Genomic DNA, 129596 nt, shown 5'->3' with positions numbered 1-129596 from the left:
ACATTTGTGGGCCATATTGATCAAGTATCTCCTGAACTCACCCCGAATGTGACTGCTGGGAGAAAGATAGGCCCTGTAAAGAGTTAGTCTCAAAAAACTCCCAGAGGCAGTTCTACCCTGTCCCTCAGGGCCCTGTGAGTTGGCATGAACTGCATGGCCGTGAGTTGGGTGGTTGGTTGGTTTTTGAATGTGACCACTGGAACTGCTGCTCTGGTGAGGCGTGTAATGTCAGCTGGTATTGATGGTTTCGTGGGCCTTATATGGCCCTGGAGCCAGACATTACCCACCCCTGGTTTAAAGGGAGACATGGGGAGGTCGGGAGAGAGGAGCTTTAACTCAGAAGACAGAAGAGTCAGGTAGCTACAGTGAGTCCTTTGTCCGAGAAAGCATCTGGCAAGGCTGAGCAGGAGAGGGTGAACAGGAACTGTCCTCATGAAGGAACTGCGTCTGACTTACATACTTGTTAAAGTTGACAGGAAAGAGGAGGCCGTGTGCCCCTGTAAATGTGTACAGTCTCAGAAACCCAGTGGAGCAGTTCTGTTCTGTTCCACCATGTCGTGACTGGGAGTTGGAATTGACTTCATACGGGGCAGTCCTACCCTGTCCTTTAGGTCTGCTGTGAGTCGGCCTCAGTTGATGACAGTGAGGGATTTTAAATTATTATTTTTATTCAACCCCACAACCCTGGGGGTGGGGAGGCAATGAGTTAAAAAAAGTGGAAGAAAATAAGAGGCAGAAATTAATAAACAGAAGGTTCAACAAAGCCAGAAATTGACTTAATAGAAATAACCTAATAAAAATCATTAAAATACATTACAAAAGCAAAACCTGCACACAAGAAAGTATTTGGGGATGCAACGGAGACGACATGCATTAGAGACATTTTAAAGGATTATTATAATTGTGCAGTAAATATCACTTAAAGTGCAAGAATGTGCAGATCAGTTTGAAAATTGACTCATGAAATATAAAATTGGAATTTTACTAAATCCACACGAGTAATCCATTTTTATATTTAAAAGGGAAAGCTAAGCATCTCCTTTTTACAGAGTTGGTATAACCTTGATATCCAAATCAGACAAAGTCAGTTAAAGTTCTTATCGGTCTCCCTTGTGAAGGACTATCTATTCCTGTGTAACAAACCACCCCATCTTCGTGGTATAAAACAAGTCCCTTTGTGGGCATACATCCTCTGCACCAGGAGTTTGGACAGCCCATCCAGAATGACTTCTCTCGGCTTTAGAACACCAGGCTTCAGTTGGAAAGACTACAATGCCTGGGGGTGAGGTGAATGGCTTCAGTTGGGAAGACTACAATGCCTGGGGGTGAGGTGAATGGCTTCAGTTGGGAAGACTACAATGCCTGGGGGTGAGGTGAATGGCTTCAGTTGGGAAGACTACAATGCCTAGGGGGGAGGTGAATGGCGTCAGTTGGGAAGACTACAATGCCTGGGGGTGAGGTGAATGGCTTCAGTTGGGAAGACTACAATGCCTGGGGGTGAGGTGAATGGCTTCAGTTGGGAAGACTACAATGCCTGGGGGTGAGGTGAATGGCTGTCAGTTGGGAAGACTACAATGCCTGGGGGTGAGGTGAATGGCTTCAGTTGGGAAGACTACAATGCCTGGGGGTGAGGTGAATGGCTTCAGTTGGGAAGACTACAATGCCTGGGGGTGAGGTGAATGGCTTCAGTTGGGAAGACTACAATGCCTGGGGGTGAGGTGAATGGCTTCAGTTGGGAAGACTACAATGCCTGGGGGTGAGGTGAATGGCTTCAGTTGGGAAGACTACAATGCCTGGGGGTGAGGTGAATGGCTTCAGTTGGAAAGACTACAATGCCTGGGGGTGAGGTGAATGGCTTCAGTTGGGAAGACTACAATGCCTGGGGGTGAGGTGAATGGCTTCAGTTGGGAAGACTACAATGCCTGGGGGTGAGGTGAATGGCTTCAGTTGGGAAGACTACAATGCCTGGGGGTGAGGTGAATGGCGTCAGTTGGGAAGACTACAATGCCTGGGGGTGAGGTGAATGGCTTCCGTTGGGAAGACTACAATGCCTGGGGGTGAGGTGAATGGCTGTCAGTTGAGAAGACTACAATGCCTGGGGGTGAGGTGAATGGCTTCAGTTGGGAAGACTACAATGCCTGGGGGGGGGGGAGGTGAATGGCTGTCAGTTGGGAAGACTACAATGCCTGGGGGTGAGGTGAATGGCTGTCAGTTGGGAAGACTACAATGCCTGGGGGTGAGGTGAATGGCTTCAGTTGGGAAGACTACAATGCCTGAGGGTGAGGTGAATGGCTGTCAGTTGGGAAGACTACAATGCCTGGGGGTGAGGTGAATGGCTGTCAGTTGGGAAGACTACAATGCCTGGGGGTGAGGTGAATGGCTTCAGTTGGGAAGACTACAATGCCTGGGGGGGAGGTGAATGGCTGTCAGTTGGGAAGACTACAATGCCTGGGGGTGAGGTGAATGGCTTCCGTTGGGAAGACTACAATGCCTGGGGGTGAGGTGAATGGCTGTCAGTTGAGAAGACTACAATGCCTGGGGGTGAGGTGAATGGCTTCAGTTGGGAAGACTACAATGCCTGGGGGGGGGGAGGTGAATGGCTGTCAGTTGGGAAGACTACAATGCCTGGGGGTGAGGTGAATGGCTGTCAGTTGGGAAGACTACAATGCCTGGGGGTGAGGTGAATGGCTTCAGTTGGGAAGACTACAATGCCTGAGGGTGAGGTGAATGGCTGTCAGTTGGGAAGACTACAATGCCTGGGGGTGAGGTGAATGGCTGTCAGTTGGGAAGACTACAATGCCTGGGGGTGAGGTGAATGGCTTCAGTTGGGAAGACTACAATGCCTGGGGGGGAGGTGAATGGCTGTCAGTTGGGAAGACTACAATGCCTGGGGGTGAGGTGAATGGCTTCAGTTGGGAAGACTACAATGCCTGAGGGTGAGGTGAATGGCTGTCAGTTGGGAAGACTACAATGCCTGGAGGTGAGGTGAATGGCGTCAGTTGGGAAGACTACAATGCCTGGGGGGGAGGTGAATGGCGTCAGTTGGGAAGACTACAATGCCTGAGGGTGAGGTGAATGGCGTCAGAATAGAATCATCTAGGTTATTTTATTCTCATATCTGAGGCTCAGACTCAACCACAGAGCTAAGCTTGGACTCTCCCTGAAAGTACACACCTAGCACATCTCGTAGCCTGCGTTTCTCCACCATGGTGACGGCTCCGAAAGGAACAGGTAAGTAGGCATTCTGAGAGAGAAAACAGAAACTACAGGTGCCTTCTTACCCACACTCAGAAGTTGTACCATCATGGAAGCCACACTCAATTCAAAGGTGGAGCTAAGGTCACATTGCAAAAGAGCAGTTTTACCAAGAGTCCTGGTGGTGCCATGTCAGGTGTTTAGCTGCTACTGAAAGAAACAGCTGAAAATTGTTCCCATGAAGATTATAGCCTTGGAAATATATGGGGAAATGTGGGGTTCCAATCCCAAGACTGAATGAGTCAAAGGGGGCGGTTGTGTAATTGATGAGTAAATTAAAGAGACGTCAGACAAGACAAAGCACGCAAGGGCTCACATGTATTTCCAACACCAGCCGTTTTACTCTCAGGCATGCAGCCCCCGCCCTCCACTAATTACAGGTAACCACCTATGTAACAGTGGGCTGTATCCTAGCCTAAAGGCCCCAGTGCTGAGGACAGTGACTGTCTTCCAAGCCTAGAGGGCAGTAGCACGTCTACTCCCTATAGTTAAAGCTGCCGATTGGAGTCACATCACTTTGTTCCTCAATAAAGAAACCTGGGATGCAAAAAAGAAAAGAAAAGAAAAGAAGCTGTCGGCTAGATAGCAATCAGCTGGTGCTTATAAGAGGTACAACGTTAAGGCAGCACCATCCTGGGAGGTATAGTAGGGAACAATAATGATTATGAGAATGTTATTGGGATCTCCAACTCACAAGAGTGAAGGCCTCCCTCCACCCCAGAAACCCAGCCTGCCACTCTTACTTTTTGAGAAGAGAGGATTCATCTGCATACACTCTTACTATTCTGGTTCCCACAGGGCAGTTCTGTGCTCTCTGGGTCACTATGAATTGGAGTCAACTCAAATGTCTACAACACAGCGACCTAAAGGGCAAAATAGCCTATGATCATTTCAGTAAATCCAGAAAAAGAAAAAAGTGAGATAAATGTTAGCACTCATTAAGGTAAAAACTCAGCAAGCAAGGACTAGAAAGAAACGTATCTAACCTGGTATAGCAATCAATCAAAAGTGGCCACACTTTAGAAGCAGGTAGCATATAATGGAGACTGGTGGTACTGAAGAAAGCAGTCCAAGATGCACTGAAGGCATGAGCGAAAAACAAGGCTCTAGGAATTGACGGAATACCAAATTAAATGTGTCAACAAGCTGATAAATCACTGGAAGCATTCATTGGTCTATGCCAAGAAGTGTGGAAACCAGCTACCTGGCCAACCGACTGAAAGAGATCCGTATCTGTGGCATTCCAAAGAAAAGTGAGCCAACAGAATGTGGGAATTATTGAACAATATCATTAATGTCACATGATAGTAAAATTTTACTGAAGACAATTCAACAACACTTGCAGTAGTACATTGGCAGGGAGTACCTGGCACTACAGTTACCATTGCTCACCTCAGCTGGATCCTAGCTGAAAGCAAAGAATACCAGAAAGATGTTTCTTGGGTTTTATTCATTGATAAAAATCATTAGATTAGGTGGATCACAACAAACCATGGACAACATTGAGAAGGATGGGAATTCCAGAACACTTCATCGTGATAAATGAAGAAAAGAAAAAATGTCAAGGATCTCATTTTGCTTGGACCCTTAATCAATGATCATGATAGCAGCAGTCAAGAAATGATGTATTGCATTGGGCAAATCCACTGCAGAAGCCCTCTGAAGTGTTGCAGAGCCAGGATGTCCCTTTGAGGACTACGGGGCACCTGACTCAAGCCATAGCATTTACAATAGTTTCATATATATGTTAATGTTGGACAATGGCTAAGGAAGACCAGAAAAGAATTGATGCATTTGAATTATGTTGACAAAGAGTACTGAAATACTATAGACTGTGAGAGGCCAATATGAAGAACAAACAGATGTCTTGGAAGAAGTACAGCCAGAAGGTTCCTTAGAACGGAGGACGGCAAGACTGTCTCGTGCTTTGGACATGTTACTAAGAGAAACAAGCTTCTGGAAAAGGATTCATGGTTGGTAAAGTGGGTCATCAGAAAATAGGAAGACCCTCAACAAGATGGACGGACTCACTGACACAGCAACAATGGGCTCCAGTATAAGGACAGTGTGAGGTGGGCCAAGAGCAGACAGTCTGTCACTCTGCTGCATATAGGGTCCCGATGAGTCAGAACCCAACTCAACCGCACCTAACACAGCACTGTGAAGTCAAGAGTACAATGATGATGCCGCAGTAAAACGTCAATGGAGGTGGATGTATCTGACCTCCTCTGGCTTCACTATTGCCCAAGGCAGTGGTGAGACACGCCTCCAAGCTCCAATTCTGTGACCTATTCTGACACCAACCGCTCTTCCCATGCCACGCTCCATCTGTGCTGGGCTCAATAACTGCAATGGACACAAGACAATACTCACAATTAAGGGGCAAGTCAATAGGTTACCACAAGTCAGGTTCAGCAAGCAGTAAGGATACAGGCACTGGTCTTCTTGGCCTGTAGTCTTTCTACAGTTCTTCTCTCTCAGTCATGTGCTCCCTTGAAGCCAGCCATCGGTCACTCTGTCCCACAGTTGCAAGGTCTCAGCCTGGAAAAGGAGAAAGTGCTCCACAGCCTTGCGCTGTTCCTCTGAGCCTCCATGCCAGTCTGTGACCTCAGCCACTGTAACTGGTCTCTGGGACAGAGATCCTGAATGTGCCCTTGCATGGTCCTCTAGGTTTCTCTTTCTCTACTGCTGCTTCCAAGATGGCTCATCCTTATACCCAGGCGGGTGGTAATGGAAACAATCCCCTCTTTTACTGTCACCATGCCTTATTTGCCTTGTCCTACCCAACCATGAAGTGGGAGTTACAGAGACTTGGGTAGAAGAGTCATATAAAGAAACATCACTCCTCCACAGATGCTTACTTATCATCTATTGTGATTTCTATTCAGCATTGTACCTGAGACTAGAGTTAGCATAATCAGGGAGAGGGAAACGAAATAAGAATTGGATACAAAGGGAAAAACTTTGATATCTACAGACAATATGATTCTAAACACATTGAACTAGAACTCATTTAAACAGGTTTTAGAATTTGGAGGGTTTCTTTGTTTTATGGGTTTTTTCTTTCTGGTTTTCATTTTTAATACAAATGCCTGACTGTGCTCCATTATCAAGCATATAATGGGCATCTTCCATTCACCAACAATGCCAATGAGCTGAGACAGCAACCCAGTTCCAGTACCTGTCTAGGGCATAAGTGCCTATCACAGCCGTTGGGCGCCATAAGCCACCCTCTCTGCTTGTCCTGAGTGCTGTTAGCCGCTGTTGGGTCGATTCTGATCATGGCAGCTCTTTGGGTGCGTAGCTAGCAGAGCTGTTCCATAGGGTTTGCAAGGCAGATCATCAGGCCTGTCTTCTGAAGGACCTCTGGATGGGTTTGAACTGCCAACCTTTGGGCTAGCAGTCAAGAAAGCCACCCAGGGACCTGCTGGTATACAGAATAGTTCCTTTCTATCCAAACTAGCTTACTTTGGTTGCTATTATTTCCTGAGTGCTAACACACCTGGATGCAGGACACATACTTACCTTGTAACCTTACTTTTCCTATTATCACCACAACTACCTTAGTGCACACTCCAATAGTTCTTACATTGTATAGTGGCATATTGCAGTAGGCGCCTAGTTCCACTAGGAAAAATCTAAAATGGGAAAATTCTGGTTATTGGTTGTATTATTTGAGTCACATAGTAAATTACCCTCAGGATTACTATAGAGCTATAGCAAGAAAGTTTGGAATAGATAGCTCCTGGGGGAAGCTTCTTTATGCTGGTCAGCATAATCTGCAAATAGGAGCATCCTGGGAAGCTCAGCGGGGCTAAGTGGCCAACCGTGGGGCTTGGCAACTTTTTGCTACCCCCACTTGTTCTCCCGATGCTGGTGACACTTGACATATTTGAATACATTCAATTTACAGATGAGAATCTTTTAAACTACCTCCACTTAACCGACTGTGAATTAACTGAAACTTAATAGGCTGCTTTCTAGTATTTTGTTCATTTCTGCTCTCATGAATAAAAATAGATTTTAGTTACAGTTTATCCTGTTTATACCAGTTGTGCTTGTTAATAGGGGGGCTTTCGGTGTGTGAAAAAATTCCACCATGTACTAATTCCATGTTTCTTCCAATTTCTCTATTGTATATTCCTCTTCAACTTTGGGATTTGATATACTTTTCCTTAGTGTTGTAAATTCTAACCTGTATAATGTTAACAGAATGAGCTTGGTAGCTCTAAGGGAAAGGATTGTCTGCTAATCACATGGTTAGCTGTTCAAACCCACAACACCACCAATCCTCACATATATTTCCTTTTATATGGATCCACAATCAATGCTCATGGAGGCAGCAGTCAAGAAATCAACTGGGCAGTGGTTCTGGAAGTCTCGCTGACACGGTGCTGTTACTATCAGTGGCCAGCGGTGCAGGAGACAAGGGAACAACACACACTGCACCGAGCGCTCTAATGGCAGCAGCAGAGATACCCCGTCATCACAGCCGCTGTGCTAGTGCAACCCCCCTCGCTCCCTCTGTGCTTCCTCTCTCTACTGGCACCACGGCTGAGCAGCTGACCGAAGGACAGATTGCTGACTGGCTTTCTCCCTATCAGATAAAGATGGCACAAGGGCACTAGCACAACAAAGGAACTTGGAACTGGCATGAAGTCACTGGGTCAGAAGCTGAATTACAGGATATGATGAACAAAGCCGAAGCTGATTGTGTAGTCTGGGTAGACTAGAGAAACAGATAGACACTCATAAAGCTGATTGTGTAGTCTGGGTAGACTAGAGAAACAGATAGACACTCATATGTGTGTAAGAAAGAGTTTTATATAGAAGATCAATTGAATAATTAGAAAACATCCCAGCCCAGTCCAGATCAAGTCCGATATTAGCCCATATGTCTAATACCAATCTATAAAGTCCTCTTCAGACTCACAAAACACATGCAATGATGCCGAATGCAGGAAGATCACAGGCCAATGGGTGGGAAGTCTTGTGGATCTAGTGGTGTAAGCATCTCAGCACTGGCAAAGGTCTCTTCTCTACATGGTTTGTCCAGCTCAGGGCACTAGTGTAGCTCCATGTGTCTTGTCAGCTGCAATGTCTCCCATGGAGTGAGTCGAGAGAGGAATATAGGTGTTGCGAGAATATTCAGGAGAAGGCCATGCCCATCCAGAGGCCTCATTGGCTATGACCTGATTGTCAGGCTAGACTCCACCCCTTCACTCTTAATCCTCTCAAATTGACAAGCGACTAGATAAGCACCACACTGATGGTAATGGCACCATTGACTTCCCAGAGGTTTGACTATGATGGCCACCAGACATTCCAAGTCTTTGACAAGGACAGCAATGGTGACATGAGTGCAGCCGAGCTGCGTCATGTCATGACAAATTCGGGAGAAAAACTAACAGATGAAGAAGTAGATGAAGTGATTAGAGACACAGACATTAACAGTGATGGATAAGTCAACTATGAAGAATTCATCCAGATGATGACTGCAAAATGAAGACCTACTTTCAGCGCCTTTATGAATAGAGCATACACAATGGAGGAACCATGAACACTAAAAGTCTGACAAGAGGCCACAAAGAATAAAGAAGTAAACAACTGGCCCGAGTCCAAGGCTGTCGGACTAAACACTTGTTGCCCCCCTTATTGGACTCAACACCCACGGCCACACCTATGGCTTCATTCCCCGCAAAACTGTATAAATGTCCAGCCAAGAGGCCAGAGGGGAGAGCTTCTGGCCACCACAATGAAGCAGAATACAATGAAGCAGAATACCTCCCTCCTTGCTCTTGCTGGTAAGTCTTGCATGGTTTTTCTTAACTTGCTATTGATATGTGCGAATGCCCATTGGAATAAATTGGTTAAAAGACTTCTTGGCTCATAGAATGTGTTATGCTCGTGAAAGAGCCTGGCCTAGTCACTGTGGGGAGCTTAGAGACTGAAAGGATGCTGCCCTGGTGCATATGCTGACTGATTTCTAAGCGACATACGAGGGAAGACCACCGAGAGACTGCAAGGCCACTGCCCCAGGGCATCAGCCACTGATTCCTGAGCTCTGACTTTGGAACTGTCCGAAGGTGCTCAAGACAGATTGGTGTAGTTGTGCAGTTGAGTATACACACATGAGCTGCTGTCTACAGGTAAACAGGAGCTGCTGAGCCTACTAGGAGAACCTGGTGCAGCATGTACCCACATGAGATGGGATGCTGTTGCTGAAGTATTGGGAACTGCCGAGCCTACCAAGGGAATCTAGGGCAGCATTTGGACTCACATGGGACTGGGTGTTGCGGCATCCCCTCTAGTTCGATTCCTCTGGGAGCTTTCTACCCAGATACCATAACTCATAAAGGGGGCTGCAAACCATCTCACATAGGTGGAGATCACACCTCTTGGGTACAATTCCTTATGGGGGTGGGGGTGGCGGAGGGTTGCTTATACCCAGGCACTATGACTCACATAGGGAGCTGTTATCTAAAACCTGGAAACAAATGATAAGAATTTGGCCTTAATAACCTGAGATTCCACATACCAGCAGTCCTCTTATTTACTCTATGGGTGTCTGAGAAATTATTATATCTAAAATTGAGTGGAAGATAAGATATTATACCTATAATCTTTCTAAACTAAGACCAGAAGATAAGGAAGCACACAAATATATAACGAAACTAGCATTTGGGGTTTATTGGTACACCAAGATGGCACCTCATCAGACTTGATTGGAAAACATACATAAGGGACAACAGGCAGCCCTGGAACTATCTATTGGGTTTTTTTCTTGTTTTGTTTTGCATTTTTATTTTTGTTTTTCCCTATCTATATAAGATAAGCATGACAACAATCCCAAGGAGAAAACAACAGAACCGGCATTTCTCAGGGGACATGGGAGAAGAGGTGGCAGGGAAGGGGAGGAGGGAGCCAGTATACTCAGGAATAGAGAACAACAAGAGATCTAAAACTGATGGCAAGAAAGGTGTGTATACTATACAGCCACAGTTCTCAAAACTGCATGGTATTGGTACAATGACAGATACTCAGACCAATGGAAAAGAACTGAAAACCCAGAAATAAAAGCATCAGCATACACACAGCTGATCTTTGACAAGGGCCCCAAAAAGATCAAATGGGAAGCAGATGCCCTCTTTAACAAGTGGTGCTGGAAAAAATGGATATCAACATGCAGAAAAATGAAGCAAGACCCTTATCTCACTCCATGCACAAGAATAAACTCAAGGTGGATCACAGACCTTGAAGTTAAACCCCAAACTATTAGGGCCATCAATGAGGGAATTGGGACCAACTTGAGAACTTTGGCGCAGGGAATACACAGGCTATCAGAAATAGGGAAGGACACAAACACAGAGGAGGCACAAATCGACAAATGGGATATACTGAAGATAAAACACTTGTGTACATCTAAAGAATTCACCAAGAGAGTAATAAGAGAGTCCACAGACTGGGAAAACATCTTTAGCAATGACACATCAGACAAAGGCCTTATTACTAAAATCTACAGTACTCTGCTAGCTTCCAAAAAGAAAAAAACCAATAGCCCACTTGAAAGGTGGGCAAAGGACTTAAACAGAAGTTTCACAGGGGCAGAAATCCGAATGGCCAACAAACATATGAGAAAATGTTCCCGATCTTTAGCCATAAGAGAAATGCAAATTAAAACAACAATGAGGTACCACCTGACACCCTCAAAGGTAGCCCAATTCAAAAAATCAGAAAGCAACAAGTGTTGGAGGGGCTGTGGGGAGACAGGAACTCTCATCCACTGCTGGTGGGACTGTAAGTACGTACAGCCACTATGGAAATCAATCTGGCGATACCTAAAACAGATGGAAATAGAGTTACCATATGACCCAGCAATCCCCCTACTGGGCATATACCCAGAAGAGGCAAGAAACAAACCAAGACCAGACATCTGTGCTCCAATGTTCATTGCGGCACAGTTCACAATTGCAAGGAGTTGGAAGCAACCCAAATTTCCATCAACTGACGATTGGATTAAAAAACTGTGGTATATACATACAATGGAATACTACGCATCACTAAAGAGCAGTGATGAACGTATGAGGCACATAGCGGCATGGGAAGAACTGGAGGAAATCATGCTAAGCGAGGTAAGTCAGGCACAAAAGGACAAGTACAACATGAGTCCGCTGAGGTAAGAATTAAAAAAAAAATTTTTTTTAAAAAGCAAAAGTGGCACAGGGAAAAAAGCTACTATATACAAACATTTTAGGGGTGAAGACGGGGTAGTATGAAAGAGACCAGACCAAAACCAGGGATGTACATGGTAGACAATGGTGGAGGAGGTGGGGAAAGGAAAACAAAAGGATAAATACAAGGAAGAAAAGGGTAGTGGGGTCATAGGGCATTAATCCACCCAAGGGGAGGGTATTGTTTATATCTCCACAGGGAAAGTGGGACCAGACTTCAACCCAGTGTCGCAAGGTGTGAACGCAATATCCCGGTGTGGAGGAGGGAACCGGCGGAGAGGTCTGGGAGGCTGGCCCCAGCACCATAAATTAAGTGGATTCCTGCCCCTCCCCCGAAAAGAATTTTTTCCAAAGGACGACATTGACTCTGCAGCTCTGGGAGATGGACGTATTTGATCAGAGCACACGGGAGCAGATGAAGGGGCAGGAGGAGAGAGTGGAGCACAGCCTGGCCCACCAGGCCGTGATGATGATGTTCCTGAGTAGAGCAGCCAGTCCACAGAGAGAACAACATGGCTGGCCCCACTATGAGTCATGATGCCCCTCAGTGACTAAGGGCGATACAGGGGACAGCACCGGAGACACAGTGTGGGAACTGCACCTGACCTGATCCCACCACACCGAGGCAAATCACTGGGGGAGTGCAGCGGAACAGCAAGGGAATGGAGTGGCAAGGTCCCCAGGGAATGCTGAAAGTGGACTTCGGGGCCAGGGCGTGGTGCCCCAACAGACTGGGCTGGAAAACGCTCCTAAGGGCCAGCAAACGATCCCTGAACTAACTACAAGCTTTTCTCTTGTGAACTGTTTTATTCTGTTCTTTGTCAGTGGTTTGTTTTTGTTGTTTTGTTGTCTGGTTGTATACTGTTGCTTTGTTTTCCTCTGTCTAGTTTTCGTGCATGTTAGTGACTCCACAGGTCTGTCTGAATAGGACAGGCTGGATGAACTATCTGGAGGAAAAACAACGGGACCGACAGTTTTGGGGGGACTAGGGGTGGGGGGGTAGGGGGGGTAAGGAAGTGGTGTTAACAAACACAGGGACAAGGGAAAAACATGGGACCCCAAATGGTAGAGAAGTGGGAGTGGCAGGCCTGCTGGGAAATGATCAAGGGTAAGGTTGCTTAGAGAAGAGGTATACTCTAGCCCAGGTGGCGATGAAGCATGGTAGTAGGGCAGGAGGAAAGTCAAGGGAGATGGAGGAAAGAGCTAGGAGTCAAAGGGCATTCATGGAGGTCTAGACAAAGACATGTACATGCAAATATATATAGGAGGATGGGGAAATAGATCTATGTGTCTATATTTATAGGTCAAGTATTAAGGTGGCGGAAGGACCTTGGGCCTCTACTCAAACACTCCCTCAATGCATGAATACCTTCTTTTATTAAATTGGAACTCTATGATGCTCACTCTCCCGACACAACGGCTGGAGCCAAAGTGTGTGAACAAGTAAATGTGGTGAAGAAAGCTGATGGTGCCCGGCTATCAAAAGAGATAGTGACTGGGGTCTTAAAGGCTTGAAGATAAACAAGCGGCCATCTAGCTCAGAAGCAACAAAGTCCACATGGAAGAACACACCAGCCTGTGTGATCGAGTGGTCCCAAAGGGATCAGTTACCAGGCATCAAAGAACAAAAAATCATATCATTGACTGCACACCTCCATGATAGGATCGCTGAAGACAAATGGGTGCATAAGCAAATGTGGTGAAGAAAGCTGATGGTGCCCGGCTATCAAAAGAGATAGTGTCTGGGGTCTTAAAGGCTTGAAGGTGAACAAGCGGCCATCTAGCTCAGAAGCAAATAAGCCCACATGGAAGAAGCACACCGGCCAGTGCGATCACGAGGTGCCCAAGGGACCAGGTATAAGGCATCATGCAAAAAAAAAAAAAAGATATAAGTGTGTGTATGTATGTGTATATATGTGTATATGTATATATGCATGTATATATATGTATATATATCATATTAAATGAAGGGGGAAGTGCAGAGTGGAGACCCAGGGCCCAAGTGTCGACCAATGGAGATCCCCTCATAGAGGGGTTTAGGAGAGGAGATGGGTTAATTAGGGTGTGAGGTAGTATCGATGAAGAACATAGCTTTCCCCCGGATCCTGGATGCTTCCTCCCCCCAACTACCATGATCCGAATTCTACCTTGCAGGGCTGGATAGGACAGAGGCTGTACACTGGTGCATATGAGGGTTGGAGGTACAGGGAATCCAGGGTGGATGATACCTTCAGGACCAAGGGTGTGAGGGACGATGCTGGGAGAGTGGAGGGTGAGTGGGTTGGAAAGGGGGAACTGATTACAAGGATCCACATGTGACCTCTTCCCTGGGAGAGGGACAGCAGAGAAGGGGGGAAGGGAGACTCCGGATAGGGCAAGATATGACAAAACAACGATGTATAAATTACCAAGGGCATATGAGGGAGGGGGGAAGGGGGAGGGAGGAGGGGAAAAAAAAGAGGACCTGATGCAAGGGGCTTAAGTGGAGAGCAAATGCCTTGAGAATGATTGGGGCAGGGAATGTATGGATATGCTTTATACAATTGATGTATGTATATGTATGGATTGTGGTAAGAGTTGTATGAGTCCCTAATAAAATGTAAAAGAAGAAAAGAGAAAAAAATGATTAGGGCAAAGACTGTACAGATGTGCTTTATACAATTGATGTATGTATATATATGAACTGTGAAAAGAATTGTATGAGCCCCAATAAATTGTTAAAATTAAAAAAAAAAAAAAAAGGTGTGTAACACCTGATGGGGTCTAATCAAGTGCAATGTATCCGAGAGGAATTACTGAGAGCAGAATGGAGGGAGAGCATGAGAGTGGGATAGGAAGAAGGTGAAAGGAAATAGAGGAAAGGAATAGGAGGCAAAGCTATTTATAGAAGTTTATCTACAGGCATGTAAGTATGTAAATATACTAATTTATAATGAAAGGGATAGAGGCCAATGTACATATATTTACGTTAAGTATTACGATAGCAGACGGACTTTGGACTTCTACTTAAGGCCTCCCTTAACACAAGAACACTTTGTTCTAATAACCTGAAACTCTTTGATACTCACCTTCCTGACACCATCGCAGAAGACACAACGTGTCCATAAGCAAATGTGATGAAGAGAGTGGATGCTGCCCGGCTATCATAAGATATAGCGTCTGGAGTCTTAAAGGCTTGAAGTTAAACAAGCAGCCATCCATCAGGGAAGCAAATAAGCCCCCATGGCCAAAACCAAAACCTGTCCAAGTACAGAGAAAAGGTTAAAGCAACACCCCAACATAGAGATGAAATAACTTCAGAAATATCACTATTTTCTAGACAAGAATTCACTAATCTTAGACAAGACCAGGACAAGGTAATTTATGAGATGTAGACTGGCTGGTTGAAAATATGGGATAAAGGAGCCAATACTGTTAATTTAGCTACTAAAGATATGACACAATTAATTTCAATTACAGAAAATCCAGAGGTACAGGAAACCATTAGATTGTTGAGTGAAGAAAATAAGACACTGGTCACTAGTCTGTGGGATTGGATTAGACAAGCCTGGATAATGGTAGAACCATTAAGAAAGGTGAACAAGCGGCCATGTAGCTCAGAAGCAACAAAGCCCACATGGAAGAAGCACACCAGCCTGTGTGACCACGAGGTGTCGAAGGGATCAGGTATCAGGCATCATCAGAACAAAAAAATCTTACCATAGTGAATGAAGGGGGAAGTGCAGAGTGGAGACCCAAAGCCCATTTGTTGGCCACTGGAGATCCCCTCGCAGAGGGGTCTAGGGGAGGAGATGAGTCAGTCAGGGTGCGATGTAGCACCAATGAAGAATACAGCTTTCCTCTAGTTCCTAAATGCTTCCTTCACCCCCCCATCCCCCACCACCACCACTGTCATGATCCGAATTCTACCTTCCAAGTCTGGATAGAGCAGAGGATGTACACTGGTGCAGATAGGAGCTGGAGGCACAGGGAATCCAGGGCGGATGATACCTTCAAGACCAGGTGTGTGAGTGGCGATACTGGGAAGGTAGAGGGAGAGGGGGTTGGAAAGAGGGAACCGATTACAAAGATCTACATGTGACCTCCTCCCTGGGGGATGGACAACAGAAAAGGGGGAGAAGGGAGACGTCAGACAGGGCAAGATATGACAAAATAATAATTTATAAATTATCAAGGGTTCATGAGGGAGGGGGGAGCAGGGAGGGAGGGAACAGACTATATCAGTGACTAGCATATGTGATAGGTACCTCTACAACCACACATACGATAGATACATTTTTAGTAAACACTGGCTCACAAATAATGTTACTTCAAAGGAACATTAAAATATCCACACAATTTTCCATGATAGGAGTAAATGACTCACAGCAAATGGCATATAAAATTATGCTTAATATCCTGTGTTTTGATATCACAATAAAAATTAATGTGGCCACTAATCCAAGTCTACCTAATGTTAGAGGAATGGACCTACTACCCAAGTTGTGGACACATGTATAGCCTACCAAAAGGATAAAACAATATATAATCCACTTGAAGACTGTACAAATCCCACAAATTGATTTACCCAAACCACTTAAACAACACTGGGTCCAACAATAACCGTTACAGGAAGGCACAAATAAATCACAGAAAAATATATTAGCATTAGAAAAGAAAGGAATAATTAAAAGCATATAACCTTTTTTATACAACTTACCCGAATGGTCTGTGTTAAAAGCCCAATAGATCATACCAACTCACAGTAGATAATAGACAATTAAATGAAATTCACCAGCGATTATGGGTAACTTACCAGATGCTAACGAAAATATAAATTTAATCTCAACTAGTGGGGATAAGTATTTTGCCACCATTGACATGTGAGATATGTTTTTCGCAATACCAATAGATGAGGAGTCTCAAGAATATACCTCATTTACATGGTACAACACCCAATATAAATGTTTTTAAGATTACCACAAGTATATTACAATATCCCAGTAATTGCACATACAACCCTGGCAGACCAATTACCACCATTACCTAAAAAATCTAAGCCTTTTCATTATATAGATGACATATCACACACTGAAAAGGAAGCACTGAAGCAGGACTTAAAAGACCTCATAGAACATCTAGTATGCAAAGGGTGAACTATGAACAAAGACAAGGTCACACAGCCACTATCACTGGGAAATTCTTAGGCATTCATGGAACCCAGTGGGCCGACAGGCCCCAGAGACTATTTTAAACAAAATCAACACGATACCAATTCCAAAATCCCAAAAGGAGTAATGTGTTAGTCTGGGTTGACTAGAGAAACAAATCCAGAGACACTCATATGTGTGTAAGAGAGTTTTATATCCAAGAGTAATTGTATATTAAGAAAACATCCTTCGATCCCCGTACGGGCCACCAAAAAAAAAAAAAAAAAAAAAAAAAAAAAAGAAATGTGGACGCCATTACAAGATGGCGCTGGACCGCGCCCTTATCTTCAGGGTTAGTGATAACAAGTTATGCCACGCATGCGCTCAGTCTGGACTTTGATGCAGGAGAGCTTTGCGCCTATCTGAGAGAGCCCTGTCACCCCGAAGCATATATAAGCCAGGGTTTTTAGCCTGCCCGGGGTCTTCCATAGCTGACCTCGGATCTAGAGGCAGCTCTCAATAAACTCCGCTTATCACGCTATCAGAAGGATCCTGGTCAATTTGTTTCGTCGTGTGTCGCGTTCATCCTCTTATCTTCCGCCGTGGGAGGGTCGCGCGTGACAGCTGGTGCCGAAAACCCGGGATTTCGAGTCCTTAACAAGGCGACGAGACGGTTGAGTGGAGACCCCCGAAAGGGAGGATTCAGAACTGATCAGCGCTGCGGAGAGGGTGAGTTCTGCAAGGCCACTGCTGTGTGAATGTTTATCCGCTACGGCTGCGGCGGCCTTGGCTGAGTGTGGGAGAGAGTGCTGCTTCTGCTTTCGGTTTAGACCGAGAAGAAAATCCTGTGCTTAAGTCCCGTGTAGATAAACGGGCGACATGGGAAATGTTCCAATAAAACAGATGGTTAAAACTTTGCAGCAAATCTTGCTAGCTCGTAAACTGAAGATATCAGAAGGCACGCTTAGCAAATTTGTGAGGGAAATAGACCAGATTGCACCATGGTTTCTAACAACGGGCTCTCTGACTGTCCCATGTTGGGACAAGTTGGGAAGAGACATTGATCGAGCAAAAGAAGAGGGACAGATAAAACCGGGCACGAGACCGGTCTGGAAACTAGTTAGAAGTTGCTTAGTGGACGAAGCTTGTGCAGAAGTGATACGTCAGGGGCAGCGTGAGTGGATTGACTTTCAAGACAGCATGTCAGAAGCAGGACAGGAACACACCCGAGGAAACAGGACGTCCGAAAAGGATGATCCGGGAATAGATCGATCTAAAAGGAAAAAACACAGGAGCTCAAAATTGGAGACAAATACGGAGTCAGAGGAAACCTCCGTGACCGGCTCGGAATCAGAGACCCTAGAGGAAACAGAGACAAAACAGCCAAAAACAGGAGGGACCACAAGAGAGAGGGGGGCTGCCGCGCGGGCACGGCAGGAAGCCCCTACTGAGATTAAGCTTAAAGACAAATCCAAAGTGCCAGGAAGTATTTATCCCTGGAAGGAATTAGGGGCTTTAGGCCTTACTGAAAGTGATGAGGAGGAATTGGAGGAGGCGGCGGCTGCATATGACAGAGGGAGGTACGATGAGTTTGCTGCTATTAAGTCTATACCTCCGGCACCTCAGATACCTCCCCCCTATAGCTCAGGGGGACAAAATTATTCTCTTTTGATGCCGAAGAGCCAACGGATGCTTAGTCAGATGTTCCCGGTTTTTGAAAATGCCAACCAACAGCGATATCATGAACCTTTAGATTATAAAATTGTCAAGGAATTGGCCGAGGCAGTAAGATCTTACGGAGTCAATGCTAATTACACTCAATCTTTAATAGATCGTGTCTGTGCGCATTGTATGACTCCTACTGACTGGTGTTCAGTCACCAAGGCGGTCCTAACCACAGGACAGTACCTAGAGTGGAAGTCTATGTGGATGGAAAACAGCATGACCCAAGCAAGACAAAATGCAGCCAGGGGCATGCCTCAGCAGGCTTGGACATATGAGATGCTAACAGGAAATGGTCAATGGCTAAACAATCAGACAGGTTACCCTATAGATGTATACCAACAAATTAATTTAGCCAACGGAAAGGCCTGGAAAGCGCTGCCCAATAGGGGAGAAGTAAGAGGGAACCTTACAAAAATAATACAAGGCCCTACGGAGCCATTTTCAGATTTTGTGGCTAGAATGCTAGAAGCAGCAGGAAAAATTGTGGGGAGTGGTGAGAACCTGGCCTATACCCCATCCAGTAAATAGACAAGCCCCAGTTCTCCCAGTATTTTTTGCTCAAAAATGTGATAGATTGGGAGTCCCTTGTAGTCCTCCTGTGAGTAAAGTATCAAAATTTTATAATGTCACAAATTTTACTTTAGTTAATAGCTTATGTTTCCATATCGTAAAAAATTCTTCCAGTAATCAGTGCATAAATTTGAGAAAGATAAATGTTACAACATGGCTTGATCCTGAAGTTACCCCAGGGTCGACTGTTAAGGTAGAGGTTGATCAAGAAGGCGAGATGATTTTTAGTGGCTCGCCCCCAGCCCCGCAACTAGGCGAATGGTCGACACCAGCAACTCCGCCGGTGACACATGTCGAGACATATGTCTGGCAAGAAGAATTGCTGGCACCAGTAGAGACGGGTGAAGAACATGAGGAAAGAACTCGATGCAATGGTACTCTGGAAAGAGTGAGGGTATTCCCTCCCTGTCGTCCTAGAGAAAGATTTCCACCAGAGTTGAAAACTGTGACCCAGGGGTACAGGATAAATTGTATTTATCTAAACTAAACCTCAATTTTTCCCCAAAATTATATAACAGCACCCAGAATGTGAGCAAGAATACATGGCCGTGGCATCAGTGGATTCTAAATAACAGACTGAATGCTGCCACTATTATGTCCCCTTTTGCTGGCTTGTTGGGAAGCGTCATACGTCTCAAAAGAGCTAATGTAGTTATTGTGGGAAATATGGCAAACATTAGTGAAGGCTTGAGTTATAGCCATAATTATATTTATGATTATAATCCAGTTTGCGTAAAAAGTCCTTTTTTATTTTTAGTTTTTAATGATACATGTATTATAAATGATGTTGTTAGTTGCAATAGTAGTAAATGTAGATGTAAAATTAGAGAGTGTTGGTCTGGAAACCGAACGCATAATGCTATGGTCATTCGCATTCCCACCTTAGTTCCTATACCTGTGGAAGCGGATCCGAATCAATTCCCCATTACTACTCTATTGAGACATAAAAGAGATTTTGGCGTAACAGCTGCAATTGTTACAGCAATAGCGATATCAGCAACAGCGGCCGTAACTGCGGGTATCGCTATGGCCAATCAAGTGCAGACAGCTAAAGTTATAAATGAAGTTGTGGAAAAAACCGCGGATACACTAATGGAAGCCCGCAATGCCCAAGCTCATTCAGCGGCGGGAATAATTCTGTTGAATCAAAAAACGGATTTATTGCAACAAGAAATTGAGCAACTTACCAGCTTGGTACAACTGAGCTGTGTATTATCAACACCTGCGGTTTGTGTCACCCCTATTGTATATAATGAATCAAGCAGCATCATTAAAAACATTTCAGATTTTTTGACAGGCCAATGGAGTGAAGAGCTGGAAGCGATACAGGACCAGATGTTGTTGAAGATTTTGAAATTGAATGGCACACGTACTAAGCCTATCACGCTTGGAGATTACACCTCTTGGTTGTCCTCTGCTTTTTCCTATTTCAAGGAGTGGGTGGGAACATTTTTATTTTTGGGCTTAATCTGCTTCGGTGGCATAATTCTTCTCTGGATGATTTGCAAGCTCAAGCGCAATCAGGCTAGCGAAAAGCGTGTGATATTACAAGCCCTCATGGCTCTTGAAAAGGGCGAGCAGCCAGAGATTTGGCTTTCCCTCCTCAAGCGCTAGACCATGCGCAAGCTGAGTCCGCAGCCAAAGACGGGAAAGACCAGTGGGACATGGTACCAACCTAAGACAGGAGCCTGCCGCTAGAGGGCAGGAGTTCCGATGACGGGTAAGGACCATGTGGCATGCTAGGTCACCTAAGACAGGCGGGATTCCAAAATCTTATTATATAAAAAGGGAGGAGATGTGGACGCCATTACAAGATGGCGCTGGACCGCGCCCTTATCTTCAGGGTTAGTGATAACAAGTTATGCCACGCATGCGCTCAGTCTGGACTTTGATGCAGGAGAGCTTTGCGCCTATCTGAGAGAGCCCTGTCACCCCGAAGCATATATAAGCCAGGGTTTTTAGCCTGCCCGGGGTCTTCCATAGCTGACCTCGGATCTAGAGGCAGCTCTCAATAAACTCCGCTTATCACGCTATCAGAAGGATCCTGGTCAATTTGTCTCGTCGTGTGTCGCGTTCATCCTCTTATCTTCCGCCGTGGGAGGGTCGCGCGTGACAAAGAAAAGAAAAGAAAACATCCCAGCCCAGTTCAGATCAAGTCCGTAAGTCCGATATTAGCCCATATATCTGATACCAGTCTATAAATTCCTCTTCAGACTCACGCAACACATGTGATGATGCCAAATGCAGGATGATCACAGGCCAGTGGATAGAAAGTCTTGTGGGTCCAGTGGCAGTTAAAGCATCTCAGCGCTGGTGTGGGTCTTCACATGGCTCCTCCAGCTCCAGAGCTCTGGCTCTATCAGCATGGTTCCATGTGAATTCAACAGGAATTCCCACAGAGAGTGTGTGTCCCACCTTCAGGGAGGAAGACAGGGGTTCCCAGAATCCTCAGGCGATGGCCATGCCTATACAGAAGCATCATTAGTGACAGACTAGACTAGACTCCACTCTTTCACTCAGGTTGACAGGAGATTATGTAACTTCCATAGAGGCTCAAAGGCTTATAGGACATTTTGGATATCGGAAGGCACATAATCCATTTTTACAATGGCTATTAAAACCATTATATGAAGTCACCTGAACATCTCAAGACTTCAAACGGGGGAAACACAAGAAAATGCACTCACACTCAAACAATATATATATGAATATCACGCATTTTTTTACACCAAAACCCAATGATACATTTAGATCGGATATAGTGTTCCATGATAATTACAGTTATTGGGCACTATATGCCAAAACACCAACTGACACCTTCCTTAGGCTGTGTGGATCTTATCCTATGACCACGTATACATTTCCTGACCAGATGCTGTGGACACTGTTCACAGCCCTTCAACATACTGAGCCATTGACCAGTGATAGACCAATAATCATGAGATCAAATGTACTGGTGCTGCAGTTGGCTGCCTGGGTCAACAGAAAGGGGTCAAACTAGACCTGAAGCAAGTCTCATGGAGGTGGTACATTGAACAATGACAGGTTGCCACCAAAGGTGTTCCGTGTCCCTTGATCAAAGAACTGGTGGAGATCAAAGTAGAGCCCCTGAAAATAGTAGGGAGGCTCAAACCAACCCAGGCCAATATAGGGAAATAGGGTCAGCGCTTTGCTCCCATCTATCAAATTGCTGGTTCACTGATGGATCTGCAACCACTTCCAAAAGTACCACCCAATGGAAAGTGGTGGCAATTTGAGTTCCAGAAATCCTAACACTGACCTAAACTGGTAAGTCCAAATCAGCACAGCACATGGATCCAATAGTTGTACAATTGGCCATGGAATATTCCCTAAAACAAAAACCTAATATATATATTAGTGTATATATACTAATTCATGGGCTGTAGCAAAAAGCATAGCATATGGTCTGGGAAATGGATATCCAATATTACAGAATAAATGGCTCAGAACTATAGTCTTTGGAAACATGGGAATATTTAGCAGGAATGTCTAAATCAATTAAGTTTCATATTGCCCATGTATTGGCATATCAAAGACTAAATGCACAAAAGACTCACTACAACGACTTAGCAGATAAGGCAGCCCGAGTAAATGTAACCACTAGAGGAAAGAAATACAGATATTCGAATAAACTCATTACCACCAAACCATGATGATACTACCAATAGAGGAGAGTAACAACACACGATCCAAACCGGAGGGCGAGATAAACACCTACACTAAACACCAAATTACTGATGTGCATGCCAACTTCGCATATCCAGGAATACATGCAGCGTCTTCAGGATTCAACAACTGACACATAAAGGTCGCCTGGCACCAGGTGAGACAGGCAATTTCTAGTTGCAAACTACGCAGCATACAGCCACAAAATTTTAAGCATAAGGACTTAGGAAAATTTCAAGATGCCATGCTGTTTAATGAAACTTTACAGATAGATGATATAGGACCATATCATGGGTACTATGCATGTCCTATAAATAGGTAAATAAACCATGCTCATGATGACCTTTGCCACTAAAAACCCCACAGGTACACACATCACATCCGAATTAGAGGACTGGTCCTGAGTTGTGGTGCACCAGTGATGACACAATCAGATCAAGGCTCACATTTTAAAAACTCAGAGGTTAGACTATGGACAATGACACACGATGTCCAATGGACATTCCATCTCACGTATAATCCCACAGAAGGCAGATTGATAGGGTTAATGTCCTAGTAAAGCTAGGACTGCAAAAGAGCCATGAAAGCATCTTTGGTGAAGGAATTCCAACAAATGTTATTGGGAGTATGTATAACATTAAATAATAGACTCAAATCTGTCTTGGGCATCTTCTGACAGTTCCAGAGTTTAGGAATCGGTCGGCATATGCCCTGGGACAGCGACCTTGCGGTCTCTAAGCTTCACATGGTGACTAGGCCAGGTTCTTTCACGAGCATAACACACTCTATGAGCCAACTAGTCTTTTTTTTTTTTTTTAGCCAACTAGTCTTTTAACCACTTTATTCCAACGGGCATTCACACATATCAATAATAATAATAATAATAATAATAATAATAATAATAAAACAGGCAAGACTTACCAGCAAGAGCGAGGGAAGAAATGAGAATTCTGCTCCATTCCAGCAGCCAGAAGCTCTCCCCTCTGGGCTCTTGGCTGGACATTTATACAATTTTACGGGGAATGTAGCCACAGGTGTGGTCATGGGTGTTGAGTCCAATAAGGGGGGCAACAAGTGTTTAGTCCGACAGCCTTGGACTCTGGCCAGTTGTTTACTTCTTTATTCTTATCAGCCTTTTTATTGTTCGTGGTTGCTCCATTCACTTTACCACTCCTACCCACCCACCTGCCACACACACACAGAATAATTGAATTGAATCTTTTACTTACCTTTAAAAAAAAAGTTCATTTATTCATTGTTTCATGTATAGCAAAATTAAATGTCAAAAAGTGCCTTCTGGGAAAAAAAAGTACCTTCTATACACATACACGCAAATCTGCATGTATGGGTTGGTGGTCCTGTCCCCTAAAGATCAAGGTGCACATCAGTTTTACAGTATCAATTATTGTACAAACTTTACTGAAAAGGAAGCACTTAGTGAACTCCTTCAAGACCCATTTGCTAATGACGCTGTCTGGGCTGGCCAGTTTTCCATGCTTAAGGCCAGCTTTCTCGCTCGTTCGCCAGTGAGATTCACCTTTTCTCAAATTTCCGTGGAGGAAGACTGTGATTGCCCAGCTTGGGTGAGGCACCCATTGTTGTATCTATGAATGATTCACTGTGAGGAGTTCCTGTAAAAAGTGGGGTGGGTTGTCCACTCCCCCAGGGCTTTACCAAAACGATAGGTTTGATTCCAGTTTAGATGACATGAGGCAGAGCTCGCTTCTCGCAGATAACCCTGTCTCAGGAGTGATACTTGAAAGAGGGCAATTGTAATTTATATAGTCAATTCTTGCAGGGATTTAGAAGTGGTGGTGGTCCCTCCCTGTTGAGTATGGATGGCCAAAAAGAACAAACACCCACAAAAATCAAAACACAAGTAAACCTGTTTTGTAGACCCCAGTGGCTCCACCTATTAGTTGGAAATCATTTCTGATTTGAGAGGTGCGCTGTGCCAGACACTGTTTCAAAGCTTTTAAGCCTACCACTTTAGTTCAGTCCCTGTGTTAACTCGCGAGGCTTCTCTGACCGGGTAGCCTAGTGTTTTTCCGTGAGCTTTCTAGTGGTTACATGAAAATGTACCCAGTGCTGGGTACAGCTCTCTATTCAACCCCGTCTACAAAGTCCTTTAGGGTAGGTAGCATATGGAGCCATTTCCTAATTAAAAAGTGTGTCAAAAGAGCCAAAGAGGTGCTACTGTAGGCTTTGCCTGTTTGTTTTAAAACAATTACTATGGAATCTTGAAAGTTAGGTTGGTTTCATTTTATTTCCTCTCTTCTTTTTTTTTTTTTTACTCTCTTCTAAAGTCAAATACTTACCCAGCTGTAAATTCCTCACTATTTGGATAGAATTGTGTGCAGCAAAACCAGGACCTCTGTCTCTCGTTTTATTGTACTTTTTCCCCTCTTCTTTCTTCATCTACAGTCCTTTATTCCTCACAATTCAGCAGAGTGGCAGAAATAGCTTGACATTTCCACGAGAAAGGTAAAAGTGGGACAAGCTTGAATGGCAGTGTTGTGTAAGTATTTGCTTTACACTCAAGATGCTTTACAGGTGGAGGTGATGAAGATGTACCATACACATTTGGAAGGTTTTGTGTTTCGGTAAAATCTCAAGCTTTTTGGGATGTCTCCCCATTTTCAGTTTCCCCTTTACTGGAGAATATAGCGGGGAGGGGGCATCAAACATAAAATAACACCAAACTATTTTAATAACCAGCCTTTTGGCCACAGGCATTCTGGATTCCAGATTAACTGACACTGAATTTTGAAAATCAGCCAAGGCCCCTGATTATCAGGGCCATTGCTTTCAAGTGACATGGTATTTTTTATTCCGATCTTGGGAAGCAGACTGTCATTCTCCCAATGTTGACAATGAAGATTTACACTCAAAGAGGTTGGGTAATTTGCTTAATCAAACACCTGATTATTCTGATGAGAGCAAAATCAGGGAAGCCACCTGTTCTAGCTTATTCTTGTCTTTGTTTGCTGACTGAATGGCAATGGCTGAATGCTAGCAAGCTTTCAAGCATGTTTGGCACAGAATGTTCACAACAATTTTAAACCACATTATTTAAATTTGGCCCAAAGGGTCAAAAATAGTAAGGGCTCTCACCATGGAACCAACTTGAATAGTACTGATTTAACTAGTCAAATAGGAGCATTGGTGCCCAGTGGTGACGGTTGGGCTGTCATCACAAGGCCAGCAGTCGGAAACCACCGGGGAGACCCACAGGGGCAGTTCTACTCTGTCCTACAGAAGGGGAGGGGGGCAGGGCGGGGGGGGGGGGGCTCTGAGTCCTCACTGACTTGATAGCAGTGGGCTTTTAACTAGTAAAATGCCACAAAGGTTTTGGAACTTTTGGTCACGTGTACACTACAGGTTGAAGGGTCCCTCGGTGGCCCTGTGGATTATGAATTGGTTTAACAAGGTCATCCATACAAATTCCCAGCCACTCTTCCTGAAAAAGATTGTCTTGGAAATGGGAGTTCCATTCTGTCTAGTCAGAAGCCACTGGAAGGCAGCACAGGTTTGGTTTTAGAATACAATGTTACCATTTAGTAACATTTCACAATGAATAAAAAATCCAGAATAAAGTACTCCTTCTGCAGATTAAGTGGCTAGAAATACGCTAAAAAATAATTCTAAAATTTTGTATTGTATGAAAATGACTGCCCTAACGTTTTGCTCAGTTGACTAGTTGGGAAATGTGTGCTTCCGCATCTCTGAGAAACACCTCACCTTACTGGCATTTTACCTTTTTTTAAAAGAAAAGTTTTATCGGCACTTAATACCCACATAATTCTTTTGGGAGGCAGTCTTAAGTGTAAACGTTTTACTGTACATGAATGATAACGCTATCTTTTTTCTATAGCGCCCAACGTATGGGTGAACTAAGAGGAGCTTTGGTGGTGCCGTGATTACAATGCTGTTGCAAACCGAAAGGTCCCCTGCAAGGGAGAAACATCCTCGGTCCTATTATAGCATTGCCGTGAGCACGGTAGTGGGTTCAATTTTTTGTTTTTAGTGAAACGGAAGTAAAGCTTCCACCCTTCGAAGTTACTTTTCTCATTACAAGAAACAGCGCGCACGAGTTCGAGGGTGACCGCTCTCTTCCTGGTCACCAAACCCACCAGTGGATGAGGTCCTCCAGCAGCGGACGTGCAAGAGGAAGAGGAGGAAAAGGTTTAAATCCTGAGGCCAAAACGGAAAGCCAGGCTGGGAGCGGCGGAATCCGCACTTCCGGGAAAGCCCGCACAAGATGGCGGCGCGTCACGTGAGCAGCGTGCTGACGTAGGACGGCGGCCCGCACGGAGGGACCGCCTACCCTTCCCGTCCCCGCCCCCCCACGCTCACTGACACTGTTTTGCCCCCCTCCCCTCCCCCGCCCTCGGCCCGGAGTCGATCATGCCGCTCGCGGCGGCCCTGACCGCCGAGGAAACGGGACCCTAGGACCGTAGGCGGCTACGGGAGGCCGCTGCTCCCCGCCCCGCCAGCCCCCAGAGAGCGAGAGAGGCACGCCCCGCCGCGTGAGGGGCTGGGGGAGGGGCGGGGAACTCGGACCCACCCCGAGAAGGGGGAGTGGAAGTTCCCGCCCCAGACAGCGGCGAGGCGGCAGCCGCAGGTAAGTAAGTAGGGGGGGGTGCGGGGGGGGACGTGCCGCAGTGGCCGTGACGGGAGAGGGCGCGGGGACGCGGCGCCGGCGGGCACGCAGGGTCGGGGTGCGCGCCGGGACGGGGGTCGCGCGCCGGGCCGCCGCGGGGGAGGGGCGCGGAGGAAAGGGGAGGGGCCGCCGCGGGGCTGCCCACGGTTCCCTGGTCGGGCGCGTTTCCGGCGTGCGCGCGGCCGCGGCTCGCGCCTTCCTCTTCCTCGTCGTCGTTCTCCGCCGGGCGTGATTCAGTCATCGCGCCGCCCCCTCCCCCAGTGAAAATAAACCCGAGAGCCCCGCCGCGGCCCTGCGTTAGTGTCACGACTGGTCCTCCACGGTCCCCTGGAGGTCTCGGGGCTGGGCCGGGAGGCGGCGTGGCCTTGGCCCGCCAAGCGGACCCCGACTCCTGAAGCAAACGCGCCGCGCGCGCCGGAAGTCCCCGCGGGGTCAGCCGAGGGGGCGGGAAGAGCCAGTACGCCCGAGGAGCTTGCATTTCCGCGAGGACCCAGCAGTAATGCGAAGGTTCGAGGGGTGGGCGAGAAAGAGCGTTTGGAGAGCTTTGGGCCCAGCAAGGAGGGGCCGAGCTCTGGACAAGTGGTCACAATCGATGACACCCTCTCCTTCCTTCCTCCGCATATAATAAACTAAACGTAGTTATCACCGGCGCGCGGCCATGCAGCCTCATCGCTCTAAAGTTCTCCTCGATGCCCAGCGACGTGGACATCGTTCTGATTGCGTTTGCAGAGCGTTGGGCCCCAAACAGTCACCCGATACAATTCTGTGGCAAATGGAGCATAGATTGACAGGCATCTTTGTAAAAGCAGACCCCGTGTGTAACCAGCCTTTCTACAGGACGAATATGTTCACAAGATGCAGTTTGCCGCGAAAGTTTTGTTACCAACAAAACGTGCAGTTCTATTAAAATGCTATTAAGACCCCAGATCACACAACCACTTTATTGTAACATCTCCTTTAAAGTCAGTGCAGTTGTCGGGAAGCCGAATAAAGAGGCTTGGCTCTTTATTTTCTCTAGTTCCCTTCTGGTCAGGTTTGAGCTGAGCTGTGGGCAGTAGTGCTGTGTTACCAGTAGGTGGTAGTGTCTTCTGAAAATACCTTTTTCACAAGTCATCCCACTTGTTTACAGTGAATTTCCAGCTGTATTTTTTTTTAATGATGTCAGAGTGTAGAGCTTTACTTGCTCACTTTACACCCCTCCCCCAAGGTGGTGTTTCTAAATGGAAATGAAGATGAACGATCTGGTAAAAACTTGCTTGATACACATGAAAATGGCGCGCAAAAACGCTTTCAGTAAAAATGCCTAGGCAACAGCTGTAAATACAAGGTCTGCAGTTCGAAACCACCAGCCACTCGGAGGGAGGAAGAAAAGGCTTTCTACTGCCAGAAAGATTTAGTCTCAGAAACCCACAAGGGCAGTTCTACTCTCCTACAGGGTTGCTCTGAGTCGGCATTGGCTCGATGGAAGTGAATTTGGTTTTGGAGTGGAGTCTTCCTCTTTGGAGTAAGTGTTGGTTTCAGGTCTTGCAATCACAGTAAATGATTGCGTAAACTCCACAGTAAATGATGATTCCTTTGAGCTTCAATTCACCATAACAGTTAATTATTTATTAAAAGCTATTAGTGTAGCGCTAATGAATGTACCTTTGGCGGAGGCGGGCAGCTTTTCTCCACAGAGCCATCCGTTTCCGAACACTCCTGCTGCCAGTGAGACCTCATCATGCCATTATTTCACAGAACATCCCCATGGACCCTGCAGGGGACGCCACGCTGCCCACAGCTTCAGCTTGGGGTTTTCTCTGTTTACTCTGGAGCCCATTGCACCTACAGGGCTCCTGAAAGAATAAGAAATATATTAAAAGCGGAAGACCACTGTAGGAGCTGATTTTATAAATTTTTCTTAACGATTAAAAAAAAAACAAACCCAAAACCCGGCTTCAGTACTGATGTTAAACATGAATTTTTGTTTTTCTCAAAAAGAAGCATGTATTTACAGGCAGGCTTCAAATGCTCATGGAAATATGGAATAAGAAGATAAATGGATTTTTCCATGAACTTTTGAAGCCCCCCTCATGGCTTAAACTTGATGAGAAATTAAGTCAAGTGTGGTCAGATCATCTCCTTGCCCTCTCTCATTCCCTTGCATATAACCACAGAGACTTGAAGTCTACCCAGTTTTTTTAAAAACCAATCTCTCTTAGGACTGCTTCTTTCATTTGATAGATTTGATCCCTTGTAGCTCCTTTATTCTCACTCTGACCCAGCCAGCCTACTGCAGTTGATTCTCTACAGCAGTGGCTCTCAACTTTCTTAATGCTGAGACCCTTTCATACAGTTCCTCATGTGGTGGTGACCACCAACTATAACATTATTTTTGTTGTTACTTTATAACTGTAATTTTGCTACTGTTATGAATTGGGCAACCCCTGTGAAAGAGTCATTCTGCCCCCAAAGGGGTTGTGGTGACCACAGGTTGAGAACTACTGATCTAGATCTTTAGACTCTCCTCTCATAGAGTTTGATGTTGCTTAGTTCAACTTTTACTCAATAGATGATATAAAACTACATGTACACTTAGGAAGTTTTCTGTAGACTGGAGAAAGAAATGCTTGTGTCCATGGACAAGGAGACTAGTGTCGTACTTAGTGTGATGTTCACGTAGTTCAAAATTCGAAAAGATAATGCAAGGAAAAGCCAACCTCTTTCTACTAGTTCTCTTCTATCGAGGCTTCCAATTACCAATATGTGCACAATTGTATTTGCAAACTGTACATATTCTATAATGCTTTCATTTACCTTCCCCCCCTGATGTTTTTAGCCTGAGAAGTTTATTCTGTACAGTCTTTTCAAACATTTTATAGTGGTTTGGGTGACAGTTTACAGAGGTTACTTAATAATGTATATAGGAGACAGATGTGGCTATCTGATTCTAAAAGATTGACAGTCTCAGAAACGTCTATACAGGGTCACTAAGAATTGGAATCAACTTGGTGGCAGTGCATGGGTCAACACTTTTTATTTTAATAAATTATTTTTTGGTGGCTTTTACAGCTCTTAAAACAACCAGGGTCAACACTTTTTCCACATTTTATTTCCTGACATGAATTGCTGACTCTTTATTTTCCATTTATTTAAAATCTTTTAATTGGCTTCTACACACCCAGAGCAGAGTTGTGGGGACCTAACTCAACTGATTAAATTAAATTGGGCCCAGAGCACAGCATGAAAAGCTTGTCTTATTCCTCTGAAAAAGTATGTGTGTTAAGAAATGGTTTATGGTTTTCTTGAAAATGCAGTTAGAAAGCAACTTTTAACTGTCTTCCCTCACTGTCTTTTATAGCATGGAAGATTCCCACAAGAATAACACTTCAGAGACAGCAGGTCAATCCAGTTCAGCTGTTCAGGGAGCCCGCATCGCTCACATTGCTCAACAGGTAAAGCAGGGAACAGCCAAAATAGGGAGCCAATTAAGAGTATCTGGATGCAGACTAATCTGTTCTTTAATTACTAAATGTTTAAAAAGAGAACCAAGAAAAAAAGGTGGTAGCTGTTTATTAAAAACAACAACCCCCAAATGGCAGGAAGGTGGATTTGATTTCTCTGTTGTCAGGGTCACCTGGTTTTCCTTTACAGAAAGTACATTTTGTGTTGTCTTAATACATACATATACTTCAAAGCTTGGAACAGTAGAATTTATTTTGTATGGGACATGATTTCTTTTGATTATTTTATTATTTTATTATTTTTTAGACTAGTTTATTACTAATTCAGAAAAACATGAAAAATCAGTTGACTCTGAGTTCATTTGGAACAGATTAATAGGTTCAGGGAGGTAGACTCTTTATCATGGCCATAATAGAATATAACTTGCCAACCTAAAAATAGATACTTACTAGAAATTAAAAATTGACAGGCATGCATACCGTAGAGCTGCTGGTGTGTTTTTATACAGCAAATGTGTTTAAATATTTTGACAACATACACGTATGTAATATTGTAAAGTGTGTTACTCTGTTGGTTGAGTTCCTCTCTAATCAGAGTAATTCATTTTAGCACTTTTGGGGGGTTAATTATTTCTTAGGACTTGGAAGCACTAGTTTGCAACCATTAAAACAGATTTGCCATGGTATTGGTTGCTGGCTTTTAGCTTCCTGGATCCAAGGCTACCAAGGTTTTAATTCTCCTTATGAATGTGAACTAAGGTTAGATTTTTAAGACAGAATATTTCAGTTAGGACAGTTTTCAGAATGTAACAATCAGGATTGTTTGACTCTCTGTTCTTCTGTCTTTTCATTGAGTCACTTAGACCATAGAGAATGTCTTCATGGGGGCACACAGACAATTTTAAGAAACTCATTGGTTAAAAAAGAAAGAAACTCATTGGTGCCTGCTCTCTGGAGAGCAGGGTTGGACGGTGAAGAACTACACACTTTTATAGGGAAATGTGTATGTTTTAACCATGTGTTCATAGGAATAACACAATCCATGGTGACAGGAGAACCTTGCAAGGACATTGAGTTACTTACTGTGGCTCCTCTAGCCAAAGTCACAAACTCCCACCAAATGATCTTTCCCTCCAAGGGTCTGGGAAGAAGGTAGTGAAATACTGATAGGATTCACCTGTGAGTAATTGTAAACAAGATTCCCTAGAGTGGGTCCTGCTATGTTTAAAACGAACCCTCTGAGAAGCAGGAGGAGGGATCTCATTACCAGCAAGAACCAGAGTGGAGCACAGCCTCTGTGCCGTGAACCTCCTGGATCCAGATGCCAGCTGTACCATTAGAGGAGCAGCCGCAGATCCAGGAGCCCGAGCATCGAACAAAGTGCTGGACTTAAGCTGAGTGCTTCTGTACAGGAGGCTGGTTTGTGGAGTAGGGTGCCTCTGGACATTCAGTTGGGGAAATTGGACTTTCTGTCTCACTGAAGAGGAGCTAAATACCTTTACGCTAAGCTTTCTTGGAGTCGGGTGCCTCTGGGCACTTACTTAATTTAGGGAAGCTGGGTTTGCCGACCCATGAAGCTTTAAGCTGAATACCTTCGAGTGGTATTCCCTGTGGGCATGTATTAGTTGACAGAACGCTCTACCACATCTCGATAAACACCTCAACCCTGAGCATCTCTCGCTGGCATTACAGTTTGTTAGCTTCCTTAATAAACCCCTTAATCGTGAATTTTGTCTGTGAGTTCTGTGTAGCTATTGCTGTGGATTTTAGTGATTATAGAAGTGAAACAGCATTAAGACAGTGCAAAGCTAGTCTGGCTAGACCAGAGGATGTTCACTGGTACAGATAGGAGCTGGAAACACAGGGAATCCAGGGCGGATGATTCCTTCAGGACCAAGAGTGGGAGGAGCGATACTGGGAGGGTAGAGGGAGAGTGGATTGGAAAGAGGGAACTGATTACAGGGATCTACATGTGACCTCCTCCCTGGGGGATGGACAGCAGAAAAGTGGGTGAAGGGAGACGTCGGACAGGACAAGATAGGACAAAATAATTTATAAATTATCAAGGGCCTATGAGGGAGGGGGGAGCAAGAGGGAGGGGAAAAAATGAGGACCTGATGCTGGGGGCTTAAGTGGAGAGCAAATGTTTTGAGAATGATGAGGGCAGTGAATGTACAGATGTGCTTTAAACAATTGATGTATGTATGGAATGTGATAAGAGTTGTATGACCCCCTAATAAAACAATGGGAAAAAAAAGACAGTGCTGGACACAGTGGGTGAAATGTCTACCGAAGCCTCTTCTGGGATTTGGATAGAAATTGCATTACACTTAAGTATTGATTAACTTGTTTTATAGATCAATATGGGAGATGTGCCATTTTTGCTGTGCTTAATCTTTCCATCTGTGAATATAATTAAGTCTCTCCAACTATAACTCTTTTTTTCATAGTATTTCACATTTTTCAGCATTTCAGAACTTAATGCATGTTTTATTTATACATATACAGATTTTTTGAATAATTCTAAATGGTATTATAAATGATACTGCGTTGATTTTACACTTACTAGAAATGCAGTAAAAAAAAGAAATGCAGTTGATTTCTATGTATTGATCTTGTGTGTCTGGTGACCTTGCTGAGCTCACAATTTTTAGGAGGGTTCTTTTTGGGGTGGAGTGGAGTAGAGTCATTTAAATTGTGTACACAGTTATGTCTTCTACATTAAGAGACTTTATTTCTTAATTTTCAACTGTTTGCCTTTCATTTCTTTTCCTTGCCTTATTGCTCTGGCTGAGTCAGACTTGACTTGCTGGCAATGAGATTTTATTTTTAAATAGGATTTCAAGATAGATCAATGAACAGGGATTATAATAATTGAAAGTTAGAAAAAAAATCGAAAGAGGGTGAGCTTTCTCATAGTAGGGGTGTCAGTGATGGGATTAAATGATGTAAGTGCTGACGCTTAGTCTGCAGGCCTGTGACAGGACAATGCCATAATCAGGCTTTTTTCCAAAATCAGATAGCAAGTAGATGCAGGCCTGTGACAGGACAATGCCATAATCAGGCTTTTTTCCAAAATCAGATAGCAAGTAGATTTGCTAGATAGTGATTAACTTATTTTAAGACAAACATTTCCTGAGAATGTATAGTACTGACATTTCTTAGGACTATTACATACAAATCAAGCGGAATTGTTTTAACATGGTGAATTAGATAAATTGAAAAGTTTGCTCTCTGCAGCAGTGTGTTTTCTGACCATATCCTCTACCTTCCTCAGGCCGCGACTCTTTCATACTGTGTCTCATGTTGTGGTGACCCCCCAACCATAAAATTATTTTTATGTTGCTACTTCATAACTGTAATTTTGCTACTGTTAGGAATGGGGCGACCCCTGTGAAGGGGTCATTCGACCCCCAAAGGGGTCTCAGTTGAGAACTGCTGTTATATACTATGCTTCAGATAACTGTGCCCTGACCCCTCTGGGAGTGAGATAGGACTGCCTGCATCTGCGCGCCCACAGAGGAAAGAGCTCCTTAGTTAGCAGGAGCAAGAATTGGGTCTAGTCTCAAATGATCTCTCTTTGCTAGTTTTGAGTTTTTATAAAAGGGTATTAGGTTTTTCTAAAACATGTTTATCAGTTGATATGATCATGTGATTTTTTTCTTCTGTAACTTCTTTATCTGTTATAGGTTATATTTAAATTTTGGATCTTGAACCAGCTTTGTATGAAGAATTGTTTTTTTCTTTTACAGTGATGGTTTTGATTTGCTAACATGCTAACATTTTGTTGAAGATTTTTGTAGCTAAACTCCTGAGATACATAGATTTTCTTTTTTTGTAATGTCTTAGACTTTATAGAATGAGTTGGGGAATATATCCTCCATTTCCTGTGAACGAGCTTGTATGGAATTGACGTTAATTCTTAAAATGTTTGGTAAAATTCTCCAGTGGAAGCCTTCTGGACTTGGAAATTTCTTTTATGAGAACTTGCTCAATTACAGATTGTGTTTCTTTAGTGATTGTAGAACTAAGGCTAACGGTTTCATCTGATTGAGGTTTTGTAACTTGTGATTATTTAGGCATTGGCCCACATTTCTTTTGAGGTGTTAACATTTATAAATGTAGAGTTACTTGTAGTATTCTCTGATTACTCATATAATTCAGTTGTTCTTAACCTTCCTCATGCCGCGACCCTTTCATACAGTGACTCACATGGTGACCCCAATCATAAAATTATTTCATTGCTACTTCATAACTATAATTTTGCTACTGTTATGAGTCGTCATGTAAGTGTCTGATAAGCAGGATGTATTTTCATTGTTACAAATTGAACATCATTAAAGCATAGTGATTAATCACAAAAACAGTGTCATTATACATTGTGAAATATTTATTTCTAGCTACAAATAAATGAAATTTTGTCTTGAAGCATAGGTAACAGTCTTAATATAACAAAAGTAAACTACCTTGCTACATTTTGTAACAGTATATGTAAAAAGCCAACATCAGTTGGAAGGCTGAGATAGCTTCTTTCTCACTAGAACAGAAATTCTCAGGACAGTCTTTGCAAGAGCACAACATCATCTTTCAGAACAAGTCTCCTTCTGTATTTAGACTTGATAACCAACAAGCTGGAAAACCTTGTTTCACAAAGATACATTGTTGGAAATGGAAGAAGGTGCAACACAGTCTCAGACAGAATAAGATATGACTGCAAACACTTGATCCAGAATTTTGTAAGTGGTAGAGAAATCAGTTCTGTGTTGCTGTTAAGAAGTTCAATGAACTCCTCTCATGCTAGCTCAGGAACATCTTCAACTTTAACTGGGAAGGGGCTTCTGGCAAGTGCAAATGGGTGTCAGGTAGATTTGGAAAGTATGATGAAATTTTTTTTTCGATGAAATTTTGTCTGCAAGTATGTGCAAGTGTTCTTTCACAGAAATTATCATTGTAATTCTTTTGTCTGGTTCAATGTCATGCTCCTCAAAGAAAGCAGATAAGGTAGGCAACATGTAAATTTTATTTTCATCCATTTTTAAATTTTTTTTGCCAAAGCTGAAGTTTCATTTGGAATGATGGGATCTTTTCAGACAAAATCAAGGCATGTTGCATTTGGTTCTTGCAGTGATAAATTTGAACTCATTCAAGATGGCAAAGATTTCAACCAAGTAAGCTATTTTTTGCAGTTCACTTTTATTGCTGAAAAGTGCTCGCTTTCTGATTAAAGACATTTTGAGTTCATCATGAAGCTTAAAAGCAAGTTTTAAAACGTCCTCTCGACAACCATTTCACTTCAGCATGAAATAGCAGAGCATTGTTTGGCACATCCAACTACTTGCACAGTTGCAAAAACAGTCGACTATTTAAAGTGCTTTTACCAAATTGATAGAACTTACGACGCTTTTCAATACTTCTTGTGACTCTTTTTTTTTTTTTTACTTCTTGTAACTCTTGTGGCAGCGTCTTCATTGCTGTTATTTGCTGATGAATCATACAGTGAGTTCCAGTGACTTTTGGTGACTCATTCAGCACCAAACATAATCCAGATCGATGTCCTAGCATAGCTGGAGCACCATCTGTGCAAACACCATAAACCTTTTCCCAAAAGATCTTATGCTTTTTCAGAAATGAACCGTGTCCAATACATCATGTGCAGTAGTTGTTTCAAGAGGTTTGCAAAAAAGAAACTCATCTTTAAAGTCACCATCATTAAAATACCTCACGTAAACCAGTAACTGAACAGTTTGTACTATCTATAGATTCATCCAGCTGGATGCTAAATATTGGAAGTAGAGCAGATTTAATTTCCTGGATTACCTGATCAAGAATCTCAGCAGACATGTCATCTAATCTTTTGCAGACAGTGTCATTAGATAAGGAAATTACACTCAATTTCATAACAAATTACTCTCTGATCATAATTTGAACAATGTCTTTGGCTGCTGGCAACAGTAAATGCTCAGCAATGGTGTGAGGTTTCAATAGTTCTGGTGATTCTGAATGCCACCAAATATGAAGCTTCAACAGCTGCTGTTTCATTTGTGGTCCTTATCACCAATGTTAAGTCTGGCTTTCTGGAGTCCAGCTTTGCTTCTAAAGTAGTTGGTATCATCGCTGGCAAAGCTCGTATGCTTGCTATCAAAATGGCATTTTAGTTTGTTCGGCTTCATAGATTTGGCTGATAGAACTTCACAACAAATAACACATTGCAGTTTCTCAATTCCTGCTGTAATTATTGAGGTAAAACCATATTGTAAAAAATCCTCACTATATTTTAATATTCTTCTCTACACGATCCATTGTCATGGGATAGTTTGCTAATGAAAATAATATATGATAACAGCTTTAATAATGCTAAGAGATGCTACATGACACAGTTCAGTCAATACCGTTCATTAAAGGTTCCTATGATTTACTATTCTCTGTTGTTTTTACATACCTGTTAACTATCACAAGGGGGCAGTATTCACATCAACCACAGCTGAATATAAAAAGACCAATCAGCATCCAGATTAAATTCCCATGGTATAGATATTATATGTATTTTTTTGCAGTAGTTGATAATTTTACAGTACTTTTTTACATTTACGCAGTAATTACAATTCATGAAGTGTCCTTTTACCTCCAATACTGTTACTTTCAACACAGTAGCTGCTTTCAACAGCAGCTGCTCTCTACATAGTAGCTGTTCTCTACACAGTAGTTGCTCTCTACACATGTGTGACTGGTCTGCACAAGTACATTATGGCACCAACCCTGTCATATGTACCTGGATTTATACCGGGTGTATGTGATGGAGTTGGTGCAATGATGTCATCAGGCTGGGTACTTGTATGGGGGCGTATCTGCATGTGGGCGGACCTGCCTAGAGATGGATATAGGCACAGTGGCTCAATTCCTAAGACCATCGGATAATGTTTCCAATGGTCTTAGGCGACCCATGCGAAAGGGTTGGTTGAGAACCACTGTACTAGAGACTCCTTAAGGAGCTCTAGTGGCAAGAGTGAGTTACTGTTAGGCTACTAGCCACAAGGTTGAAGTTTCAAACCCACCAACTGCTCCAACGGAGAAAAATGAGGCTCTCCATTCTTGTAGAGTACAGCCTCAGGAACCCACAGGGACAGTTGTACTCCATCTCATGAATCTGGATTAATTCAATGGCAACGAGTTTGAGCAAGGAGAGGCTTCATGGGAGAAAAGGCCTGGTAAATGTACTCTTGTAAAGAGTGCAGTCTAGAAAACTATGGACAAGCCTATCCTGTCATAAGGTCACTGTGAGTTGATTGATTTGAAGGTACAGAACAATTTTGTTAGTTTTAATTTTATCTTATAAATACCATAAAACAATACCACAAAACAATTTAATACCACAAAACAATTATTTCATATGGCTAGTGTTGTTTTTTTTCCTCCCACCTATTTACTACTACTTCCTTTGCTCTTCATGAGGAGCCCTGGTGGTATAGTGGTTCAGCACTGTGATCCACATGGTTGTCTGGTCGAAACCACCAGCAGCTCCACAGAAAAAAAGTTTGGGTTTTCTACTCCTAAAAACATTTGCAGTCTTAAACCTACAGGGGTCACTATGCATCAGCATTGACTTGATGGCAATGAGTTTGTTTTTTTGATTGTTCTTCATTTCTCCTTGTATGTGTAAGCTTCTGGTTAGAATCACCTTTCTTTCAGCTAAACGCTGTGAACTCTGAGATCTAGAACCTCTGTAAAGCTGAAGCCTGTCAGAGAAGGAAAACGCAAATATTTTCCATTAAAACCAGCAGTAGAGAAGTGGTCAGACTGTTGTTAGGTGCCATCAAGGTGGTTGTGACCCATATCGACCTTACACACAACAGAACAAACTGCTACCCCAACCCTGCCCAGCCCTGCGCCATCCTCTCAGTTGTGCCTGTGCCTGAGACCGTTTATGCAACCACTGTGTCAGGACATCTCCTGAGAGTCTTCCTGTTTTGTGCTGCTTGTCTGCTATACCAAGTGGTGCTTTCTCCAGGGACTGGTCTCCTGGACAGCATGTCCTGACAAGTATGTGAGATGAAGTCTTGTTATCCTTGCCTCTGAGGAGCACTTTGGCTATACTTCCAAGAAAGATCAGGTTGTACTTTTATCAGTCCAAGATACTTTAGATATCTTCACCAACACCAAAGTTCAAATGCATCGATTCGTCTTTGGTCTTTCTTAATTCAGTGTCCAACTTTCACATACATATAAGGCAACTGAAAATACCATGGTTTGGGTCCAGCATATCTTATCCTCAAAGCAACCAACCTTGCTTTTCAATACTTCAAAGAGATCTTGTACAGCAGATTTACCCAATGCAATGTATTGTTTGATCTTTTGGCTGCTACTTCCCTGAGTGTTGATTGTGAATTCAAGCAAAACAAAATCCTTAACAACTTCATTTATCATAATGTTACCTATTGGTTCAGTTGTGTAGATTTTGATCTTTAAGTTGTAATCCATACTGAAGGCTGCAATCTTTGATCTTCATCAGCAAGTGCTTCAAGTTCTCACCTCCAGCAAGCAAGGCTGTATCATCTGCAGTTCACAGGTTGTTAATAAACCTTCCTCCAATCCCGATGCCTCATTTTTCTTCATAGAGTACAGCTTCTCTGATGATTTGCTCAGCATCCGGATTGAATAAGAATGGTGAGAGGTTACCACCTTATCACACACTGTTGCTGATTGTCAACCATGCAGTATACCCTTGTTATGTTCACACAAATGCCTCTCGATCCATGTATAAGTTCCACATGAGCACAATGAAGCTTTCTGGAATTCCCGTTCTTTTCGAAGAAACATGGTTTGTTATGATCCACACAGTCCAATATCGTGGCATAGTCAAACACAAGTAAACCTCTTTCTGGTATTCTCTGCTTTGAGCCAAGATCCATCTGACAGGTAGGTCCTCTTCTGAATCTCTCCTGAACCTCCTTCTTACAGCTGTCAGTGTTCTGCTGCAGCTATTGTTGGATTATCAGCAAAATCTCTTCCAATCAGTTGGCCAACTCGCTGTCGTCCACATTTCCTGGCATAAATGAGAGTTTCCAGTGCTTCATTGGCTTGTTGAAGCATTTCAATGAGTATCTCATGCAGTATTGGGGTCTTGTTTTTGGCTAATGCTTTCAGTGCAGCTTGAACTTCAGCACCATTCGTTCTTGCTAGTTTGTTTTTTGGATGGTAACCCTGCACCCTGTTAAAAGCAGAAAACTTGGGAGATTCATAGAAACAAGGCGCAGTTCTGTTGAGTTGTGGCCCGCATAGGTTTCACTGTATATGACTTGGAACAGCCTTAGGACTATTGATATTTTGGGGCTGGATAAATCTTTGTTTTGTAGGGGGAAGGGTTGTCCACTTATGGGATATTTAAAAGCTTCTGGTCTCTACTCTTTGCTGTGGTGGTGATGTCACTGCTCGTTTGTTTAAAAATATCTATTCTTTCCCAAAGGCTGTTTTCACTGAGCTTAGAATTTAAGGTTACATATATTTTAGTACATAGGAATCTGCATTTTGCCGGCTTCTGTCTTCCATTGTTGCTATTGAGAAGTCAGTTCATTGTTAAATGTTTTTCCCCCCTTGGCTGCTTTTATAGTAATTTCTTTGTCTTTGGCGGTTTTGCAGCTCCTGTTACGTTGTGCTTAGGTACAAAATTATTTTTATTTATCCCACATGGGAGCCATTAGGCCTGAATCTAGGGATCAGTCATTAACATTTTTAGTTATCTCTTCCTAGTTTGCCTCTCTTCTTTCCTTTATGTCCCTTAATATCCTTTAGATATTGTCCATCTGATTACCTGTGTGCTATAGTCCAAGTAATTTTTCAGATATATCTTCAAGTTCACTAAATTTCTTTCTGGCATTGTATAATATGCTGTTATACCAGAACAATGATTGTTAAAATTTTAAGAATTTTTATTTCCAGAAAATCTTACTTCATTCTTTTAGAAACTTACTGCCTTTTTTGGGAATCCTCAACATACTTTCACGTTCATTGTGCAACATCGTTTCGTTACTTGATTTCTTTGAACATAGTAAGCATACTGTATCATCTAATCTGTATCTGATAATTCCAGTCTCCGAAACCATTTGGGTCTGATCCTGAGGTCTGTTGTTTTTACTGCTTGCTTATGGTGCCCTGTGTGGTTGGTTATGTTTCATTGTTAACTGCCCCAGGGTTAAGTTTTAGTTTTGGTGAATTCTTTGTGGCTTAAGATGAGAGGTCCTTCCTCCAGGAAGAATGCTGAATGGCTGCGGGACTTCTTTCAAGGTTTGAAACTCTTTGAACCAGTTTGTGGACACCGCCCCCCCCCCCCCCCCGTACACACACACAAAACACTCCCAAACCCATACTATTTCTGTTTACCTTGAAGGTGATGGTGGAGGTGGGGGGTAGTACCTTTAGCCTGAAGTTAGTACTTTTGGAAGTACCTGCTTGATAAAAGAGGGAGGGAGGGCTTTTGTTCTTACCTGAAGAAAACACTAGTCTTCTTGTGCGCAGTCAAGCTTACCCTGCTAGGCAAACTTGTTTACGCATTTGTTCTCATTTTCCTTAGATTTTATATTGGTGATTTATTATTGTCAGAATCTAAGAGTCTAGAATATAAGTGAAGCAGAGGCCAAAGAAGTATCAACAACTAATGGAGGGTCTGCTAAAAATTAAATGTGCAGAGAAACACCAGCAGTTAGTGTATCAGATTGTATTTATTGTGAGTAGGTAATTACAGGAGGTTTATTAGCGAGAGAAGTACCTTGCTAGGTAGATGGGGCAGAAGGGTGGCTGAGACTTTTAAGGACTTTTAGGTGGGAAGGACATTATGTTTATTCATGAAAGGAGATGGAGAATCCTATAAGTTGAGCCCACATACATGGGATTTTAGTATTTGGTGCACTTGAAACAAGGTGTTTAACACGGGGACTTTGGCAAAGACTTCTGGGTGGAGTAACATCACTTATTTTGAGATGGTACCCATGTGCGGACAGCTGGTTCCCCAGGTTTGGGTATTCTTTGCTCTTGGGTTCAACTCAAGGTCCCAGGTGTCTAGTCTACTCCTGTTGTGTTCAGTCTGAACCAGCTAAGTTCTGAATGCTGCAGGTGGAACTAAAACACATTATTCTTAGAGGGGGAGGAAAACACGACATTTTTGCAGGTGGGAAAGAACTTAACAATGATGTAGGCTATTGTAATATGCCATAAAGTTAAACATTAACTGGGTGAGGGTGTGATTAAGTTCATATGTGTTGACCTGGGGAAATTCCTTAACGTCATTCGAACTTGAAATATGTGGGGTGAAAAAATCCAACCCCTTTCCCAACCTGTCTCACTAGGACTCCAATTGGACAACATCAGACGGAAAGTATGGGGCAGACTCCCTGAAGAGAGGAGAGGGAAAGCAGGTTGTGTAGGTGGGGACTGGGAAGGGTGGTGTCCTCAAGGTCCTCAACAGTTCCTTTCGTGTTGGATTCCCAGAAGACAGAGTCAGAGCCCATGCAGGGCTTCTGGGACAGTCTGGTGTGAAAACAGCTATTAAGGCCAGTCCCTGGAGTTCTGTGTCTGAAAACTGACTGCTCAGAGGCAGCTCTTGCAAAGAGCCCAATGCCTAATGCAAGTGATCACCATGAAGCTGCTTCTAGGCGTTTGTCTGACTTAAAGACTAAAGGTTGCAAAGGACACCTACGGGCAAATGACCTGGGTGAGTCACCCCAGAAATGCCTTCCAGAAACCTGGATTCCAAAAAAATGAAAGTGGTTTCTCAGTTCTGGGATATTTACCATGCTTGCAAGCTAATGAATGACCCAGCCTGCCTGAGTTTCATGAATGGTGGCTGAAGACAGGAGACTGGGCTCAGAGACAAAGGACTTCTTTACTCCTGGCACAGTGGGCGGCATAAGTCCCATGTGTCCATCGTTCCCTGTGAGGGTGTAGCCGAGAAGCTCGGGAATCTGCCACAAGCTTTGGGGTTGCATTTTGGGAGGAAAGGGGAGACTTACATTTTTGCTGAAGAATTCCGACCTTGGGAAACTCCAGGCTTTAAAGGGAGCCGACTATTAACAAACCTGCTCCACTTTGCCCTTGAAGGGAGATCTTTTGATTCTTCTGCACTGCAAAGGAATCTTGTCTTCTCTGAACGGAGATCAATATCTTTATAGTGTTCTGAACAAAGGTTGACAATTCTTATGCTTAGAAAACATGTAGATGTAGAGACTCCTGGATAATTGCCGCTCAACAGGAAAGATGCAACCATTTATCTCCAATTTGTCCTACCTTCTTGGCTGCTTATTGCTGCAACAGAGATGACAGACAGAACACTAGGTGATTTTTTTTCTTTTGCCTCAATATCACCTTTACACACACACACACACGTGAGATTTTACTTTTCAGTTAGACATTTAAGAACAAATCAAGGTGTGGATTGAAATAGTATGTACATGATTTTGTCTTTATGACTGGCTCTGAGGACAATAACTTTTTTTTTCTATCTAGCATAGTAGGTGGCACATAGGTAACTTATTGAGTCTTATGTTCTGCTAAATCTAAAGTTTATGTCCTCGTATATTAAAAAATATAATCTTGCCTAGATTTGCTTATCTGAAATACCCCATGCACTTGACCTTCTCACCTCATTCAATTATCTAGTGTTTCTTAAAAGATGGTGCTGCTCCGCCACCGGTAGTAGATCGATGACTACCAGCCACGCAGTGGGAGAAAGATAAGGTTTTCTGTTCCCATAGAGTGAAGAAGTACAGCCTTAGAAACCTAAAGAAATGCCCTGTGGTTGCTGGGTGCTGTTGTTCAAGTACAGCTTTCCAGTCTATGGAAATGGGCCAGAGCAATACTGTGATTTATGCATGGGGGCTGTTCCTTTTCAGCAGCCTCCATAGCCCGGTCACTGGTACATGGGAAGAAAAGAAACCTAAAGGAGCAGTTCTCTTCTGTTCTCTGAGGTCACAATGACTCGACGGCAGTGAATTCTGTTTTTCAGGTGGTACATGAATAAATATTTTTACTTTAATGTGTTAAATTCACAGATATAAGATTCCTTATTTGAAAGTTAGGGCATTGGCCCAAACTGGATGGGTTTGTCAATAATTGTAATGGCTTTGTTAAAACTGGGAGCAGAAAACATCTACCTGGCCATGTTGGGAAAGTATCATCATCTATGCTTTGCTCTTCATTGGCGTCCAGTGTTCTAGAGTGAAACACAAAGCAAAACACATTCATTGCTCTTGAGTAGATTCTGACTTATAGTGAGTCTGTAGGACACAGGGAGTATAAAGCATCATCTCTCCCCAGTTGGCTGGTGACTTTGAACTGTTAACCTTGAGGTTAGCCGCCTAACTCTTGACCCACCATGCCACCAGAGGGTTATCCTACAGTTGAAGAGATAAATTATATACCCAGGAGAAATTGTATATTCATTGCATTATAACATTAAGAATCTGGAAAATATTTCAGCAATTCACTGGACAATGATTTATTTAGCATTGTTGTGCCATCTGGGTTAAGGCCCTAGGTGGGACTACAGGGGGGAACACACGAAGGACGTCTCTCCCTTTATGTACTTGCCACCTAGTGGACGGTAGTGGAGGCAAGATCTGGGCCCCATATATAGCCAGATGGAAACCATAAAAGAAGTACCGTATATACTCGAGCATAAGCCGAGCTTTCCCACACATTTTTATGCAGTTTTTGTGATTAAAATTGGGTGCTAAGGCTGATACTCAGGCCGGCTTTTACTTGAGTATATATGGTACTACAAAAGCACAGGGGTTAGCCCTTTGAAAGTGGACAGTCGAGGGTTTGACCAGTCAGTGACAGGACAGTCAGTGACAGGACAGCTGAAGGAACCTTGAGTTGAGACCTGAGGGATGAGTAAGTGTTAACTTCCGAGGACCCAAGGGAGTTTTCTAGGCATATGAGGAAATAGCTTATGTAATGCTTTGTGGATGAAGGGGCTATAAAACTTGACTGTGCAGAACTAGGGGAACATGGTTTAAGATTCTATGTAGGACTTTGTAGACATGTAAGGCCATTGTAGTTTGTTTCGTTTTAAAATATAAATGTAAGATTTTAAAACAATAGTATTTTAATTATTTGTATAGTTTCCATATAATTATGGCAAGTGATAACTTGTGTGTAGCACAGTGGTATATTGAGGTTTTTCTCTAAGGATATTTGAGCTTTTTTTTTTTTTATATTTGAGCTTTAAAAGGATATTCTTTAAAGAAAAATAATAAGAGTTTGCCAGAGTTGGTACTGCAGGAATTCACAAATCATTATCCCAAATAATGTCAAAACTACTTCCCTTTTTGCTTTTAAATGGAAGAGCCAAGCAACTATATTTAAGGTGTGAAAGATAACCTGAAAACATGCTGAGAGGTTGTAAAAGCACCTTGGTTGACACTGGTCGGGCTGTCTTAGATTTTACGGTGATACTTTAAAAAAAAATTAAAAACAAGGTGACAACTGAGATCCTCAGGTTAAATAATTTGTGCAGCATCACACAGGCAGTGAGTTCTCTAGCTGAAAATCATCCTAGGCCTATCTGACTCCAAAGCATGGTGGCTTTGGAGAGTTAGAAGACTTTAAGTCAATCTGTGCTTAAATAGACTTCTTTTCCATGTCTTAGTATTTATTTCCCCCCACCCCAACTCAGGCGTTCACAGTGTCGGGTACCCTAATTGGTGAGTAAAGATGATGCTAATATAAGAAGAACTTTAAGGAAATTGGGAAACCAGAGCTTTATTCCTGTAGCCTTCTGTTTATCCAGAGAAGTTCCAGAAAAATCCTTTTATTTCTACTTCTTCCAACCATCTCACAAGAGGGTTTCTGAGATTGGGGTCAGATGCACTAAGAGATTGAACAACTCTAAGGCACCCTCCAGTGTAGCCAGTAGCCACAGCAGTGATTTCAGTTTCAGTTACTTTCATCGTCACACCAGCCACGTTTCAGGTGCTCAGTCTTCATATGTGACTAATGGCTGCCATATTTGATAGTGCAGTTAGAGACTACTTCTGGCATGGCAGAAGCTTCTATTAGCGTTAAAGTAATGGATAGACCCCTACCTAATTCATAATAAAAGTACATTGATTTTAAAAAGAAAAAGTCTAGGAAAAATGAAAAATAGTGGGCAGAAGCAGTCATCTGTGGTGTAAACTAGAGGGTAAGAACTCTTTTTCTCAAACTAATTACCAACTTCATATGGAGAGGGAAGAAGCCCAGAATTAGCAGAGAACTCCTCAAGAAGACAAACACAGTGGGAGGGCTTGTGTTGCCTACTGTAGCACATATACAGCCAAAGTTGTCAAACCCGCATGGTGTTGGTATAATGACAGATACTCAGACAAATGGAAAAGAACTGAAAACCCAGAAATAAAATCATCAGCAACTGATAAGGACCCAAAAAATATTCAAAGGGAAGCAGATGCCCTCTTCAAGTGGTGCTGGAAAAAAATGGATATTTACCTGCAGAAAAATGAAGCAAGACCCTTATCTCACTCCATGCACAAGAATAAACTCAAGGTGGATCACAGACCTTGAAGTTAAACCTCAGACTATTAGGGCCATCAGTGAGGGAATTGGGACCAACTTGAGAACTTTGGCACAGGGAATACATAGGCTATCAGAAATAGGGAAGGACACAAACACAGAGGAGGCACAAATTGACCAGTGGGATATACTGAAGATAAAACACCTGTGCACATTGAAAGAATTCACCAAGAGTGTAATAAGAGAGTCCACGGTCAGGGAAAACATCTTTAACAATGACACATCAGACAAAGGCCTTGTCATTAAACTCTACAGTACTCTGCTAGCTTCTAAAAAAAACTCTAGCTCACTGAGAAGGTGGGCAAAGGACCTGAACAGAAGTTTCACAGGGGCAGAAATCTTAAGGGCCAAGAAACATGTGAGAAAATGTTCCCGATCATAAGAAATGCAAATTAAAACAACAATGAGCTACCACCTAACACACTCAAATATAGTCCAATTCAAAAAATCAGAAAGCAACAAGTGCTGGAGGGGCTGTGGGAAGACAGGAACTCTCATCCACTGCTGGTGGACCTGTCGGTATGTACAGCCACTATGGAAATCAATCTGGCGATACCTAAAAAAGATGAAAATCGAGCTACCATACGACCCAGCAATCCCCCTACTGGGCATATACCCAGAAGAGACAAGAAAGAAACCATGGCCAGACATCTGTGCTCCAATGTTCACCGTGGCAGAGTTCACAATTGCAAGAAGTTGGAAGCAACTCAAATTTCTATCAACTGATGAGTGGATTAAAAAACTGTGGTACATACATGGAGTACTACACATCGCTAAAAAAACAGTGACGAATGCATGAAACACATCGCTGCATGGGAAAAACTGGAGGAAGTCATGCTAAGCAAAGTAAGCCAAGCGAAAAAGGACAAGTACAACATAAGTCTGCTTAGGTAAGCTTAAAAAAATGCAAAAGGGGCATAGGGGAAAAGCTACTGTATACAGACATTCCTGGGGTGAGGACCAGGTAGTATGGCAGGCGTCAGACCAAATCGAGGGATATATATGTTGGCCAACTAAAAAGGAGTGGGGAAAATAGAAGATAAAAAAGAAATGGGTAGCGGGTGCACAGGGCACTAACCTACCCAAGGGGAGGTTATTGTTTATGTCTCCACAGGGAAAGAGGGACCAGATTTCAACCTGGGTGCTCCAAGATGTGAGTACAACATGCCGGCATGGAGTAGGGAACCAGTGGAGAAGTCTGAGAAGCTGGCCCCAATCCCTACTACGTGGACACTTGCGCCTCCCCCCAGAAGAATTTATTTCAGAGGACAGTACTGAAGCTGCAGCTCAGGGAGAGGGACATGTCTGATCAGAGCACATGGGAGCAAATGAAGGGTGAGGAAGAGAGAGTGGAGCATATCCTGGCCCACCAAACCTTGAGGACATAATTCCCGCTCAGAGCAGCCAATTCACAGAGAAGACCACATGACCGGTCCCACTATAAGACGTGACATCCCTCACTGACCCATAGCCCTACAGGGGACAACACTAGAGACACAGTGTGGGAATTTCACCCGATCTGATCCCACTACACCGAGGCAAAACACTTAAGGGTGTGCAACAGAACAGCAAGAGGAACAGAACAATGAAGTCCCCAGGGAATACCAAAATTAGACAGGGGCTAGAGCTTGACACCTCATCAGACTCAAACAGAAAACACTCCTACAGGCCAACAAACCATCCTTGAACGAACTACAAATTTTGCTTTTTAGTTATTGTTGTGTTTTAGTTTTTTTTTGTCTTTTTGTGTTGCTTGGTTTTGCTCTGTCTTGTTTTTATGCATATTATTGTCTCCGCAGGTCTGTCTAAATAAGATAGGCTGGATAACAACCTAGAGGAGAAAACAAGGGGACTGACAGTTCTGGTGGACATGGGAGCGGGGAAGGTGGGGGGAAAGGAAGTGGTGTTAACAAACCCAGGGACAAGGGAACAACAAGTGATCCAAATTGGTGGTGAGGAGGGTGTAGGAGGCCTGAGAGGGCGTGATTAAGGGTAATGTAACCAAGAGGAAATACTGAAACTTAAATGAAGGCTAAGCATGTTAATGGGATAAGAAGAAAGTCAAAGGAAATTGAGGAAAGGGCTAGGAGGCAAAGGGCATTTATAGGGGTCTAAAGAAAGGCATGTACACATATAAATATATTTATATATGAGGATGGGGAAATAGATCTACGTGCACATATTTTTAGGTTTAGTATTAAGGTAACAGATGGACATTGGATCTACACTCAAGTACTCCCTCAATGCAAGAATGCTTTGTGCTATTAAACTGGCATTCCATGATGCTCACCTTCCTGACATGATCACTGAAGACAAAGTAAGTGCAGAAGCAAATGTGAAGAAAACTGATGGAGCCTGACTATCAAAAGATAGAGCGTCTGGGGTCTTAAAAGCTTGAAGGTAAATAGGCGGCCATCTAGTTGAGAAGCAACAGAGCCCATGTGAAAGAAGCATACCTGCCTGTGTGATCATGAGGTGTTAAGGGATCAGGTATTGGGCATCAAAGAACCACAAATCATACCATTGTGAATGAGGGGGTGTGCGGAGTGGGGACCCAAAGCCCATCTGTATAGGTAACTGGACATTCCCTTCCAGAAGGGTCACAGGGAGGAGAAGAGCTAGTCAGGGAGCAGTGTAGCAATGATGAAACACAACTTTCCTAAAGTTCCTAAATGCCCACCTCCCCATTATCCCAATTCTGCCTTTAAAATCTGACTAGACCAGAGCATGTACACTGGTACAGATAGGAACTGGAAACACTGGGAATCCAGGGCAGATGATCCCTTCAGGACCAGTGGTAAGAGTGGCCATACTGGAAGGGTGGAGGGAAGGTGGGGTAGAAAGGGAGAACTGATTACAGGGATCTACATATAACCTCCTCCCTGGGGGACGGACAACAGAAAACTAGGTGAAGGGAGACATCTGACAGTGTAAAGTATGACAAAATAATAATGTATAAGTTATCAAGGGTTTATGAGGGAGGGGGGAGCGGGGAGGGTGAAAATGAACTGATGCCAAGGCTTAATTGGAGAGCAGATGTTTTGAGAATGATGAGGGCAACAAATGTACAAATGTGCTTTACACAATTGATGTATGTATGGTGGTAAGAGTTGTATGAGCCCCCAATAAAATGATTTTAAAAACCAAAAAAACTAGAGCAGGGGCTGATTGTAGAACAGACCTGCATTTTTCATATGTAAGTTGAAGATAAAGTAAATCAAAACTATGTCATGAGAAAAAACAACTCCTTAGTTGAGAGAAATCTCAGAGTTTCGATGCTCCCTCTGGAGTATAGGGGTGGGAACATACCAGGCTTGCAGATCCTGAGTAATGACTGTGAGAAACACAATGATAAGGGAATGAATTACTCAGCTAAAACCTGGTGTTTCTCTTCTACACACCCACCAGCCCCCCCAACCCCCAAATTCCAACCAAACTCGTTGCCATTGTGTCCTGGTGGCTCATAGTGACCCTGTAGGACGGAGTAGAGCTAACTGCCCCTGTGCCTTCGTTTCCTAGACTAATTGTTTAAGGGAGTGAAAAGCCCTGTCTTTCTGAGCCTGTGTGCATCTTCATTGTTCTTTCCGTTTGCAGACATTAGGATAGGGAAGAAGAGGCTTCTCTTGTATTGATTGTTCATTGTATACAGGCATTTTGGGAAGTGATGAGGCTCGTTTCTTCCTGGCTGGGAAAGGGAAGAGAGCCTCTAGTGGACAGGAAGGAAGTCAGTGCTTTGTAGGGCTTAATGCAAAGAAAGAAATGGGGCTGAGGTTGGGGTCAGAAAGGTGATATTCAGAGCCCCAAGAAGCAACCAAGATGAATGGTGGGAACCAGAGTAGTCTTAAGGAAGTTGAGCTCTGCATGGACTGAAAATAGCAAAGAAAACTTGGAAGAAGTAGCCCCTGAGCTGAGCAGTCCAGTGTGATGGGTGAGCTTTCCTTGGTTTAGCAGCATTATATTTGTGATGGTTCCATGAAACCTCATCTAATTTCCACAGAAACTTTTTAATTCCATGATTCAGTTATTTGCTTGAAATACTTGATTTTTCTCATTAAACACATTGCCTGAAGTTGGTATTTCTCTTACCTCTTGACTCTTGATTCATTTTCAACCAAGTCTTTTCAGAATAACATGTCCTAAAGAGCTTCCATGTTTTGGCAAAATCATTTCCTTTATCTGAAATACCTTGCAGCCCTACTCCTGCAGGGAATTATTTACTCTTGAGACCAACCGAAATAATACCCCTTCTTTGCCCCCATAGTACAGTACTTTCTTTTCCTCAATTACTGTTCTTAGTCTGTTCATTGTAATTATGTATCTTCTCAACTTGTACCTTCATTGACTCTCTAGGCCTTAGAGAATACTTGGTGTTTGCTGAATAGATGTAATTAAATATTATCAGTTCTGAAATATGTGTTTTAGTGTTAAGAACTAGCTATCTTATATGCATAGGTATAATATATATTTTTAATTGAATTTTTATTTGTTCTTAGATGTCACTAAGAGGATCTGCGCCAGTGACAATTGTACCTCTTCCTGGAGAGCAAGTACAGGTTCAGGGGGTCATCCAGACAGCTCAGTCTTCTGTAATTCACCCACCACACGTGCAAACGGTACAGAAATTTGAGACTTACTGGTCAAGAGTGGGGACTTATACCCTGACTCTTCAGACACATCGAAATTGCTGTAGTTGGGTATTATAAACCAAGATAACAAAATTGTCTTAGAATTTAGGTATAGAACGGAGTAAATAGAAACATTAAAAAAAAAACTCTTAGTGTTGTATATATACTAAGTGAAAGTGGCAACAATGGAGGGGGGCCAGTTACTGCTTAGAGTTCAGAGAATGAAAGTCTTTCATAAGGGAGGCCATCTGTTTTTGCCCCAGTGCTAACTATATTTCCTCAAGAGGAGAGCTTTAAAGTGCAAGGGTGCTAATGCAGAAGCTTGAGAAGTAAAATTTTACGATGTTCAAACCAAACAAACAAAAGAGAATTCTCATAGAGAAAGGCTTCATTTGTGTTTCTGTGCCTTCATGTTAACACTGACACGGTGAGGAGGAAGGGGCCATGCTGGATTTCTGTCTTTAGTCTTCATCTCCATTTTATTGACTGGCTATAATGAACCCCAGAATGTCTTTGGGCCATCTGGATTTTGGAAGGAGAATGCTAGGCCTCAGAGGTTTCTCTTGAGTATATCTTGTCTGGCAAGATGTCAATGTTTGAGCTGCATCTAGCTGGTTTTACTCTAGATAAGACTTTATTCTTATTTGCTGGTGCTACCATTGAAGAGAAATATTTTATCTTAATTCCAAGTGATTCCTTAGCTGTAGAAATTACTTGAGTTTAATGGGAGACCTTGGATTAGATTTAGGAGCAATAGTTAAAAGAGTTATAGGTATAGATTAGAAATAGAATATTTAGGACACTTGAGAAAAAGATAGAAATAACAGATTTTCCTTCTGTATCAAATTTTGTATTAGTGTTAATATTTATTGATTACTAAGTAATCAATACCTGTTTTTATTGATTCCATATGGTTAGGTATAATTATGTAGTTTCATGCCAGTTTTGAAGGAGATTACAGAATTTAAAAAATGTTTATTGGAAATTGAAGGTCTTAAGACTACGGGAAGGCTTTTTGTAAATAGTGACTAACTTAGAGAATTGATTTTTTTATATCTCTTTTAGAAGTCTTGTTGGAATTTTTTTTAAAAAGAGATAAAGCAAAGTATCATAATTTAACTTTGACAAATGTTGGGAAATATAGTGCATTTTAAAAATTGAAAAATGACTTTTTTCAATTATAAAATGTAGCTTAAAAGACATTGACACTAAAAGGTTTATTGATAGTAGTTTTTATTGTATGTTTACCATGTGCCAAGCACCAAGTGAGTTACGTTTTAACTCATTTAATTGTGAAATGTGATAAAAGTGAATTGTTACTACAAGTTTTAAAATGGCATGTTTTCGCCTGCTCTTCCCAGTAACTTCATCTTTCTTCCTATCTGTTCTCAGTTGTTTGACTGGAACTGCTTGTAGCACTTGACACAGCCGATCACATCTCTCTCTCAACACACCCTCTCCCCTAGTTTTCCAGGACACCTGCCCCATTTATAACTGCTCTTCTGTCTCATTTGATGGCTGCCCTACATTTCCCTCCACCTCTGAATGCTAGGCTGTTCCTGGGTCTGTTCTTGGTTGTTTTTTCTACTGATACTTACCTTCCTTAGTGAGTTCATCTTGTCCCGTTGCTTTAAGGACTCTCCCAAGAGCTACAACTGCAAATTTATTGCTTCTAATCCAGTTACTTCCCTGAATTTACATATCCAACTGTCTTGTCAATGTCACTAGTTGGACATTTGAAACTTCTCAAAAAACCTCATGAAACCTCATTGTCATTGAGTTGATTCCAATTCAGCAAGCCTAGAGGACAGAGTAGAATGGCCCCTTGTGGGTTTTGGAGACTATAAAACTTCATCTTTCTTCTGCAGAGCAGCAGGTGGTTTCAAATTGTTGACCTGTGGTTAGCAGCCCCACGTATAACCCACTGTGTCACTAGGGCTCCTGAGTTCTAAACTTGGCATGTCTAAGAATCAGATACAATGACCTTTGAGTAATGTGTATCAGTGTAGATATAGGATGAAGATCAGATACTAATATTTATAACTCTAATGGAATAATACTGCTTTATTTTGGGCATACACATTCTTAACTGGTTCTAGACATGCTATGTTGTGCTCCTGGAATAAACCATCTCCATTTCTGGGTCCTAAAATTAATGACCTTACATTTAATGTGCAAATGAGTTTGAGTGGCAGGAGCCAGATAATATTTTTCAGAAATTAAAATTTTGATTTTAACTGTTTTCCACTTGCATTGTTCATCGTAGTAACAGCAGTTTATTTTTCAGGTATCATCTTTATCAGAAAGTGAGGAGTCTCAGGACTCATCGGACAGCATAGGCTCCTCCCAGAAAGCCCACGGGATCCTAGCACGACGCCCATCTTACAGGTGAGTATTCTCACATCAAACCCTGTGTGTGCTGTGTTGAATGGTGCTCTGGAAAGCACAGCTTCTGTGGTCAACAGTGAGACAAAATCCAATAACTGTAAGGGGAAATTAGCAAATCCTTGAAGGAGGGGGATTCTGACACTTCTTTTAGTAATTGATAAACCAAGCTATCAAGAAATGGGAAAGAAAAAGTTTTAGCAACATATTTATCCAACTTAACCTAGTATACAAAATATGTAACACTCTATCTAGCAGTTAGTAATATAATATCCAGCTTTATCAAGTATGTACGGCCATTTATAAAATTTATCATATAGTAGGCCAGAAAGTGAGCCCTGCTATAGTGGTTATGCATCGGGCTGTTAATTTCAACATCAGCAGTTTGAAATCACCAGCCCCTCATTGGGAGAAAGACTGGGCTTTTCTACTCCTGTAAGCATTTGTCATCTTGGAAACTCACAGGAGCAACTGTGCCCTGTACTATGGGGTCGCTATGAATTGGTATTGACTCTGTGGCAGTGAGTTTAGATTTTGGGGGGGATTCATAAAGCAAGTCTATCATTTTTAGAGTTGATGTTAAACAGAATACATATACTGACCACATACAGTTGTTAGAAATCATTGTCAGAACCTTGAGGAATAAAAAAAGACTAATTGAAAAGTAATTATTAAAAAAATGACATTTATGATTTAAAGAAATAATAATTAAAATAGAACAAATTTGAAACCATATGAAGTGAAGTGTTACATTCAAATCTTGTAGGATTCAGTCAGTGTGCTGTTTATATTTTATATTAAGAAAGAACCAAAGTTAGAAATGAATCAGATAATTATTTAAGCCAGGCCAGGAAAAGAAACAAAAGAAAGTAGGCAGAAGGAACCGATAAAGGACAAAAATTATTGAAATAGAGGAAGCATCAACAAACTCAAGAGTTTAATTCTTTGAAAATACTAATTCAATGTTTTATTTATGTAACAGATGCATGGCACTTCTCGAAGTGCTGTGCAGGACTAACTTAAGTAGTCTTCGCAACACTGTGAGATAAATTTTATCATCCCAGCTTTACAGAAGAGGAGCTGAAGCACAGAGATTAAGTAATGTGCCAAAAGTTAATGCTGTTGATTTGCTGAGCTAGGGTGAAGACCCAGGCAGTCTAATTGAAGAGTTCTGCTCTTAACAACAGTTAACGCTGTTACGCTGCTCTTAACAACTGTTACGCTGTGTCAAAGAATTAAAAAGAGAAGTCACAGTAGACTGCCTTAGGAATGAAAAGTCCCTACAGGTGCTCAAATACTTTAAAACAGTAAATATATTGTCAGCATTTCTGAAATTGTAAACAAAATGAAGTTCCCAAGGAAAAATAAAAAATTACTTAAATTTACTCAAGAAGAAAATCTAAAAACCAAGAAAATAAAACAGTAATTATCTATATTTTCTTTCTCCCCTAAAATAACCAATGTCAGATGTGTTACAGTGTACTCTTTCAAAGATAATCTCCATCTTCTAAAAAATTTTTTTTAAGTAGTTTGGGGTGGAGGACATTCTTTTCATTTTGAAGCTAGGACAACTTTGAAATTAAAACCAAGTGAAAACAGGATAATCTTTTTATAATTTTCTCCTAAATTAGCAAAATAACACAGAAGTCTAATAAAATAATACCAAGTCCAAAGCAGTAGTATATAAGTATAGTAGAGCTTTATGTAAAATATTTATAAATAAATTGAATATGCTTTATTCTGTGTATGCCATGGTGATTAAATATTGGGAAGTTTATTATAAGCAGCTTATAGCAATATACTGAGTGAAGGAGAAAAAGTATGTTTGACAATCAGATCACTAACTGTAGAAAAAGTACTTGATAAAATCCACCTATTCATGATAAATTCTAAGCAAATAAGGAATAAGGGGATTCTTTAGCATATACAGACCTGAGGATTGAACTATTAGACAGACCATCCGCCCAATTCTAGGCTGACCACTAGGTGGTGCACATGTGGAAGAGATTAAAATAGGACCACAAAATGTTTGAAAACTGCATTGACCTTATTAGCACAATCCACAGTTGCAGCCTGGGTCCAACTTGGTTTATTTGCACCAGAAAACAAACTCACTCAGTCACTCCCATTGGATCAGTTCTGACTCCTACTGACTACTGGACAGAGCAGGCTGTGTGTCTTAATGGGAGCTCGCATGCATAGAAGAAAATGAAAACACGCTCACAAGAGCAAAAATATGTCCATGAGTCTGTCCCACCAGGGCATCTAAAAGACAGACCAGAACAAAAGATCCAGTGGATGTCTTCTTAGTGACCTGATGTGTATTCGTACAGTGCAACAACGAAGAACACAATAGTGGTATGTGCTACCACACGGAGGAGCCTTGAGTATGATAAGCTCAGTGAAAGTAACTGGGCTAAGAAGACCAGATGGTGAATCATTCCATTTGTATGGAACTTGCCAGTAGATAAATTTATAGAAAAGGTAGGTAAATGGTTACGTAGGATAGGGGAAAAGATGGAGGAAAGAAGATCGATTACTAATGAATACTGGATCTCTTCAGGAAGGGGGGACAGACGTATTCTAAAACTGGAGAGGGGAGATGGTTACAACCCTACAAATATACTAAACACATTGAATTGTACTCTTCAAATGGGTTAATTGTATAGTATGTGAATTATGTCTCATTAAAGCTGTGCGTGTGTGTTTTAAGCCCAAGAATTAATCAGAGTGGTTTAAAAACATGAATTACATAACCTGTGATAAATTTAAAGTTAAAATAAAGAGATGAATTTAGGTATTTCATGAAAACACTAATCACAAAGGAAAGCTGAATGCCATGTTACAATCAGTATATTTTTGTTGTGATAAAATACAATAGACAGCAGAGAGCAAAGAATATTTACTAGCAACCAGGAGGGATATTACATAAAGACAAGTCAGTTCACGAAGAAGATATACAAATCCTAAATGTGTACAAACCTAAGAGCAGGACTTCAAAATACATGAAACAAAAACTAACAGACTGTAAAGAAATTTAATTATTAAATCTACAGTTAGAATGGGAGCTTTCAATACACCTTTCACAATAGAACGTTAGCATGGTTATAAAAGAATTTTCAAGAATTATAGAGGATACCAAGCCATGGTATTCATTGTATTACACGAGGGAGTACCCAAAACAAAACTGGGATTTTCTTTCAAAGCTATGTATTTAATTTTTCTTATAAAACAACCTTATCAGCTTCAAAGTACTCTCCCTCACACAATGCATGTGTGAAATCTGTGATTCCATTCTTGGAAACATTTTTCAAACTTACCCGTTTGGATGGCTGACACCACCTCCCTCGTTTTTGTTTTTTTTTTCTTCACCTCTTCTATGACTTCAAATCACTATCCTTTCATGTCCCTCTTCATTCGAGGAAACAAAAAGAAGTCGCATGGAGCAAGGTTAGGTGAGTAAAGTGAATGAGGCAAGAGAGACATGCTGTGTTTTGCCAAAAAACAGGCACACTGAAATGGCTGTGTGAGCAGGTGCATTGTGGTGGTGGCAAAACCCGTCCCCTGTCTGCCACAAATCAGGCCTTTTTTGTTATGCATTCTTTTCAGAACCTCTAAATAGAAAGCTTAACAGTATGCCCTGGTGGAACAAACTCCAAATGCACTACCAGTCTGCATTTTCATCTTTTTGGGAAGTTGATGGATGTCCAGAACAAGGTTTGTCATCAATCAACAATTCACCTTTTTTGAAATGAGAAAACCGCTTGTACACTTCATAGCGCTGTCTTTGTAAACTGTGTTCAACATCATAACAGTTTGTGTGGCATTTTTACCAAGCAGTAAACAAAATTTCACAGCCTCTGTTCTCTTAAATTGCCCATCACAAAAATCGAGGTTCAAGCAAAACTGCTTTTATGAAAAAATTCACTGTGACCAGAGAGAACCTTCCCAGGTGACGCCACTGGGTGCACTAACTCAGAGCCAATTGCTCGATGCTTGCCTTGTGGGGAAAATGCATACTATAAAAACTCTGCCCAGCGAAGCTTTTTTTGTGGGGGAGGGGGGAGGGTACCCCCTCATATACGTGTGAAAGTTGGACATTGACTAAGGAAACCGTATAAGAATTGATTCATTTGAAGTGTGATGCTGGAAAAGAATATTCAGAGTACCAGGGACTCCTAAACAGAAAAACCGATATTGGAAGAAGTAGGCCAAGAAAGAGTGCTCCTTAGATGGCGAGACTCTGTCCTACGTGCTTTGGATGTGCTGTCAGGAGAGACCAGTCCCAGGAGAAGGACATCATGCTTGGTAAAGTGGAGGGGCGGTGAAAAAGAGGAAGTCCCTCAACGAGATTGACACAGTGGCTGCATCAATGAACTCGAACTCAGGCACAGGAATAATTGTGAGGATGGCACAGGACTGTGCAGTGTTTTGTTCTATTATGTTGGAGCTGGCGCTGTCTCTATCACACCTAACAACAACCACAACATAGAAGAATTGAACTTGACATTTTTAGAACACCTCTACCCACAAACAGTAATGGATTCTATTTGGAACCAATCCCAGTGATTAGCATTTAAGATCCCCACCCCCAACCCTCAGGGGACCTACAATAGAAACGTGAGTGAAGGGAGACAGCGGACGGTGTAGGATATGAAAATAATAATAATTTATAATTTATCAAGGGTTCATGAGGGAGGGAAAATAGATGAGCTGATACCAAGGGCTCAAGTAGAAAGAAAATGTTTTGAAAATGATGATGGCAACATATAGACAAATGCACTTGACACAATTGATGTATGGATTGTTATAAGAGCTGTAAGAGCCCCCAATAAAATTACTTTTAAAAAGTATTCCTTTCAAGTTCACTTCAAATATTCCACCAAGAAATGTTATGTATTGGTTCATGAAGCACCCCTTAACACATTTTAAAAAGCTGAAACCATGCCAATTTTGACCTCTGATCAAACTAAAATTAGGTTAGAAATCAGTAATAGAAAACGTTTGGGAAAATCTACAAACATTTGAGAGTTGAACAATGAACACCTTTCTAATAATCAGTACGTCAGATAAATTCTTAAGAAAATTAAAAATACTTTTAATGAAATCAAAATGAAAATAGAAAATTTGTTATAATGTATTCATTGTAATTAATTTGATGGAAATTCAAGCATTAAGTGCTTATTTTGGAAAAGGTCTCAATCATCTAAGCTTCTCCCTCTCTGAAAGTATCGGTTATCCCAAAGCAAGCTGAAGGAAGAAATAAAGAGTAGAAATCAGTTAAATTGAAAACACAGGTTAATAGAGATGGTCAATGTAATTAAAAGCTGCTGCTTTGATAAAAGTCATGAAATTTGATAATCCTGACGGAGCTAAAGGAGAGCGTCCTGGAGAAGAGGTTGAAGAGGTCACAGAGGAACAGACAGGCTGTGGCTTTGCAGGCCCTGGAATTTATTCTGAACGAGGTGGGCACCATTGTTGCAGGTTTCATTGTGGTGGTGGTAAATAAAACCAGCTGCATTTTAATCGTGGCAAGCGGACAATTTGGTGACATTGATTGCATTTACTTTGTTGGGCAGCCATTACCACTTTCTGCATCCATCACCCTACTTGCTGAGTAACACTCCACATTCATCCCGCCTCCAGCGTGGGGTAACTTCTAGTTGCCTTTCAGTCCCTATTGATTTGCATGGTCTAGATAGTTTATGAAGGGGAACCCTACATTGGTTCTTTTTGCATCTGATTCATTTCATTTAGCATAGTGTTTTGAAGGTTTATGCATATTGTGTTAGCATACATAAGAAAATTTTCTTTGTGCCTAAATAATAATCCATTGTATAGATAGACCGCATTTGCTTAATCTGTTCATCTGTGAGTGCTATAAATATTGGCTGTTGGGAACATTGTTGTGTAAGTACCTAAGGGTGGGATTGCTGACTCAAGTGGTGATTCTCTGTCTAACCTTTTGAGGAGCCTTCAGACAATTTCTTGTAGCAGCCGCACTGTTTCCGTCCGCACTAGTGGACCCAGGCTTCCAGACGGCTTTCTCCGCTGTGTGTGGGGATGGACTGCAAAGCGGGAACTAAGGCGATCAGAGGATGCTTTTGTGACCGTTCAGGAAGTAGTGATGTGGACGAGGGTAACAGCCTTGTAGATAATGAGGATATATCAGATTCTGGATATATTTTCGAGATAGTGACAAAAGGATTTGTTTTTGAATTAGATTTTATTATGAGAGGTGACATCAAATTTTTGGCCTAGGTAACTGGCTGACCAAAAATGGAGTGTTACACTTACTGAAATGAATAAGCTTATAAGTAGTGGAAGAATATGTAACATTAGATTTTGAATGTGTTATATCTGAGGTGTTTATCGAATGGAAATAATTCAATATGAAGTTGGACTAAGGAATCTGGAGTTTAAGAGACAGGTTGGAGACATAGCTTTTGAAGGTTCATCGGATTATGTCACCAGAAAAAGGAATGTAGCCGCACAGGAGAAGTGAAAAAGGCGGCAGCACCGTGAGACTCCCAAGGTTGAGTCAGGAGGGTGAGGGAAAACAAAACAAGAACCTTCACACGCAGCCTCATAAAAATAATCTTTGGGGAGTGATGCACAGGAACTTAGGAGTTAGATAAGGAGAAAGGAATGGGGGTAGCATTTTGGTGCATCTCTACATGATTTCTATTAAAACTAAGATCTGAACAAAACAAAGACAAAATATTAGTTTCTATTGACTTTTGGTATGAAGTATGTTACCAAAAACCAAACCCACTGCCACCGATTGGTCACAACTTGTAGTGACCCCATAGGACAGAGCAGAACCATTCCTTTGGGTTTCCGAGGCTATATACATTTTCATGGAAGCAGAAAGTACCATCTTTTTCCACTGAGTGGCTGGTGATTTTGAACTGCTAACCTTGTAATTAGTAACCCAATGTGTAACCCACTTTACTTTTTTACTTTCCTTTATGCTCATAATGTTTCCTACCCCTATAACGCCTGAATTTTTAATTTCAGGGAAATTTTTTTTGTTTTTATTCTTTACTTTTATAGTTATCAATACATATAACAACCAAAATATGTTTTAAAAATTTGCAATGTTTTAAAAATGTAACCAAATCGTCGCATTTGTCCATTGATTTATAATACAAGAATAAAAATGCACCTTCATTTCTATATTATTTTTCTTCTTATTATTAAACAAAAAAGCAAACTGAAAACTTATTTTATTTATAAAATATAATACAAAATTTATCTGTTTATAATTTTAGTTACTGTGAAATTGAACAAAACAATTTTTGTCTTTTGTGATACAAAGATGAACTTTGCATTTGCTGCAGAAAAATACTGGTGCACTCTTGCAATTTACATTTTTGCATCTTCCTCTGTTTGTGACCTCAGGGTAATGGTGAAGACCATGTAAACGGGCATCTCTTCCAGGGATACTTCTGGTGGCAGGACCTCTTCTCTTTTTGTTCGCTAACTCAACACCAGTAAAGCTAGTAGAAGGTCTGCCTCTTGTTGGTCTGTTACTTTTTCCTTCAAGAAGAAGAGCTTCAGCGATGCTCATTTTGAACTCTTACACATTTTGGGAATTTGTGAATGATCACTGAAGTGGATCTTGGACTTTATAGCTTCCCATTTATCTCTATTTATCACACCTGACACAATAGGACAGTTTAGTTTGCTCTTCCAATATAAACGTGAATTTGAGAGCATCACCATCGACATAGCAAGTGGTGTACCCCCAAATTGCTGAAGTTCCTGGCTACTCAGTGCAAGAGGTTTATTGGGATTTTGCTGGATTACATAACAATCTGATTGGTCGACAATATGAGTGATGATATCCTTTGAGAAAAAAAAATCTAAAATACTCAATAGGCCATTTTACTACCCCAGAAGAATCTATTTGTCCTCACCATTCAGGCATAGGTCTAGCTGTACCGTCTCCAGAAATGTGCCGCCAAAGAGGAATTCTTGGATTTCTTGATGTCGATGGCTTTGAACTTGTAGTCACTGGAAATGATTCTTCAACTTCAACAGCTGAAGTTTCTAGCTCACCTTCACCAGCATCACCATTACTCACTACGAGGCCTTTTAATTCATCCAAACCAGAATAATCAGGTGCATGGTCGCTTCCTAGGATGGGGAAAAATGAAAATTGTTATCAAAATAGTTCGATCAGCAATATAATTAAAATTTTATATTGTAAAATAAAAAATTTTAAATATAATACACATTTTATTTACCAGTTTCATCCGTATTGGCATCTAGTTCCTTGGCATCTAGTTCCGCTTCCATCTAGGTCACAAACTCACCGTTTTCCATAAAACGTATCACAATCCATGCTGTGGTATTTTTTGTCACCGTCGATTCAAAAGACGTAATGAATTCGTTACGTTTTGAAAATGTGGAAATATATAATAAAATTTTTAATGAATATTACACCTTTGACATAAAAACTACAGTTTTATGAACATATACAAAAAATATCAGCACTAAAACTTCACTAGATTGAAAATTATCGTAAAATGCACTGAATATAAACCACTTAACCTCAAACGCACAATCGGTCAAAACATGCGCCGCTATTCCAGCATGTTGCCGCTAACGTGTGACTTGCGGTGTGCATTTGTACTAGTAAAGTGCGATGCTTTCCTTGACATCTTCATCCGCTCCAAAAGCTTTATAATTTCGGTACCATTTTCATTAAATGTTATGAAAACGTCACGGCCAGTGTTATAGGGCTAATTGAAAAAGAGATGGACATACTATTTATAGTCTCATGCTAGTCTGGCTGCATAAAACCATGAAGGCAGCTTGGTAAATGGATTCTGTGTTGAACTTATGTTAATATAGCTTACAAGTGTATTAGCTCTTTGTGCGAAGTCTATCCAAAGTGAGAAAACCACGCTGAAGGAGCTTTAATATCTTATAAGAGGAACAGTTAAAGGAACTGGAAAGTATCTTAGTTTAAATAAGACCTGTTGTGTTTGCTTCGGCAACACATGTGCTAAAATTGGAACGATACAGAGAAGATTAGCATGGCCCCTGCGCAAGGATGACACGCAAATTCGTGAAGCGGAAAAAAAAAAAAAAGACCTGTTGGCAGTTATCAAAGACTGCAAAATAGGTCAAGGATATAGAATTTGAGATTAGACTTAAATTTTTCCTAGCTTTACTATGGGTGTAAATTAGAACTGGTTCAATTTTCTATTTCCAAAAATGGAATGGTTTGCTCTTTTGGAAGTTGGTGCTTTATTCCTGGAAGCAAAGGCGATTAGGAATGTTGAAGAGGGAATTTTTTTATGGACTGGGAGATTGAGAGATCCCTTTTAAAGCTAAAGTGCTTTCCGTGTGTGTGTGTTTTGTACTTATACAAGTATGTAATTAAATTTTCTCATTTTTGTACAATGAACATAAGGTTTCTTTAATCCTTAGAACAATGCTTCTATCTTATTTCTGTTTCACAGTTGAGAAAACTGGAATTTATGTATTCAGGTATTTCATTCTAAGGTTTTTTTGAACTGACAGTGCAAGAAGACAGGGAAGGTAGCTATGATACATATATTTTTGCGTGCTTACTATGAAGCTAAAAGGAGCCTTGGTAGAATGGTTCAGTGCTTGGCTGCTTTGCCAAAAGGTCAGCATTCTGAACCCTCCTACTCTCACTCAAGGGGAGAGAGACCTCTCACGTCCAGCCCCTGCACAGCCATCTGTACCACCATGGGCAATTCTTTTTTTTTTTAATCATTTTTATTGGGGGCTCGTACAACTCATCACAATCCATACATCCATCCATTGTGTGTCAAGCACATTTGTACGCTTGTTGCTACCATCATTCTCAAACATTGCTTTCTACCTGAGCCCTTGGTATGAGCTCCTCATTTTTCCCCTCCCTCCTTCATGAACCCTTGATAATTTATAAGTTATTACTTTATCATATCTTACACTGTCCAACATCTCCCTTCACCCATTTTTCTGTTGTCCATCCCCCAGGGAGGAGGTGATATCTAGATCCTTGTAATCAGTCCCTCCTTTCTACCCCACCCTTCCAGTATCACCACTCACCACTGGTCCTGAAGGGATCATCTGTCCTGATGTTTCCAGTTCCTATCTGCACTAGTGTACATGCTCTGGTCTAGCTGGATTTGTAAGGTAGAATTGGGATCATGAAGGGGGGCAGGGGAGGAGGAAGTAATTAAGAACTAAAAGAAAGTTTTATGTTTCATCGTTGCTACACTGCACCCTGACTGACTTGTCACCTCCCCGCAACCCTTCTGTAAGGGGGTGTCCAGTTGCCTACAGATGGGCTCATTCACAATGATAGGATTTTTTGTTTTTTGATGCCTGATAACTGATCCGTTCGACACCTTGTGATCACGTAGGCTGGTGTGCTTCTTCCATGTGGACTTTGTTGCCTCAGAGCTAGGTGGGTGCTTGTTTACCTTCAAGCCTTTAAGACCCCAGATGCCATATCTTAACAGCTGGGCTGACAGTTCTTTCATCATTATAATAGTATGTGTAGAACGAAAGGACTCTTACACAAGAATTCAGGTGTCTTGTAGATTTTTGTACTTTTTAATTGTAAAATGTTACAATAAAACATTACCATTTTAATGTGTAAAATTAAACATCCATTATATACACATCTAGTTCTAGAAATTTTTCATCACTCCAAACAGAAACTTAATAGAAACTCAATACTCCTTACGTAATAACTCCCCATTTCCCCCTTCCTCAGCCTGAAGTAACCACTAATATTACATTTTGGTCTCTGCATATTTACTTATTCTAGATATTTCATATATTGGAATCATATATCATATGATATTTATTATTTTGAGGCTCAGCATTATATTTTCAAGGTTCATCTATGTCACAGCATGTATCAGAACTTTATTTCTCGTTTAAGGCTGAAATGCATTTAAGTGTATGCATACTGCTTTTGGTTTATCCATTCATCTGTCTATGGGATTATTATATTTCTAATCTGAGAAGGAAAATACTTGTCAATTTCTTTTTGTAGAGGAGTCTTCATGATGCAATTCAGAGTTTCTTCTACCAGCATTAACAGAGTTCTGTTTTCACAGGAAAATTTTGAAAGACCTATCTTCTGAAGATATACGGAGCAGAAAAGGGGACGGAGAAAGCCCTGGAGTTTCTACTGTCACGTCTATGTCTGTTCCAACTTCCATCTATCAGACCAGCACTGGACAGTACAGTACGTACAAGAGTCCATTTCCACGTGAGAGACCCCCAAGCCATGAATGAGTGTCAGACTTTAATACACGGGGCTGCAAAACGTTCATGGGAAAACTGAATGAAAATAATAGAGCTTTTCCTTGAACTTTTTGAATCCTCATGATAATGATTTTTAAAGGGTAATGTCTTGGGCTTTTATGAAATGTTAGGCATAATGCAAAACACTTCTTCATCATTATGTCATATATTCTTTACAACACCTATATGAGGTAGGCCGGGTTACTGTGTGACAAGGAAACAAGCTTAGAGGGTGAGATGATGTTCATCAAGTCACATAGTTTCTAAGTTTTGGAGCCAGAATTCAAACCAGGTCTCTGAGTCTACAGATGTAATTTTACTCCAAGTGATAATCTTTTTTATACGCTTACTATTTCAGACAGCTATGTCTGTGGCTTTAATTACAGAAGAAATTAACATTTGAATTAGTTAACACATAAAAATTAAACATTAATGATTAATTTTCAATTTCCGTTTAGGAAGACTGAATCAAGGAGGATTCAGATTGTTTTGCAATGTGATTTGTAGATATTGGTTAGCTTTTTAGTAAATCACTAAATCTCTTTCAGAAAATGTTAGAAGAATTAAGAGGGTTTTTTAAAAAAGAAGACACCTAGTACAAGCACAAATAAAAATATCTTCATCTAATTTTCATCAATGGTCTACAAATTAGTAACTTGCAATTGTGCTAATACTTGTTTTGGGTTTTTTTGCCTAACACTTTAGTAAATAGAGGAGTTACATTTGCTAAAACTGTTAACAAGGCAACGAATTAATTTGCTATAGATATTCATGTTAGTTTTGTTTCCAACAGTCTGAAAAATTTCAGATACACAGACAAATTTAAAGAAACCTACAACACCCGCCTAGAAAACTACCAGTTAGAAATCTGTATAACATTTTACTGTATTTGCTTTAGCACATGCCAGTCTTTTTTTTTCTTAAAGCAGTTAGAAACATGCTTTTTCTTATGAAGGAAACCTAAGATAAGCCAAGTGAAGACTCACGAGCATTGTCTGTATGTCTATATGTGATGGCCGAAAGAGCTTATTAGTGAGTATTAACCAGTGGACAGTAGGTGCTACATATATGTTCTCCATTTATAGATCGGAAGAATGAATGCTAATCAGCTTTAATTGTATTGTGCGCGTGGCAATACAGACGTGATAGAAGTAACAGTAATTAAGACCTCAAGTCTCTCTGGAGGATCCCTGTTGGTGTGCAATGGGTTATATGCTGAGCTGCAAACCACAAGGTCCGAGCTGCTCTAAGGAAGAGAGGGTGCTCTCTAATTCCACAAGGATTTATAGACTTGGAACCCCAGTGGGACAGTTCTCCTGGGTCCTATAGCGCCGCAGTGAGTCAGAATCGGCTCTGGCAGTGAGTGAATTTGTGGGTTTTGTTTAGCTGTATCTCTGTAGGAAGAGATTCCGGGACTACTAATAAGAGATAACTTCCTACAGTTCTCACACACAAGCACTTTGTTTGATTATATTTTGCTCTTTGGTGCTTTGAATTGAAGATTTGTGGCAGACCCGAGTGGAGCAACTTTCTCAGCACATCTTTCCAACAGCAAGCGCTCACCCAGTCTGTGTCACATTTTGGTAGTTCTCACAGTATTTGAAACCTTTCCCATTGCTATTATGACCACTTAAGTACACTATAGGGTAGTGCAGATGTAATTTGTATGTGCTGAGAAACCCAAAGGCTCATATCATTGGCTTTACTGTGATATATGTTTAACTAGTATGTTCTGAAACGGAACCCACAGTATATCTTCTGCAAGGTATGCCTCTACAGTTCTTTTAACATTTCTTTTTATTTTAATAATAAAAAACCCAAAGCGGTTGCTGTTAGTTGATTCTGACTCAGAGACCTTATAAGACAGGTAGAACTGCCACCTACGGTTTCCAAAGCTGCTGAGCACTTTCACCATAAAGATTTACAGCGTGGAGATCCCGCGAGGCCGTGCTACTGTGTCGAATACAAAGGCTGTGAGTTGAATCAGCTCAGTCGCAGTATCTTCGTTTACTTTCATCTTTTTAAAAGCAGATAGCCATAGCTTTCTCCCATAGAGTGGCTAGTGGGTTTGAACAACTGACTTTTTGCTTAGCGCCTGGGTGTTGAACCATTGTACCATTAGAACTCTACATTCTGATTTAGAAAGTCTTAAAAGAGTTGAGGTAACTTGCCCTCAGCTGTCTAATAAGGTGATTTAAAATTTTGAAGAGAAAATAAAGAAAAATCATAAAAATTAAGCACACATCCATTAAGACTCTCTAAGTAAATAGACACCCATTAAGTTATAGTACATGCTGCCAAGCTTTCCAGATATTTACTGAGTGTTGTTAGCAAACATACCTAACTTCAAAAGTCAGGCCTCTTCTAACAGTTTAACAGATAAATAGGCAAAGGGCATTAATAGGTAATTCATATATAAGGAAATACAATTTATGTTTAATAATAAATCATTACTCTTCTGTTGGGGATATCCTAATGCTTTATATTTTTGCTTTTATAGATTTCATGAAGTATTTCACATAGCATAAAGTTCCTTATTTCAGGATATAGTTGAGCAGATTATAGTACAATCGTAGAGTTGTGTATTCGTCACCATATCACCTAATACACTCCCCACCCTCACCTCATTCTAGCTCCAGGCAACCACTTTCCTACTTTGTCTCTGTGGATTTACCTATTCTCAATAATTGACATAAATGGAAATATCATGTCTTCTTTCATTTAGCAGTGTATTTCCAAGGGTCATCCATGTGGCATAAATCAGTACTTAATTCATTTTTACTGCTGGGTAGTACTCCATTATATTCCAATGTGCCACATTCTGCTTATCAGTTGATCAGACACTTAGGTTGTTTCCACTTCAGTATACAAGTTTTGTGTGATAATAAGTTTTTGTTCCTCTTGGATATACTAGGATTGGGGGAAAAAAACCAAACACCCTCAAATTCACTGTTATGAGTCAATTCCAACTCAGAGGTGTCCTAGTAGTGTAGTGGGTTATACGTTGGTCAGCACTTAGAAGCCACCAGCCACTCTGTGGGAGAAAGCTGAGACTGTCTATAAACAGTTACTGTTTCAGAAACCCAAAAGGGCACTGCTACTTACTCTGTAGGCCCGTTTGGCTGAAAGTTGAGCCATGCGGGTGTTTTGACTTCTGGGCTTGGAGAGCAACGAAGTGCCGTGGTCTCAGAAATTCCACCAGTTTCTTTCAGACCAGTTAGTCTGGGTTTTTTTGGTAATGATTTTGATTTGTGTTCCCTATCTTTCTCTCACTCTAAAGAAAATGGTATGAGGCCCACGTCTGGCCTCTCCCAGCTTCAGTAGGGAGAAGGAGACTCCAACTCCCCATCAGTCCATGACCTTTTCCATGTTCTGATACCAATCATCTGCCGCACGGGTCAGTAATATGTTGTAATAGCCACGCAGACTCTGGGCAATATACACAATTATGGGGGTTTATTCGGAAAGTTAACAAGTCAGGCTCATAAAAGATTAAGGAAGGTTACAGTCTTTGGTCTCAGCAGCACATCTCCTCAGTCAGCAGCCAAGTCTTTCTCTGGTCCTCAGCCTCTGTCACCAGGTCCCTTGACCTCTGCTTCTTCCATGGACCAGGAAGCCTACCTGCTGCTCTGTCTCATGGTCTCCATGCTACAGCCTCTGCTGCCTCTGCCACTTCAGACAGATTTAGCAAACATCCCGGTGGCTGTTGTTCCTTGATGGTCATACATTTCTTCAATCCATGCTTTTGAAATGACTCATTCTTATATACAAGTCGAAAGGCTCAACTCACCAATCCCCTTTCTGAGTGTTCCGTACATACTAGTGAGGCGCCCTAGTGGCATAGTGGTTATTCATTGGGCTGCTGACCACAACGCCATCAGTTCAAAACCACAAGTCACTCCTTGGGAGAAAGATGCGGCTTTCTACTCCTATAAAGAGTTATAGTTTTGGAAACCCACAGGGGTAGCTCTACCTTGTCTTACAGAATTACTATGAGTTGGCATCGACTCGGTGGTGAGAGTTTTATACATCCTATTAGTCTGGTCTTACCCATTTATTTGCTGGGAGTTCCAAAGATATGGGTAGAAGAGCTATAGTTAAACAGTTTCACATCACCACATACTCTGTCTAGGACCTCCTAATGTGATTCCTTTCAGAGCAGGTGGCAGTAGTAGCCAGGCACCATCTAGTTTTTCTGCTCTCAGAGTGTGCAGGTTGAAGCTTGCCAGTAATCTTTTCCATGTGTCTTGGCTTTTCTTTACTCTTCTCTCCTCTGGACTGGGAGAGACCATTCATTGTGGCTTAGATGGTCACTCTCAAGCTTTTGAGATCCCAGTCACTACTTAGTGAAGTAGGATGTAGACCTTTGTGAGCTGTATTATGCCAATTGACCTTGACGCCCCCCCTTTAAGTAAATTGTTTTACAGAGAAATTAAGTTTTATTTGAAAGACTATTTTCCCCACACACATCTTCTAAGGATTATACAATAACCATTGTTCCAATACCAAAATTTCTGACAGCAAATTATACAGTTGCTCTAGTTAATAATTAAGGTTTGTCCTTCACTGATGAAAGGCATATTTAAACCTCAATACGTTCAGCACACACACACACCACATTTTAAGTTGGTAAACTTTAACAGCTATGGCTGTATTTTAAATACAACATGGTATATAGGAGTCCATAAGTTTTTCATCTTTAACAAAAACTTAATTTTTCAGGGTTTCAAAATTCCATTCTTCAAAAAAAAAATATGACCAAGTAAAAATTTTCTTCTATAGCTTAAAATTGTCTACACTAAACCCTTTGACAGCTCCATGCCACCCCAAACAACCTTGACATGTCTGAGCTCCTTATGTTACAGTCTTACCCAAATAAACAATTAAAAAAGAAACGTTTTCCACAAACACACAATGTCTCACACCAAAGATGTTTTAAAAAGGTCAGTTTATATTCTTAATTTATTAGCTACAAGTTAATTTTCTGTAAAGCAAGAAAAATAATTTAGCAAGTATAACACCAAGGTTGCGTTTTTACTGAGGATGTGTAACTGATCAATAACAATTCCATCTTTAGGAGTATAGTGACGAGTGAAAAGCAGCAATAAAACCAACAAAATGTAGATATTAAGTAAACCAAAGATGTTTGTAAAAGCATTCTTAAAAAAAAATCCTCCATTTATGAATAGCGTTTTGGGCTCTAAGAATGAGATCTTGATGGGGTCAGTATCGACTATAGTGAGCAGAATCTTCTGTACCCCGGTAATCATCGTCTTCATGTCTGTCATACCCACAATCGTATCCTCTGTCATAGTAAGAATCTTGATGTCTGCCGCCACCGCCGCCGCCACCTCCTCCTCCACCACCACCACCACCACCACCACCACCACTGTGAGTTGTCTGCCCAGATAGATGTCTGGTGCAGGTGTGTGCACTCTCTTGGTGATAGAATCATTCACATGAATTCTTCTGCCATCTAGCTCCATCCCACTTGGCAATTCCCATTTCCGTAGCCTCCTTTGAGTCATCTATTCTTTCCAAATAAACAAAAGCAAATCCTCAAGATCGTCCAGTTTGCTACTCAAAAGAACACATCAAAATCACTCAATGGTCCATATCGAGAATACTTCACAAAGATCTCTCCCTGTTGTGTCAAACTGAGGCCAAATACTCTAAAACAAGTGGCGGGATCCGGGTTTGCTCTGCTGCCTGTATGTCTTCTCTGGTTAGACATTGGAGAGTGACTTCTACTTCAGCTCCTTTGGCATCAATCGTGTAGTATGTCTGATCTCCGAGACCATCTCCTATGAGGATGAGAGTGGGATCTGGATGGAGAGTAACGTCAATGAGAATGCCTCCTAGATCTGACCTAGATTTTGACCTTGATCGAGAATGAGACTCGGAGTGTTTGGAAGCAATGACGGACTACAAGAGCCTGATCTGCTCTCCGAGTTTACACAAGCTGTAGTTCCCAGTGGAGATTTTGACTGAGAGCAAGACTCTGCTCTCGAAGTTGCTCTCCTCTACGTCACTCAGGCCGGCCAGGCGTTCTCCAGAATTAAGTATGAGACAAGCCTCGGCTTGAGGATGGATGGCCTAATCAGCCCGCCGACGAGACCATGGGGAGGAGGAAAGAGTTGGCAACAACGGCCACTCCGCTCCCACTCTGTCCCACGCTGCTGCAAATTGGCCTTCTCTAAGCGAATGACTGAATAGTGTGTACTGACTTTCATATTGCTTACCACGAGAGAACAAAGCCAACACAGAGTATGAAAAAGACTTTTCAGTACATAAAGTTTCAGTTGAGTTTTTCCCATAACCACTTGTTTACGTAGCAAAAGTGTTCTTAAGTAGGATGTTAATATTTGCCCTTAAAGGTTAGCCGCTGGGAGCCCTTTGGGGGATTACCATGGCAATGTTAGCCCGAAGTGCTCCATGGAGCCAAAGTGTGCTCATTTTAACCAGATTGCATATCCAGACTATAGAATGTTACCAAGATTTACTTATTTTGCATATTTTAGAGTGCTTCAAAAAGTCATGGAGCAATTCCATCCTTTTTACTCCATTTTTTGAAGCACTTTGTATTTCACTGAAAGTAGACAGTGGTTATCAAGTTGCGCTGCACTCAGCTTATTTAACAAATAGTGTGTGTCTGTAGTTGTGTGTTCTTTGGTCTTACGAGAATCTTTTCTCTCTTTGGTTTAGTTGCTATTGCCCCAAATGGAGCCTTACAGTTAGCCAGCCCAGGCACAGAGGGTGTACAGGGGCTTCAGACATTGACCATGACAAATTCCGGCAGCAGTCAGCAAGGTACAACAATTCTCCAGTACGCACAGACCTCTGATGGACAGCAGATACTTGTGCCCAGCAACCAGGTGGTTGTACAGAGTAAGTATGAGGACATGTCAGCAGACAGTGCCCCGTAGTACTTTGAAAAACGTTTACCAAGTTACCCACTCTCTTTTGACCACATAGCTGCTTCAGGAGACATGCAGACATACCAGATCCGTACCACCCCGTCCGCTGCTTCTCTGCCCCAAACTGTGGTCATGACTTCTCCTGTGACGCTTACATCGCAGACAGCTAAGACAGATGACCCCCAACTGAAAAGAGAAATAAGGCTGATGAAAAACAGGTAGGTAGTACACTGCCATTTCACTTCACCTCTGGAGTATCACAGAATGGATAGTGTTTCTGCAGATCTCAAAACATAACCTGATGTTAATTGGAAATGTATGTTAAAAACGTCTATATCTGCTTTGTTGTCCTGAATGTTAGATTATGTCCTGTTCATTTTTGATCGGTCATTGAGTCCCTGTGTTCAGTTTTATTTATTAGGTCCTGTGAAATTTTGAACAAAGTTTTCAAGCAGAAGATATTTTATCTTTCTTGAGATGGCAGTTTAAAAAAAGTACATAGAAAAGAAGTGGGATGATTTAGTGGTATTCTAGAGCAAGAGATATCATTGCTAATATTAGATAAATCTTGGGCACAAACAAAGAGTACCAGAAGGATATTTAACTTGTGTTTTGTCGACTATATGATGTCATTTGACTATATAGATTAAAATAACGTATAGAGAACATTACGGAGAATGACGGTTCTGGACACTTAAATGTCGTCATAGGCGGTCGTCTAACAGAACAAGGAGATGCTGTGTGGTTTAGGATTGTGTCAACGATGAACTCAAGACTCTAGGTCATAAATAATATCAAACTGAGCACAGGGACTCAATGATCCATCAAAAATGAAAAGGTCGTAATCTAACATTCATTAAATAAAGCAGATATAAGACTCTACTTTGTTTTTAATAGCCTCATTTATGAACTCAAACATACCAGTGATCAAGAAGATGGCACAGACCAGACAACGTTTCGTTGTGTTACACACAAAGATGCCATCACTGGGCACCAACTTGATGTCCACTAACAACACTGTATAATACCGATCATGTTGCCAGCCTTCTAGGGCTCCCAGAGAGCCTGTCGCTGTTGAAGCCAACGAGACCAGGTGGAACAGAAACTCCTAAGTTAATGTGCTGTCTCCAAACTGCTTCAAAATTCAGTTAAAATCAAGCAAGTTATATACCTTAAGCTATGTGATAAGAAACAGGCTTTATAATAGTCCCAGGAATAATTGACAGGTTTTATAAAGAGCAGAGGATTTTCAAGCAAAGGACTAAAGGGAGCAAGGTTCACAGGAAAATAGTTGCTTTTCCCCTATGGGATTATCAGAACATCAGTTGACATCTTCATGTTTCCAAGATCGATACCTCCTAAAGCTTCTGGCTCCATCACTTTGTCTAAATAGCCCTGCTTCCTCTTTCTTGAGTTATAGCATCCTTGAGTAATTAACAGGTTTTGCAACAAGCCCAGGCTTTGAATAATTAACAGCTCTAAAGGGAGGGAATGTTTTAAAATAGGGGAGGGGGTTGGTACATCCTGGGTCCCTTTTAACAAACTAATTCTCAACAGATCAAATCCAAAACGGTGCTACATATCTGGTATTTGATTAAAAGCAGGCTAACTCACTCAGCCCTTCTTGTCAATAACAGGCAGGAACACAGAAGTGCTCTCAAAAATATACTTTGATCATGAAAGTACTGCATGGACTTAAACCACATAAACGTTTATTTTCCTCTTGAATATATTTTAAATATTGCTACTATAAAAATGTTATGTGGGCATATTACTTCCTCTCATTTTTCACTGTCACCACCAACAGCCTGAGGCAGAGGTCAGACTTACCTCCTCTTCAATCTTTTTGTGAATTACGATAGCCAGCCAGCATTCTCTGCTTCCCTATAGACTCTTCCAGTCATTTGAAAGGATGGTTTGAATTTCTCATTTAAGGAGGTCATACTGTCAGAAATATTTTTGGAAAGATAAGTTTATTTTTACCATTTTATTGGGAGGCTCATACAGCTCATCACAATCCATACATGCATCCATTGTGTCAAGCACATTTGTACATTTGTTGCCATCATCATTCTCAAAACATTTGCTTTCTTCTTGAGCCCTTGGTATCAGCTCCTCATATTTCCCCTCACTCCCCGCTCTCCCCTCTCTCATTAACCCTTGATAATTTATAAATTATTATTTTGTCATAATCTTACACTGTCCGATGTCTCCCTTCACCCACTTTTCTGTTGTCCATCCCCCAGGGAGGAGGTTATATGTAGATCCTTGTAATCGAGCCCCCCCCACTCTACCCCACCCTCCCCGTATCGCCACTCTCACCACTGGTCCTAAAGGGATCATCTGTCCTGGATTCCCTGTGTTTCCAGTTCCTATCTGTACCAGTGTACATGCTCTTGTCTAGCTGGATTTGTAAGGTAGATTTGGAATCATGAGAGTGGTGAGGAGGAAGCATTTAAGAACTAGAGGAAAATTGTGTGTTTCATCGTTGCTACACTGCACCCTGACTGGCTCGTCTCCTCCCCACAACCCTTCCATAAGGGGATGTCCAGTTGCCTACAGGTGAGCTTTGGGTCTCTACTCCCCACTCCCCCTCATTCACAATGATACGATTTTTTTGTTCTTTGATGCCTGACACCTTTTCATCACACAGGCTGGTGTGCTTCGTTGCTTCCGAGCTAGATGGCTGCTTGTTTACCTTCAAGCCTTTTTAAGACTCCAGATGCTGTCTCTTTTGATAGCCGGCACCATCAGCTTTCTTCACTACATTTGTTCATGCACCATTTGTCTTCAGTAATCATATTGGGGAGGTGAACATCATGGAATGCCGATTTAATAGAACGAAGTGTTCTTGCATTGAGGGAGTACGTGAGTGGAAACCCAGTGTCCATCTGCAACCTGGAAAGAGAAGTCTTTTTGAGTAATTTTTAGCAGGAGTCTTGGGTTTCCTAGGTACACAATCACATCATTAGCAAAATCAATTCGTTTACTATTTATATAGATTATTTCATTTTACTGCATTATCTGGCATCTCTAAAATAACAGAGACCCCTTGCTTTGTTGCCAAACTCATTTGCAGTGATGATTGCTGTCAGCTTTCAGTAAAGAAACATTTTATCCTGAAGTAATTAAATGTGTATACCTGGTCTTTTTATGGTAGTTTTTATTTTTCTAGAAAATCATCCCATTTACTAACTTGGAGTGGATCGGTAAACAAAATCCTTTTGCCGTTTGGGAATCAGTTGTATCTAAGGCTAGTTGCCCTTTTTTGCTTCTAATATGGCTTACCTGGTGCTTCATTTTTCTTAAAACATACTGTATTGCATGGCACCCATTGTTTTCATTTTCTCAAGCAACAGCATGTCTCTCATGCTAGATCCACAGACTTGGAGATTAGTGTTACAGGGAAGTTAGAGAAGTCTGTTGCTTGTAGAGGGAAGCAAGACCAGGAGGAGAGTACATTGTGAAGCAGTTCCTGCATAGCCCTGGGGTATGGTCAATTCTTAATAATCAGGGACAGTTTTGGTGTACCTAAGGGATAGTGATAGAGTGGGGAGCTTGGCCAGACACGACTGTGCAGGAGGCTGAGAGATACCATTTGTGATGGCCTAGCTCCACAGTGTCCCAGTCTCAACATGGGTATACTGAGTTCCAGTAAACGCAGGTTCAAAAAAGTCACAGAATGCCAAGGAATTAGGCCTCCATGATGGTATGTACCCTTCCCTTACATGATCTCACAAAACCCTTTTGAGGTATAGATGATATTATTTCCATTTTTTGAGATGAAGACAAAGGCATTGAGAAGTTAAGTTGTGTGCCCAACGTTGCACCTCTTAGTAAGTGACAGAAGTAAGATGTAAACTCAGGGATCCAGGCTTCAGAGGCCAAGTTCATCGTTCACATTACTTTTCCTTTCAGGAGCAGGAGTCAGAAATAGCAAACACCAGAACTAGTTTTGTAAAGTGTTCAAAAATATGTGGAGAAAGGGCAAGAAGTATGTTGTCTATGTGTAAAGAAAAAAAGGATATTAAAAATATCAAAGGTCAAGAGACTATTTTTAAAAGGATCAACATTTTTAAAATATAAATTTTTTTTAAAAAGGATCAAAATTGGAAAGGAATAGATATAACTGTTAAAATTACCAAAGGTGGTTTAAATTTGCTAAGAATATCCAAGAAAATCAATTCTAAAGTGTTAGAAAGATTTGAAAGAAAACAGACTATTGTTTTTAACATTATTCTAGAATTTCTTGCCAGAAGAGTAAAAACAGAAAACGAAAGAACAATTAAAAAGGTCAAAATAAAAGGAACAGAACTATTATTATTTTTACAGCATGAAACAAATTTTTATTTTTTTCAGGTTTATATGAAGCTTGATGTCAACTTTAAATTTTTGTGAATCTTTTCATCACGAATTACATGAAGGTTTATATTAATAGATCTATTTTCCCTTAAATTCACACATATTTTGTTACCTGTCATTGATTACAATCCCACAACGTAATATCTCCTATCCTGTTTCCTCATTGTATTTCCCACCTCCTGTTCCTCTTTGCTAACCCTACTGAGCTTTGGGCTAGGGCAAATGTTGCTCTTGTGATCACATGTGGTTAGTGTAAGATGTGTATCACCTCCCTCCCGTATGTCATGGTTCCCCTTATAGACTCCTCTGTTGTTTAGCGGAATTGAGCCGTGGGATTGAATTCATTTCTAGACCTGACGGGTGATGAGGGGCCACAGTTTTGTGGGTTCCACTAGGCTCTATTTGACTAGTAATACTAGTTTTATTTTTTTAATGATTTTGAATTTTTTTTCATATTATCCGGGACCTTCTAATGTGACTCTCTCCAGAGGACTTGGTGGTGGTGGCCAGACACCATCTAGTTCTTCTGACCTCAGGATTGTGGAGTCCAATACTTGAAAGGACCATGAGTTTGTTGGACTAATTATTTCCATGCATGTTCAGTTTTCTTCCTTCTTTCCTCTGGACAGGGAGAGACCAAAGAAACCCCCTAATGGATCAACAGTAAAATTTGGTCAAATGATTTTTAGAAAGATACCTTAATGTTATCAATAATAAAATATCTGAGAATGGAGGTAGCAAAAGATATGTAAGACCTTTTGGGAAAATATTATGGAATGTTTTGAAAGACTTAAGGAAGCTTTAATTAGATAGATGGAGAAATAAATTCTGTTTATGAATACGGAAACTCAGTATGAGAAAGATGGAAGTTTCCCTACCTACTCATAAATTCAGCGCCGTGCCAATAAAAACCCAAAACGTTGTTCCAGGAATGACAAGATGATGCTGAAATTCGAAGAACAAGGGACCAAGAACCGCCAAAATAATCCAGAGTAAGAATAAAGTGAAGGGATAGGTGGTTTCTTTTAGTCATGATAATTGAAATAGTGTGATATTGGCATTGAGATAAACAAATTGACCAATGAGATAGAAATAGCCTAGAAATCCACAACTTGAGACAGATGTGACAGATTATGGGAAAAGAATTCTTCAACAAATGGTTCTAGGATCACTGGTTATTTACATGTGAAAACAAAATTTACCCCCTCACATCATACACAATAATCTCACTTGGATTAAAGACTTAAGTGAGGTGGGGGTGGGGGAGAAGAAGACTTATGTAAGAAAATGGAATTTTAAAACATTTAGAAGAAAATAAATAACCTCATGACCTCAGGTATTGGGAACAATTTTTTAAAATCATTTTATTGGAGGCTCGTACAACTCTTAGCACAATCCATACATGCATCCATTGTGTCAAGCACATTTGTACATTCATTGCCCTCATCATTCTCAAAACATTTGCTTTCTGCTTGAGCCCTTGGTTTTAGCTCCTCATTTCTCCCATCCCTCTCTGCTCTCCCCTCCCTCATGAACCCTTGACAATTTAAAAATTATTATTTTGTCATATCTTACCCATTCCCTTCACCTACTTTTCTGCTGTCCATTCCCCAGGGAGGAGGTTATATGTAGATCCCTGTAATCAGTTCCCCCTCTCTACCCCACCCTCCCAGTATCGCCACTCTCACCACTGGTTCTGAAGGGATCATCTGTCCTGGATTTCCTGTGCTTCCATTTCCTATCTGTACCAGTGTACATCCTCTGATATAGCCAGTGAACAATTTCTTAAACAATATAAAAACATTAACATAAAAGGAAGTATCCATGAATGTAATTTCATTAAAATGAACGATTCCTGTCCATGAAAAGAGACCTTGAGTAGTAAAAATATAGACCAGAAACCTCTAGAACAGCAATTCTCAACCTGTGAGGTCAAACGACCCTTTCACAGGGGTCGCCTGATTCATAACAGTAGCAAAATTTTACATCTGAAGTAGCAACGAAGATAATTATATGGTTGGGGTGGTCCACGAGGAACTGTATGAAAGGGTCACAGCACAAGGAAGGTTGAGAACCACTGCTCTAGAAGATACTATTGGAAATAACCAGTATCAAAAAAGTTGGCAAAAGCTATAAATAGGAACAAAGAAGTGGCTCATAATCATAATTAGCTTATTAGTAATCAAAGGACTCCAAATTAATACCACATTATGATATTACTTATAGTCACTCAATTGAGGCAAAAACAAATGTGACCATCAGTTGGCAAGGCTTTGGTCCCTTGGGGAAATAGCATACTAATGAGAGCATAAACTGGAACAGGTCCTTTGGGAATTAATAAGGTCTCAACACAGCTGGCCTGCTGTATGAGCTGTTCCTCAGCTATGTTACTCGGTGTTCAACTCTGGGAGACTGGGGCAAATAACATTCCTAATGTTCAGAGTAGTAAAAAGCAGGGAAGCTCAATATCCACTGAAAACAGAATTGATAGGAGGGAATAATGTTCATTTATAGTGACTAACTTTCTAGGGCAGTTGCAGGAGAAAGGTGAAGCTACCTGCTCCTGTAAAGGTTTACAGCGTTGGAAACCCATATAGAGTTTCCTAACCACCAGAAACTTATTCTCTCTCAGTTCTCAAGTCTAGCAGTACAAAGCCAGGCTCTCCGGAGGGTGGTGTTTTCTCTGAAGGCTCTAGGGGAGGTGATCACTGCAGAGAGTATACCTCCACTCTCTACCTCTGCCTTCATGTCTCAGCCTTCTCTCTGTTTCTGCGTGTTTCTCTCCCCTCTCTCTCAGACAGACACTGTTCATACTGGAGTAGGCCCCACGCTACTACAGCATGACCTCCTGTTAACTGATGGTATGTACAGAGATCCTATTTAAAAGCAAGGTGGCATTCCCAGGCTCCCCTAATCAGGACTTCAGCCTATCTTCTGGGGGTTATCCATAATAGCAATGATGGAGTGAACGATCACTTAAACATAAATAGATTTTAGAAAACTTAACTGAAGGGAAAAACACCAGAATACATAAAGTATGGTATTTTTATTAGACTGTAAGCATGCTGAGTGTTGTATAAGTTAGGGACTTAATGTACTAAAAGGAGAAAGATTGTCATATAAGAACCTACATAGCAGCTGATATGAAAAATGGCCCGAGAATGGGTAAACAAATATCATACAATAACCAATGCTCATCTGTACAATTGGACATCCCCTGACAGAGGGGTCACAGGGAAGAGATGAGCCAGTCAGGGTGCAGTATAGCACCGATGAAACACACACCTTTCCTCTAGATCTTTGGTGCTTCCTTCCCCTCACTATCATGACCTCAGCTCTACCTTACAAATTGGATTAGATCAGAGCATGCGCACTGCTACAGATAAGAGTCCACAACACAGGGAATCCAGGATAGATGGGACCCCTCAGGGCCAACAATGAGAGTAGAGATACCAGGAGGGTTAGGGAAGGGTTGGGGGCGGGGGAAAGGGGGAGTCAATCACAAGGATTGATCTATAACCCCCTCCCAGGGGGACGAACAACAAAAAATGGGTGAGGGGTGATGGAGGATGATGTAACATATGAAAATAATCTATAACTTATCAAGGGTTAGGGAGGGCGGGCAGGGAATGGAGGAGGAAGAAAATGGGAAGACTGCTTTGAAAATGATGATGGCAGCATATGTGCAAATGTGCTTGACACACTGGATGAATGTATGGATTGTGATACGAGATGTAAGTCCCTGGTAAAAGTATTTAATAAAAAGTTTTTAGAAATCACAATAAGTATGGTCAACAATTATAAAGGAACCAGCTACCTTGTAGCATCCTCAGAAGATGCTGGGTTAGAGGCTGGGTCTTGCTTGGGAGAAGCTGAGCTGTGGTGATGGAAAGCTGAGCTGTGGTGATGTTGCCTGAGGAGGGGACTCTGGCAGTGGGAGGGTTCTATGTGTGTCTGTCACCTACATTCACCAAACTCTGATCCCACACTCATTATCTTTTTAAAAGAATTGTTATTAAAAGATCATTTTATTGGGGACTCTTGCAACTCATCACAATCCATACATTGATTGTATCAGGCATGTTTGTACATATCTTGCCCTTGCTTTTCTCTGGATATGTACTTACTATTGAGCCCCTGGCATCAACTCCTGTTTCCCCACCCGTCTCCCCCGCACTCTCATAACCCCTTGATAGATCACAAATTATTATTTTCATCTCTCACACCAACCACTGTCTCCCTTCCCCCATGTTTTTTGTTGTTCTTCCCCTGGAGAGGGGTGGGTGGTCATGTTCTCCTTTTCTCCCTTCCTCTCCCCTCCCCCTCTTCCCCTACCCTTCTGGTCTCGCTATTCCCACTCCTGTTCCTGGACTCCATGTGTCGTGAGCCCCCATCTTTTATCTGTACCTGTGTACATGCTCTGGTCTAGTCTGAATTGAGAAGCAGCACTGGGGTCATGATAGTTGGGGGTGAGGAAGCCTCAAGGAACCAGAGGAATAGTGTGTATTTCCTTGATGTTTTACTGCACTCTGGTTGACTCATCCCTTCCCTGTGTCCTCTCTTGGGGGGGATTCTTCTATTGTCTACAGATGGGCTTCAGATTTCTGTTCCAACCCCCCTCATTTTCAACAATATGTTTTTGTTTGTTTGTTTGTTATGTGTCTTCTGATGCCTATTACCCAGTCCCAGTGACTTCTTATGATCGCACCAGTGGTGTGCTTCTTTCATGTGGACTTGTTGCTTCTCGGCTGAATGACTGCTTGTTTAACTTCAAGCCTTTAAGACCCCAGGCACTATATCTTTTAATAGCTGGTCACCATCCGCTTTCTTCACCACATTTGCTTATGCACCCATTTTGTCTTCAGCAATTGTCTGGAGGGTGAACATCTCAGACTGCCGATTTGTTAGAACAAAGTGTTCTTGTATTGAGGGAAGGTAAGAGCAGAGGCCCAAAGTCTGTCCTCTACCTCAGCATATTACCATATAAATATATGCACATAGGCCAATACTTCTATTTTTGTGGATTAATGTTATTTACGTATATATACAACTATGCTTATACCGCTATCCATTGCTTTTCTTCCTAGGTTCTGCCTCTGTTTCCTTTTACCTTCCTCTTGCCCCACCATCACTTTCCCCCTATTTCTGCCTCTGGGTACTTCCTCTTAGCTAGTTTGCTGTTGCTCCAACACCCTACCCCCACCCCCACCCCCACCCCCTAATCCCTATCTCCTGTTGACTCTGATTCCCTAGTTATCCCCTGTCCACGGCCCTGCCTGCTGACTGCCCCTCCCCCCTCCGTTCCCCAGGACTGCTTCGAGCTGCTGCCACACTCATTCTCTTGAGTATTTCACTGACTGTCGATTATGTACCTCAGTTGTTTTTAATGAGGATTACTGAGTGGATTTACTGTGTAAAGAACGTGACATTTCTCTCACATTTGTGTTTTGTTTTTTTCCTTTCTCTATGTCTATGTAGGGAAGCAGCTCGAGAGTGTCGTAGGAAGAAGAAAGAATATGTGAAATGCCTGGAAAATCGAGTGGCTGTTCTGGAAAATCAGAATAAAACTCTCATAGAAGAGTTAAAAACTTTGAAGGATCTTTATGCAAATAAGAGTGTTTGACTCTTAAAATATTTTTGTGGACTTGTCTAAAAATTAGGTGGATTTCTTTTCATTTTGATGGAGTTTTGTAAGTCAAAAGGTCAAAAATGAAGCTTTTTATTTAGGCTTTTGCAACTCAGAGATCACTCTCTTCTACAAGAAATCTGGTAACATCGGATAAAGGGGAAAACATGACCTCCAGGAGGCTACTGGCACAACTGGAAGCTTTGTAAAAATTAAACATAACTAAAGATGTGGAAAGTTCTGAGCTTCAACAGTATGAATTGTCTAAATTAACAATAGAAATTTTCAAATGGCAGATAAAATGAAAATTGGGTGAATTGGATTTTTTAAAACATAAATTTACCCTCAATGTTTGCATTTTCTACTGTTTCTTGGTATTTGACTTTTCGGTAGAATGTGTATATGTTCTTATTTCTGCCAGTAAGTTCCAAATGACAAATGTCAATGAAAAATTAATGCATATGTAAATCCATCAATGCTTTCTGATCATGTGTTCTGATCTAGTTCTATTGTCAAGCCTTTTAAATGGGTCGTTAAAGTTTCTTGAACATGAGAGTGTTTTTGAGGGTAATTATTTTTGAGGCCTTGTCCTAAAAGGCACGTAAGGTACATAAATGGAGTTGTGATTTTATGAAATTTTTATTAGAATGGAAAGAGAGATATTTAAAAGTTTGATACTTTTCACTATTTAAAAGCCTGATACTTTCAAATAGTTTGTTTTTGGTTACTCTGGGAATGGTGATTTTCTACAAATCTATAATAAATTGTGTTTTGATTCTATATTCTGTATGCAGTTGAGTATACATTACATATTCTGTTGTGCTTCAATAGAATGGGATGTTTACAGGCCCTTAAAATGTTGTTAGAGGATTTTTAAAAAACCCTCTGAACATGCTTACCAAAGTTTTCCAAGAGCGTTTCATAACAAATTTAATGTGGAATTATCAGAGTCTAAAATTAGTGCAGTTATTAATGCAATTTTGTGTTAGAGACTCTTTTGTACTGTAGTGAATGGTACCTTTATAAAAGTGACTGCCAATATATTTTTATAGCTAATCTTTATAAATTCTAATGCTGACTTTTAATGATTATTTTAAATGTTTATATAGTTGGTTTAGTAAAAAACAAATATTTTGCAACTCAAAATACCATTTTTATATTATGGAAAGTAAGGTTTTCGGATCGGCTACTATTTGAATTGTACGCTTGGTATGCAGGTTCCCTCATGTTCAGCCACGCGGCCAGCGCCCCGCGTGTAGCTCCTGTGTCCCAGTTTGTACACACACTCTGCGCCGTGCGGCACGCAACTGCTCCTTATCCCCTGTGTTTCCCACTGTCTTCTATGAAATTAAAGGACATTTGATAAAATTAAGTTTTCTGAATATAAAATTCAATACTTGATATCTGAATGACAAGCTTGCTGATTTCACAGTGCAGTTTTAGTTCTAAATGAAGGTGAGTCTACAGTTCTGGCTTATGCAATGTATTTTTTACAGTCTATTTTTAAAACATGTTTTGATTTGATTCTTTTTGAAAAATGTATTTTCTTCCCTGCAAGGGTTTAGGACATGTTAAGGAACTAGTATAAAGAGATCGGATCACAGGTGATGAGTCTGTGTTCTCTTGATAAAAGCTTTCATGAAAGGGATCTATTAAAATGGAACTGTTCACTGGGCAGCAGTTTATGAAGAGAAAAGGCTTGGTCGCTGGTAAAATTACTTGTCTCATTGTACGTGAAAAGCCGGAATTTCAGATTAGCGACCCAGTAAGCCTTAAGACTGTGAGTTTATATCTATCCATCTGATCTAATCTGTGAGGTTTTTAGGTGAAGTAAAACAAGTTCTACAAGATAATGTATCAGGCAAATGTTATATGTGGCTGCATTGGACACGCACGGACGTTTGCCGACTCCACTCCAGACATCTGCTAGCTTGGCCAATAGTGATATGGAAAAGGCATATTTATGAAAATTTGATATAGTCTGTGAACATATTTATAGCATATAAAATATCCCTGTAAAAAAAATATATCCCTGTAATTTTATTGAGTAGAACATGAGATGGGCCTTTGTTAGAACTGTGCTATATGTGACTGCTTCCAGTGCTTCAACTCATTGAAATGTTTCATTTAGTATCCCATCAATTCCTGCAGACGATTGTTTTGTGAATACCTTCAGAGCAGGCTTGGACTTTTTTCAACAGATTTTTATGGGTATATAATATGCTTAATTAAGACCATATTCATAAGACTATACCTTGCTTATGAAAAATCAACCATTATTAATTCACCCAAACACTCAGTACATTCTTGATCATATGCTACTCGAAATGGTTGACTGTCAACAAATAGTTTCTGATACAGTGACTATTCCTTTCATCCTTTTAAATTTATTTTTTTTAATGATTCACATTGTTCAACATTGCAATTCAAGCTTGAATTTTTTCTTCAGTTCTGTCAGCTCCAGAAATGCTGAGCATTTTTTTCCACTTTGTTTTCCAGGTCCAGGTTCTGGCACATTTGCTTCCACTTGACATTGTCTTCTCAAGCTGCCCTTTGGCATTTTCTGTGTCAGCTTTTTCCATCATTTCTTCCATTGGCTGTAGCTGTTCCATGTTCGAGAGCAAGTTTCAGAGTTCCTTACTTTGTTTTTTTTTTCTTAGTTTCCTTTCTTTTTAATGACCTTTTTCACCATGTGTGATGTACTTGATACCATCCCACAACTTGTCAGGTCTTTGGTCCTTCGTGTTCAGGCATCAAATCTGTTCTTGAGATGTTCTCTCAATTTGGATAGGTTCGACTCAAGGTTCTATTTTGGCTCTTGTGGACTTCTTTTGATTTTATTCAGCTTCCACCCAAACGTGTAAATGAGCAAGTGGATAAAGTAGTTATAAAAATATGGATCGTGATATGGGATTACTACATAAAACATTGTCACCATGGCAATCCACATTCCTAGGAAAGATGTAAATGGCTTTAAAAAGAGTGGATTTTAAATAAAAGGCCTGATAGCCAATTTAAAGAAATCACAAGTTACAGTCAAAGTAGGGTTGCTTTTACAAAGTATCAAAATTAATAATCATATAGCACTTGCTCTGTTGTGCAAATGGAGTTTTAGTTTTTAATCAGTGCCTCTGTCCCCACAATTCCTTTCTAAGAAGGTTCTGACTTAATTGGAGCACCTCATTTTAAAAAGTTTTCATTATAATAGCCTTTTATTATCAGCATCTTTATAAACCTGATCTTTTGCCTTCGAGTGTTGAAAATATCACAAGTAAGTCTACAGATATGTTTTAACATACAAATTATAAATCTCAAAAATGTACTCTGTCAGTGAGTTAGCATGGGTATTTTGTCAGTGACAGTAATAACTCCACTTGTGGAAGGTTCTGGATCATCTGAATTGTTGCTAATGGGAACAGTGTTTGATGTCACAATGATTGAAGGATGTGTAGATGGTCATTTTCTTTTCTTTTTTTTAACATTTTATTAGGGGCTCATACAACTCTTATCACCATCCATACATATACATACATCAATTGTATAAAGCACATCTATACATTCTTTGCCCCAATCATTTTCTTTTCTTTTTTTTTTTTTTTACATTTTATTAGGGACTCATACAACTCTTATCACAATCCATACATATACATACATCAATTGTATAAAGCACATCCATACATTCCCTGCCCCAATCATTCTCAAAGCATTTGCTCTCCACTTAAGCCCTTTGCATCAGGTCCTCTTTTTTTTTCCCCTCCCTCCCCGCTCCCCCCGGTCATTTTCTTTTGTTCATATATTTTTGGGGTGACAGTTCACTTTCCCAAATCTGCCTGTCAGCTTTTAGCCAAGGGATCAAATTGGGTCCATGTTTTCAAGCAACTAGAGCCTGTGATTTAGTTTAGAAAGCACAATCTATGTGGCATTATCTAGGACAGTAAATCATAGCATTGAACATCTTAGTCAACACGAGGGACCAATGAAGACCTGACAGTGCGAGTGCCGATCCTTGTAACTCCAGGAGCAGAAAGCTGGGGACTGCCGGGCCTGCGTGCTTTTCCCTGAAACAAAATTGTGGCATGCTTACATCAGACAGGACCGTGGAGGATAGTGTTTGGCAGAGATGTGGACTACTTCACTACCTTTGAAGGGCAGATTTTGATGTCCCCCGTTTATCATTATAAATTTCCATAGGCAGCCACAGTCGTTAACAGTCTTGGTGGTTTGATCTTTCTCCTTAAAACAGACAGGAACATGAGAGTAGTTTTCTACTTTCAATAAGAGTCTGTAGTGTTTGGGGTTTTTTAAAAAAATCACTTTATTGGGAGCTCTTACAGCTCTTAAAACATTCTGTACATCAATTGTATCAAGTATATTTGTCCATACGTTGCCATCAACATTTCCAAAACATTTTCTACTTGAGCCATTGGTATAAGCTCCTCTTTTCTCCCCTCTCTCTCACCCTCCCACTGGTGAGTCCTAGATCAATTATATATTATTATTGTTTCATAGTTTACACTGTCCATTGTCTCCCTTCACTCACATTTCGGTTATTTGTCTGTTTTAGATCCAGCCTTGTGATGGGTTCCCTCTTTTCACCCCTTCTCCCTGCCCTCATGATATCATTACTCCCACTACTGTTCCTGAGGGGTTTATCTGTCCTGAATTCCATGTGTCCAGAGCTCTTAGCTGTACCAGTGTGTCTTTGGGCTAGCCAGATTTGTAAGGTAGAACTGGGTCATGGTAGTGGGGGGAAGAAGCATTCATATGTAGTGTTTTTTAACTGGTAAATTAGGTAAACATATGAACTTAAAATTGATAAAAATCAGCTTTTAAGTATATGTATAATATACACAGTCATGCAATGTTTTTAATGTCTATAATAGCTGCTTACTGTGCACCAGGAACTAACTGTGAAGGCCATGCGGAGATGATATTTATTCAGCCAATAACTTTTGAGGATTTTTTATGTGCCAAGCAATCCTGAGAACTGAAGGGTGGGTCAGAGTGTGACAGACCTGGGACTTCTGTCCCAGTACTTTCCTTGAGGCAGCTTTGGGAGAGGGGCGGAATCTGGGATTTAAACCTAATCTCCAACCACCCAATCTAAATAGTAGTCCCTCATCCCCTCCAATACACACCTTTAGTAAACTCTGAAAATTCTTGGTCTCTTGTGTTCTGCTGCAGTCTTTAGGGCAGTGCTGAACCAGTTTTACAGGCATGGTCTGTGTGGGAAACAAAGATATCTCCCAAGTTGTCTCCCCCAAATATATGCCAAACTTGGCTGCTTGCGAAGGACTATACACTTGGAGGTCATCAGGAATAATAGGTCAGGGTCATTCTCCCTAAGGGTTATCAGTCATCCAGAGCAAGCATACACCACTGTTTATCCCACAAGTAGGACCCACTCCCTTCTGATAAGGAACAGTAGTTGACTGTTTCCTTGTAGCAGACCCCAGAGAGGTCAAGCCCACCCAAGGATGACCGAGGTTAGGCTGCCATCATGAATCTAGGGTCCGCCCATCTTGTCACATGTTTACCTCTCGACCTTCCCATTCCTATGGGCACACCCCTAGCTCATCCCCTTCCTGTCACACTTACGCCTATCGTACATCCCCTTCCTACGATGTGTATGCCTGTTGTACTGCCCCTTCCTGTGACCTGTGGTTACCTGTAATCTCGTTCCCCAAAGTAGTTACAACCCTTGGTTAGCAATAAAGTGAGGGCTCTTTGCTCCCGGGCTCTCCCCAAGAGGACCACCAAGCGGGCCTGAGGTGAGCATGCTACCATGAATTGTGTCTGACTCCATTATTTCAATCTCTCTTCTATCTCTCATGCTCTCTCTGAGTTCACTATAATCTTTACTTATCGCTGTACAATTGCGCCTACCGGACCAGTGATGATTTTTGGGGGGGCCCTCCTTTCGCCTGCAGGTCTGTAACATTCAGTCTGAATGATTGCATGTTGCACTCATCAGCCAGTGGCAAGTTCTGATCATTTCCCAAGGTCACAGTGTACGGAGTAAAGCCAGGGTTCAACCTTAGGTCTAGTCAGCTCCCACAGGTACCTTCTTGTGCTGAAAAGACAGCAAAGCTTTGTTCCATTGCCAGGGCTATTTTAAAGATTCTAGCTATATGCATCCACTAGATGGCAACTCTCCCTCTAGTGTGTAGAAAACTACAAGTTAATATAGCAAATCCTTTTACACCCACCATCCATAGTTTGTGAACATTTTGTTATTTGCTGCAGAAGACTTCTTCACTTTGAGAACCAAAGTATGCCTGACCCAAGCCATGGTGTATATATATATATTTGGTGTGTGTAAAAGTATTTTCTTTTAAATTTTTAATCATTTTATTGGGAGCTCTTACAGATACAACAGTCGTTAGTTCAGTCACATGAGGCAGTATTGTACAATTGCTACCACAATCCATCTCAAAACATTTTCTTTATTCCCTTCCTCCCAAAGCCATGGTATTTCGGTGGCCTTGCTGCAGAAGCTGGACAGTGACTACGGAAGAGCAAAGACAGGACCAAAGCATTTGAACCAATGGTATTGAAGAACATGGAACACACCATGAATTTCCAGAAGAAAGAACAAATCTGTCACAGAAGTACCATATAGCTAGAAGCTCCTCAGAATGGAGGATGAGCATGCTTCTAGGAAGGACCAACCAGTTCCTGGAGAAGGACATTGTGCTTGGACAGTAGAGGATCAATGAAAGGGGAAAGCCCTCCATGAGATGGCTTGACACGGTGGCTGCCACGTGGGCTCAGGCTTAGAAATGATTACGCGGCTGGAGCAGGACATAGGATCACAATAGCATCTGACTTTGACAGCACCTAACCACAACAGTTTGTTAACCTTCAGGTCATTTTCTGAAGAAACATGTCCAAACCGAAGCTCACTGCCACAGAGTCAGTGCTGACTCAGCAATTCCCTGGGTTTCCCAGGCTTTCTCCCTTGTTGCTGCTGGTGGCTTTGAACTGCCAACTATGGATTGCAGCCCAACTCCTAACCATTAAACCATTACACCACCAGGGCTCCTGGTAAAGCTATAACCCCTCCCTAAGGAAAACTGCTATGTTGAATTTCATGTGGATCCTGACTATGATTTTGTATGGGGTTATAGAATTTTTTTTTTTTAGGTACTCATACACCTCCCATCACCATACATACATACATCAATTGTGTAAAGCACATTTTTGCATTCGTTGCCCTCATTGTTCTTAAAACATTTGCTGTCCCCCAAAGCCCCTGGCGTCAGGTCCTCATTTTTCCCCTCCCCTCTCCCTCATGAACACCTGATAAATTATAAATTATTTTGTCATATCTTGCTCTGTCCCACGTCTCCCTTTCCCCCCTTTTCTGTTACATATCCCCCAGGGAGGAGGTCACCTGCAGATCCTTGAAATAGGTTCCCCCTTTCCAGCCCACCGTCTCTATGCCCTCCCAGTATTGCCACTCACACCACTGGTCCTGGGGATCATCCGCCCTGTATTCCGTGTTTCCAGTTCCCATCTGTACCAGTGTACCTCCTCTGGTCTAGTCAGGCTTGCAAGCTAGGATTCTTATGACAGTGGGAGGGGGTTGGGGGGAGAAGGAAGCATTTAGGAACTAGAGGAAAGTTGTATTTTTGATTGTTGCTACATCACACCCTGACTGTCTCATCTCCCCAAGACCTTTATGTAAGGGGATGTCCAGTGGCCTACAAATGGGCTTTGGGTCTCCACTCTGCACTCCCCCGCTCATTCACTATGGTAAGATTTTCTGTTCTGATGATACCTGATCCCTTGACACCTGTGGCTGGTGTGCTTCTTCCATGTGGGCTTTGTTGCTTCTGAGCTAGATGGCTGCTTGTTTACCTTCAGGCCTTTAAGACCCCAGACTCTACCTCTTTTGATAGCTGGGCACCATCAGCTTTCTTCACCACATTTGCTTGTTCACCCGCTTTGTCTTCAGTGGTTGTATCGTGGAAGTGTGGAGCCAATGATAAGATTTTTTGTTCTTTGATGCTTGATAACTGATCCCTTCGGAACCATGTGATCACACAGGCTGGTGTGTTCTTCCATGTGGGCTCTGTTGCTTCTGAGCTAGATGGCCGCTTGTTTACCTTCAAGCTTTTTTTTTTTTTCCTTCAAGCTTTTAAGACCCCAGACGCTATATCTTTTGATAGCCGGGCACCATCAGCTTTCTTCACCACATTTGCTTGTTCACCTGCTTTGTCTTCACTGGTTGTATTGGGAGGGTGAGCATCATAGAATGCCAATTTAATAGAAGAAAGTATTCTTGCATTGAGGGAGTACTTGAGTGGAGGCCCAATGCCCTTCTGCCACAGTACTAAACCTATAAATATAGGTACATAGATCTATTCCCCAACCTCATATATATATATATATTTGCCTATATACATGACTTTGTCTAGACCTCTATAAATGCCCTTTGCCTCCTAGCTCTTTCCTCTATTTCCCTTGACTTTCCTCCTGTCCCACTATCATGCTCCCTCTCCACCTGGGTTTCAGCTATACCTCTTAGTTACATTACCCTTGATCATGCCCTACCAGGCCCGCCACACTTACCTCATCACCAATTTGGATCACTTGTTTCCTTGTCCCTGGGTTTGTTAACACCATTCCCTTTACCCACACCTCCCCCTATCCCATTGTTCCCCTGGAACTGTTGGTCCCGTTGTTTTTCCTCCAGACAGTTCATCCAGCCTATCTTACTTAGACAGACCTGTGGAGACAATAACATGCACAAAAACAAGACAGAGCAAAACTAAACAGCAATATACAACAAAACAACTAAACCACTGACAAAACAAAAAAGAAAGAAAAGCTTGTAGTTAGCTCATGGGTTGTTTGTTGGCCTTTAGGAGTGTTTTCCAGTCCAGTCTGTTGGGGCACCACACCCTGGCCCCAAAGTCCACTTTCAGCATTCCCTGGGGACCTTGCCGCTCCATTCCTTGCTGTTCCACTGCACTCCCCCAGTGCTTTGCCTCAGTGTGGTGGGATCAGGTCAGGTGCAATTCCCACACTGTGTCTCCAGTGCTGTCCCCTGCAGGACCATTGGTCAGTGAGGGATGTCATACTCATAGTGGGACTGGCCATGTGGTCCTCTCTGTGGACTGGCTGCTCTAATTGGGAACATCATCCTCACGTCCTGGTGGGCCAGGATGTGCTCCACTCTCTCCTACTCCCCCTTCATCTGCTCCCGTGTGTTCTGATCAGATATGTCCCTCTCCCGGAGCTGCAGATTCAATGCCGTCATTTGAAACAAATTCTTCTGGGGTGAGAGGCAGGCATCCACTTAGTATTTGGTACTGGGGCCAGCCTCCCAGACCTCTCCATTGGTTCCCTAGTCCATGCCAGAATGTTGCATTCACACCTTGAGGCACTGGGTTGAAGTCTGGTTCCTCTTTCCCTGTGGAGATATAAACAATACCCTTTCCTTGGGTGGGTTAGCACCACATGTCCCCGCTCCCCTTTTCTTCCTTATATTCTTCCTTTTTTCCCTTTCCGCACCTCCTCCCCAGTTGTCTACCATGTGCATCCCTGGATTTGATCTGGTCTCTGCCATACTACACAGTCCTCACCCAAGAATGTTTGTATTCAGTAGCTTTTTCCTTTTGCCCCTTTTGCATTTTTTTTTTAATGCTTACCTCAGCGGGCTCATGCTGTACTTGTCCTTTTGTGCCTGACTCACTTCGCTTAGCATAATTTCCTCCAGTTCTTCCCATTCCACTATGTGCTTCATACGTTCATCACTGCTTTTTAGCAATGTGTAGTACTCCATTGTATGTATATATCACAGTTTTTTAATCCAATCGTCACTTGATGGAAATGTGGGTTGCTTCTAACTCCTTGCAGTCGTGAACTGTGCCGCAATGAACATTGGAGCACAGGTGTCTGGCCTTGGTTTGTTTCTTGCCTCTTCTGGGTATATGCCCAGTAGGGGGATTGCTGGGTCCTATGGTAACTCGATTTCCATCTGTTTTAGATATCGCCAAATCAATTTCCATAGTGGTCATACATACTTACAAGTCCACGAGCAGTGGATGAGAGTTCCTGTCTCCCCACAGCCCCTCCAACACTTGTTGTTTTCTGAGTTTTTTAATTGGGCTATCTTTTAGGGTGTTAGGTGGTACCTCATTGTTTTAACTTGCATTTCTCTTATGGCTAAAGTTTGGGAACATTTTCTCACTGTCTGTTGGCCATTTGTATTTCTGCCCCTGTGAAACTTCTGTTCAGTCCTGTGTCCACCTCTCAAGTGGACAATTAGTTTTTTCTTTTTGAAAGCTAGCAGAGTATTTAGTAATAAGGCCTTTGTCTGATGTGTCATTGTTAAAGATGTTTTCCCAGTCCGTGGACTCTCTATTTACTCTCTTGATGAATTCTTTTGATGTACACAGGTGTTTTATCTTCAGTATATCCCATTTGTCAATTTGTGCTTCCTCTGTGTTTGTGTCCTTCCCTATTTCTGATGGCCTATGTATTCCATGTGCCAGAGTTCTCAAGTTGGTCCCAATTCCCTCATTGATGGCCTAATAGTTTGGGGTTTAACTTCAAGGTCTGTGATCCACCTTGAGTTTCTTCTTGTGCATGGAGTGAGATAAGCGTCCTGCTTCATTTCTCTGCATGTTGATATCCATTTTTTCCAGCACCACTTGTTAAAGAGGACATCGGCTTCCCATTTGATATTTTTGGGGCCCTTATCAAAGATCAGCTGTGTGTATGCTGATGCTTTTGTTTCTGGGTTTTCAGTTCTTTTCCATTGGTCTGAGTATCTGTCATTTTACCAATACCATGCGGATTTCACCACTGTGGCTGTAATATGTGCTAAAGTCAGGTAAAGCAAGCGCTCCCACTGTGTCCTTCTTCTTGAGTTCTCTGCTAACCCTGGGCTTCTTACTTCTCCATATGAAGTTGGTAATCAGTTTTTCCATTTCTTTGAAGAAAGATGAGGGTAGTTGTATCGGGATTGCATTAAACTTCTATAGTGCCTTTGGCAGAACTGACATCTTGACTATATTGAGTCTTCCAATCCACGAGCATGGGATATTCTTCCATTTGTTGAGGTCACTCTTGGTTTCTTGTAATAGTGTTCTGTAGTTTTCCCCATGTAGATCTTTAGTTCTTTTAGTCAGGTGTATCCCTAGATATTTCAATTTGTATTTGGCTATTGTGAAGGGTAGCACCTTTTTGATCTCCTCTTCTGTGGTCTTATCCAATGTGTATGACAGTCTGATGGACTTCTGTTTGTTGATCTTGTGTCCTGCCACTCTGCCAAACTCCTCTATTGCTTCCAGTACTCCCCTTGTGGAACTTTTGGGATTTTCCATATATAAAATCATATCATCTGCAAATAACGATAGTTTCACCTCTTCCTTCCCCAGACGAATACCTTTGATGTCTCTTCTTTGCCTTATGCTGTTAGCTAAATCCTCCAGCACGATATTAAATAAGAGTGGGGACAAGGTATCCTTGTCTGGTCCCCTTTTTCGGTGGGATTGTGTTAGCCTTTTCTACATTGACTACCACGTTGGCTGTTGGGTTTTCAAATATAGCTTGTATTGTCTTGAGGAACTTTCCTTCCATTTCTATCTCCTCAATTGTCTTAAACAGGAATTGGTGTTGGATGTTGTCGAATGCTTTTTCTGCATCTATCGATATTATCATGTGGTTCTTAGAGTTTTTCATGTCAATATGAAGAATAATACTAATGGTTAAAGCTTTATTTTTTTAAACCATTTTAACAACCATTTTTGAGTTATTGAAAAATTGTGACGATAGTACACAAAGTTCCTATGCACCTCGCACCCAGTTTCCCCTAATTACTCTTATACAAACATGGTACTAAATGAAACAATTGCTTTTCCTCACAGTTTTATTGGCACATAATTTACATATCATACAACTGAGCAGTTCAATTGTTAAATCACATACAGGGGAGTTGTACAATCACCACCACCTCCTTCTTTGAGGCTGCCCCCCTCCCAGTCCCCACCATGGGCACATCATCTTCAAACTGAGCTGTACAATCACTGTTAGTTCCAGTGCCCCTGCCCCGCTCCTGCCCAAGTTCACTCCCCAAGTCCCCCTTCCCTCCCCATCACCCGCCCTCCACCCCTCCACCCCTGCATTCCCTATAATACCTGTATCAGTTATTAAAATCATACATCCACCTCCCCTGTGCTTCACAGCTGGGAAATCAAACAGAAAACAAAGCAAAACAAATCACACTAAGGTGCTAAGGGTAAGATCATATTAGTATAAAGGCAAAAATATAAATGATGCGTAAGAGGGAGAATACTGCAATCAATATTTAAAAAGCCAGAGAAGAAATTTCTATTATGGGACATACTGGCATCCAGGTCTAATTCAGACCCTGTCTAGAAAGAGGAGAACTGGCCTGGTACCAGGTTTGATCCGTATAATCAGGATTACAATGGCCTCTGCCTGATAGTAAGACTGTTTGGGACTCTTGCCTTTGGAGCGGATCTGCCAGCTGCTTGGTCTGACTAGATGCTCTGTAGATGGGGTTTTGTCTCCCACTGTCCTCCATAGCCTTCTCCAAATTGGGTGTCCATAATTTTAGCTCTGATACTTTTCTCTCTACCACAGTCAAAATTTGTAATTGTCATCTTGGGATTGCTCAAACTAGTGTGCTTCTGTGTGGACTTAGTTGGTTCCTTGCTTAGATGGCTGCTTATTTGAATACAAACCTTTAAGACCCCAAACACTATCTGGATTAATAGCGCCATCTGCGTTCTTCACCACCCTTTGCTGTAGCACCCTTATATTCAGTGATCATTTCATGAAGTTGAGTATCGAGTAGGGCCATGATGTAAGAACTAAATGTCCTTAAGTTGGAGCTAGGCTTAAGTGTGATCCCCAAACTCATTCCTGGATCTATGCATTTTTTTTCATTCGCTGTAACTTGAAAATGCATACATATGCCATATCATTCCATAGTTCAGTTATACCAAGCATAATTGTATAATTTCTTCCTTACTCAGTCTCCAGACATACTTTTCCTTCCTGGACGTCTTTTTAAAAAAAATTAATAAATAATTTTTATTGGGGGCTCTTACAGCTATTATACAGTCCATGTATCTCCCTCCACACCAAGGCAAAACACTAAGGGGATGCAACAGAACAGCAAGGAAATAGAGCGGCGAGGTCCCCAGGGAATGCCGAAGGTGAACTTTGGGGCCAGGGCTTGGTGCCCCAACAGACTGGACTGGAAAACACTCCTAAAAGCCAACTAATGACCCTTGAACTAACTACAAGCTTTTCTTTCTTATTATGTTTTGCTTTGTTCTTTGTCAGTGGTTTGTTGTTGTTGTTTTGTTGTATATTGTTGCTTGATTTTGCTCTGTCTTGTTTTTGTGCATGCTATTATCTCCACATAGATAAGATAATAAAATAGGCTGGATGTCTGTCTAAATGAGATAGGCTGGATGAACAATCGGGAGGAGAAAACAATGGTACTGACAGTTCCAGGGGACATGGGAGAGGGGGGCATTGGGGGAAAATGTAGTGGTGTTAACAAACCCAGGGACAAGGGAACAACAAGTGATCCAAATCGGTAGTGAGGTGAGTGTGGGCGGCTTGGTAGGGCATGATCAAGGGTAATGTAACCAAGAGGAATTACTGAAACTCAAATGAAGACTGAGAATGATAGTGGGACAAGAGGAAAGTCAAAGGAAATTGAGGAAAAGCTAGGAGGCAAAGGGAATTTATAGAGGTCTAAATAAAGACATGCACATATGCAAATAGATGTATATATGAGGATGAGGAAATAGATCTATGTGCATATATTTATAGGTTTAGAATTAAGGTAGCAGCGGGACATTGGGCCTCCACTCAAGTACTCCCTCAATGCAAGAATACTTTCTTCTATTAAACTGGCATTCTATGATGCTCACCTTCCCCACACAACCGCAGAAGACAAAGCGGGGGAATAAGCAAATGTGGTGAAGAAAGCTGATGGTGCCTGGCTATCAAAAATACAGCATCTGGGGTCTTAAAGGCTTGAAGATAAACAAGTGGCCATTTAGCTCAGAAGCAAAAAGCCCACATGGAAGAAGCACACCAGCCTGTGTGATCATGAGGTGCCGAAGGGATCAGTTATCAGGCATCAAAGACCAAAAAATCATATCACTGTGCTCACCTCCCTGATACGATCGCTGAAGACAAATGGGTGCATAAGCAAGTGTGGCGAAGAAAACTGATGGTACCCGGCTATCAGAAGATACATCTGGAGTCTTAAAGGCTTGAAGGTAAACAAGCGGCCATCTAGCTCCGAAGCAACAAAGCCCACATGGAAGGAGCACATCAGCCTATGCGATCATGAGGTGTTGAAGGGACCAGGTATCAGGCATCATCAGAACAAAAAACCTTACCATAGTGAAAGAGGGGGCTAGTGCAGAGTGGAGACCCAAAGCCCATTTGTAGGCCACTGGAGATCCCCTTACCGAAAGGTCTTGGGGAGGAGATGAGCCAGTCAGGGTGCGATGTAGCAACGATGAAAAATACAACTTTCCTAGGAAATGAATGTACAAATGTGCTTTACACAATTGATGAATGTATGAATTTTCATAAGAGTTGTATGAGCCCCTAATAAAATGATTTTTAAAAATCCATATATCGATTGTATCAAGCACATTTGTACGTATGTTGCCATCATCATTCCCAAAACATTTTCTATTTGAGCCCTTGGTATCAGTTCCTCTTCCCTGTCTCCCCCTACTTCCTGGACTTCTTGACGTCATTTCCCTCCTATGCTCCCCACCCCCACATATCACCCTCCCCCAACACTTGTTCTGTTTTCTTTTCCTATAAGCTAAAGGTCCCAGAGTTTCATTTACTGAAAAACCGAGAAACAACACAGCTTCAAGAGAGTCACCCCCAATGGCGGTGCACCTCTGAGATACACCCCATATACCCACACATGAACAAAATATAACAGAATGGCCATCCCAGTTTTGCTGGAACAGTGCTATCTTAATACTCCACACAGGACGTTGATGTAGCAAAATCTTGTTTGTCTGCCAACCAACAGTATGGCATCGCTGTCTTCTCCTTCCTCAGACACCAAGTGTTTTCCGGCTCAAGTCCAGTTCCGCCAGTGGGACTCCTGAATGGGCCTCACCGATCCTGTAAGGAACCAACACTGACTCATTCTTGTGAAGCCAATCCCATACTTCCCTCACATATCCTTGTTTTTTACCCAATCACCTTCTTCTGACCCAGAATCCTGTTCAGGATGCCACATTTTATTTGTCTTCATGTTCCCTTAGGCTTTTTTTGGCTGGGGCAGTTTCTCAGACTTTTCTTGTTTTTGACGGCCTTGTGTTTTAAGTGGTACCTGGTTCGACATTTGTGGATTCTGTAAGGGCGAGGATTTGTCTGATGTGTTCCTCATAGCAGACTGTGGTTAGACCTCTCACGGACTCCGTCGCTGCAAAGCTGAAAACACTCACGGATTCCCTTCCGAGGCCATCCTGGAGGAAGAACTTGTTTCCTTTGCAAATGGTAGGAGAGACTTTCACGTTTCCAAGGTTTTACGAGGTGTTCCAAATGCGGATGCCTTTTGGATTTCTGCCGACACTTTGCCCGTGTTAGCTTCCATCTCAGCAGCATCAGATGGATTCCGGAATTCCCTGTGCCCTTTCCCAGGTGTTGCCAGTAGAGTTGCGGGCAGGAAAAGGCTTAGGCCTCGTTTGTCTATTTCTTTCTGGCTTTTCACTCCTCTCCATTAAAAACATCTCTTCTACATGTATAACTCACACAAAGGGGTTTTCCCAGGGATATTTGGTATCTTTTGAGATAAGTGTAATTGTCCTTCAGGGAAGTCACTGGAAGTGTGAAAATCTGTCACAGTCTAAATTAACCCTGCCGGGGAGGGCAGGGCTCCTGGGTGGCAGCCTGCATGCTTTCTGTTGTGGGGCCTAGCTTTCTCCTGAGCACCTGGCCACTGCCACTGCCACTGCCGCCGCCGCCACCATTTTGCGTACTACTACTCTTCATTTTCTATTTTTGTTTGTTTGTTTGCTTGAGATGAACTTGTTTGTTACTCAAGACTTACTTGCTGTGGAAGGAGGGGGGAAGCAGGGAGGGAGGGGAAAAATGAGGAACTGATACCAAGGGCTCAAGCAGAAAGCAAATGTTTTGAGAATGATGGGGGAAACAAGTGTACAAAAGTGCTTGGCACAATGGATGGATGGATGGATTGTGATCAGAGTTGTATGAGCCCCAATCAAGTGTTCAAAAAAAAAAAAAAAGACCTGCTTTCAGGATTCTTTCCTTATCTTTAGATTTAGAGAGTTTGGTAATGTCTGGGGGATATTCTTTTGGGGGTCTGTGGAAGCTTTCTTTGAACAACTCTGATGGGTTTCCTTTTTGGTTTTTTTTTGGTGATTTATTCCTTCTTTTGCTGTTCTTGAATTTTGATTACGTATGTTATTTCTCTTGATGGTATTTTACTTAGTACTTAGGCTATCTTCTTTTTTGCTGTTGTTTGTTTTGGTATTTTTCTGGTTGTTTATCTGATTCGTATTGAGCTTTCTATTTCATTATTTTGAACTTCCATTGATTCAATGCATTTTCTCTTTCTGAAATCTTGGTATTAATCTTCTGGTCTACCGTTTGCTATTTTCATACATTTTCTAATTTCTCATTTTGTCAATTCGTTCTTGTACTGTTTTCCTGAATTCTTTTAAAGTTTTCTTTCTTTTTTCATCTATAGTTGCCTTAATATTTTCCAAAGACACTGAAAATGTTTAAATATCAGAATTCGTTTTTGGTTCTGTCTTTTGATCTCTTCTTTGTTTCTTCATGTGATCGGATATTGTTTGTCATCTTTGAGACATTGTGGTGTGTTGTATTTGTATTTAACTGGTGAGTGTATGTTGGTACATTCTTAGGCATTCAGCACTTGTCTCCTGGAGAGCATGAGAGAGAATGGGTGTGTGTGTGCCGTTCTCTGGTCACTGTTCCTGTGGCACAGTTGAGGGTGGGTCTGGCTGGTGTTGGCTATGGCCCATCATTGATCAGGTGGTATGGGAGCAGGTAGTTGCCCTCCCCCAGGGCATAGGCCTACAGTAGGAGTGGATGTGAGTGAGCCCTGGGGGCACAGTTATTGTCTACCATGTGGAACAACGGGGAAAGCGAGAGAAATAAAATGAAACAAGCAATAGCAAAAAGGAACATAAATAAAATCAAGCAGGGTAAAATAAGCAATCAACAACAATGAAAAATAATTTAATAGAAAGGAAAATAAAAATATGGGAAAAGAAAAGAGAAAGAAGTAAAAAAACGCAATGAAGAAAACTGCGGGGAGGGGAGAAATGATAAAGACAAAATAGAAGATTAGTGAAAAACTTCGGGTGCACTTTTTCTTTTAAAGTAATGGTATGTCAGTTTTAGGTTAATAGAGCAGTTTGTGAGCAGTTATTAAATTACAGATAATATTTCACAATTGCCGCTCATTAAGTCAGAGACAATATTTCATTATGAGGAGCGACTTAGTAAATCTCACTTCTAAAGGAGTATTTTTGTAATGTAAGAAGAAAATATATTAAGCCCTAAACAGTACAAAGACAAATACAAACCATCCGGTCAAGGGAGGCCATTAGCACAAAGGTGCAACGGTGTCCCTAAAAGCGTATTTTCTTCCATCACAATCAGTCTTTTAAACTGTTCGCTCATGTTTGAACCATTGCCATATTTGCCCAAATCCTCCAGCTTAAAATTCGATTAAAAATCAGTTTTATTGAGACATAGTTAACATTTCCTACAATTCAATAGTTCAATCATATTAAGAAGGGTTGTGTAATCATCACCAAAAATTGTATGAACTAAAAACTCTAAAAATTATTTTATAAGAAATTCAAATTCACTTTTCAATGTAAAGATATACTTTGTCATGCAGTCTTTTCATTTCTCTGTAAGAATATCAAAGTCCTTATTATTGCTCTTATGTTTCTCTAGAATTTTCAATTTTCTATACAGATGGGTGTAATTTAAATCGCTATTTCTAAATTGATCCGGATAGCTTGTCTTTATTTGAATGCTTTTGTCATCTTTGCAATAAGGTATTCTATCATCTTAAAGGATATTAAGAAAAAAGAAGAGAATGGAAAAACAGAAATAGAAAAAGGAAAACAGATAAATAAAAGAAAGAAACAAGGAGACAAAGCAAAGGGAAAAACAAAAACTGAGGACAGGAGAAATGCGGGGCAGGGGAGCATCCATCAGGGCCCAGAAAGGTGTAAGGGAGCTCCAGTGGCCTACAAATGGGCTTTGGGTCTCCACTCCGCACTGCCCCCCTCATTCACTATGGCAAGATTTTTTGTTTTGATGATGCCTGGTACCTGATCCCTTCGGCACCTCGTGATCGCACAGGCTGGTGTGCTTCTTCCATGTGGGCTTTGTTGCTTTGGAGCTAGATGGCCGCTTGTTTACCTTCAAGTCTTTAAGTCCCCAGATGCTATCTCTTTTGATAGCTGGGGTCCATCAGCTTTTTTTCCCCACCACATTTGCTTATGCACCCATTTGCCTTCAGCGATTGTGTCGGGAAGATGAGCATCGTGGCACAATTCCCCTATTCTTTTTTTAAAATCATCTTATTAGGGCTCATACAACTCTTATCACAATCCATACATACATCAATTGTGTGAAGCACATTTATACATTCATTGCCCTCATCATTCTCAAAACATTTGTTCTCCACCTAAGCCCCTGGCATCAGCTCCTCATTTTTACCTCTCCCTCCCCCTCCCTCATGAACCCTTGATAATTTATAAATTATTATTTTGTCACATCTTGCACTGTCTGACGTCTCCCTTCACCCACTTTTCACAATTCCCCTATTCTATCTGTCTCCTTTAACAAATTTTTTCCACTTATCCGAGTCAGTATGCAATTCATGGCTCTCTCTTTCCCTCTGAAGTTCAGCATTCCAGGATGATCATCTAGGTCTGGTTAATTTGTCTTTGTTGTAGAGGGTCTGGGTAGTAAGTCTGCCTGGTTTACCAGTTTGTCTGATCAGGTCATGCGGCTACTTGTCTCTCCAGTATCACCCACTGATTTTGGCTCTCTCTTGAGCCTCTGTTCCTTTTCCCACGTGTTAGCACCTGCAAGCCCCCCAATTAACATCCTCCTCAGAGTTGACTCTACCAGCCCTGCCAACCTCAGAGGGGTAATTTGAGTAAGGTGGCTGTCCTTTGATTGACCCCCCAACAACTTGCATTCCTTTCCATATGACTAATTTCTCAGATGACCAAAGCGCACTCTGATTCTTTGTTTCTGCAGGTGTGGTGTTAATGAAGTCAGTGTTCAGCATGGCAAAGATAGCGACCCCAGAGTAACTGAACTCGCACCTTGACACATAGCTGTTCTGAAAAATCCTGGGTAGGCCCCACCCAGGCCAATTCTCACAGGCATCTTTTTGGCTCATGCTTGGCCTCTGGTTGTTGCTGGGCTGCCTGTTTCTCTCCGCCCCTTCAGCAGCTTCTTGAGCCCATGGCAGGTTTGAGCACTCAGCATCCCGAGCCTAAGGATAAAGCAGCTCTAGTCCAGCTAGTGTGTGTCCCAAACCATATGAAAGAACTCTGCGAAAGGAAAGACGGGCCATACACGTTGATTCGGGACCTTTAATCTCTCTCTCTCTCTCTCTCTCTCTCTCTCACACACACACACACACACACACACACACACACACACACACACACACACACAGAGCTCTTCGAAAGGAAAGACGGGCCATACACGTTGATTCGGGACCTTTAATCTTTCTCTCTCTCTCTCTCTCTCTCTCTCACACACACACACACACATACCACCCCCTTCTACTTCCTGTTTTCTTTGACATACCCTGATCAAAATTCTGAAGGCATGGGTTCTCTTCAGTGTCTATGAGAAGGCAGAAATAGTATAAATACCTTCACAGATCCTGAATGCATTCCATTACTATTATATGTTTACATATGTTCTCCATCTGCCCCCAGAACCCTGGATGTGGTGTTAGCACCTTCCCACCCGCCCACCACTGTCTAGGTGTACATATGTGCCACCAAGCATAAGATCGATCTTAACTGCTTACTACATTCCAGTTGCTCATCACCATGCATGCACACATGTCCCTGCCTTGCCCTTGCTTGTGCTAGACCAGTGGTTCGCCACCTTCCTCATGCCATGGCCCTTGCATACAGTTCCTCATGTGGTGGTGACCCACAGCCATAACATTATTTTCGCTGCTGCTTCATCACTGTCATTTGGCTACTGTGATGAATTGGGCGGCCCCTGTGAAGGGGCTGTTTGAGTCCCCACAGGGGTTGACCCACAGGTTGAGAACCCCTGTGCTATACCTTTAGCCTATCCTGTCCTCACTCCTTCGTCCTGTTCGTGACTTTTCCACTCAACGGAAGCCCAGGTCACACCCACCTCTCTCAGAGAACCTTCCAGACTGCAGCGGTGCGCCAAGCTCCTGCACGGGAACTTCCATTAGGCTTACAGCCGATGTCCTGGTTACTGCTGTAGCGCTGCTGGTGCTCCGTGTCAACTAGCTTTGGTTTGCTTGACTAACCCAATTTAAGGCCTTTAGGAGCGTTTTCCAGTCCAGTCTGCTGGGGCACCACACCCTGGCCCCAAAGTCCACCTTCAGCATTCCCTGGGGACCTCGCTGCTCCATTCCCTTGCTGTTCTGTTGCTCCCCCTTAGTGTTTTGCCTCGGTGTGGCGGGATCAGATTGGGTACAATTCCCACACTGTGTCTCGGTGTTGTCCCCTGTAGGGCTACGGGTCAGTGAGGGGCGTCATGTCTCATAGTGGGGCTGGCTATGTTGTTCTCTCTGTGAACTGGCTGCTCTAATCAGGAACATCATCCTCAAGGGCTGGTGGGCCAGGATGTGCTCCACTCTCTCCTCCTCCCCCTTCATCTGCTCCCATGTGCTCTGATCAGATAAGTCCCTCTCCCGGAGCTGCAGATTCAATGCCGTCCTTCGAAATAAATTCTTCTGGGGGGAGGGGCCGGTGTCCACTTAGTAGTTGGGATACTCCACACCAGCATGTTGCATGTCTCTCCCCCTTTAATCTTTTAAAGGCTGCAGAGTGACTAGTGGTTTCGAACCACTGACCTTATGTTTGGCAGTTCAATGTATAATCAACTAGCCACCAGGGATCTGTATATAACTTCCCTCAGAAGTCTCTTAATACTTAATTATTTTTCAAATATTTCTTACCTCTTTTTGTCTTATATTTTTTGGGTCTGAATTCTTCTTAACATTTAAAACCAGTAGTTAAATTAGTATAATTTAATGGCTTGAAATATTGTGGAACACCATATTTAAGAAATGATAGCCCACTGATGCAGTCTATTGAATGCAGTTTTCTGGATCAGACCCGCCCGCCGCCCCTCCTCCCACCTTCCGCCCCTCCTCCCACCTTCCGCCCCCCTCCCACCTTCCGCCCCTCCTCCCACCTTCCGCCCCCCTCCCACCTTCCGCCCCTCCTCCCACCTTCTGCCCCCTCCTCCCACCTTCCGCCCCCCTCCCACCTTCTGCCCCCTCCTCCCACCTTCCGCAACCTCAGCAACAGGCCCTAAAGCCAAAACACCAAGGGCAAAAGACTGTTGGTTGTTAGGCTGTGTTATCACTAGATTTTTATAATAGCTCTATCTTTAGAATTGAGAAAGCGATTTTACTATCAGGTTAACAGAAAAACCTGTTCTTCCACTCTCCAGCTTGCTGTAATAATCTGAAGGGCAGACCACTGACATGTTAGCCATCAAGTCCTGTGAAATCCTCACTACTAAAATCCCATTTTGTTTCTCTCCTGATTTACCAATTCTGATTTCATAACGTTTGTTCATGCTCTGTACAAAAACTAAATAAAAATTTCCCCTTTTGTCTGGTGAAGCAGTCATTTTAACTCTGTGAATTTGACCACATTCTGGGTCAGTTTCTGGACTTAAAAAAAACTGGGTGAGGGGAGATGCCGGGCAGTGTAAGATAAGAGAAAATAATTATTTATAAACTATTAAGGGAGCAGGGGAAAGGGGAGAGTGGGGAAGGGTGGGGAGGGGGAGGGGAAAAAGGAAATCGAGCTGATTCCAAGGGGAAAGTGAATTTTGAGAATGACGAGTGCAGCGAATGTAAAAGGGTGCTTTTCTCAATTGATGTATGTATGGATTGTGATGAGTTGTATGAGCCCCAATAAAAAGATTTATTAAAAAATAAAACTCTCAATTTCTCTTTCACAGAGTGTGAGTGTCTAGGGTATCTTGATGACTGAATTGTCTGAAATCCCAACCTCCCTGTTGGCTCTGATAGTCCGTTCCCGGTGCAGGGCTGCGGTCTCTCCTCTGGAAGTTTCTGCGTCTGCACTTCCCTAGCGGCGCTGCACGTTGCTCCCCTGGCCATGTAGTCCGGTCCGGTTGACCCATCCAGGTGCACACCCTTGACCTTGCTGAATTCAAGGTTCATTTGCCGGAGAGGATTTTGGAAGGCTTGCGGTGGCCGGGCCGCATCATTGGCCCTGCCCCCTCACAGGGCTCACTAGCCCCCTGTCTTGGGTCTCATCCACCGAGACCACCCACCGGCCTTGGCGTGACCTTCCCCTTTCACCCCCCTTTGCTGCCCACTTCCCATGACTCACCTGTTTCTCACCCCACCCCCCACCAGCACCTCCGCTCACCTGCCGAGGTACCTCGACCCCCGCGCGGGTGGCCCCCTCCGGTCAGCCCCATGGTCCCTGCGCCTGGGCAGGCCTAAGGTGGGTGGGGAGTGGGGAGGAGGGTGCGGGACATGCCCGACGCCATCTTGCCCACTGGGGGGTTCTAAAATGGGCCCGGGCCTCCTGAGTGCCCTGCTGCTGGTCCTGGGGAGCTCCCTCTGGTCCTCGGAGCACCACCCACCTGAGCGGAGGAGGGGGCTCCGCTCCTGGGGGGCGCTGGCCCGGAGCAGGGAGGCCACCGAGCACCACGAAAAGGGTATTTGGGGGTCGGGGGAGGGTCGGGCTCACAGGAGGGTCTGCCGGGAACTGATTCCCTTTGTCTTTTTCCAACTTTGATAAGGGTTGGATTTGGGTGCCTGCCCCTCCCGCCTCTCTCTGTGGTCCCAGCCTCCTCTGATCGGGTGTGGCCGGCCTAAGCCATTTCTAGGCAAATCCTCTGACCACGAGCCAGAATCACGCCAGACCCAACTGCCCCAATCCGCTGGCATCCAGCAGGTTCTGAGTCCCTGTGGCTGGACTGCTGACCTGCCGCCCTGCCCTCGGTGGACTCCCCAGCCCCCGGGCCAGGGGGCTCCTTGAGACGGAGCAGCAACCACTGTTGGCTGCCAAACTGGGCCTGCAGCTGCCCACGTTGGCTGCTCAAAACAGTTTGAGGTTTCTTTTTCCCTCTGAAAAAAGGAATCATGTACTCTGGCACAGATACGAGCTCTCGACACAGGAAAGCCCGGACATAAGCCGCTCAGGAACAGTAATGCCAGTGTCGATACCATGAGGGTAGGGGGAGGAAGGGGGAACCCACCACAGTGGTCATCCCCTCAAGGGGGACGACCCACAAACGTGGGCGAAGGGAGACAGCGGTCGGTGTGAGATATGAAAATAATAACTTACAAATTACCAAGGGGCACGAGGAAGGGAGGGCGGGGGACGGAGGAGCTGATATCATGGGCTGAAGTAGAAAGAAAATGTTTTGAAAAGGATGATGGCAACATATGTACAAATGTACTAGACACAATGGACGTACGGATTATTATAAGAGCTGTAAGAGCCCCCAGTAAAAGGATTTTTTAGAAAAAGAACCATTTCACACTACAATTAAGAAATTAAATGCCCCACAATTAAATGGCGCGAGGACCAACTTGATTTACCAACCTTAGGCTCCAATCACCTTAGCATGATACCGGGTCGATGAAATTGACCTCATTTTCAAACTCTAATTTTGGTGACTAGAGTTTTTAAATTAATGAATTGTTCGGGATTCTTGTCTATTTGCAAATAATTAACTCATCTTTGTCTTAATAGTGCTCATTAAGCAATGAACTTTTTCTTGATTTTGGTGACCGATTACACAGCACATTTGATTCCCACTGAGCAGTTTTTTCTCCGTTTGTTTAGTAACATCGATTAAAGTTTTCCAGCATGTCAGCTTTCTCATAATTTCCATTCCATTGCCAGTCATCTGATTTTCATGCCTCCTGTGGTCTCTTTGCTTTTGAATCCATGTTGCTTGTTTGACTTCCTGTAGATGATTTTGTAAAAGAACACACTAGCCCTGGATACTGTTGTTCATGATCGAGCCCATCCCTTCCTTAGCTAAACTGTGACCCCGTGGAGTAATTCTGGTTCAAGATTTCGAGAGTGTCTCAGGATGAAAGCTTTAGTAACCCTCCTGTCTGGACTAGTCTTGCAAGCCCAGACTTTTCAAGAATTTGAGTTCGGTTCTACATTTTGCTCTCATTCAATCTAGACCCATCTATTGTAGTCCTGATGACAATGGTCGGTCTTGGTAACTGGGCTACTTCTAGTTCTTCTGGTCTCTGCGAGGTGAGCTCCTGGCTCCTGTCGACTGTGAGTCTTGTGGACTCGTTTCTCCTCTGAATCTCTGGTTCCCTTTCTTCTCTTTCACTCCAGACACAGAGACATCAAGAGTTACTTCTTATGTCTGAATGTTCTTTGTCTTCTTTTTAAAATTTTTAAAAAACCTTTCAAACTATGGGTATCATTGGGTCTCCAGTTTTTAAAAAAATAGGAATTTAAAGGATTATAGTAGTATGCTCAGATTAAGAAGTAACATGTAATGTAGCCACTCAGATAAAATAAAACATCACTTTTATTTTTAGATTGTGGAACGGCCCCGTTGGGGGATGTGTTAAAAGGTTCTCGGATTATAGGGGGCACAGACGCTCAAGCTGGTGCATGGCCGTGGATAGTGAGCCTGCAAGTCCAGTCTGGCAGTATTCTCATTCACATATGTGGAGGAAGCTTAGTGAAAGAGAGGTGGGTCCTCACAGCTGCCCACTGCATTAAAGACTCCAGGTATGTATTCAAAATGCAACTTCTGCTATGGTCCCTTAAGGGGAATATTTTGACCTGGTAGAGAACAAGTTTATTTCAGTTCAGTAGTATATTTCAGTTAGCATAATAAACAGTATACAATGAATATTTGTTTAAATGAATGCTTTCAACCAGAGTTTGGCAATCTCTTTCTGTAAAGATGAAATGTTTGGGACTTTGTAGTCCATAGGTTCCCTGTTGTAACTACTCGACTCTACCACCGGAGCAGGTAAGCTATACTCTATGTCATTTAGTTCAGTCCTTTAGAAAACAGAATCTGAGAGAAAGTCTATGCAATAAAACTTACAGGAAAATACCATCAGGAGGCATCGAGGATGAAGGGATGTTCTTGTTGTTGTTGTTGTTGTTAGGTGCTGTGTTAGGCCGGGTTGACTAGGAAACAAATCCAGGGACACTCATATATGTGTAAGAAAGATCTCTATATAAAGGCTAATTGTATATTCAGAAAACATCCCAGCCCAGTCCAAATCAAGTCCATAAGTCTGATACTATTCCATAAATCCAACACTAGTCCATAAATCACTCTTAGACAAGCAATGTGGTTGTGCAGGAAGATCACTGACTGGTGGGTGCCAAGTCTTATGGATCCAATGGCTGTGGACGCATCTCCAAGGCTCAGGCAGGTCTCTGAGTGACTCAATGGCAGGAAGGTAAAAGCAGAGAGAGTGTGTGGCTGCCTCCAGGGAGAAAGAAGAGGCCACCCTCAAAGAGCCATTTATCCCCAGTTGCCCTCCAATCAAGCTACGACCTGATTGACAGGCCACTCTCTGCCCACATGTTCCTATGGGAGCCAGGTTGGCACAACGCCCCCCTCCCGCCCCTAACTATCACAGGTTCCCTTGAGTCGGTTCCAACCCATAGCTACTTTATGCACAACAGAACGGTATCCTGCCCAGTCCTGTGCCATCCTCACAAGTGTTCCTATGCTTAAGCTCACTGTTGCTGCCATTGTGTTAAGCCATCTCATTGACACTTGCTACTGGGGTGTCAGATGCCAGTAGGATCCCCCAAAGTAAATAGGTTTCAGTGGGGCTTTCAGGCTAAGAACAGACTATAAAGAAGGGATTTACTGCCCATTTTGGAGGGAGTAGCCCCTGAGAACTTTATGCATCGCGTAGATGAAGGGATGTAGAAAATAGGGAATGAAAGACAGGCTACCAGGTGGTCCATTATTGGGCTGACCACAGCTTCACAAAAGCACAGAGCTAGCTCCTCGCATGAGAAATGTTTCAGGATAGGCCACCATGCTGGTGAGCAGCCTGTAGTAGGGAGAAGAATGCCCATTTCGGCTCCTCTTGTCTCTTCTCTCTCATTGATCAAATAGCAGTGGGTGTTGATTTCCATGCACTTAATATTGTGAAAATGTCAATACTAACCATAGCAATCTACATATATAATGTAATTCCGATTTAGATCCCATCATCAAAAGTTAAGTAGATGGAAAAACGAATCGACTTTATATGGGAAGGAAAGAGATCCCAAATCAGCCAAGCACTTCTCAAGAAGAACAAAGTGAAAAAGCCTTATACGTCCTGATTTGGAAACATTCTACACACCCACAGGAATCAGAATAGCCCGATGCTGGTATAACAACGGACTCATAGCCCAATGGAACGAGATCGAGAAGCCAGAAGTAAATCTATCCAGCGATGGACAACTGATCTTTGACAAAAGGCCAAAACCTAAGAAATGGGGATGAGATAATGTAGTCCCATGAGTGATCTAACATGACTTTTCTAGCCATAGTCTTTGTGATTCCCACCAAACTTCAATCTCCTGATGCAGAAAAGATGGGGGAAGATACTGATAGAATTATATGACTCAATTGCAAGTGATTGTTAACAGCCATTAATGGTGAAATCTAATGAGGGCCGCGGTCAGTTTTGTCATCCTGGCGGATATTGAATGAGCTGTCTCAGAAGCAAGGAGGAGGCTCTCACTGCCAAGAGAGAAGAGCCAAGTGTGCAGCAGGTCCTCTGGATCCTGTGACCCCTGCGCAGTGAACCTCCTAGATGCAGGATAGAGAAAGCTGTGACCCCAGAAGTGTGGCAGAGCAGCCGCCGCCGAGCTAGAGCAAGTGAAACTGAGAGCCTTCAAGCGGGAGGCTCACGTGCAGAGTGGGGTGCCTTTAGGCCCTTAACCAGGGAAGGTTTGTTGACCCCTGGAGCTACTACTGAGTGCTTTTGAGCAGAGGCTTATGGCGGAGTGGAGTTTCCTTTGAGTATTTCTCTGTGCTAAAAGAGCTTTGTAAAATTGCTTGAACAAGGGAGGGGCCAGGCCAAGGAGCAAAAGCCCAGCTAGAGGCCTGCCTGGGAGCACAGCAGCGAAGAAGCTGTTCTGACCAAAGAGCTGTGTTCTGCGCATTTCTGATCTTGAATTGAAAACTATTCATGTCCCTAGTAAAACTCATAGTCTGAACAACCAGAGTCCCCTCTAGACCCAAGATTTCCTTCAATGTCAATTTCCTACACCCACCCCCACACTGCATCTTCCCTTTCGAGAGGCTGTCCCACAGCCTCTACTTCTCAGCTGGGTTCGATGATACACTGTAATGACCACATGGAACTCACAGACTCTCAAGATCATGGGTTTTACTCAGAATTTTACTACTACATTTTAAACATTGCTACTCCGTGGGACTGGAAGAGATCCATATTTGGGCCTAATCCAAAGATAGGTGATCCAACAGAATGCTGAAATTCTTGAGCAGTATCATTAATATGACATGCAAATAAAATTTTACAGAAGACAATTCAAAAATAGATGCATCAACAGAGACCTGGCAGACATTTAAGCCAGATTCAGAAGAGATCTTGGAATACTAGAGAGATGCTCACTTTCTTTTTATTTACTTGTGTTTTATTGATTATGCAAAGGTATTCAGCTGTGTAGATCTTAACAAATGATTCATAACACTGAGAACAATGGGAATTCCAGAACACTTCATTGTGATCACAACCTGTACCAAGACCAAGAGGCAGTCATTTGAACAAAAACTATGTAGTAATGTGTGGTTTGAAATCAGGAAGGATGTGTATTGGGGCTGTACCCGTTCACCATACAGATTCCAGCTATCTGCTGAGCAAATGAACCGAGAGGGCGGGCTTTATGAAGAAGAAAGCAGCTTCAGGATTCAAGGAAGGTTATCCACTTCCTTCAGTACGCCGATGACACCACGTCGCTTGCTGAAATAAAAGGGGACTCGAAGCACTTGCTGGTGGAAATCAAGGGCTGCAGCCTTCAGTGTGGACGACAGCCCAGCGAAAGAAAAGCAAAGTCCTCACAAGTGGACCAGTGGACAACAGCATGATCCATGGGGAGAGATTAGACTTGCCGAGGGTTTTGCTTTACTTGGAGCCACAATAAATGCTCATGGAAGCGGCAGAAGTCAAACTGCACGGGGCAAATCTGCTGCACAGACTTCTTTCGTGTGTTGAAGAGCAGGAATGTCATCGTGAGGACTATGGTGTGCCTGACCCACGCCATGGTATTTCCAGTTGCCTCACAGGCATGCAAAAGTTGGCTTGTGAATAAAGAACACCTCAGAAGAATGGATGCATTTGGATTATGGTACTGGGGAGGACTATTGAAAGTATCACGGAATACCAGAGAGCATGACAGCCAGACTGCTCTTTAGAAGCAAAGATGGCAAGACTTCATGTCATGTACTTTGGACATGTCATGAGAGACCAATCCCTGGCGAAGTACATCATGCTTGGTAAAGGGGAGGGTCAATGAAGAAGAGCAAGACTCTTAAGTTTGCACGGTGTCTCAAAGATAACAATTATGAGGATGGCGAAGGACTGAGCCGTTTCCTTCTGTTGTCAACAGGACCGATGCGAATTGGAATCGACTCAGTGGCATATTGCAATGCAACTGCAAAGCTTGAAAGTTCTTTTAATAGACCCACATGTGTACAACTTTGATTAAATATTAATATTTCAAATGGTCTCTTTTGATAATGCTTGATATTATTCCAGACGGACTGTTGATTGTAGTACAAATGACCAAACCTCACTAACATAAGCTTGGATGGAGTCGGTCTATCCTTTGCGCTTTGGCCCCCACATTCAGGATATTGCAATTTGAAAAATCCACTCACCACCTGTCAGCTCACATGGACCAAATTATTGACAAGCTTTTGTAAAAAGAGGTTTAAATTTAGGCCCTAAGATTTAAATTTTAGGGCTCTCTTTCCTTTCATTGTGATCAAGGATTTCCATCAAAATTCCTTGACCATTCTTAGGGGAAATGCACTCTTTTCACTTTGCATTAGCGTAGCATCTCATCTTCAGGGCGCACTGCTGGCCAGTGGTCGGACTTGTCAGGCAGCATCTAGCGGACCCAGACGCACAGTGAAGCGGTGCTTGGTTTGGTGCCATCCTCACCATCGGGCTATGCGTAAGTCTTTGTCGTGGCCACAGCGACAATGATCACTCTGGTCTTAGACCCCACTAAGGGGTAACCTTTCTTCAACAAGGAGATATTAAACCTTTTCTTTTCGGGGGGGTTTGAGCTGACCAAATGAAGAGGAACAAGTAGACATTACTAACATAGGTCCCTCTAGGGTGTGACGTCTACTGCATTTGAAAAGATAGTTTTGTTAGTATACATGATTCTTTTCACAGTCGTTTGTGGTAGGGGTGAAACATTTTATATGTCATATACAACATACTTGAATATTTTGCAGTAATCAAAATGAAAATAAGATTCATTGATTTTGAGTGGTATAGCTCTAATCCACGTACAGAATTTTAACCCCTAACAGTTAGAGTCTTACTGTACAATGCTATTTCAGTATATTAATATGGTAAAATAAATTGATTAATTTTCAAATGTTAAACAACCCTTGACTTTATTGAGTAAACTGCACTTGATTATGATGTAAGTTGGAACGTAGAAAAAGATTGCTACAAAATCAGCATTTACTGCCCTTGAGTTGATTCCGACTCATAATAACCCTATAGGACTTATAGAACCTTATAGGGTTCAATTTTTAAAATTTTTAATAAATAATTTTATTGGGGGCTCTTACAGCTCTTATAACAATCCATGTTGTTTCAAGCACATTTGTACTCATGTTCCCATCATCATTTCCAAAACATTTTCTTTCTACTTGAGCCCTTGGTATCAGCTCCTCTTTATTTCCCTCCTTTCCCCATCTTCCACCCTCATGAATCCTTGATAATTTATAAATTATTATTATTTCATATCTTACACTGTCTGCTGTCTCCCTTCACCCACATTTCTGTTGATCATCCCCCTGGTGGGGGGTGTTGTACGTAGATCATTGCAATCGGTTCCCACTTTCTCCCCCTTCTCCCTGCCACCTCCCTTATCCCCTCATGGTACCGTTACTCCCATTATTGTTCCTAAAGGGGTTATCTGTACTGGACTCCATGTGTTGAGCGCTCTTATCTGTGCCAGTGTATATGCTCTGGTTTAGCCAGATTTGTAAGATAGAACTGGGGTCATGTAAGTGGGGGAAGCATTAACAAACTAGAGGAATGTTGTGTGTTTTGTCAGTGCTATACTGCCTGGCTGGCTCTTCCATTCCTTGTGGCCCTTCTGTGAGGGGATTTCCAATTGTCTACAGATGGGCTTTGTGTCTCTATTCCAAACCCCCTCATTCACATAAAAACGGTTGTTTGATTTGGGTCTTCTGATGCCTGATACCTGATCCTGTGGACATCTTGTGACCACATGGGTTGGTGTGCTTCCTTCTTGTGAGCTTTGTTGCTTCCTTGTTAGATGGCCGCTTTTTTAACTTCACCCGCTTTGGCTTCAGCAGTTGTGTCGGGAGGGTGAGCATCGTAGAATGCCAAGTTAATAAAAGAAAATATTCATGCATTGAAGGAGTGCTTGAGTAGAGGCCCAAGGTCCTTCTGCCACCTTAATACTAAACCTATAAATATAGACACATAGATCTATTTCGAGAGGAATGGGAAATCTAAAACACTTCATTGTGTTCCTGGGAAACTTGTGCACGAACCAAAGGCAGTCATTAGACCAGAGCAAGAGTATGCTGCATGGTTTAAAATCAGCAAAGGTGTCTGTCATCTTTGTATCCTTCCACCAAATTTATCCAACCTGCATGCCGAACCGATCATCCAAGAAACTGATGGCGCCAGGGTTTGAAGAAGGCTCATGAGCAACTTGAAATGTGTAGAGTACACGCTTGTGCTTGCTGACAACCAAGACGTCTTGAAGCACTTACCGATGAAGGTCAAAGACGACAGCCTTCGGTACAGATTAAAACTCAACACAAAGCAAAACTCCTCTCAACTGGAATAAAAAGCAAAATTATGATAAACAGAAATTATCAAAGCTATCAAGGATTTTATTTAATTTGGATCCACCATCCATGCTCATGAAAGCAGCAATCAAGTAATCAAAGAACGCATGATAGCATCGGGCAAGTCCGATGCCCAAGAAGATCTCTTTAAAGGGTTGAAGCGCATGGCTGTCACTTGGAGGACTAAGGTGCATTTGCACCAAGCCATTGTACTTGGCCTCACCTCATATGCCCGGGAAAGTTGGACAATGAGTAAGACACATGGAAGAAGATGCATTTGAAGTGTGGTGCTGGGGAAGAATATTGAAAGTACTATGGATAGTCAGAAGAACAAACAACATCTGTCTTGGAAGACGTACGAACAGAATGCTTCTTAGAAAGTTCATCTCACGTGCTTTGGACATGTTACAGTAGAGACCAAACCCTGGAGTAGAACAGCATACTTAGTAAAGTAAAAGTTCAGTGAGACATCGAAGACCCTCAAGGAGGTGGAATATGGCCAAGGGACTGCAATAATTGCCTCAGCTACGACGACCATTGTGAGACCGGCGAGCGCCGGGCAGCGGTCCCTCCTGTGTGCATGAGGCTGCAACGAGCTGGAGCTGACTTGACAGAGCTTAACGACGTGTCTAAAACCGTCTGTTCCAGTTTAAGATGGTTTGACTTCCTCTCTAGTCTGTTTTCCTTTTCGCTTTGTAGTTGTCATAATTTATAGATCGACAAATCATCTGGCTCTTTGTTTTCAGTTTTGGAAGCTTATTCTCATATTTGGGAATTCTTTTTGTAGCTGGGTTACCTGGGGTGATGTCATGTTTCTTAATACCAGGTGGTTGTCTGCTGTTAGGTCTCTGTCGAAAGGACTCCCTTTAGCATTTCTGGTAAGGTTGGCCTGGTTTTCATAAGTTCTCATTTAATAGGCGAGCCCTGATGGTGTAGTGGGTATGTGTCGGGCTGTAAATGACAAGGTCAGCAGGTCAAACCCACCAGCGGCTCTGAGGGAGAAAGATGAGGCTTTCTGCTCCCATAAAGAATGTCAGCCTCACAGATCCTCAGGGGGTTTCCCTGTTCAAGTGGGCATGTGGGTGACCTTGTTTCCCTCTGTTTCTGTCCACACGGTATCTCTGTGCCAATAGGCGGATCATGAAGTTGGCTCGTGTCATCCTTGTGTGATGCCTTCTGGGTCTCAGAATGGCAGAAAGCAGTGCGAGGCACCACGCTGACTCTCCCCTCAATCATTGTTTTTCTTCTGTCTCCTTTTCCAGTAGGTCTTTGATACAATTCTTTCTCATCTCATCGGAAGCTCACAGTGGTCCAGGGTTACCATTTGTGTATTTTGAGTGGTGTGAGCAGCTACACGTTGGGCTGTTAACTGCAAGCTCAGCAGTGGAAAGGCTGCCCACGGTCTTGGAAACCCACAGGGCGGTCCTCCCCCGCGCTCGGGCCGCTCTGGTCAGAATGGACTCTGTGGGAGAGCTCGATAGTTTAGGGCTTGGGCAGAGTGTGTCCTCTGGATAGCAGATTGCTTACGAATATGCTAAATGTGAAATGCTGGATAGCGAGATTGTTGGTAAGTGAGAGTAGGACCAAATGGATTCTTTTCGAAATAAGTAAATAAATGGACCAGCAAAGAAGCATCATTATTTCAAAGGAGATTAAGGCAGTGCTTTCATTTTAGACAAAGAAAGCAGAACTGGGACTTATAAAACTAGCTTTTGTCCTTTTCTAACTTTTGAGAGATCACTTAGTGCACTTTTAAGATCACTGAAAAAGCTTAGTAATTGCCACAGATCATTCCAGGCAATAAAACCTAAACCAAATTACTTGCGTCCAGATTTAGTGTCTGAACGGCACTGCTCTAAATTTCCCAATTCTCATTTACACTTGCTGGAATTGATGGCAGATTTTAGCCAAAGGTGCCTTGCCCATATATTAACTCTTTGTAAAACTCCTGAAGATGTGTTGTTTGAAACAATCCTTGAGAATAGTCTTCAGTGAGGTTAACCTGAAGGATGAGCTCAGCTCCGTTTCCCTTACTAGTCCTCTGTGTTACTGGACTACTTAACTGTTTCCGTTGTTGGTGTGCAGTTTTAGCACACATTACTGGTAGAAGGTTGAAGTGGTAGCTGTCATATTAAATACAATCTACAGTGATTTGAAGATGGGTCCTCTGTTAGAAAGTTGATTTCTAGTCTGAAGGCCCTCTTATCACACAAGGCTGCCAGAGAAAGAAATCCTGAGGTGTGCTTGGATATGTCAAAGAGGCACTTTGAGGGGTGGAACTAGGGGCAGAGTTAAACCTGTCAATCAAGTGGTAACTTGGTGACAGCTCCTTGGGAATGTGGCCTTTTGTATAAGAGTAAGAGTGAAGAGACATGATTTTTCCATGGCCCTTGTAGGCACATGAGTTTATACTCACTGGCCTGTGGTCTACTTCCTGTTGACCTCTTGGCATCATTGGCCTGCAGCTAGCACTGGTCCTATGGACTTGAGTTGGACTGGGCTGGGGTATCTTCTTGATCCAAAGTTCTTTCTTGGACATAGATGAATGTCACGGGTTTTTCTCTAGACAACTCAGTCTTGCCCACCTAGCTAAGTCAGTCAATTAGTTTTGTAAAACCAGATGCTAGTTATTAAAGTTTTTCATTCCACATTCATAGATTTCTTCAAGCTTTTGACCAGCCTCTTGTTGACCACTGCATTGGGTTTGGCGCTTCCTTTCCCTTCAGAAATTATAGCTTAAATTCCTAAGAACTACGCTCATTCTCTGCTCTTTTACTCTTAAATATTTTTAAAATTGTATATTTAGTTATCTAATTCACCTGGTTTATTTTTCATGTGTAGTGTATTTCAGGAATCTAATTTTATTTCTCTTCTAAAATGGTTAGCTGGTTGTCCCAGGGCCATCTATTGACCAATCTATCCTTTTGTCTGTTGGTGAGAGATGAGTCTTTAATCATATCTTAAGCTCTTACGTATTGATGTGCTCTAATAAGACATGTGCTCTCTTCCAGAAATCCTCTAATATGGAGAGCTGTGATTGGAACGAATCAAATTAATGTGAGCTATTCATACAGTAGGAAGATCAAAATCAACGCAATCATAGTCCATCCAGACTTCAATTTTGAATCTTATGTCAATGACATTGCCCTTTTTCAGTTGAAAAAAGCAGTGACGTATAATGACTATATTCAACCTATTTGTCTACCTTTTGATGTTTTCCAAAACTTGAACCAAACGACAAAATGTTTCATAAGTGGCTGGGGAAGAACACAGGAAACAGGTAAAAAGCCTGAATTTTATTGATACGTTTAGATGATGGACAGAAGAGGGTAATCCTTTGAGATTTCCGTATCACCTTGTCTCGTGCTCTTTACATCATGTATTCGAAACACGGGTGTGTACAAAGCAGCAAACAGGGAATGTCTTTTTGCCTATACATTTTATTTTACTTTTGGGGAGAGTAAATGCTTTTCCAAAGCAGAAATAGATGATTTCTGTGAGCCTTTACACATTCTCCGGGAAAATCATGGTGTTTCAGACACCGACAGGCGATGGAGCCAGCTGGGTGGCACAATTGCCTATCTTAAATAATGAGTTTGCTTGTAAGAAACCAGATGCCGTTTTCTTTGTATATAGTTCCTTGTTTACTATCAGAGGAGCGCTGGCAGTGTAATGGCCAGACGTTGGGCTGCTAAGCACGAGGTCAGCGGTTTGAAGCCATCAGCTGCTCCCTGGGTGAAAGATGAGGGTCTCCACTCTGACCAAGAGTTACAGTCTCAAAAATTCACAAGGGCAGTGCTGCCCTGTTTCGTGGGGTCACATGAGTTGGCATCAGCCCCATGGCAGTGAGTTTGGAGTTTGACTCTTTAGTATTTAGTGGATCAATTGTCATATATTCTCCTTAGTGAATATAAGGCCAGTAATAAATGTCGACCTAAATGAAGGAGAGGAATGGAGCTCTTGTGCTTTGCCCTTGGTAATGGCACCAGGTACCATTTGGGAACCTTTCTTGGATGAGGCTTTCTAGTGCTGTAAAGAGGGACAGTGTCAGAAACCCCTAGGAACAGTTCTGCTTTGTCTAGAGGCTCGCCATGAGGCAGCAGAGATTCAGCTGCCATGAGTGGTTCCAGGAGAGTCGTGGTTTTAAAGATAGTAATCCATTTTAATGTCTCTTCCCAGTCAGACTGGTGTGGATTAATGTTTCTATTCCTACTTAGCAGGTCAGGAGTTGAGCATCTTTTCAGGTTAAAAAGAAGCAAGTCTAATCCAGACCTTGTTGACTAGAAAGGCTGAAGGTTGAACTGATACATTAAACTTCTTGAGGGTAATTACAGTTCAATTGGGAACAATCGTAATCACGAAATGTATCTCATTCCCCTCCCCCCCATCCCCGGTGCCTCATGGGCCCTAACCCCCCCCACCCCCCACCCCACCCCCACACACAGATTCTGACTTACAGCAACCCTTCTGGACAGTAGAACTGCCCCCAAGGAGTGGCACAGTGGTTACCAGTTGCGCTGCCAACTGCAAAGTCACGCAGGGGAAACCACCGACTGCTGTCTGTGGGCATGAGATGGGGCTTTCCTCTCTTGCAAGAAGTTAGTCTCATAACCTCACAGGAGCACTTCTCCCCATTCCTCAAGGTTTGCTATGAGTCGACATGGACCCGATGGCAGTGAGTTTGGGTTTGGGGTTTTGAGAACTGCTCCCCAGGGCTCCCTTCCCAGGCTGTGCCGGGCCTCAAACCACTGACTTCTTGGTTGGCAGCAGAGCTCTTTAACCATTGCACACCAGGCTCCTTTCACAGGCCATTTTGCAGCAGTTTAAATGTTTGTGGAAGGAGAGCGATGCATACAAGACCTGGAAATTCGTCTTTTCCTGTTCTCTGTGAAACCTCTCTGAGGAAGATAAGAAAAACAATATGGAGCAGAGGAAGCAGCGCAGACTTGGGTCTGAAAGGATCCTGGGAAATTTCTTGAATATTTATCCACAATTAGAGGAACAACAGGACAGGAGCAAGGCTCCTTTCTTTAGGCCAGCTCCTTATAAACCACTAAGCTTTCCAAGTGCCTCCAACAACGCTGTGAGAAATGCCGTACTGTAGCTGAGGAAAGGGAGGGAGGCTGGCAGACAGTAAATCACTTGTTTAATGTTGCACAGCTAAGCGATGGGGTCAGAACTCAAGCACACGCTGCCTGCCTCAAAGCCGAGGCGTCCCCTCCACACTATAGTACATTGTCTCGTGCCATGTCACATCGTTTTCACAATCCATAAGATGAGCTCAAGATGCTCGGACTGTTAACTGGGCTCTCCGGCAACATGGTAGGCTGGCATGACCTTGCTACTGAAAACCGTTAGAGACACACTCTGCAGGTCTGCGTGAGAAGGGGAGGGGGTTTAGAAAGGTAACTGGAATTCTGGGGGCATTTGCCAAACGGATCAGAGGATTGGTTTCTGTGGTTCGCTGAGCCTTCGTGAGGGTGAGACTCTAGAGAACCAAACTTGCCCGTGAGGCGCATGCTGCCACATAGAGCTAAAAATCATGGACATTTTGACGGACATGCTTTCAGAATTTTCCTAGGCAGATACATGGTCATATATGGACAGAATTTTACAGAACTGCTGAAGCAGCCACCCTGCAAAGAAAATCTATCAAACACCAAGAACATCACTGTCAAAATGCCTGCTCTCCAAAATAACATATTGATATTTTGTTGTTGCTAGGTAATGGTACAAATATCTTACAGGAAGCAGAAGTGCATTTTATTTCTCGAAGCATGTGTAATTCTGCGAAGAGTTATGGGGGAATAATTCCTAACACTTCGTTTTGTGCAGGTGATGAAGATGGAGTTTTTGATTCTTGCAGGGTAAGACCAAATAATTTTACTTACTGTGTTAATCTGGGTAGACTAGAGAAACAAATTCATAGACACTCAAATGAATGTAAGAAAGAGGTTTAGATACAAGAGCAATTGAATGTTGAGAAAACATCCCAGCCCAGTCCAGAACAAGTCCAAAAGTCCGACACCAATCTAAAAAGTCCTCTTCAGAGTCACTGAACACATGCAATGATGCTGAATGTAGGAAGATCACAGGCTAGTGGGTGGGAAGTCTTGTAGATTCAGTGGCATCTCAGCACTGGCAGGGGTCTCTCCCATTGACTTCTCCAGGTCCAGGCTTCTGGCTGCATCAGGGTAGGTCCATGTGACTTCTCCTCTGAGGAAGTGAGGAGAGAGAGAGAGAGAGAGAGAGAGAGAGAGAGAGAGAGAGAGAGAGAGAGAGAGAGAGAGAGAGAGAGACTCCTGCCTCGAGGGAGGAAGCACAGGAGTTCCCAGCATCCTCAGGAGAAGTCCATGCCCACACAGAGGTCTCATAGGCTATTACCTGATTGACAGACTAGACTCCAGCCCTTCACTCTTAAGTCTCTCAAGTCCAAAACTGACACCAGATTACGTAACTACCACACTTACAAATATTTTCAAAGGCCAGAAGGAAACTTGAGCCAAGTCTTTAACCACTTTTTTTGGGTTAAACTCTTAATTATCATGTCTAAAAATGTCACCTTCTCCTTTTATTCTTTTGTTTTTTAAATATTCTTTTTCTTCCCCAAATTCAAATCCTCTTGCTTTTCTGGTTCCTTGATTTCTGCCGTTTGAATCTTTCTCTCTCTTTTTCTCTTTTTAAAAAATATCTTATGGCATTTTAGGTGAAAGTTTACCTAGCAAACTATATTCCCATGCAGCAATTCATGTACAAGATGTTCTGTGATGTGGGTTACAGTCCCTGGAATGTTGTCCACACTCTCACCATTCACACCCTGCCTGCCCAGTCTCCATTCATCCAGATTCCCTGCCCAGCCTCTTTGTTTTGGATAAATGTTGACTGTTTGGTCTTGTATAGTTGATTGTTTCAAGGTGCACATTTTCCCAGGTGTGATTATTTATTTTTATTGTATTATGTACCTGTAAGGTGACCTCTGGGTGTGTCTTCAGTTCCAGGCAAAAAGGGTATTTTAGGGTGACCTTCTTGGGGTTTCCTCTAGTCTCTACCAAACCAGTAAGTCTAGTCTCTGTTAAGAAGTTGAATTTGATCTACATTTTCTCCCATTCTAATGGGGGAATCTTCTTTTGTGTCCCTAATTAGAACAGTTGGTAGTGGTAGCCAGGCACCATCTAGTTCTTCTAGGTTCAGGGTAAAGGAGTGTACAGTTCAAGTGGGCCATTGGTCCTGTGCATGAATTTCTTCCTTGCATCTTTCATTTGACTTCTTTCACTCTCCTTTGCTTCAAATGGAACAAGACCAATAGTTGCCTCTTTAGCAGCTGATGCAAGATTATTTGTTTAAGTGGAATGAAGGGTGTCAGATGCCAGTGTTTTAACATCCAGTAGCAACATCCTCCTAGAGAGAGGATTATTATTGTTCTAAACACCTTGATAACATTTTTTAAATTGTGATTTGAGCACTAGTTGACAGAATAAATTGATTTTCCATTCACCAATTCCTACACATTTGGGTTTGTGACGTTGGCTGCCGTCCCTACAATGGAACAGCACTCTTCCCACCTTCTCCCTGTTTGCCATTTCCCTGCATCCTCTTTCCTGCTCTTTCCTGCCCTCTGAGCTTGAGGTGTGGGCAGATGCTGCCTTTAGATCTCAGATGGTTGATTGTTCTAAGTGATGGTGCATTAAAGGGATGCGAATGCATAAGTAGAAAGAAAATGTGTCTGAATTATTGAATGTAAAATGGATGATCTACTCTGTAAGCCTTCGCCTAACTCACAATGAAAAGTTAGGGGGGAAAAGGAAGCTGTCATTTCCTGCAAGACCCCAGCTTACTCTTCTCCGCTCACTGACAAACTACCCTCATTCAGAAAAGAACCCTTCATACATCTGAGGGTGATGCTTTCCAATGGTATCGGCAGCAGAAGTGTTCCAGCAGACAGCCCTCTATTTTTATACACTCTCTAAGTTATGTTCCTCCAGGATGTGTGTGTTTAGAAGTCCGACAATTTGATTCATAGTGTTCCTTGTCAAAGGAATGCACATGGGAAGTTTCTGCACCAGCTGTGTTTCCTGCCTGAGCCAGATTGAATAGCCCCTGTTTCTGTTAAGGCATGGTTCTGTTAATCGATGGTCTTTTAACTCAGAGAAGTATTACTAGTGCATACTTCTATGTATTTCTGTGTGCTATTATGTTCTGTCGATGTTTACATTCCCACCCCCCACCCACCCCTCAGCTTGATTGTGGCTTAAGAAATAATAGAAGTAACTCATATTATTTTGGGACTTTTTTCATAGGGTGATAGTGGTGGACCGCTGATGTGCTACTTGCCAGAACAGAGGCGCTTTTTTGTCATGGGAATTACCAGTTACGGACATGGCTGTGGTCGAAAAGGCTTTCCTGGTGTCTATAGTGGGCCCTCCTTCTACCAAAAGTGGCTGACAGACCACCTCTACCAGAAAAGCACCACTGAAATCAGATCTAATAAAAATATTGTACTTGGGCAGGTCCTCATAGTCTTACTTTCTCTTGTCTTACTAGCAACTACATAAAAAAATCAGAAGACTTTAATAACTTTAATTTGTATCGTGTCACTTCCCACCATGTTCCGCATAATGAAAACCACTTATTCTTTCAGCAACAATTGCCCACTTTACAGTACTCATGTGGGCCTTTTTTTTTAAGGAAAGTATTACGTCATATTAAATATGTGATTATAAGTTTGACTGAATCACATACTTCTTTGATGTATCTTGATTATTTTACTTTATCATTATAATTTTGTATTTGGAATAATTTCATAAGTTTTGTATATAATATTTAGTCAAAGACATACTTCATATGTATAAATGCCAGCTAATAAAGAGTTTATAATAAATATGAAAGTTGCTCTTTTGTTAAATTAATAATATTTTCAGGTTAGAACTTATTTTATCCAAAAAGGCTTGTTTGTATGATTCCCTGGAATTATCATCTGGTTTGCAATCTCAAAGGATATTTGGTGAAATAAGCACTTGCCTACATAGACTCTAGTTAAGTCAACTTATTTCTTACACTAAGAACGAACTGTGACGCAGATACCCAGATAACTGAGTTTTCTTTTGCTGTCAGTGGCCATTGAGTTGGCGTGACTCGTGGAGACCTTTTGTGTTAAGAATGAGCTACTGCTCAGTTCTGCACCATCGTCATGAGTGGTGGTGTGTTTGAGCCATTGCCACAGCTAGTGCGTCAGCACAATTTACTGAGGATCCCCGGGTTTTGTGACCTTCCACATTACCAAACAAGAATCCCTTTTTGAGCAATTGGTCTTTCCCAATGACGTGTTCAAAGCAAGTTAGTCAAAGTCTTGCCATCCATGTTTCCGAGGAACATTCTGGTTGTATTTCATCCAAGGTGGATTTGTTTGTTCTCCTGGCAGTCTATGATATAGTCAATATTCTCACTGACACCCCAATTTGAGTGCAATTTTGAATGTAACTAGTATCAGAATCCTTCGGATGTGCTCCTTCAGATGTGCTACCCTTCGGATGTGCTCCTCCTGTAAAGAATTAGTCTTGAAAACCACAGGGGCAGCTCGACCGTGTTCCGTAGGAATGCTGCGAGCTGGAAGAACTTGACAGCAGTGAGTCTGATTTTAAGAAATTGAAGACTACAGAATTCTTTAGGGAGGGTTAAAGAGATGGAAACACTATCTTTATGGTTCCCACAATGATAACCCCATTAATAACAGAGAATGACAAAGGCTGGAGAGGGTGCCGAGAGATTGGAACTTGTGGTAGATACATAATTTTATGTCACCTTGATAAATAAGTGTAGGGGTGTGTTAGGCAGGGTTCTCTAGAGAAACAAAACTAGGACACTGTGCAGCTCACAAGTGGAGGCAGAGAACTAGCAAAAGCAGCCGCACGCTAGTCAGATCACCAGAGAGCCAGAGAGTGAGGGGCGGGCTTTGCTGAGCCATTTATTTCTTTGCCCTTCAGTCAAACTGTGACCTGATTAATCTCACATGTTCCCATTGTCCAGGTTAGCACAATCAACCTACCTAGCACAAGGGGTGACGTCTAGCCTGTCAATCAGGTCACAGCTTGATGATGCCTTCATGTAGGTGTGACCTTCTCATGAGAATCCTGGGAACTCCCTCTCTGTCTTCCTGGAGGTGGGCCACACTCTCACTGCCTTGGTCTTGCTGCTGACAAACCATGTTGAAGGCAGCCAGGGCCCTGCCATTGGATACACAAGACTTTTCACCCACCAGCCTGTGATCATCCTGCATTCAGCACCATTACATGGGCTGCGTGAGTCTGAAGAGGAATCTATGGACTAGTGTCAGACTTATGGACTTGATATGGGTTGGGATGTTTTCTCAATATACAAGTACTCTTTGATATAAAGCTCTTTCTTACATACATGAGTGTCTCTGGATTTATTTCTCTAGTCAACCTGGTCTAATATGCTGTGATGGTCTTACAAATAGGTATTATGTATTTATAACTGAAACAACTGGGATTGGAAATACAATATATTCCCACAATACTGTTATTGGGCATATACCCCAAAGAAATAAAGAGAAATAGAAAATGTTCATTGCAGCACAGTTGACAATAACAAGAAGCTGAAAACAGTTCAATTGCCCATCAGTAGGAGAATGGATAAAGTAACTGGTGCATACACATAATGGAGTCCCTGAAAAATAGCGATGAAACCATAAAACACTTTATGACATGGATGGATCTAAAAACCATTATGCGAGTGAAGTTAGTCAATCAGAAAAAGACAACTATTGTATGAGTCCACTCACAGAAGGTTAAACACTAAGAATAGGGCAGACTTCTGCTCATCCATTTCCCCTTTATATGAATGCCTTAAAAACCACTCTGACAGAGCTCATCTTAGCTGGGGTCAGTTTTCAAGATGGGGGCACAGGGAGAGGTCATTTTGTTGCTGATACATGCCATCAACAGACACTCTACAAGAGTGTTAAGCAAACCTTACTGGAAATTCAAGTCAAGATGGGGGCAGGGGGCATGTATGTCTCAGAGAAGATGATGGGTTACATTACTGTTGGTAGGTCAACCCGGAGGAGCAACCTCCCACTGGAAAAAATGCTTAACAATATTTATAGAGAACCCAAGGGGAGAATATGCTCGGTTGTGGCAGTTACATAATCTCCTATCAACTTGTGAAGGAGCGGAGTCTAGTCTGTCAATCAGGTCATAGCCAATGAGGCCTCTGTGTGGGCATGGTCTTCTCCTGAGGGTTCTGGGAACTCTTGTTTTCCTCCATGGAGGCAGGGCACCGTTTTCTCCCTTTCAAGACATTTCTGTTGACAAACCACATGGATCTATGATGATGGAGCCAGAGCCCTGGGGCTGGAGGAGCCACATGGAGACCCATGCCAGCGTTGAGATGCTTCCACTGCCACTGGATCTGCAAGACTTTCCACCTACTGGCCTGTGATCTTCCTGAATTCTATGTCATTGCATATGTTGCGTGAGTCTGAAGAGGAATTTATAGACTGGTATTGGACATAGGGCCCAATATCTGATGTATGAATTTGATCTAGACTGGGCTGGGATGTTTTCTTAATATCTAATTACGCTTTTATGTAAAGTGCTCACTTATGCGCATATGAGTCTCCCTAGATTTGTTTCTCTAGTCTACCTGGAATACCACACCGGTATTGTATTCCTAATTGGACTCTTGATCTAGTTCCTGTCCAGGCCTTGGTGACCCTGGCTGTGTGCTATAGATTAATGGGACTTAGACTCTGGTCTTTCAAGCCGCTCAACATCCTTCATAGGTCACACCAGACAGATTTGATGTGGAAAACCCCACTAAGTGAACTGAGCTTTACCTCACACTCACATATGGCAGATTTATGAAACCAACATACTCCCTTGGACTTAAGGCTGATACACAGATGTCTACTATCCTAAGGTCATTGAGGTCATTGGACTTTGGTTTACATCACTTGCTTTGAGTGTGCCTGATATTGGTGGCCTGGGACTACCATATGTTTACTCTTTTAATGCCCTCCTGGCTTTCTTAGGACATATATTAACCTTGTAGACATGAGCCTGCCTTTGTTAATGAGTGTTGGTGAAAGTTTTGCCTTATTACCAACCCACATTTTTTTTGCATAAATAGTGGCCAATCACTTAAGCATTTAATCGGTTATAAGTCAACAATTCATGCACTGCAGTCTGAAGCCGGCCTATACGTGTATGATTTCCTTTTCTCAACAATAGTTTGCATTCTGTACCATTGGCTAAATTAATGACACTATCGATAGAATTATATCCAGGTGGGTGAGTTGTAATATTCTCTATCATAAAGTGATAATGGCATCTCCTCAATGAACAAGAGTCATATGTAAGCCATAGAGATAAAAGTGGGTTGGGGCTCACACTAAATTCCAACCCCAATCTAAGAAAAATTAATTCCTATGATGTGGCGCTGCTTGATGCTTACCCTCATGAAGAGATCACTGAAGATATGGGTGTCCTAGCAAAGTGTAGGGAAGTAACCAGATGATTGGTGCCAAGTTATCAGAAAGACTAGCATATACACTCTTAAAGACTTGCTTTAAAACAAGCAGCCACCTAAGTGAGGCATCAACTAAGTCCTCATGTAGGAAGCATATCAGGCTGTGTGATCCAAGAACTGTAAATAATAAACTCCAGATCTGAAGGAGAGAATGGTATCAGAGCTTACATTGAGAACACCCAGTTTGCGGGTTATGGATGACAGCGGAAGTCCAAAATCCATTTGCCTGGTCCCCGTATGGGCTGTTTCTGGTGAATTCCCTCGGTGACTCTAGTCAAGAGATGTAAATAGGCTTGATATCATACAGAGAGCATTTATGACACACGTGGTTAGGTAACATGTACAAATGTTTACCTATGACTTGATTTCCCTTTTGATTCATTTGAAAGTTGTTTCAGTTTTTAGTACGTTCTGCTTTCTAGTTGATGGAGTTTTTTCCTGGTCATTGATGTTGGCTTTGCTGTTGTTTATTTGTTTGTTGTGATCGTGCTTTGTTTGGGATGGTTTTGTGTAGATGTAACCCAGCATCGAGCTGTGGAGACAGTAACTGGACAGGGCGCGGCAGGAGAGGAGGGTGGAAATGGGGACCTAACAACCATGAGTATGAGGCGAAAGGTTATGAAACTGGTTGTGGTGATGATTGCACAAACCTTCTTAATGTGATCGGAAAGCATGTAGGTACTCCCTTAAGCCAGTGCTGCCCCCAGGTCTCGGAGCTCCAGCTACAGGAGAAGGAGGGCAAGTGTGGAGGGTCCCTACTGTGTGTCTAACAAAGCCACTGGCCACACGTCTACCCGAGGTGAAGCACCCAGGAAGCAGCTGGGTACAAAAGCTGCTTGCTATATTTGATGATTTTCACCAACACTACAGTTTGAAGGTATCAGTTCTTCTGCTCTCCTTTCTCATTGTCCACCTTTCACATGCATGTGAGGCAATTAACAAGGTCATGGCTTATGTCAGGACACCTTACACCTTAAAATGACATCTTTGTTTTCAAAGAGTTTGTTTTTTAAAAAATACTTTTATTGAGCAAATGCTTTGAGAGTGATTAGGGCAAAGAATGTGCGGATGTGCTTTATACAATTGCTGTATGTATATGCATGGATTGTGATAAGAGTTGTATGAGCCCCTAATAAAATGTTTAAAAAAAGAAAAGAAAAAAAATGATTAGGGCAAAGAATGTACAGATGTGCTTTATACAATTGATGTATGTATATGTATGGATTGTGACAAGAGTTGTATGAGCCCCTAATAAAATGTAAAAAAAATACTTTTATTGTGGGCTCTTACATCTCTTACCACAATCCATACATTCCTCCAGTGTGTCAAGCAGATTTGCACATACGACGCCAGCATCATTTTCAAAGCATTCTCTTCCCACTTGAGCCCCTGATATCAGCTCCCCATTTCTGCCCCCTCCCTCCCTTACAAACCCTTGACAAGTTATAGAATATTTTTTCCATATCTTATACATCATCCACCATTGCCCTTCCCTACTTTTCCATTATTCGTTCCCCTAGGAGGAGGTTCTAGTTTGATACTTGTGATTGATTCACCCTTTCTCCCCTCCCCTCCCCTCCCCTAATCCTCCTGGTATCTCTACTCTCCTTGTTGGCCCTGAGGGGTTTATCTGTCCTGGAGTCCCTGTGTTGCAGGCTCTTATCTGTAGCAATGTGCATGCTCTGGTCTAATCTGATAGTGTGGGTGAGAATCATCGAATATATCAAGAACTTCCAGAAAAGTGAACCAATCAATCCTAGAAAAAATAAAACCAGAATACATCTTAGAAGTGAGGATGATGGGACTTTGGCTCACTTAAAATAGACATATCTGCAGGAAAGGCCAGTTACAAGAAAAGTATATCATGACTGGTAAAGTCAGCAAAAATCCTTAGTGTGTTAGTTACATAATTCCATGGCAACTGGATAAATAGAGCGAAGGGGTGGAGTTTAGCTTGTTAATCAAGTCACAGCTTGATGATGCTTCCTGGTGGGTGTGGTCGTCTCATGAGAATTCTGGGAACTTCCTCTCTTTCTCCCTGGAGGAGTGCCACACTCTTCCTCTGCTTTACCTTCCTGCTGAGCAGGCACACTCAGAGAGCTGGAGGCGGCGGCGCTGAGATGCTTCCACCGGCATTGGATCCACCAGACTTTCCACCCCACTGACCTGTGATCTTCCCACATTCGGCATCATCGCATGTGCTGTGTGATTCTGAGGAGGAATTTGTGGACTAGTATGTAGCATATGGGCTAATAGCACACTTATGGACTTGATCTGGACTGGGCTAGGCTATTTTCTCAATATACAATTGCTCTTTGATATAAAGCTCTCTCTTACACACACACGCACACATACGCACGCACACACACACAAAGCCGCCTTCTACTGGAGGGTGAGGAAACCTCACTGTTACAGACCTGGTCTTGTGGCACCTCATGAATGTGCGGCGCCTTAGATGGCACCTCTTGTGGCACCTTAGATGGTATCAGAAGTCCACCCAGCTTCTGATTTGAAACCTCCCTTCCAGCGTGTGGCATGAGACATTGTTCAGGACTGTAACACAGATCTACACTTCCTGTTTGGTTGGTCTTTTTGAAGACACCAACCTGTGTGCTATCCATGTCAAACGCGTAACAATTATACCAAAAGACATCCAGCTAGCACGCCGCCTAGGTGGAGAATGTGCTTAAGAATCCACTGTGATGGGAAACATTTCATTCTTAAAATAAAAAAATCTTCTTCCTGTTACTGGTAGTTTCAAACATTTGATCCTGCCCCCTCCCCAAATGGGGTCAAAAGGTATCTCTATATATGATTGAAGATGGAAAAATAAGGGACAGAAAGCAAGTATTGATGGTTTTTACATTTCCACTTGTGTGTGATTTTAATGAGTTAAATCTGAGGATATAAAACTTTAATGCAGGTCAAAATTTTTCAATGAATACATTTCAGCAGTTCATCTTTATAACAATATAAATAAACATGTTATTTTTTTCTGGACAATGCTAGCATTTAAAAAAGAAAAGCATAGTTCCAAATGTTGATTTTTGTCATTGTTGTTTAATAAATATCTCTATTATTTTGTAATAATACTTTTTGCCTTGCCTTTTTACTTTTGGCCTTTTAAATTTTTTAATAAATTCCAGACAGATTATTCCTAAGCACTACATTGACTCTATCCTTCAAGCTTTGATCTGTAGTACTATTACTGTTATTAATATATTTTATAATTTCCATTTAACATACGCATGTGGGTGCATCTTCAACTTTATTAATTTTACATATGCACACATAATGTAATATAAATATATGGATGTGTAATGTCACACATGCTTTATTTATTTGCAACATTTCACTCTCTCCTTACACTTGCTTAACCTCCTATCTCAAACTCAGGTAATCAATATTAATAATTAGTCTGCACCTTTTAAAATCCCCCCTTTTCATATAATCATTGAAAAATGCAAGTGGACCGTCATTGCTTGTTTTACAAATAGTGAGCTTGGATAAGGCAAATATTTCTTAGATACAACACCAAAAACATGACACACCAAAGAAAAATAAATAGCTACAATTTTGATAGAAATGAAGAGAATTAAGAACTTCAAAAGACATTGTTAAGGGGAAAAAAAGACATTGTTAAGGGAATAACATATAAGCCACAGACTGGGAGAAGCAGTTTGTACATAATATATTTGAAAAAGACTTGTGTCTAGAATATAGAAAGACTTTTAAACACTTAATAAGAACCAATTAACTAAAAAATGGGCAAAAGATTTAGCAAACATTTCACCAAGAAAGCTATAAGAATAGCAAATAAGCCCATGAAAAGATATTCAACATCATTAATACAATATCACTACACAGCTTTCAGAATGGCAAACATTAAAAACACAACCATACCAAGGGTTGGAGAAGACATGGAGGAACGAGATGCCTCATAACTTTCTGGTGGGAACATAAATTTCTGCAACCACTTTGGAAAAAATTTGTCAGTTTCTTTAAAAATTAAACATACACCTATCAGAAGTTCAGCCAATCTACTCAAATATAGACCCAGGGGAAATACAATCAGCCATTCATACTATGACCTATACCCTTCTATGCTCATAGAAGTTTAATTTATTTGTTTTGTTTTAAACTGAAAATCGAATTTATTTCAGGAAAAGAATTGGACAAACACAATAATATGTACAAACAATCAT

The 129596-nt window shown here is 42.1% G+C and overlaps 2 protein-coding genes, 2 non-coding genes and 1 pseudogene across 8 annotated transcripts; 4 read left to right on the top strand and 1 right to left on the bottom strand.

Moving 5' to 3' along the window:
- The first annotated feature begins 26954 nt into the window (after positions 1-26954).
- On the top strand, positions 26955-82834 carry ATF1 (activating transcription factor 1). Of its 5 annotated transcripts, none has more exons than XM_075551687.1 (8): positions 26955-27221; positions 30601-30694; positions 50755-50874; positions 53174-53274; positions 64368-64498; positions 71263-71445; positions 71533-71692; positions 81315-82834. In XM_075551687.1, exons 2-8 carry the CDS (start codon positions 30602-30604, stop codon positions 81457-81459), a joined length of 933 nt encoding a protein of 310 aa, XP_075407802.1. In that variant the 5' UTR covers positions 26955-27221; position 30601; the 3' UTR covers positions 81460-82834. The 5 variants fall into 5 exon arrangements, with proteins under 5 accessions (XP_075407802.1, XP_075407804.1, XP_075407801.1 ...); XM_075551686.1 differs by lacking the exon at positions 26955-27221 and adding an exon at positions 27509-27767; XM_075551689.1 differs by lacking the exon at positions 50755-50874 and having other exon boundaries at positions 26956-27221.
- On the top strand, positions 43479-43612 carry LOC142452291 (small nucleolar RNA SNORA84). Its single transcript, XR_012785308.1, has one exon. It is a non-coding gene; the product is annotated as a small nucleolar RNA SNORA84 (small nucleolar RNA).
- On the top strand, positions 62264-62370 carry LOC142452046 (U6 spliceosomal RNA). Its single transcript, XR_012785110.1, has one exon. It is a non-coding gene; the product is annotated as a U6 spliceosomal RNA (small nuclear RNA).
- LOC142450558 (transformer-2 protein homolog alpha pseudogene) lies at positions 69737-70291 on the bottom strand (annotated as a pseudogene).
- Positions 82835-104306: 21472 nt separating the features above from the next.
- On the top strand, positions 104307-121397 carry TMPRSS12 (transmembrane serine protease 12). The gene is made up of 5 exons (XM_075553292.1): positions 104307-104454; positions 106316-106511; positions 115857-116125; positions 118570-118712; positions 121143-121397. Exons 1-5 carry the CDS (start codon positions 104307-104309, stop codon positions 121395-121397), a joined length of 1011 nt encoding a protein of 336 aa, XP_075409407.1.
- Positions 121398-129596: the final 8199 nt, after the last annotated feature.

This window comes from Tenrec ecaudatus, chromosome 6 (genome assembly GCF_050624435.1).
Source record: "Tenrec ecaudatus isolate mTenEca1 chromosome 6, mTenEca1.hap1, whole genome shotgun sequence".
In the NCBI taxonomy this organism is placed as follows: Eukaryota; Metazoa; Chordata; class Mammalia; order Afrosoricida; family Tenrecidae; genus Tenrec; species Tenrec ecaudatus.
This window is presented reverse-complemented; position numbering and strand designations above follow the sequence as displayed.

Excerpts from the sequence above, each read along its gene's own strand:
- ATF1 (XM_075551686.1), top strand. Across the intron at positions 30,695-50,754 it reads TCGCTCACATTGCTCAACAG|ATGTCACTAAGAGGATCTGC; the intron begins GTAAAGCAGGGA and ends ATTTGTTCTTAG. Across the intron at positions 71,693-81,314 it reads ATAAGGCTGATGAAAAACAG|GGAAGCAGCTCGAGAGTGTC; the intron begins GTAGGTAGTACA and ends ATGTCTATGTAG.
- TMPRSS12 (XM_075553292.1), top strand. The coding sequence starts at position 104,307 with ATGGGCCCGGGCCTCCTGAGTGCCCTGCTGCTGGTCCTGGGGAGCTCC. Across the intron at positions 106,512-115,856 it reads CACTGCATTAAAGACTCCAG|AAATCCTCTAATATGGAGAG; the intron begins GTATGTATTCAA and ends GCTCTCTTCCAG. Across the intron at positions 118,713-121,142 it reads GAGTTTTTGATTCTTGCAGG|GGTGATAGTGGTGGACCGCT; the intron begins GTAAGACCAAAT and ends CTTTTTTCATAG.